The following is a 144179-nucleotide window of genomic DNA, read 5'->3' on the forward strand; positions in this document are numbered from 1 at the left end:
TCTAACCCCTAAAAATGGGGAAGGAACCCCCTATTTATAGAAAAAGAAGTCTTGAGTTTGGAGATATCCTACCATATACGTGTATGAAGATGCAACTCGGTGAGCAACAGCTGACACAGCTGGCAACAAATATCTAGAAAAAGGGACCAATGGTCGTCGGCCACCAGTGGTAGCCAACAGGCACAAGCCATGGCCGACAGTTTTCTGGGCTAGCCAACAGGTCACCCTCTCTTCCAGGCTAGAGGCAACAAGCTCTAGGTTCAAAAACATGCACAAAATAGGTAAGGTTTCAAGGCTCAAAGACAAGGCATTCCGCCGAGGACTTCGAGCGCTCAAAACCAACACAAACAAGCACAATCACCGAGTGCACAAACGATGATGTCCAAATCTTGAGGACGGTAAAAAATGGGGTGTCTACAGTTGCCCCTCTTTGACAAAACTCGAAAGTCATGAAATGACGTAAGTGAATGTCAAAGCTCAGAGATGACCTATTTTTGACAAGGCGGAAGACTTGGACAAACAAACAAACAAAACAAAGAATTGTTGCTCCCGCAGGCTGCCTGTGTATCCCATTGCAAGGAATCAAACCGGCGTAGTTTTGGGGCAAAATGCAAGTGACATGTACAATGCAAGAATGTAACTTACGATCATGCAATGAGGCTATAATGAAACATCTAGATGCAAGTGTTATGCAAAGAAATTCCACATTTAAATAAACCGAAGTAAGGTATAGGAACCTCTAACATGAATGGAAGTAAGAAAACATGAAACAAACCACATTTCATAAAGAAAGAATGTAAGAAAATTATGCAATCTTAACTACGGATCACACAGGAAAGGCAAAGAACAACACAATCACAGACACACCCGAGGCGTCAAACAGGATCCTAATGCGTTGCACGCAGAAGGAGAGAAGGGATGGTGTGAACACCGGGACACACCCAAATGTTTCTAAACTGAAGCGTCCTAACGCGTCGGACGTGAGAGGAGAAAGGGGAACGAGAACACCGGAACGCACCCAAATGTCTCTAAACTAAAAGCGTCCTAACGCGTCGCACGTGAGAGGAGAAAAGGTAATGAGAACACTAGGACTCATCCAAATGTCTCTAACCGAAAGCGTCCTAACGTGTCGCACGCAAGAGGAGAAAAGATAATGAGAACACCGGGATGCACCCAAATGTCTCTAACCGAAAGCGTCCTAACGCGTCGCACGTGAGCGGAGAAAAGGCAACAAAAACACCGGAACGCATCCACATGTCTCTAACCGGAAGCATCCTAACGCATTGCACGCGAGAGAAGAAAAGGCAACGAGAACACTGGGACGCACCCAAATTTCTCTAAACCAAAAGTGTCCTAACGCGTCGCACGCGAGAGGAGAAAAGACAACGAGAACACCGAAACACATCCACGTGTCTCTAATTAAAGGGAGTGGTGTAAACATCGGGGCACACACGAATGCTTTTAACCAAAACAAGGTGTTCGAAGGACAGGAATGATCTCACCTGGAATTCCTCTGAATGAGCCGTATATATAATATCATACCGGCTTAAGAAAGAGACTTAACAGATACAACATACTAAAGGTCAAGACACAATGCTAGAGGCATGTTTTATGCACAACATGCAAGAAACAAAACAAAAGCATATTATATGCAGCGTGAGCCAGAGCATGTTCTATGCCACATTAGGATGCATATTTGATGCAACAGTACATGATGCATGTTCTATGCAGTGATCAACAGTAGAAAATGCATATTCAATGCGAGATTAACAACATGTTTTACGCAACACACCAAATGCATGCTCTATGCGAATGGGAAACAGAAGCATGCTCTATGCAAATGTGAGAAGTGCACTTTCTATGCGGAATCACATGTGAAATGCACATTCCATGCAAGGACAAAGAAATGCACGTTCTATGTGACAATGGATTGAGTGCATATTTTATGCAACAATGGATTGAATGCACATTCTATGCAACAATGAATTGAATAGCAACTTCCGATTTACCTCTTGGAAGAGCTACAACAAGTTAAAGAGGATACACCTCATTCGTGCTGATTAGTGATGAATCATCATGCACCGAAGACACGGTTTAGAACTTCCGCAGAGACAATTTGAGCTTAAAAGTGAACTTTTTTGCACTTTCTTGAGAACTGAGGACACAAAACAGCAAAAAACACAAAGGAGGAGCCTTGGAAGCTTTTTGGACACCAGGGAAGGCTATCGGCCACAACTCAACGTTGTCGGCCACCAGTAGTGGCCGGTTGGCCACCGATGGCAGTTTCGGGCCATTTTGGTCTTTTTGCATCGGGTCTTTACATTTACACCCCCAAACTTCATTTCCTCACTTCTTCTTTTCTAAAATTCCTTCCTTTCTCACCCTAGACACTTTTCCCCTCTAGATCTGAGCTTTATACGTGTTTTCCAATGCCCCACATGAAGTTGATTCACTAAAACCTCTTGATTTCCTTCGTTTTGAACCGATTGAAAGTTGATTTCGGTGCTAATTCTTCATTTCCGCCACTTGAGGCTTGTTTCCCTCGAGTTATTCTTGGGTTCTGTGCCTTTTCCCAAGCTTTGACTTTTTCTTTTCTTTTCCTCTCTCCTAGGGTTGACTTTTGTTGACTTTTGGGATTCTCGACCCATTTTGCTCATTTTCGCCCACTTTCTCACCTCCTCCCAATTGGCAGACGACATTCCCCATGACGGAGCTTCTCTAGGGAGGGAGGCAGATCTCGAGCATGTGCCATTACCACCCAAGGTTCGACCCTTTGACCTGGAGGCATATATCCCTGAGGTACATGTGTACCGTTCGATACTATTCGTCACTTCAGAGGCTTTGTAGGAGGCGTTGCAGAGGATCTCCTGCTATGAGAGCCAGAGTTTCATTTATCATACGGCACCACTAAGGTATACATTGTCTTCTTACATTTTCCGCAATGTACTTTACATTTCTTGCATAGATCACGCTTACGCTATCTTTCATTTGTTTACCTCAAAACACATTCTGGCACTGTCTTTCTTACACTGCCTTCTCAAACACATTCTGGCACTGTCTTTCTTACACTGCCTTCTCAAACACATTCTGATTACAGGGGGACTCTCACTCTATCTGAGGATACGAAGCCACATCTGCGAGGAAGTGGTATATCGACCTCCCTGTCGGCGTCGACCAGATTATCGATGAGGCCGGATTCGGCTTATTCTGTACGGGGCTATCGTGTCTTATAGTGACTAGGCCCTTAGAGAGGTGGTGGGACACCACCAACACTTTCCACTTCTCTACCATGGGGAGCATAACGATGACTTCCTATGACCTTGCTATGCTCACCGGCATCGAGGTAGGGGATCGGCCGATCCCTTATGATACAGACATGGGCGAGTGGAAGGCCGCCTGGACCTACCTGTTGGAGGCACGCCCACCTCTCTTTTGATCAGGGATGGCTCGATATACTTGGTTTGCAGATCATTTCAGAGGGACAGAGCCAGAGTCCCTAGAGGAGATTGAGCAGTACGCCCGAGGCTTCTTGATGCTCCTCTTTGGCACCACTTTGGCGAACGCTGTCGGGCTATATCTCTTGAGTGCCTTAGTGGACTTGTCTCGGGTCCGTCTTTACGACTGGGGTGGCACTGGCCTCGCTACCCTATACGGCTACATGAGCTCGACATCTCGCAAGAGCGGGAATAGAGTTGGCGGCTATTGGAGAGCCTGGGATGTATGCTTACATTTCTGCTTTACATTTTCTGTCGTGCTTTCTGCTTTGCACTTTCTGTACACTGCACACACATAGTCTGATCTCCGCTTTGCACTTGCACGTTTCATACGCTTATACTATACATTCTGCTTTCTACATTCTCCCTATATTCTGCATTCTCTATACATTGCACACATACTCTGCTTCCCGCATTACCTGTGTTTCTCTGTTGTATACTCATTGTCGCCCTTTTTCTTTTTACAGCTATGGGTATACGCATATTTTCCGACCCTCGCCCTAGAGCTGGAGGTGGAGATGCCCCCTGTTGTGCCTTATTCTCATCGGTACGATGGTAGGTGTGTGAGGAGGACCATGGAGACCTTCTCATTTTTTCGCCAGTATTTTGATACTCTGACTGTCGTAGAGGTAACTCAAAACTCACAGTTATTTTCATTCTGCTTCAACTCTGATTCATATTACATATCCAATTGCAACTAACAATCTGTGCATTTGCTGTCTGCAGATTCATGGCAGCCCTGGGCGATGATGCCTGAGGGTATTAGATACAAGTTTGTTGGTGCTTGGGGTGCTTTCTATTACCGGCTGGTACTCAAGGGACCGGTAGGCCGAGCCTGGCTCTTGGGTGAGCGCTTCCTACGCCAGACCATGGGTTTGTCGTTGTAGGCGGTTCCCATGCTACCTTCGCCATCTATGCGAGCTATAGAGAGTCTCTCATCCTAGAAGGTGATCGACTTTACACGAGACGTGGATGCCGGCTACTTTCTTGGAGAGGGGGATTATGCGACATACATCCAGAGTTATCTCATGCCTCTCTTGATGGGTACTCGTGCTCGTACAGGGAGAGCAGCAAACGCTCCTTCGACGAGCAAGGCTCGAGCACCGAGGGACAGGGCTAGAGGGGTGTCCTCTGTTAGACAGGACTTCGGTTGCTTGCGCTTCTGACCGAGTTGACATGTTGGTGACACACTGGAGAGGCCTATCAGATTCCAATTGAGCCTGCACCGGTCGGGCACAGATATGTCAGAGTGTCTGATTCATCTCCGGTATGCACTACAGTTCTCATTTTTTTCCATTCTCGCTTAGATACTCAGAGATTCATTCCTCCCGGATATTGATCATTCCCAATACATTTGCAGGCATCCGCAAGGTACGTCGAGGGACTGCTCGAGATAGTAGCTTCATTTGAGAGCATGATATTGAGGAGAGAGGCACTACTTGGCTTCTACGGCATTCAAGTACTTTCTTCTGTTTTCTTACATTCTAGTCATCAAATTTCTGCTGACATACTAAAACTGACATTTCAACTAAACACTTTCTCACACTGCATCTATAGATCATGTCTGACACACTACATTCACACACTATATCTGACCTCTGCATCACATCTGATATACCTGTTGTTACTAATATGAACTAACCTTTCAGGTTCCACCGGTACTGATGGGACTAGCAGCACCTGCGGCACCAGCACCAGCGGTGCCTCCTCCGGTGGCAGGGAGGAGAGAGGGACGGGTTCCAACACCCGGCCAAGGGAAATGTCGCAGTCAAGATCAAAGGAGCCCTTCAGAGCCTATCATGAGCGATGACGATGATAAGACCAACGAGACTGAGGAGGCTGTGGGTCAGCACGCCAAGTCATCCGAGAACGGAGACGATGATGCTGGCTCGGGTTCTGCTAATAGAGATGATGCTGACCTAGGCTCTGAGGCAGAGAGCGATGATGACTCTGGTTCAGATTCGGGTTCAGAGGGAGGTACAGACAGTGGTGCTGACGCAAATAGCTCTGAGTCCGTGCCCAGGAAGAGGACGAAAAGAGCCTATCGAGACTGAGATAGCTGGCACTGATTCATATGTTTTTGCTTAGTTTCTTTTGTTAGTAGTGTTAGCACAGTGTACATCTTAGACAGTTTTATTTTCTTTAAAAACTTGTACACTTTTGTAAAAAGTAACCATGATCGTAATGAAAACCAGCTTTTGTATGAAAAAGTGTTGTATTTTGCATCTTCAGCACCGCACGAGCACCACATTTCATGAAAACAAGATTCATGGAAACTGAACGACATATTGACACAACCTTCTTAATCAGGTAATGAACCGACCAACACTTAACAAACAGAGTAAAATAACTTGACGAACAACTAATAATAACAACTCAATAATCAAAACAATACAAATACGACTCCATAAGTAAAACATACAACTCAATAAGCAAAACAAGACAAAATCAACTCAACAAAAGAAATTGAAACAAAACAGCTCAACAAAACTAACCAAAACAAGACAACACAACGCACAAAGAGTAGAACAAAACACAAGTTCTTAGTACTCTCGACGTACAGGTTGACCACAAGACAAACTAGGAGACCAACGGCCATGAACAGAGGCTATCGGCCACCAGTGGTGGCCGATCGGCAAGAAAAGGTGGCTGTCGGCCATCAACACTGGACGGTCGACCATTAGTGTGTGGGACCTCCAAATTGTTGCCACTTGTCTTCCACTTAGTGCCTTATCTTCTACAAAAGCTAGGACTTCGTAGTTTCTTCATTCCAACTCTGTTTTTGCCACAAATGGAGCCATTCTTTGCCGAAAAACTTTCAAATTGGATTGCAACTTTGGATAGCTCGGAAAAAGTGAATTTTTGGGGTTTCAAGATAAACGCACTATTCTCGCTAAGTCGTTCTCCATTGTGTTTTACATTCCTTTACGCCGTGGCTAGGTGTCAGAACACGGTTACACATGTTTTTAGGGCAAGAGATATGCCCTACAATTGAAGAATTCCAAGTTCTGATGGAATCCCGGCGTGACAAGGAAATCTTGCCTTAGTCCCGTTTTGGTCACATTCAGGCTTTAGGAAGGATGTGTGGGCTCACTTTACACGATGCCCAATCCTTAGTTCACAATGTATAGCTGGATATCCCCAGTTTGATTCATCGATTTTCTGATGCCGATGACCGCGGTGACCTTCTCTGGTAGAGCTTTCGACAGCATGCCCTTTGTTTGTGTATGTTGACTCATTTCCTTCTTGCCCCATATTTTGAAGGGTCTAACATTTGACATTGGATGTGCAACAGGTCTGCTATTGACATTGCTTGGCGTTGCCCCTGGTTTGATCTACATGAGATAAGCTACAGCATGTCTCGGCAACCCAGCATTCAGCTGATTGGCTTGACACACTGTATGTTCTACTTTCCATTCTGGTTCAGACATCAGTTTGGACATGATCAGACTTGCCCAGAAGAAGGGGTGGAATACCCGATTTCATTTCTAATATGAGGTTCACAATTGGCTCGATACCCCAATGCTTAGAGGACAAGAGAACTTTTGGCTCCTGCTCCCAATTTTAGTTGCGCCATTTCTGGTGAGTGTCTGGCTTGGCTTCAACATGAGGCGCAAACCAGGCCTACTTTAGCATCTGAAGCTTCCATAAGCTCTGGGAGGGGATACAGGAAGACCTGACACATCTATGCCCTAAGTTTATTGCTTTGATCTGTACTTTCAAGTTTTCCTTTTGAATGTAATAAAAAGCAACTTTGATTTGCATCAAGAGCTATAGAACGTTGTATTGAAATCAATGAAATTGAAGTTGTGGGTACTTAATTTTTCCTTTTGGTCCAAAAATGGTCTAAGTTGTAAAAAGATTAATTTGAACAAAATCAACTTTTATTAAAACTTTTCAAAACCATTTTCAACAAGGATCACAACTTGACACATCTGGAATTTGTCCTCGAGATGTACAACCTCGAATCCAGAAATGGAAAATTGTCCCTAGACTGAATAGCACTGCTCAGCATTGTAATCGGCTATTCTCTCAGGGTAATGATCACAACCGATCTTTCTGATAATGAGTGGACAAAGATACCTTGATCAAACACATGGACACAATTGATTTAGAAGTGTTTACGGCCAGACTTCAGAATGAAGTTGCCTACGTATCCCGAAGATAAGAATCAGGCCTTACGTAGTTCGATTTAGGTTCGCTCGTGTATTAATGCTCTCCTTTTGTGCTCTAACTTTTGCCAAGGCCGCCCTTTCTGGGTTTTCAACCTTGCAAGCTCAGTTTTTCTATATTTCTAATTTTTTATGCTATAACTTTTGCCTAGGTCGCCCTTCCAGGTTTTCGGCCTAGCGAGCCTCTCAAGGATAGTATTTATTCAACTTGTCCATATTGATTAGTTGGGAGAATTCTAGGCTATCCAAGTCCATAAGAATGACAGCTCCACCCGACTAGATAGATTTGATAATGTAAGGGCCAGTTCAATTGGGTCTAAACTTGCCCCTAAGGTCATGGATGGGAGCTCGGTTGTCTTTGAGCACCAAATCTCCTTCCATAAGATTTCGAGACTTAACTTTCTTGTTAAAAGCGCTGGCAATCCTGCGTTGATAGCTTTGGACATAGTACAGTGCTTTCAGCCTCCTCTCGTCAAACAACATTAGTTCTTCAAACCTGCTCTGTTGCCAATCCGCTTCAGCTATCTGGCACTCAGCCATAACCGTATTGACGGAACTTCTACTTCAATCGGCAGAACAGCTTCCATCCTATAAACCAGAGAATACGGAGTTGCCCCAGTAGATGTCCGAATTGAAGTCCTATAGCCCTAGAGAGCAAATGGCAATTTGTCTGGCCAATCCTTGTAAGTCTCAACCATTTTCTATAAAATGTGCTTGATGTTCTTGTTGGCAGCCTCAACAGCTCTGTTGGTTTGCAGCCGATATATGGATGACTTATGAAAAGCCACATTGCATTTCTCTAACAAGTCGATCGCTTCCTTCTTGAAATGGGAGCCATTGTCTGAAGATCTCATTTGGAACCCCATAATGACAAATGATAGTATTCCTTATGAACTTTGGCTACAAACGAAGCTTTCAACACTGCATAGGATTAGGCTTCAACCCACTTTGTAAAGTAATCTATTGCCACCAGGATATACTCATGCCCATTCGAGCCTTTCAGCGTAACTTCCCTAACAACATTAATTTCCCAGACTGAAAAAGGCCATGGTGAAGTCATATTGTACAGCTTCGACGGCGGGCTATTCATGCAATTTGCATGAATTTGGCATTTGTGGCATCGCCGAACAAAACCGATACAATCCTCCTCTATGGTTGACCAATAGTAGCCCTGCCTAAGAATCTTCCGGGCTAGCATTACTCCGCTCATGTGCGATCAGCACTCTCCTCCATAGATGGCCTCCATTAGGCGCTTCGACTCTTCTACATTAACACATAGCTTGTGCATTCCTAGATGGCCTCGTTTGTACAACTTACCCCCGCAGATGATAAATTGAGCAGCCATTCGCCGTATTGCCCTTTTATCTTTGGTATTTGTCCCTAGTGGATATGTTTCATTTTCCAAGAAGTTCCAGACATCATAATACAAGGGGTTTTGATCTTGTACTTCATCTATTGTAGCGATCAACTCGTAGGCCGACACATATCTCTGTTCAATGATGATCGGACACATTCGGACCCTAAAAGGGATGTCTATCATAGAAGATAGAGTTGACAAAGCGTCAGCAAACCTGTTGTTTTCTCTTAACAGATGCGTAAAGGTTAGCTTCTCAAACCTAGGAATCAGAACGTCCAAGGTTTGGTGATAGATTTTCATCATTTCTTCTTTAACCTTCTAGTCTCCATTTACTTGAGACGCAACCAGGTTTGAGTCCCCGATGACGCCTAACCTTTTTGCCCCTAGTTCCAGGGCGGCTTCCAAGACAGCGATACACGCCTCATATTCTGCTTCATTGTTGGATACTTTGAACCGAAGTTTGAAAGTTAAGGGTATATGGGAATCGTCAGATGCTATTAGCAACACCGCTATCCCGTAACCGTACTAGTTAGACGCTATGTCAAAGTACATTGTCAAGATTTTTTCCTCAACCTGCAGAATGGCTTCATCTAGGAATAGGTATTCTACTGCTTCATCCCCTTGCACTGGGTGATCGGCTAGGAACTCAGCTACTGCTCTTCCCCTGATAGACTTGCGAGTCACATACTTCAAATCAAATTCGGAAAGAAGAAGTTACCAACGGGCTAGCCAACCTGTAAGCACTGGTTTCTCGAAGAGATATTTAATCGGATCTAATCTCGAAACCAGAATTACAGAGTGAGCTAACAGGTAGTTCCTCAACTTCCTGTTGGCCTGTACTAAAGCTAAGCAAGCCTTTTTCCAGCAACGTGTAGCGGGTCTCATATTCCAGCATCTTCTTGCTCAGGTAATAGATGGCTTTATCCACTCTATCCTTAGATTCCTGCACAAGCATGCATACCATAGTTGTGTCCATTACTGATAGATACAGAATTAACATCTTCCCTGGCTCTGGCGACAACAACATGAGCGGGTTCTGAAGGTACTGCTTGATCTGCTCAAAAGCAAATTGCCATCGGTCATCCCATTGGAATTTATTTCCTTTCTTCAGGGGACCAAATAGTGGTTCACAAGTCAAGGTTAATTTTGTAATAAATCGTCTTATGAATTGCACTTCACGTAGAAAGCCTCACACCTCCTTGTCAGTCCTTGGTGGTGGCATTTCTAGGATGTCCTTGATTTTGGAAGGATCAACCTTGATGCCCCTCTGTTACACCAAAAATGCACTTCTGTGGATTCAGCCTCAACCGATATTCTCAGATCCATTGAAAGAATTTCTTTAAGGTGGTGTAGTGGCCCTCTCATTCCTTGGACTTGACAATCATGTCGTCCACGTACACCTCAACCTCTTTGTAGATCTATAGACACCCCATTTTTGACCATCCTCAAGACTTGGATGTGCTTGCAGGTACATCCAGTTACAAGTTTGATTGCTGGTCGAGTACTCGAATTTCGCGACGGAATGTCACAGGTTTGAGCTTTTTAAACCCTGTATCCTTTCTGCCCCATTTTTGGACCATGCTTTGGTCCCTCCAGCATGCTTCTCTTGGTGCACTGCCAGCCATGAAAAGGCACTGTCGGCCATGGATTTTGGCTTGTCAGCCATTGATGGGCCTTACTGGCCATCTATGTGCTCCTGCCGGCCATCGCCAGCGCATCAATAGATATTTTTTTGATGTTTTTGACAGTTGTTTGCACATATTGGCCTATCTGCTTGCACGTGGAGGGCTGGATTTCTTTGAAGGCTTCTTGTGTCTTCTATATATAGAATCCATCCTCTCACGTGTGGGGGCTTCCAAAATTTTCAAAGCAAAAACTTTGCCTCTCTCTCTCTAGAATCCTCTCTTTCTTCCTATTTTGTGCTTAAAAGTGAGAATTCTCTACACCTTTGCACTAGAATCCTAAGCCAAACACTTTCATATTGGAGATGAGGTTCTTGGAGGTCTTGTTTGAGCTCTCAAAGCTTGAGTAAACTCAGAAAAGTGGCTGTTTGTTGTTGTGGTTCAAAGGTATAAAGCTTACCTTTTTTAATCTTATTTTTGCATACAAATTTGGCCACCTTTGCATGTTGTTTTTGGCTTAGTTTTCAACTACAAAAACCTCTATTTTTAAAGTATAAAAATGGCCGTTTAAGGCTGTTTTGGAGTTAGGGGTGGTCCACCCTCTTTTGTAGCTTGTTTGCTAAGCTTTGTGCCAACTTTTAAAGCTTTTAAAACAGCCTTTTCTTGGCCTTTTGAGCACTGAATTCTAGGGGAATTTCAGTGGCAGAGAGTTGATTTTGAGGTCCAAAATAAGAGGGGGTGGCCTCCCCTCCTTGTCTCTTGTTTGCATGTGTTGGGGGCCTAACATGTGAGCATATATTTCTACCCTTTTGTAGCTTAATTCAAGCATGTTTTAGGCCCTATTTTGACCTGCTTTAACTCTGTTTTTGGCTGGTTGGGTCACTTATTGCTTGCTTTTTACACTTATAGTGTAATCATGCTTACCAGTTTAACATGCCTAATGTGTTAGCCTATCATTCTAGTTTGTGTTAGCTCTATGTAGACACCCCATTTTTGACCGTCCTCAAGACTTGGACGTCACCGTTTGAACACACGGTGATCTTCCATGTTTGTGTTCGTTTGGAGTTCCCGGAGGCCTCGGCTCGCGCACCTTGCCTCAGGATCTCCGAACTTGACCGTTTAGTGTCTGGTTTTGCACCAAACACTTGCATCTTGCCTTTGAGAGGCAGGGTGGGGCTTGTAGACCATCCCCACCCACCACCGGCAGTGGCTAGAGGCCACCGGCTGGTGTTTTGCTGCCACCGGTAATTTTTATTGCCGGCCGGGACTTTTTGTTGCCGGTCAGCACTATTTTGTGCCGGTCGACACTCTTTTTGGCCAAGATGGCATTTTTGGCCGGCCGATTGCTGTTCATCTGCTTTTGCAGATATTTGTAGACAGCTGTCTTGCTTTTGCATCCCTCCATACACGTGTATGGAGGGATCTCCCTCTTGTAAAGCTTGTCTTGTAAGCTTTACAAGACAAAAGAAGGAGAGGACTTAGGTTAGAGAGAGAGAGATATTTTGGGAGCAAAAAAACAGCCATTGTTGAGCTCTTGTTCTAGGGTTTGAGTTAGATACATTTTCTATCTCTCTTTCCCTCTCATTTGTTCACTAGGTGCTTTGTGTCTTACTATTGCACACAAACACCTAGTGTTTCACCTTCCTCTTGGAGCTGAGGTTCTAAAGGGTTTGTTTTGAAATTTTGGTGTTGGATTCAAGCTAAAGGAGGCCTTTGGAACACCATTTGTAAAGGGGTCATCAAGGGTGAGAATCTAGTCCCATTTTCTCCCATTTTTGCATTGATTTTATACCTATCTTAGAGCTGTTTTTGTGCTTATTGTATAACATAAAAAAGTTCTGTTTTTAGACCCTCTTTGTTGTTTATTAAGAGTGTTTTGTTGTTTGAGGGTTGTTGACCACCCTTAGGCCTTGAAAGGCCTCATTTTGGACCATTTTGTGCTAGCTCCGGGATTTTGGTGTTGGGGTCTCTTCACCACTGAAATCTTGAGGGATTTCAGTGGTGAAGATAATGCCTTGAAGTCCCAAGAAGGAGAGGGCCACCCCCTCTCCTTGTTGTCCTTGAAAAGGACATATTTTGGCCTCTTAAGGAAGCCTATGCTTGAGTGTGTGTTGAGCATGTTTAGGATGTTTTTCATGCTTATATATCCATAATATAACATGATTTCAAGTTGGTTTTGGTGCTCCATGCATGCTTAGCATAGTTGCCATGTAATGCCTTGTTTATGCCTTAATGTGCCTTAGGTTGTTAGCCTTTGTGGGAGCATGTTTTAGGCTTAGTCTTGTGAAGATTATGTGCTTATTTTGCCATGTTTTAGGTCTGTCCATAAGTGTTTGGGTTGATTTTGGCATGCTTGATATAGTTCCTTTGTATTTGGGCTTGTTAGCCTTGAGAGTGTGCATGTGTAGCATGCCATCTTTGCATTGTTTTGGTGATTTAGGATCATCCTATATGCCATTTCAGTCCCATTTCCATGTTTGTTTGATTGCCTTGCATGCCTCTTTAATGCTTTGGAAGCTTGTGTAGCAATGCTCCATGTTTTGACCATTATGCATGCCTTTGTTTTCGAGCCATTTAGATGCCATCTAAGTGGTCCTTAGGCTTTGTATTAATGCCATAAAACTCTGTTTTAGGTCAATAAGCTCATGCCATGTTTAGTCTTGTAAGTGTATTTCAATGCTCCTTGGATTTGCTTTGAACACTTAGACTATTTGTTGCATGTTTAGCTTGATTTGTTGCTGGGTTTGGCACCATGTATTAGCATGATTTTCAGAGTTTATGTTGCATGCTTTTAGTCCATGAATGTCTCTTTCAAGTGTGCTTGAATGTTGCTTGCTTTGGGCCTAAGTGTTGGGTCTTAACATGTGTGTGTGCATGTGTGCTTAGCATCCATTTTGGGCATTAATGGCCACTGTTTTAGGCCTTATTAGAGCTGCCTAATTCATGTATAAGACCATCTTAGCATTAGTTTGCATTGTCATACGTATGCTTGCATGCTTGCATAAGTTCATTGCTATGCCATGTCGCATCCTTAGCTTGTATGCCTAGGTTGCATTGCATCTTGCATGCATTCCTTGTCCCTTGACTTAGGTGATAGGGATTGGGAGTTTTGTTTGATTGGTTTGCATACATTTGAAATCAAAGTTGCATACTTGGTTCTTTGGGCCATCATGCATGGAAATGCGTGATTGGTGGTCCGAGAATCGAGGCACATGCCCCCTTTGAGTCATTATCATGATAAGGGACATGATTATTGCATACATGCCTTGAATTGTGCTGCCATGCTTTGCCTTGCCCTCTGTTGCTGTGAGTTGCAGGTTCTGCAGGCCTTCTTTGCCGACCGGCAGTGTGAGGTGCCGGCCGGCAATCTTTTCTCTGCCGACAACTCCATTATGTGCCGATGGCCACACACCAGTGCCGGTGGTAATTCCACTCAGCCGGTGGCACTCCCCAGTGTCCAGGGATGCAGTCCTGAGGTTTTGACAGCCTCCAGAGGAGTGAAGGAAAGAAAACAGAGGCAGCCTATGCATGGCGGCACGTTTCCCGAGACGATTTTCTTGTTTTAATTAATTTATTTAATTTGTTAATTAAATTAATTAATTTGTAATATTAATTAGCTTGCGTAGTTAATTAATTTGTAATATTTATTTGGTCCTTCCGAGTGAGGGCAAATCTGAATAAGTATGCGTGGGTGGTGTGTTTGTCTTCCAATCCCCACTTTTTTCTTCCCTTTTACTTACCTGCTTTGATGGTTAGTATTAGGGCATGTTTAAATTAGCATACCTTATGCTACGCATGCGTGCATTCATGCATTTGTATTACATACATTAGGCTCGGTACATCATGCTAACTGCATTTGTACTTCAAATTCTAAACTGAATATGTGATAGTTGTGCATTTCTCACATGCCATGTTTAGGATAGCCGAGCCTATTCTAGCAACACTTTGTATGCGATGCATTAGGCACTTAACATGGACTTGGATCATGCATGTTTGCTAACGAGTTCTTTGTTTTGACACGGAGTACGATGTAAGTATTTCCGCTTTAGCATATCGCATGAGTGTGAATGTTGCCATGACAGCATGCTTAACATGTGGCTAGATGCTTATGTGTTATAAACTGCTTGGATGCCTGTGGGTGGAGGTTGGATTGTTTGAGTTGGAAAAACTCATTGAAATCCGTGTTTTAGCCTACTTGCGAGTAGCAAATTCCAAAGCATTTTCAAAACAAACGGATATGCAATGTTTCCTTTCCAAATTAGGCAATCTAGTCTATACTTGTTTGCTGTGCGCATAACATAGTAATTCTAGGCTAATAAATGGAATAAGAACACATAAAGTTTTCAAATACGGATATCACGGTTAGTAGAGGCCGGTCTTCGGACCGGGCGAAATGGGGTGCTCATAGCTGACCTTCCCCGATCGTACCCAAGCTCCCGAACCGAGACAACTCCGGTAATGACGAACATGTGGCCTTCGGCACCGAGTCAGGGTTTCCTAAATTCTCCCATAAAAAATATTTAGGTGGCGACTCTGTATCTGGCAAAGCAGTCCATGTTTGGCACTACTTTTTCAAAAATCTGTTTCATAAAACGATTTGCCAGATTTGGACTCTTTGGTTCAGAATAAGAACCGCGACAACAAAAATCGCAAGTCCGAACTGTAGCATAAGGTCCCCCCCCCCCCCCGCAGGCATGTTACAGTTTCTGGCGACTCTGCTGGGGATTTTAGAGAGCTTGACTCGAACTCGTGATATCCTGTTTTGATCTCATTTATGTGTTTCTTTGCATTGCATGTGCATTGGTGCGCCTAGGAACACAGTGTTTGCCATCAGCCATTCCTGAACGGTTTGCCGGAGGCTTGTCTTGTCAAGGCATGTCCATAAGGCAGACCGGCTATGGGCTCTGACAGTATGGGAACACAAACCCCGGTTTACCAGGGCACCCTTTTTGACCATTCGACCTAGTGCATATTCGGAATCCATAGTGACCATTCCCAGCTAGGACAGGTTGCTTACCCGATTATAGGTTGTTTGAAACCGCTGCGTGCGTAGTGAAACCCTAGCTCCTGACAAAATAGGACAGGGAAACCCTACCCCAATATAGGGGTGTTTTGGCTCTCCTTACTTGCTATGTGCTTTTAGAGTGTATCTCTACAGGAACGCATATGTCAGTTTGCAACCTTGAGTATTGGGCCCGAGGGCACCAGAATCAGTATTGTTGAGAATCAGTTATCAGGAATCAGTTATCCGCGGGTATCAGATTCAGTATTTTGGGAACAGAAATCTGGGAACAGTGATCAGCAGTAGGGTACAGTTGTTTGGCTACGCCCGTATCCGATCAGTTTGAGGCTGAAATGCTGTTTATTTCTCATTTCAGTTCAGAAGAGTCGCAGAGTTGATACAGAATAGCCAGTGTCTCTCCCTTGCTGAGGCAGGATTTATGGCGGCACAAAATTCAGAAGAAGTTGTGGTTATGATGGCTGCATTGGAGCAGGGGACCGCTCCGCAGAGTGAGGCCAGCATCAGTATGTCATACCCGCCCAGGTCGCCCGTTGTGCACCCGGTTTGGGCTCCCCAGTTATATCAGGCTCGTGGGCCCACCACCTTCGAATTGATGGGAATGATAGGGGACCTCCAGAGGACCGTGGCCGATCTAGCTTATGGAATGTCGGCTTCACCGCCAGCGGCGCCGTATGCCGGGAATTTCGTACCACAGGAGCCCCCACTACTGGGGCGGATTGTGATAGAGCTCAGCCAGCCAGAGGTGGCTTCCGGCTATAGCCACGACATGCCAGCACCAACCCAGACCCTTGATCAGGCTGAGGCCAGAGGAAAGGATAAGGCAAAGGTAGATGCCGACCCCATTGAGCAACTGCTGTGGGCAGTCGAGGCTTTGAAAGTCAGAGGAATGAACAAGCAACAAACATCTACGATCGTGATCAAAGCTGTGGATGATGCTTTCCCCGCTCCGATCAAAGGCAGTTCAAGCCAGACAGAAAACCGGGATGGGCCCCGTCATGCCCAGACAATTCCTATAGTTCCCAACCCTGCACCGGGAAAGGTTCAAAAAGCCAAGGCAGCGCCAGCCGATCCTTTCGCCAGCGCATCTGACAAGAATCCTCAAACTGCAAAGTACCTGCCCCGAGGGCGCAGGGTCTTTCACGACCTCCACATGCCTTTGTCTAGGGCATTGCTAATACTGGCGAAGAATGGGCGTCTTAAGCCTTTGGAGCCCCGGCCACTCCCGAAGAATCTCCCCGCCACTCATGATGCTACCTTGTACTGCGCGTACCATCAACAGTCCGGTCACAGTACCGATGGATGTTCCCGCCTTCGTCATGAAGTGCAGGATTTGATTGATGACAAGGTTATCCTACCACCCACCTCAGGCAAGCCCGTCACCACTCAGTTGTTGGATTTCGAGGGGTCAGATACTGCGAGTATGTGAAGTGGACCGCCTGCGGGCAACATTTGGTGTATTTTTGAAGCGTCTGGCACGCATTTTTGAGCATTGGTGAAACCGAGTTTTGTAAATCCTGGCTTGGATGTCGAGTCAATCTTTTGTTTTGGGTCTGTCTCTTTGCCTTGAGTCAGTCTTTTTTGCTTAAGGGTCTGTCTGGTTGTATCGAGTCAGTCCCCGTTGTATATAATACTAGGTGATTCTGGGGTTGTTGTCCCGAACGCCATTTTATTATTATCTGTTTTTGTTTTGAGTCTGTTTCTGCCAAGGGGCCAGTTGCACCAATAGAGCCGATTGAAGAAGCTATTGCTATCTCAAACTTCATCCTTGCTTTCAGCATAAGTGCCAGAGAATTTGATTGGGCTGACAGTACATCTCGCCTGCTCTCCTGCGCGCCAAACTCATTGCATTAACCTAAGTTTTCCAAAAACAAACTTTTTGAACACTGCGGTGATGAAAACGAAGAGGAAGGAATTCCTCGGGTTTTGCAAAATTTTGATCATTTTGAGAGAAAGAGAGGCGTGCTAAGCCTTTTAATGAATGAAATCATGCTTGTCGGCGTGAGTACTGAGAAGGATCCTGGTCTGATCCAGATTGGTTCCACACTATCTTCGGCGCGAGCGATTTGTCGCTTTCTTAAAAACTTTCAAAAACAAATGTTTTACGCGGCCCTGTGAAGACTTGTGTGGAATCCCTCTTGAGGTCGCGCAGCCTAGGATCGCTCTCAGCCTCAAGATTCAACCTATTTGTTTTCCGACTTTGAACCCGTTCAGAACGTTCAGAAAGTTCAACGGACAAACGCCGTGAAGGGTCTGTATGGCCAGTTTCGAAGCAGCCCTCGAGTAAGAGGCACCGAGGCCGAATCAGAAGGAGTAGATCTCGCCGGAAGAAGCTCGTGGAGCAGCCATGACGGATTCTCCGCAAATCAGTGCAACAGCCGTTCTCCTAGACACAGAGGGGCTTTCAGTTCAGGAACCATTTGGCATGGACTTGCTACACTTTTACCCTTTGAGAGGCTCGCTGGGCCGAAAACCCGGAAGGGCGACCCAGGCAAAAGTTAGAGCAAGAGAAAAATACAAAAAGAAAGAAGAAAAATGCGAAGAAAAGAACAAAAAAAGGAAAGAAAACAAAATGCAAAAAAAGAAAAAAGAAATGAATAAAAGAAGAAATAGAAAATGGAAAGAAGCTCGCAAGGTCGAAAACCCGCATTGGGCGCCTTGGCAAAAATGAGAGCCAAACAAAGTGAAGGTTAAAATACCCGAGTGTACCTTAGCCGGAACTACGTGAGGCTTGATTCCCGTGTTTGGGATACGTAGGCAACTTCATCATGAAGTCCAGCCCCCAACGCTTTCATAGCGTCTCAGTCCATGCAATGGTTTCAATTTCATCCCCAAAGTCCAGTGGCCAACACCCTTCAAGGTGATTGTGTCCATATATGTGTTGTGACCGTCTTCGTCATCGCTGTGTCCAAGAGCTCGACCACCGCCAATGAAGACTGTCTGCGGATTGCTGCGGCACCATCCCAAACAAGGGGCAACTTTCCGTTGCCACAAGCCGTCGTGAGACGCCATTCAAACTAGGGGCAACTTTCCGTTGCCTCCCACCCCCCTTCAAACCAGGGGCAATTTTCCATTGCCTCCGATCCGAGGTTGCGCGTCTCGAAGAGTAAGTTCCATGCTTGTTGAGCATCAGCTGTTTGAAAAATAGTTTTTGAAAATTTTTACCGAGATTGACTATTTTCTCGAAAACTATTCCATTTTCCAAAACTGGACCGTTGTCTTCGACCCAAAAAAGGAAAACTTTCAGTGATTGCTGCCTGACTTGCATGCTTTTCAAATCAAAAATCGAACAAGTACGTTAATCCGACTCTCATTTTGATCAAAACTGTTTTAGTAGCAAGCAAAAACAAAAAATGGTTAAAATGATGAACTAGGGGCACAGTTGAGTCAGGCATTCTGTCTTTCCCCCGTCATCGACGTACTTGCCAGAAGGTCGCTCTGCCCACCAAAAGAAATAGCTGTGAGCTAACGGCATCGGGCGTGAACCCGCAACTCCATGTTCATTCATCAGTCACCCCGGGGAGGGATGGAAAATGAGAGAATGAAGAATAGAGAGGTGTAAGTTGAGAGAAAAGTAAGGAAAAGGGTTTCGAGAAAAAATCCGAGCTTGAGAGTCGAGTGATGTGAGAATCACAAATCAGGCAGGGTGGGAAACAATACCCAGTTTGAACTGGCTCCTCGTGGTCCGAGGTCCCCCATCTTCGTTTACGCGTCTGTGTGTCGTGTCTCTTTGATTTGACAATCTCGTCTTTTGTTTTTAGTCTTTCCCGAGCGTGTCTTGTTGTGTTTAGGTTGGGTACCTATATTTGAGTCCTCCCCGCTGTGTTCAGTTGTAGGCTCGATACCCCGGTTTGAAAAACCCTCATTCGATTTCAAAAATCACTTATGCTCGGAATGCTGTGCCATTCTCTACATTCGAGCATATTTCAACCTTAGCTGGTTCCATCTTTGAGGTCCATCCTGTTAGATTGGGCCGTTTGTTCAGAATTTGCCGTGTGCAGAATGAACAGAATGCTGTGTTATGGACTGTATGCAGATTAATCCCTAACAGAGTAAGGGCTGTGTGTCTAAGGATCAGGCAGCCGGTTGCTTGGGTTATTTTGGCTGTTGGCTGTTTAAGTTATCTGATTATTACAGTGCAAGTGTTTAATTTTCAGACAACCAATCAGTTCCATTTACATTGAGGTGTAACATGATGAGATGCAATGCAATACATGAGATATGTAAATGTAACACTTTTTAAGCAAAAATCTGTTCATTTCATAATCTTTTTCAAATGTACAAGTTTTGGAAACAAAAATCTGCCTGCGGCAGTACAAGGTAATCTATCTACCAACAAAAAGAAAAGTACAAGAAAGAAGAAGATAGCAAAAATCTGCATCCATGTCGAGCACTCCGGGGGGCCGTCAGTCCGTCCTAGTCCTCTTCCTGGATGAGGGTCCAGGAGCATCATCAGCGTCGTCGTCAGAGCCCGACCTAGAACCGCCTCCGGTCTCCTCCTCTGATGACTCGGACTCCGCCTCTGCCTCCGCCTCTGACTCCTCGTCATCATCATCGTCCGGGACTGGAGCTCGCGAGCTACTCTCGACATGAGTACGCCCTCCCCTGGTACGGGGAAATATCCTCCCCCCCTCATCTCTCCCCCGGGCAGGGACAGAAGGTCCCGCTGGAGCACCTCCTGCCATGGGAATCTGGAAAGGAGGCTGAAAAAGTACATAAAAGGAAAATGCATCAGTATACTGTGAACAGTTTAAAGGTGCAGAATGCAATGCCGAGTATAGTGTATGAATGTCGTGAGCAGTTTAACAGTGCAGAATGCAGTATATGAGTACAGTGTGAATGCCGTGAGTAGTCTATCAGTGCAGAATGCAGCGTGTGAGTACAGTGTATGAATGCCGTGGGCAGTTTAACAGTGCAGAATGCAGTGTATGCAGTGTGTCAGATACTGTGAGATCGGTGTATCAGGTGTTGTGCCACGAATCAGATTATGCAAAGCAGTGTATGAGTGGTTTGAGGCCAATGTCAGAAGGACATACCGGTATGCTGTAGAGGGCTAGGAGATCAAATGTCCGCTGAAGCATCCCCATCATCGAGGCATTCATCGCCAATGACTGATGGGTGTACCCAGGAGAAGCCTGCAAAAGTATCAGATGCATCAATATTCTGTGGAATATCAAGTAAACTGAAATGAATAACTGTACAAAAATGCAGTAGAACATACCGGAGGTAAGTCGGGGACGTCGATGAACTCGTGACCAGCCGGTGGAGGGGCGAAGGGGATCTGATAGGTCGACCCACCCTGCCCCTTGAAAGTCAGTACAGCGGGCAGGGCAGCCCAGCCAGCTCCCCGTCCTCCCTGAGCTCCGCCCCTGCCACGGACTCGGGCCCTCCTCGCAGCCCCTACTCCAACTCCCGCTCCGGCCCCAGCCGCCGATGCCACAGGCCTGGCCCCCTCTGCTCGACAGCCGCTCAAAGGTCGCATCAGGTATGTCCGCACGTACTCCTGATAGTCGCCGGTACCTCTGAAGCCGGCCTCCTCCCAGCCGATGGTGTAGTTGTCCATCTGCTCGCTGGTGAGCCCCTCGGTCTCCCTCATATCTGCGGGGGGTGAACCGGGACTATCTGCTCAGGTAACCCCAGGGTCTGGCGTAAGAAGCGCTCCCCCAGGTACCAAGCCCGACAAACCGGGCCCTCAAGCAAAATCCAAAAACGCGAGGTCTCCTCCGCACCAGGGAACCGACCCCGCATCGCCGCCGGCATAGGAGCCCACGGCCGCCAAGTGATCTGAAAATGGCAGACAGTTTGTTATCTACTGTTATTGAAATATACAGTTGGAAAGCGAAGCTTAAATGAACTGTAAGTAAAACATACCTCGGCAGGGGTAATGGTATCGAAGTATCGGCGGAAGAAGCCGAAAGTCTCTCGTGGTCGCCGGGTGCATCTCCCGTCGAAGCGACTCGAAAAGGGGACGGCCAGGGGAGTCTCCGCAACTGGTACGGGGGCAAGCCTAGGGAAGTAGGCGTAAACCCACAACTGCAAAACAGATGTCAGTATGACCGACAGAATAAAGCAGAAATGGCAGAGCCGTGTGTTGTGCAGTGTATTGTGTGCAGTGTACAGTGTGAGCAGTGTATAGTCAGTGTAAAGCAGAATGTATGTGTGTGCCGTGTGTACAGTATACAGCAAGTGTAAAACAGACTACAGTGTGTGCAGTGTACAGAGTACAGAAAGTACGAGATAGAAATGAAAAAGCGGAGAAGAAGTGTACCTCCCAAGCCCGCCAGTAACCTCCAAGTAGCTGGCCGCTGCCGCGCGAAGCCGAGCTCATGTACCCGTAAAGGGTGGCCAGAGCAGCGCCGCCCCAGTCATAGTGCAGAATGTCCCGGACGTCCACCAGTGCGCTGAGAAGACAGAGAGGCACGGTGTTCGCCCGGTCGGCGAAAATGGTAGTCCCGAACAGGAACATGAGGAAGCCGCGAGCATACCTCTCCTTGTCCTCCGGGGTCATCTGCGCCTCCTCCTCCAACACGGGCTGGACTCGAAACTGGACCTCGAACCAGGAGTATCGGACGAAACCTGGGCGAGCTAGAGGTGGCGCCTCCCCCAGTAGATGGACCTGAGCGGCGGTCCACTCATCCATGTCTGTGTCAAAAGGGATCGGATCCCCCCCTACCCCGATGCCAGTGAGCATCGAGAAATCATGAGGGGTCATCGTCATATCCCCTGCAGCAGAGAAATGAAAAGAATCGGTGGTGTCCCACCACCTCTCCGCCAGAGCGGCGAGGAGAGGTCTGCATGTGGAAAATTTGGAGAGCCCTCGGCAGAAGGTGCCGAAGCCCGCCCGGTCCACGATGCGTCGGACTGCGTCGGGGAGCTCATCATACCACTCCCGTGCACCAGTATTCCCATACCCGCGAATGGCATGGGAACCCTCCTGTAAACAGAAAATAACGGTGGCAAGATGTAGACACCCCATTTTTGACCGACCTTAAGACTCAGACGTCACTGATTGAGCGCTTGGTGATGTTGCATAATGTGCTCGTTCAGAAGTTTCAGAGTTGCGGCCGTGAGCCCTGCCTCCGGACTTCCGAACCCTCTTTTGTGCTTTGCCTCGGTTTGCGAACCAGGCTCGGTTTTCTTTGTTTCTTTTCCTGAGGGGAGGGAGAGGTCCCGTAGACCATCTCTCAATGTCCGTGGGCTACATTTGGTGGCCGTAGGCCATTTTTCCCATTTCGGAGTCCGGTTTCCGGTTTTTCGGGATCGTTGGCCGTGTGCCTCGGTTCGGGACCGCCTAACCATCTCCGTTTGCTCTGATTTTTGGCATACTTCCTATTTTCTCCCTTTTGAGGGACACTGGGGTCTGAGAAACCCACTTCGTGGCCGAATGCCACTTTCGGTGCTTAACAGCCCATTTTCGGGACCCCGAACTGCGTGTTTTGGCCCCCGAACATTTATTTTGCAACGGTTTTCGTTCATTTTTGGCAGGTACCTCTATTTTATCACTAAGAAGGTCACTGAAGGGTGGGAGGCCAGTAATTGTTGCAGCAACCAGTTATACATCCTCCGACGCCCTCCGGCGCCCGTTTTTCGCACTTCCGGGCTAATGTTGAACACCTTGGGGCTATCTTCTTGAACTTTCAACCACATATTTGTGATGTACACACATGGGAGGATCCTAAAAAGTGGTGGCCGACCATTAATTCAATTTGACCCTTTTGAACCCCTCCTTCCGGGCTAATGTTGAACACCTTGGGGCCATTTTCTTCAAACCCAAACCACATATTTGTGATGTACACACATGGGAGGACCCTAAAAAATGGTGGCCGGCCAGTAATTCCATTTGACCCTTTTGAACCCCTCTTTCCGGGCTAATGTTGAACACCTTGGACCCACTTTCTTGAACTTTGAACCACATATTTGTGATGTACACACATGGGAGGACACTATCATGTGGTGGCCGGCCACTAAATCAGCTTGACCCTTTTGACCCCTAGCCGGCTGGCTAGGGGATGTGGCCGGCCGGCCACCTGCAACCAAAGTAACTGGCCGGCCGAGATCCTTGCACTGTTCACTTTACAGCTGTAGAGCTTTATCCCCCAGAAAATATCAATATCCGGGGGATATTTTGTGGGGGAAAGTTGGCCTCCTTTTCCCCCACCTTTACACCCCCTTTTTGGCCCTTATAACCAGCTGGTGGCATCACATATAGGGGTTAGAAAATTTGTTCTTCAAGCCTCAAGATCCATATCTCCCTCCATCCTTCTCATTTTCCTAAAAAACCTTAAGTCCTATACCTTGTGTTCTTCATCACCACCAAGCTCTACCATCACCACTTCATTTCCAGCAACAAGGAGAGCTTCTCAAAGGCTAAAGGAGCTGCAAATTGGTCCAAGAAGCAACAAAAGCTTTAGTCTTCAAGGGTGAGTGACATTTCTCCTCTTTTGACCCTTTTTCTTGATCCATTTGTAAGCCCTATATGCTTTTTGTTTCAAGCTCCGGCCCTAACTGAAAGTGGCCCTCTTTTGAGCTCATTTTCACTTTTCATTAAGGGCTCAACCCTGTTTGAGCCCTCCATGATGCATTTGCTTCATTGATCCTCTTATATGTCATAATCTTGCATGCTATTTTTGGCCCATGAGTAATCTGTTTTTGAGCATGTTGTAAACTGATAATAGGCTTATTTTGAGCCCCTCTCCAACATTGAAGAAGGGCTCAACACCATTTGGGACTTCCATGTTGTACTTACCTTTATACTCCCCTTTTGGTCCCATTTTTGCATGCAATGGCAGCCTACCATGCTTTTGTTTTTGGCCATTTTACAGTTCTGAAAAAGTGCTTATTTTGGTCCATTATTCATGTTTCATTTAGGTCCTTTCATGGTTTGGGACCTCCATATGCCACTTCATGTTATATCTCTCTTTTATTCCCCATTCTTGCATGTTTTGTTAGCCTACCATGCTTTTGTTTTTGGCCATTTTACAGGCCTAGAGATGATATTATTTTGGCCTATACTTCATGTTTCATTAACATTTTTTTTCTGTTTGGTGATTATTTTGTATACTTCATGTTATAGCACCTTTTGAGCCTCAATCTTGTGCCTTTTTTTAGCATGTTTGTATATTGATTTGAGGTTTGCCATATACTGTAAACATTCATATTTTTGGTCCCTCTTCAATGTTGTAGAAGGAAATTTTTCAGTTTGGATTTTGCTTATATCACTTGCTTCATTACCCCTCTCTTGGCCCCTATTCTTGCATGCCATTTTTTCCCTACCTATGCTTGCTGTTTGGCCATGTTTATAACTGTGAAAGTGCCTTTTTTGGGACTGCCTAGCTTCTGTCTTTGCATTACATGTCCATATTGTGCATGTTTGGCATAGCTATAGGCCATTTCGGGTGCCTAAATTCGCATTTCGGGACAATTCCATGCATTTAGTGTCATTTCGCCTCATTTCGGGACTGTTTTCCCCCATATTTTAGTGCTGAAATTCTATTAGAATGATTGCTTTCCATTCTTTATGTCATTGCATCGCATTATATCATCGCCTCGGTTTGCGTGCCCGTTTGCACGCATTTCGAAGCGCCTCATTTTCATCCATCGGCATCCTATGTGAATGTGGCTGAGGCTCACTCATGTTGGTATAAGCCCATATCACATTCTCATGTCATCGCATCGCATCCTATCATCGCCTCGGTTTGCGTGCCCGTGTGCACGCATTTCGAGGCACCTTATTTTCATCCTTCGGCATCCTATATGAGTGTGGCTGAGGCTCATTCATGTTGGTATAAGCCCATATCATGCTTCCATGTCATTGCATCGCATTCTATCATTGCCTCGGCTTGCGTGCCCGTGTGCACGCATTTCGAGGCACCTCATTTTCATCCATCAGTATCCTATGTGAGTGTGGCTGAGGCTCATTCATGTTGGTATAAGCCCATATCATGTTTTCATGCCATTCGCATTGCGTATGCCATTGCCTCGGTTTGCGTGCCTGTGTGCACGTATTTCGAGGCACTTCATTTTTTTACCTACCGGCTTCTCATGTGAGTGTGGCTGAGGCTCTCTCATATTAGTATAAGTCCATGTTACATTCTCCATGCCATTTTAGCCATATTACATTGCATTCTGTCATTTCCTCGGTTTGCGTGCCTGTGTGCACGCATTTCGAGGCACCTCATTTTCACAGCATAGTGCATACTAGGTTGTATCTTACATTGCATTCTGTCATTTTCTCAGTTTGCGTGCCCGTGTGCACGCATTTCGAGGCACCTCATTTTCACAGCATAGTGCATACTAGGTTGTATCTTAGATTGCATTATGTCTTTTTCTCGGTTTGCGTGCCCGTGTGCACGCATTTCAAGGCATCTCACTTTCATAGCATGGTGTATTTTAGGATTGCATCTTAGTTGCATGTCATGCATATTGCATCGTGTTCGGGATAGGAGTTAGCCCGGGCACGGGAAACGGGGTACATTTCGTACTCCGAGTGACGGAATGTGTCTCAATTCCCAGTCACCGACACTCCGGATTATCCATGATGGAGTTAGGTTTTAGCTGTGTTTTCATGTGCATTCATTCTATATTGAGTTGTGCAATTCGACTCCTCGGCCATCATGCCTCGGTATGCGTGATTGGTGGCACGAGGATCGAGGCATGCATATATTTGTGAAAATACATTGCTATGCCGCTTTCCTGCTCTCTGTTGCAGCAAAATGAAGAATCAGCAACTTTTCGGAGTCTGGCACGCTTTCCAAGAACAACTGCTAAACAGAGGCTAATTTGGACATCCCGGTGGATTTCCGCGCAAGACAACCCGGACATGCATCATCCATCAGAAGCAAGGCAGTCCCTGGCTTGCATGCCAGTTTTACCACTTTCTTAGTTAATTTGTTAATTAATTAGAAATTTGTATATTATTTGGACTGTATTATTTGGACTGTAATATTCTTTTATTCGGGACTGTATTATTTGGACCCTCTGCGCGAGGGCCACAACTGTAATAAGTGTGCGTGTGTGTGTTGTATGTCTTCCAACCCCCCGTCTTTCTTCCCTTTTATTTATCTGCTTTTGATGGGTAGATTTGGGCATATTTCAATTAGCATACAGTATGACAGCATGTTTGCATCATTCATTTGTTTTGCATGCACCGGGCTCGGCGCATCATACTAACTGCACTGTACTTTCAATTCCAAATTGAATACATGTTAGCTGTAGCATTCCATATGCCATCTTAGAATAGCCGAGCCTGCTATAGTTGCATTTTGCATGTGTTGCATTAGGCATTTCTGTATACTTAGGGTCATGCATGATTTCTAATACAGTTTTTGTTTTGGCTTGGAGTAGTCGGTGAGTTTTATGCTTTAGCATCCCTACATGCGTGTGAGTGACTGCCATAAATAGCATGCTTACCATGAGGCTAAATGCTTATGTGATATAACTGCCTGAATGCCTATGGGTGAAGGTTGGGTTAGTTGGATTGGAATAAATCATCAAATGTTTCAAGCCTACCTGCGAGTAGCAAACCATTTTCAAAAAACGAACATGAAATGTTTTGTTCCAATTCAAGCGATCCAGTCTATACTTGTATGCTGTGCGCATCACATAGTAACCTAGGCTAATAACCGGAATAAGAACTCACAATGTTTTCAAAAATTGATATCATGGTTAGTAGAGGCCGGTCTATGACCGGGCGAGCGGGGGTGCTCACGAAGTGACCTTCCCCAATCGTACCCAAGTTCCTGAGCCGAGGCAACTTTGGTGATGACGGACACGTGGCCTTTTGGCACCGAGTCAGGGTTTCCTAAATTTCCCAAAATAAAATATTTAGGTGGCGACTCTGTATCTGGCAAAGCAGTCCATGTTTGGCACTTCTTTCAAAAATCTGTTTTCTCAAAACGATTTGCCGGATTTGGACTCTTTGGTTCAGACTTAGAACCGTGACTGACAAAAGTCGAGTCCGAGCTGTAGCGAGGTCCCCCGCGGGCTGGTTACACAAGACAACATTCAAAATGCAGTTTTGAAAGGACAGATATAGCATATATGCAAGTTTGTCGGATTCAGGCAAATACCGGGTGCCAGTGTGCTTACAATGAAATACGTGTGATGTGTCAGCGTGTTTGGGTGTTTCAGAACAGATATAGCATGCATGCAGGTTTGACAGATTCAGACAAATACTGGGTGCCAGTGTGTATGCAGTGAAAAACAGTGAGTGCAGTGTGTTTGAGTGATTCAGGGCTAGTGCAGTGTGTGTGCATGTGTCAGTCTCAAACAGATATCAGTTGTATGTATGTTTACAGTCAACTACGGTCTACGGCATATCAGTTTTCAGCAGTTAAAGAATACAACTAACTATGACAGTTTTTGTATCCTACATTGCGGAAAGTAAAGCAGAAGACAGAGAGTTATCTCGGAAGTGCCGAATGAAAGGTGGGAGATAGGCTCACGCAGTAGTAGCTCAGGCGCCACGTGCCTCTCGAAGCTCCGGAACTGACGCAGGCCGTCGGGGGGCAGAACATGGATCGCCGGCTGGTAGGTCGCCGGGTCGAACGGGCGCTCGCTCAATGGTAAGAGCTCGACCCTGGGATCCATCTCGTGGTCCGGGGGAGTCCCGCCACGTGGAATGTCATCCGCCATGTAGAGAATGATGTGAAAATGGCCCGGAAAAGGAAAACCGGGTTGGAATACGAAGACTCAACCAAAAAGTCAACTCCCGAGAGGGTCGGAAATGGCCAGGAAGGCCGGAATGTGAAAAGGCACGGAAATGAAGAGGAAAGTGAGGGGAACAAACCCCGAAAAGGCGAGAACACCAAACGAGGCACCGAAACGAAAATGTGATCGGTGGAAAATGTCCAAAACGCGAAGAGAATCGCGAATCCGATGACGAAACGAGCGTAGAACGCGAAGAAACGGGCGAAAAACGAGAGAGAAACACTCTAGAGAGAGAGAGCAAGGGATTTCGGCGGTAGGAAAGTGAAGAATAGGGTTTTGAAACCCTATTTTATAACACCCAAGGTGAAAAGTCAAAACTGCCCCGCATCAGCAACTGTTTGCCGGTCGGCAATGTTTTGTGCCGGCCGGCACTTTTTTGTGCCGATAGAATTGTTTTTATGCCGGTGGCTAGCCGGTGGCCTCCCCTTTCGGCCGGTGGGGTTCCCACAGCCTTGTTTAGGCCATTTAAGTTGTTTTTGGTCTTCATAGCTCAAGAAAGTGCAAGAAAGTGCATCTCCGACGCTCAACCGGCCTCCGTTCTGACCGCAGGCCGTCTCTCCAGTGCGTGGCACTCGAATTCGTGCAAGGTGAATCCTTTTTGTATCCTTTTAAATTCAAAAGTTGCCCCATGTGTGTTGCACGAGTTCATCACACTACATCGGTGCATTACATCACGCTGTCATGCGCCACACATTTGCATTGTTATGCACGTGTTACATGCATTGCAACACGCACCCCTTTGCATTGTCGTGCACATTTCTCGTGCATCATCATTGCATTTCCATTCCATGCATTGTCATGCATTCTGGAATACGTGCGTTGTTGCGCATTTAAGCCCATTTACATTCCGTGTGGCATGCGTGTCACACTTATTGCCGCACTGTCTTATGCATTGTATTTCACTCGCGCTGTTCTGCGCATTGCACTGTTTTGTGCATTTCAAATTGTCGCACTGTTTTGTGCATTGTATTTCAATCGCGCTGTTTTGCGCATCGCACTGTTTTGTGCACCACACTTACATTTTGCTCATGGTCTGGCGAGACCTTAAACACGTACGGTCTAGGAGACCTTAAATCCTTGGTAGGTGCGAAACCTCCGGTGCATTGATGTGCACGTTTTTTTATTTATTTGGCATATAAGTCCATTTGCATCAACTTACATTCCATACGGCATGCGTGCCTCATTCTTGCATTGTCATGCATATTGCTAACAATATTGTACCTGTTAAGTTTGTTTTCTTTTCAGGAACAGTATCGTATGTACGGTTCATTTGAGGCTGGAGCGACCAGACGAACCGGACAGGTATTTAGCGGTCTGGCGAGACCTTAAACACGCACGGTCTAGGAGACCTTAAATCCTCTAAAGGTGCAATTCCTTTGGTGTTTGTCGTGCCCAAACGACTTTCGGTGGTCTGGTAAAGCTACCTGTCTGTGTTTGCGATAAGTTCCTAGAAGACCAACTGGGACGGTGGAAACTAGAGTTCGAACGGCTTATGCCAAGAACGCAAAGGTTCGGGAGTTCCGAGACTAAAGTCTGGTTTAAATACCCAGAGGTTTACCCTCGGCTTGAAATCTGTATGGAAGCCCCATAGGTTGAGGCGGCATGTCTACGCCTCAGTTCTGGATACTGAACCAACCTAGTATATCACCCTGTTGGTAAGATAGGGAAAGTTGCAATCATAGTCATTGCATCATAGTGCATTGTCATGCATTTCCATCGTAGCTTGCATGCATCCATTACATTTTCCCCAGTAGGTCGCATTGCACTGCATTGTCATGCATATTTGTAAATATCCACTCCATTGCATATTTGTAGATATTGCATTGTAGATTGCATGCATCCATTGCATCGCCTTCCGCCTATGGCTTGCGCCTTTCCAGGTTGAGCTTGGTTTGGTATGTGTCCTTACTTTTCATGTTAAAACACAGTTCTGCATGTGTATCTCGCCGATTCCACGCTGATATGTTGGTTGAGGGTTGCGGCACCTTTTCTGTGTTACACATGGCTCGTACGTGTACATGCCTTTCCTAGGCAAAATTTGGTTTGGCTTGCGTGCCATATCCATTGTATCCATATCCACTCCATTGCATATTTGTAGATATTGCATTGTAGTTTGCATGCATTCGCTGCATCACCTTCCGCCTATGGCTTGTGCCTTTCTAGGTTGAGCTTGGTCCGGTATGTACCCTTACTGTTCATGTTAAAACACAGTTCTGCATGTGTATCGCGCCGATTCCACGCTGATATGTTGGTTGAGGGTTGCGGCACCTTTTCTGTGTTACACATGGCTTGTATGCGTACATACCTTTCCTAGGCAAGATTTGGTTTGGCCTGCGTGCCATATCCATCGCCATCTTCCTAGCATATCCATACATATTACATTGTAGTGTAATTTTTGCATCCGGCATTAGGATTGTAGTCCTTTCTCCAGCGGGTCGTTTCCCCGCTTATGTCAATTCCACCCAATACTTGTTCTTGCGTCTGTCTACAATGCTCATAGTTCAGTTGACCGTTCTATGGTAGACAGACTTGTTATCTCCATCAATCTATTTGACATAGGTGTGGTTTCGAACCGCTCGTGATTGGATCACGATTCAAATGCTTTGCATGTAGCTTGCATTGTTTCAATTACATTGCATCTTCATTTGCATTGTTTATACATTGTTTTGTATATATTGCATTTCGTTTTGCATCCATCTTGCATTGTCATGCATGTTGCTAACGATATTGTACCTGTTAAGTTTGTTTTCTTTGCAGGCACGATATTGTATGTACGGTTCATTTGAAGCTGGTGTAACCAGACGAGCCGCACAGGTATTGTATCTCCGAGTGAGACGTATTGAGAATTGCATAATTCTCTTACATCCTTTCTGCATTGTAGTGTAGTTCGGTGTATGCTAGCTTAAAACTGTCGCATGTATGCTTCGTTACAGCTTTCTTTGCATGATCATAAGTTATGCTCGGCTTCGTGCATTGTCTTGCATTTTGCCCCTGCCTTCGGGCGCATATCTTGATTGTCTTGCATGTTTGTCTAAGTCTTCGGCCTTGTCAAAAATGGGTCGTCTCTGGGCTTTGACATTCACTCCCGTCATTGTTATGACTTTCGAGTTCTGTCAAAGAGGGGCAACTGTAGACACCCCATTTTTGACCGTCCTCAAGACTTGGACGTCACCGTTTGAACACACGGTGATCTTCCATGTTTGTGTTCGTTTGGAGTTTCCAGAGGCCTCGGCTCGCGCGTCTTGCCTCAGGATCTCCGAACTTGACCGTTTAGTGTCTGGTTTTGCACCAAACACTTGCATCTTGCCTTTGAGAGGCAGGGTGGGGCTTGTAGACCATCCCCACCCACCACCGGCAGTGGCTAGAGGCCACCGGCTGGTGTTTTGCTGCCACCGGCAATTTTTATTGCCGGCCGGCACTTTTTGTTGCCGGTCAGCACTATTTTGTGCCGGTCGGCACTCTTTTTGGCCAAGATGGCATTTTTGGCCGGCCGATTGCTGTTCATCTGCTTTTGCAAATATTTTTAGACAACTGTCTTGCTTTTGCATCCCTCCATACACGTGTATGGAGGGATCTCCCTCTTGTAAAGCTTGTCTTGTAAGCTTTACAAGACAAAAGAAGGAGAGGACTTAGGTTAGAGAGAGAGAGATATTTTGGGAGCAAAAAAACAGCCATTGTTGAGCTCTTGTTCTAGGGTTTGAGTTAGATACATTTTCTATCTCTCTTTCCCTCTCATTTGTTCACTAGGTGCTTTGTGTCTTACTATTGCACACAAACACCTAGTGTTTCACCTTCCTCTTGGAGCTGAGGTTCTAAAGGGTTTGTTTTGAAATTTTGGTGTTGGATTCAAGCTAAAGGAGGCCTTTGGAACACCATTTGTAAAGGGGTCATCAAGGGTGAGAATCTAGTCCCATTTTCCCCCATTTTTGCATTGATTTTATACCTATCTTAGAGCTATTTTTGTGCTTATTGTATAACATAAAAAAGTTTGGTTTTTAGACCCTCTTTGTTGTTTATTAAGAGTGTTTTGTTGTTTGAGGGTTGTTGACCACCCTTAGGCCTTGAAAGGCCTCATTTTGGACCATTTTGTGCTAGCTCCGGGATTTTGGTGTTGGGGTCTCTTCACCACTGAAATCTTGAGGGATTTCAGTGGTGAAGATGATGCCTTGAAGTCCCAAGAAGGAGAGGGCCACCCCCTCTCCTTGTTGTCCTTGAAAAGGACATATTTTGGCCTCTTAAGGAAGCCTATGCTTGAGTGTGTGTTGAGCATGTTTAGGATGTTTTTCATGCTTATATATCCATAATATAACATGATTTCAAGTTGGTTTTGGTGCTCCATGCATGCTTAGCATAGTTGCCATGTAATGCCTTGTTTATGCCTTAATGTGCCTTAGGTTGTTAGCCTTTGTGGGAGCATGTTTTAGGCTTAGTCTTGTGAAGATTATGTGCTTATTTTGCCATGTTTTAGGTCTGTCCATAAGTGTTTGGGTTGATTTTAGCATGCTTGATATAGCTCCTTTGTATTTGGGCTTGTTAGCCTTGAGAGTGTGCATGTGTAGCATGCCATCTTTGCATTGTTTTGGTGATTTGGGATCATCCTATATGCCATTTCAGTCCCATTTCCATGCTTGTTTGATTGCCTTGCATGCCTCTTTAATGCTTTGGAAGCTTGTGTAGCAATGCTCCATGTTTTGACCATTATGTATGCCTTTGTTTTCGAGCCATTTAGATGCCATCTAAGTGGTCCTTAGGCTTTGTATTAATGCCATAAAACTCTGTTTTGGGTCAATAAGCTCATACCATGTTTAGTCTTGTAAGTGTATTTCAATGCTCCTTGGATTTGCTTTGAACACTTAGACTATTTGTTGCATGTTTAGCTTGATTTGTTGCTGGGTTTGGCACCATGTATTAGCATGATTTTCAGAGTTTATGTTGCATGCTTTTAGTCCATGAATGTCTCTTTCAAGTGTGCTTGAATGTTGCTTGCTTTGGGCCTAAGTGTTGGGTCTTAACATGTGTGTGTGCATGTGTGCTTAGCATCCATTTTGGGCATTAATGGCCACTGTTTTAGGCCTTATTAGAGCTTCCTAATTCATGTATAAGACCATCTTAGCATTAGTTTGCATTGTCATACGTATGCTTGCATGCTTGCATAAGTTCATTGCTATGCCATGTCGCATCCTTAGCTTGTATGCCTAGGTTGCATTGCATCTTGCATGCATTCCTTGTCCCTTGACTTAGGTGATAGGGATTGGGAGTTTTGTTTGATTGGTTTGCATATATTTGAAATCAAAGTTGCATACTTGGTTCTTTGGGCCATCATGCATGGAAATGCGTGATTGGTGGTCCGAGAATCGAGGCACATGCCCCCTTTGAGTCATTATCATGATAAGGGACATGATTATTGCATACATGCCTTGAATTGTGCTGCCATGCTTTGCCTTGCCCTCTGTTGCTGTGAGTTGCAGGTTCTGCAGGCCTTCTTTGCCGACCGGCAGTGTAAGGTGCCGGCCGGCAATCTTTTCTCTGCCGACAACTCCACTATGTGCCGATGGCCACACACCAGTGCCGGTGGTAATTCCACTCAGCCGGTGGCACTCCCCAGTGTCCAGGGATGCAGTCCTGAGGTTTTGACAGCCTCCAGAGGAGTGAAGGAAAGAAAACAGAGGTAGCCTATGCATGGCTGCACGTTTCCCGAGATGATTTTCCTGTTTTAATTAATTTATTTAATTTGTTAATTAAATTAATTAATTTGTAATATTAATTAGCTTGCGTAGTTAATTAATTTGTAATATTTATTTGGTCCTTCCGAGCGAGGGCAAATCTGTAATAAGTGTGCGTGGGTGGTGTGTATGTCTTCCAATCCCCACTTCTTTCTTCCCTTTTACTTACCTGCTTTGATGGTTAGTATTAGGGCATGTTTAAATTAGCATACCTTATGCTACGCATGCGTGCATTCATGCATTTGTATTACATACATTAGGCTCGGTACATCATGCTAACTGCATTTGTACTTCAAATTCTAAACTGAATATGTGATAGTTGTGCATTTCTCACATGCCATGTTTAGGATAGCCGAGCCTATTCTAGCAACACTTTGTATGCGATGCATTAGGCACTTAACATAGACTTGGATCATGCATGTTTGCTAACGAGTTCTTTGTTTTGACACGGAATACGATGTAAGTATTTCCGCTTTAGCATATCGCATGAGTGTGAATGTTGCCATGACAGCATGCTTAACATGTGGCTAGATGCTTACGTGTCATAAACTGCTTGGATGCCTGTGGGTGGAGGTTGGATTGTTTGAGTTGGAAAAACTCATTGAAATCCGTGTTTTAGCCTACTTGCGAGTAGCAAATTCCAAAGCATTTTCAAAACAAACGGATATGCAATGTTTCCTTTCCAAATTAGGCAATCTAGTCTATACTTGTTTGCTGTGCGCATAACATAGTAATTCTAGGCTAATAAATGGAATAAAAACACATAAAGTTTTCAAATACGGATATCACGGTTAGTAGAGGCCGGTCTTCGGACCGGGCGAAAGGGGGTGCTCATAGCTGACCTTCCCCGATCGTACCCAAGCTCCCGAGCCGAGACAACTCCGGTAATGACAGACATGTGGCCTTCGGCACCGAGTCAGGGTTTCCTAAATTCTCCCATAAAAAATATTTAGGTGGCGACTCTGTATCTGGAAAAGCAGTCCATGTTTGGCACTACTTTTTCAAAAATCTGTTTCTCAAAACGATTTGCCAGATTTGGACTCTTTGGTTCAGATTAAGAACCGCGACAACAAAAATCGCGAGTCCGAACTGTAGCATAAGGTCCCCCCCCCCGGCGGGCATGTTACACTCTATCTCAGCATGTTTTTGCTAATGTTTTGGCATGCTTTAACTCTATTTTGAGTGGTCTTGGTCATATGGCTCACGTTTTGTATAGTTATAGTGCAAGTGCCTTCACTAATTTTGTGTTTTAAGGATTCTAGCATGCTTTGCTTTTGATGTTTGCATGGTATAGCATCATTTAGAATGTGATTTTAGTGCATATACCTCTGTCACACTCTCACTTATTTCACTCTTTCCTTGATTTTGGGAGTGCCTTATGCCTTGCTGGCAAGCCAACATGTGCGCATGATTTTCTTGTCTTTTGTGCCTAAATTTTAGCATGTTTTGGCTATTAATTTGGCATGTTTAAGCTCTGTCTGGAGTTGGTTTGGTCATTTAAGCTTGATATTGCATGCCTCTAGTGTGGTGCTCTTCACTAGCTTTGGTGTTTTTGGCTCTTAACATGTTCTGCATGTGTTGCTTACATGTTGTAGTATTATTTTTCATGCCATTTCAACACTGAAATTATGCAACCTCTCTCATTTCTTCACATTTGATTTGTTTTGAGGGTTGCTTAACCTTATGATTGTGTTTAAGCTTGAGATAGAGCTTGTGCTCAATGGCTTTAACTCTCTTTTGAGAGTTCCTCCTAGCCAAAGGACGTTCACATGTCTTAGATCATACTTTGGTTGACCCCTCTCTCATTAGAGGACTTTCACATTGGACTTAATCGGTTAAAGGATTAATCGGTAATTTAAAATGTGTAAATAAAATCAATCAAGTAAAATTTGAGCAAGATAAACATATGTGTGTTGCATTGCATGTGTTTGGATCAGACGTTAATCCAAACACAAGAAATGTGAGACGTTTCATACTCATAGTGATGAAACATGTCACGTTTCTTGGTAGTCGACACCCTTGACCATGCATGATTGGGTGCAGGCTCTTCAGCTCTTATTTGTGCATTTATTGAAAGTGTACAACTAGGATCTTTGGCCATCATGCAGGGAAAATGCTTGATTAGTGGTTTTGGATGCAAGAGCCCCCCCTCCTTTGATGTTTTGAGATGATAAGTTGAGGGTGTAGTACAAACATACCCTTGGGAGACCCTCTATTTTCCTCTGTTTGAGCTCTGTTGCAGAATGGTGATTCAGCAAACCAGTGACCGATAGTGCCTCACCAGTGGCCGGCAAGGCTTCATCCTTGGCCGGCAGTGCTTCTCTTTGGCCGGCAGGTGGCCGACAGCAAGCCCCCATGGCCGGCGGGCCACTGGTACACTCCCTAGCAATGATTTGGTAAAATGGTACAGAAAGTCCTTGGAGTAACCTTGCAAACAGAACCTCTCAAGAGCAAACCGGAGAGCTTTTCAGGGTGAAAACCGAATGCATGCATGTTCAACTTCTCAAAGCAGAGCTGAGGCAGTGTAGATAGTGCTTTACATGTTTAGTTAATGTGCATTGATGTTTAATTAATTAGTTTGCTAATTAGTTATGTGCTGTAATAAGTAAATAGCTTAGCTTAGCTATTTCTTTATTTTGTTGTGTAATAATTAGTTTAATTAGATTAGTTAGCTTAGCTTAGCGTAGCTTAGCTTATTCATTCGGACCCTCCTTCGCGAGGGCACAATGTTGTAATAAGTGTGCGTGTGTGTGCCCATGTCTTCCAACCCCGCGTATTTCTCCCTTTATTTATCCACTTCGATGGTAAGATTAGGGACATGTTTTGATTAGCATACCTTATGGTCGCATGTGTGCATCATTCATTTGTCTTGCATGCATCGAGGCTCGGCGCATCATTCAAACTGCATTGTATTTCAATACACTTCTTTGAATACATGTTTCAAAGCATGTTATCAAATTGAATCAAATGCCATATTAGTAGTAGAGCCTATTAATCGCATTATTGCATGTGTTGCATTAGGCATATTAACATAGTTAGGATCATGCATTATTTCTAACTAGCTTTTGTTTTGGCTCGGAGTACTCTGTAAGTTTTACGCTTTAGCATACTTGCATGAGTGTGAGTGTTGCCATGTTTAGCATGCTTGCCATGAGGCTATTTGCTAAAGTGATTAACTGCATGAATACATATGGATGAAGGCTTGATTACTTGAATTTGAACAATTCATCAAATGTGAGTTTTAAGCCCACTTTGCGAAGTGACAAATCATCATGTTTTAAGCCCACTTGAGGGTGCCAAATCCGCGCTTTAGCCCACTCGAGGGTGGCACTTTAAAACCATTTTCAAAAATGAACATGAGTTGTTTTGTTCCAATTCTTGCGATGTAGTCTATACTTGTATGCTGTGCGCATCACGTAGTAAAGTTAGCTCATAAACGGAATAAGAACACATGTTTTTATAAAACAATATATCATGTTTAGTAGAGGTCGATCTTTGATCAGGCGAGCGGGGGTGCTCATTTCAGGACCTTCCCCTCTGGTACCCAAGTTCTCGAGCTGAGGCAACTTTGGTGACGACGGACACGTAGCCTTTGACATGAGTCAGGGTTTTCTAAATTTTCCAAAAATAAAATATTTAGGTGGCGACTCTGCAATCTGGCAAAGCAGTCCAGTTTTGGCATTATTTGATCTAAAATCAATTTTCCAAAATGGTTTGCCAGATTGGACTCTTTGGTGGTTATCAGTTTCACATTGCACTTGTGTGACTAGATTCAGAATTGTGGCAAGAGTCCGAACTGTAGAACCTATTCGCACCTCTTCGAAGAGGGGGCGCGCGAAGAAGGTCGAGTTCACGGTTTCTGGCGACTCCGCTGGGGAATTAGAGAACTTGACTTGAACTAATGATATGTTCTTTTATCTACATTTATTTTTCTTTGCATTGCATTTGCATTGGTGCACCTAAGTCACAGTGTTTGTTGTCTGCTATTCCTAAACGGTTTCCCGAAGGCTTGCTTGGAAAAGCATGCCATAAGGCTGACCGGTTGCGGGCTCTTCCATGATGGGAACACAAACCTTGGATCTGGATCACCACTGTACTGTTTGATCTACTTTCACCCTTTGTGACCAATTGACCTAGTTGCATATCAAGACCCATAAAGATTGTTCCAAACTAGGACTGGTTGCTCACCCGAATGTAGGATTGTTTGAAACTGCATGCGTGCGTAGTGAACCTCAAGCTCCTGACAAAAATAGGACTGGGAAACCCTACCCCACTAGAGGGGTGTTTTGGCTCTTACTTGCTTGATACATGCTGTTAGGATACTTGCTTGATACATGCTGTTAGGAGTGTGTCTCTGCAGGAAATGTATGCATCAGTTGCAAGTCTGGGTATTAGTTTGAGGGTATCAGATTTGAGGCAAAATTTGGGGGCAAAAATCAGTGTTTAAGTACAGATTGTCCAGCTTATGATTTCAACTATGTGTTCTCTCTATCTGAGCCGAGGTTCTGTATGTTTGCTGATTGATGTTTCTTTCCTTTTTGCTTTATTTTCTTTTTACAAGATAGTATTTCATCATTGCTTCTGACGAGGCAGATACCCCCGAGCACTCTGGACCCGAGTCAGAAGAATTTATCGATCTGAGGATCTTGTAGGAGGACAACCTGTGTTTGCTTCACTACCCCCGGTTACAAGATAGAGGACAGTTAGGCATAGATCACCGGTACAGCAGTCCCCAGTTCAGCGATCATTATCTACGTCACCTGTGCGCAGTTGGACCCAGATTTCCATTTCTACCTCAGAGGGAGAGTATATACCTGTTCAGACAGATCAACACCCCACAGGCAGTATGGAGGAAATGATGCGTCAACTCCAAGAGACTATAGAGGCCATGCAGTGGGATGTTGCTCACCAAGCAGAAGTTACCGCTCACCAAACAGAAGTTGTAGCCCAACAGGCCGAACTAATTTCTAGGCTTCAACAGCAGCAACAACCATAACAAGTAGCAGCCTCTGCTTTGCAGCCACCCCCACCTAGGGTTCCAATACCGGAGGGTACAACAAATTTCTAGGAAAATGCGGACATCCCGGCAGAGGCAGTCCCGCCTCAGGCTTCCAAAGCGCCGGCTTACCCAACAGAGCCGCCGTTCGAAATTGAGGTTGATCCCACTACTTTGAAAGTCAGTAAGCTTGAGAAGTTATTCAAGTGAGCTCAAGGAGTTAACTCCATCCCAAACATAGAGGATGGCTACACCGATTCGGTGGTGACATAGCCGAACAAATTTAAAATGCCTCACATAGACCGCTTTGACGGTTCTGGCGATCCCATGGTCCACTTGAGGTTGTTTTCAGATATTCTGCAGCCAATGGGCCTGACTAGATTGCAAAAGCTATCCCTTTTTGACTGAACCCTGTCAGGTATTGCGGCTATCTAGTATCCTAAACTAGAGGATTCAGCGAAAAGGAGCTGGAAGGAGATGGCCGAGGCCTTTGTCGCCCAATATTCTTACAATACCCAAATCGAGGTCACGACTCGTGATCTCGAGGCAACCCGGCAAGAGCCAAAGGAGGGCTTCTCCAACTTCGTCACCCGATAGAGGGCCAAGGCCTCCATGATGACAACGAGGCCAGCTGAGAAAGACCAGATAAGAATGGTCATGCGAAATCTACAATCGAAGCTGCTATAGAAAATGATTGTCTTACCCCTTCCCACATTTGCTGATCTTCATGAGATCGGGGTACAAATAGAAGATGCTATGAAGCAAGGTCTGATTGACCAGGAAAAGGAGCAGCCCAAGCGGGCGTTTACACGCAGTTCAAATACGGCTACAAGTAGCAATGCAGTTGCGAGGACTTCTGATGTGGGAATGGTCACCACTACCACACCAAAAATAGCTACCCCATTTACCGGTGCATCCGGAACCACCTCACAAACCGCAAAATATCCATCCCGAGGCCAGAGGACTTTCAATCCACTGTACATGCCTCTGTCTGCGGCCTTGAGGGTCTTAATCAGAAAGGGGCATCTAAAGTCCCTGGAGCCGCGGCCATTACCTAATACCCTTCCTCCTGCACATAACCCGACCAAGTATTGTGCTTTCCATCAGCAGCAAGGTCATGACACCGACCTCTGCTTTAGACTCCGTCATGAGATTCAAGATCTCATCGACAATAAAGTAATAGCACCCTCGGAGAAACCGAATGTGTGACACCCCTGTTCTGTATTATGCTAAATCGGTCCTTAATTTGTTTATGGTTGTGTGTTTAGCATGACTTTGTGCGCCATTGTGTGATGATATGTGATTTTGAATTCGTATCTGTTTACCGTAAGAATATCTATTTGAATAATCCGCTTCGGGAATTAAATTGAAGGCCTTATCGGCCACAGAACCCGAAATCGATTACGCCATTGTGGTTGGCATAATTTTTAGAGCCTACGGTGAAATTTAATTGAAAATTGATTCTGGTCAATTTAAACTGATTGAAATGATAAATTAAGTACCCCATTATTTTATATTATTATATTGACTTAGTGGGACTTAATATATTTGAGCACTACACCTTATTTCTCTCCCTTAGCTTATTTTGGCTGATTCTTGAACTCAATTTGAGAGGGAGAGCCGACTATAGGGAGGGAGAAAGAGGGATTGTGCAACTTTGGTCTTGAAACTTGGAGATTGGAAGTCTAATTCAAGATTTGATCATAGATTGTGAGGATCAAGCTCCTAGGTGAGTGATTCTTGGATTATAATTGTAATTTTGTGCATGTCCAAGCTATCTTGGTGATCAAGAACAAGATTGTAATGAAGTTGAGTTGTGTTTTTTGAATTGAAGCTTAATATGTGCATGCATGTAAGAAATACTTTGAAATTTGCATGTTTGAGCACAAATGTGTATAACCCATGTGAAATATTAAAGGAAACTCATGTCTTGATCACCATTGGTGTTATCTAAGTTGAGAATGTGGCTAATCCATCACATGCATGTACAAATTGAGAAGATATGAGCTTGAGTGCATGAATCTGTTATGTTGATGATTGAGTTTGACATATTTTGAGCCATGCATGTAAATAAATTATGAAATTGAGCTTCAATATGTTGTAATTCTATGTTTGCACCATGTTAATACATGATTATGTGAAGTTGGACCTAAATCATGCATTTAGAGCCTTTGAATGTCGAGATGAAGCTCAAGAACTCAATCTGGAAAACCCAGATTTTCGATGTCCGCTCGAGCGGGTGAAGTGCCGCTCGAGCGAAGAAATCGAGCTCCCAGCATTTTTTGCAGACATGGTTCCCGCTCGAGCGGGGAAGTTGACGCTCGAGCGTGGGAGCTATTTTGACAGGCCTTCCGCTCGAGCGCCCTATTTAACGCTCGAGCGTATTTTTCATGCAACCAGTACTTTTGCAGGCCTTGAGGGTCCGCTCGAGCGGGTAAATTGACGCTCGAGCGGGGACCCTAATTTCTGGAATTTTGTTCATACGTTCTGTGTTTCGTTTTCCGTTCTCTTTCACTTGTAATCACTCTTAGGCGTGTGTTAAACATTATAAATGAGTTAATGAGATAAGAATAAAGCCTAAAGAGGAATATGTGAATTAAGGGACAAATTGAATTGTTAATGACCCTTTTATGTGCATGGAATGTGTAGGGTCAAGCTCCAGGGCGAATCCACAAGCCGATCACTGTGAGTAATATCAATACTTGAAAGCTTGTCAATGTCCAATTGTTATTCCCTTATAAACTTTATGAGTTGTTAATTGGGATTGTGGACCAAAGTCTGACAGGAATCAATGAATGGACCAAAGGTCGTTTTGATAAGGATGAATGGACCGAAGGTCGTTTTGATGTATATGAACGGACCGAAGGTCGTTTTGATGTATACAAACGGACCGAAGGTCGTTTTGATGAATATGAATGGACCAAAGGTCGTTTTGATGTATATGAATGGACCAAAGGTCGTCTTGATATAAATGAGCGGACCGAAGGTCGTTTTGATGAATATGAATGGACCGAAGGTCGTTCTGTCATGAATGAGTGGGCCGAAGGCTGTTTTGACGTAAATGAATGGGCTAAAGGCCATTTTGACATAAATGGATGGGCCGAAGGCCGTTTTGACATAAATGAATGGGCTGAAGGCCGTTTTGACAAGAATGGAAACCTGAATGGGCCAAAGGCCAGTATGTTGGAACTACAGTCAGTTGATCTAAATTTTGTATAATATATATGTATATTATGTTAAGTAGAAATGTGAATTGGGCCAAAGGCCGTTTGGAACATGTTGTCCCACATTGTTATGTAATTTCTGCATTTGATATTATTCACTGGGCTATCGCTCACGCTCATTCATGTGTTTGTAGGTGAGCCAAGGGAAGTCCAAACCCAGCCCCAGTGAAGTCTGCTAGGAAAAATCCGAGTTTGAGGAAGTCAGCCTTGCGTCTCACTCTTGAGACCTACCCTTGCCTTTTTGCTATGTAATAATATTTTGTCTTGCCGGCAAGGACTTTATGTATATCTGTAAATAGTCTGTCATAGGTTGACTCGTTTTTGGATGATCCTGTCTGTAATGAATTTTGTGAAACTGTACTTTTGATGTGAGTTATTAACGTAACTGAATATGGTCTGTTGATGTGCATATAAGCACAGCTCTATGGACAAAGTTTTTATTTATTGCTTCCGTTTGGCCCATTTACTCTGACAAGTTATGTCTGTTTTGGTCTGAGGCCGTAGGTAATCTCAAGATTACTGGCCGGTTATGTCCTTAACCCATAGGGACGGGTTCGGGTCGTGACAGAATGTCACTACCAACCCTCTCCTACCACATAACCAAGCCCCACCACCCAAGCAAGTTAACCTCATCCAAACAATGGTTGTCCCATTTGACCCCAGCATATACATTACTTCCTCCCGCCTACCACCTCATCCAAAAAAGCCGACGTTGCTCATTCTAGAAAGCACAGACTTGTGCATGAAGAGCACGTCATTAACCCAACCCAAGCAAGTGGTGGTGACTGTCGAAGACAGAGTTGGGGTGACGTTGGAGGAGAATGGGAACGTTGGTTCAGAACCTGAGGGATCTAAGGACTTAGCAGAGGAAGAATACAACCCTAGCCACTACATTATACCAACAAGTCAGGCTAGACCAGAGTTAGAACTGCCGATAGGGTTAGAGGTAAATGTAGTTCAGGAAGATGGACTAAGCCAGGGGTTGGCTGATTTAGCTGATCTGGAAGAGGACATTTCTAATCTGCAGTTCTTTGACGAGCAGGACCCAGAGGATGTGAGCATCAATTAGTTTGACCTGAATGGATTAATGGACGATACTGGGTGGCTTAGTGACGAGCCGGATGTTGATAATAAGGGGGCTCAACCGAAGTAGGAGCATTTAGAAACAGGAACGTCTGCAATGGCCAGAATGGTCGATGATAAGAGGGAATTGCCGGAGAGCACTGGCACGGAGAATTTTGCTCAGGAATTGAGTAGTGTGTGTACAGCTGACACAGAGCAGGAGGTCGTGTTGAAATGGTTCGAACAGGAAAGAACTGAGGCTGATCTGAAGGCAAGAAAAGCCAAGGGCCCTGCGGGGACAGAATGTGTTATGAACACAGGAACAATTACAATGGAATCAAACAGTTGTTTGTCGATTGCCAATGGAATGTGGTAGAAAGACGATGATTTGTGTCTTGTCCACACTGATGAAGATTGGGGACTGAATCAACCAGATAATACATGGTATGCCAAAGAGGTGGACCACATGACTCGGAGTGGGCAGTACTTTAAGCATCCACACCTGGACCAACCGGAAGCATTTTGGAAAGACAAGGAGGCAGAGAAACAGAAAGACAAACTGTTAGAGGAGGAAGCTATAATGAAGCAACTGAAGAAAATTCAAGCAGATATCTCCATTTGAGGATTGCTCATGGCCTCACGGGTACATAGACAAGCCATCCTATCAGCAATGGATAAGGCTAAGCTCTCTATTGACACAGCCCCGAGCAGTCAGTGGGATTGGTGTTCCCAGGTGGCGCTTCACCGACTCTAACTTTTACAGACAAAGAATTGCCGCTTGAGGGCTCTGATCATAACAAACCACTCTACATCTCCATGGAGTGTAAAGAGAAGTGGATACTAGTTGTCTTGGTTAATATGGGATCTGTAATCAATGTGTGTCCGTCACGCACGGCCTACGCCATCGGTTTGAAGCCGGCAGATTTTGCACCGACAGCCCAGGTGATTTGAGCTTATGATAATACTAGTTGGGAAGTGATGGGGACAATTCAGATCAAAACGCAAGTAGGCCCGGTGCAGCAGGATATCGAGTTCCATGTCCTAGATGTGCTAGCAACTTTTGACCTACTCCTTGGACGGTCGTGGCTGCACCAAGTTAGGGTTGTCTCTTCCACTTTATATCAGATGCTGAAGTACCCCCATGGGAAGGGGGTAGCTATTATTTTTGGAAACTCTTCTATATATCCACTGCCAGAGGTTACTACACCAGTCTTGGAGATTGTGCACGGCGAAGAGGATGTTTTTTTGTCCGAGTTCACCTTGGCCGAGGCCCAGGTAGTGCAGAATATTCTGGCTATTGATGAGGGGCTCTATGTCAGTGCACAATCCGTCTACCTCATGAATAGGCTTTAACATGTACCCGGAATGGGATTGGGAAGAAGCGGCCGGAAGGGTGTCGCTACGTTGGCCGAAGTGCCGTACAACCCTTATACCTTTGGTTTAGGTTACACGCCTACCTAAGAGGATTGGGTGAGAAAGGGAAAAGAGATGGCCAGAAGAGCCAAGGCTAAGCAAGTCGGGAAGCACTACGAGCTAGTGCATAGACCTCTTCAAGGTACCCTGAACGAACACTTTGTCCGGGAGGGGGAGGATTTCCCGTTTTGCGGCTTTCCAGAGCCATGGTTGAATTTTGAGAAGCAGCGTTTGCCCGGCTTCGAGATCTTTTTCGACCTTCAGTTGCAAGGGGATCAAGTTGTAGAAAAATAGACTGACCTACCAGCTAAGGCTGAACAGTACAAAGAGGATGAGTTTGATGGCACAGAGCTCGAGATAGGAGCAGCGCTGGCTTGTCTCCTCCCGAATCCTCAAATCACACCCGAGAGCTTAAGGGGTGACTTCTTTGTTTCCATGATTGGAGATCAACTGACTGTGGGCCTTTCTTCCAGCATTTTGGACGGATCTATCTCACCTTCCCTCGTTTGGCAATACAAGGAGGGCTTTTCGTCCAGCAGTTCTAAGTCGGGTGGTAAACCAGAGTTTGATTCCACAGAGTCAGTGGAGTTGGAATCAGACTCTAGTTCTTCTGAGTCAGAGTCCAGTATTCCTAGGGTTGATAACCCGGATGCCGTTGTTTTGTCTAGGTCATTTTTTCTTTCTCTTTTGAGTCTATTGTAACTAAAGAATCAGACAAGCTAGAAGTTGTTAATGAGAATAGTACCACTACTACTTTTGAGTACTTTTCTGTGCCTTTAGTTTATTGCATTAATCAGGGCTTTCAAAACTTTAATAAAAACGACGAGGAAGAAATTCCTCCGATTTTGAAACATTTGATTGATCAAGAAGAGGAGAGGTTTGTAAAACCTTTGGTTGATGAAATCACATCAATTAATGTTGGTACTGAGAAGGCTTCGCATCTGGTCCAGATCGGGTCCACGTTGTCTTCTGAGGAACGTGAGCGCTTAGTCGCTTCATTTAAAGATTCCAAAGATGTTTTCACATGGTCCTACGAAGACATGCCTAGAATTGATCTTGAGATTGTACAGCACCGGATCCCTCTTGACCCTGAGCCCCGACCCGTTAAGTAGAAGCTTCGGAGAATATAACAGAATTGGGCTCTAAAAATCGAGGAAGAGGTCACCAAGCAGATTGATGCAGGGTTTCTGTTAGTATCTGAGTATCCTACTTGGTTGGCCAACATAGTTCCGGTGCTAAAGAAAGATGGCAGAATTCGTGTGTGTGTAGATTTCAGAGATCTGAACAAAGCCAGTCCGAAAAACGACTTTCCTTTACCACATATGGACGAATTGGTGGATTTCACCGCGGGCATACGCTGCTTTCCTTCATGGATGGGTTTTCTAGCACCCGAGGATAGAGAGAAGACTGCCTTCACAACCCTGTGGAGAACCTACTGTTATAGGGCGATACCGTTCAGTTTGAAGAATGCTAGGGTTACTTATCAACGGGCTGCAACTACAGTCTTGCACGATATGATCCATAAAGAGGTCGAGGTGTATGTGGACGACATGATTGTCAAGTTCAAGGAAAGAGAGGGCCACTACCCCGCCTAGAAGAAATTTTTCCAACGAATCAGAGAATATTAGTTGCGACTGAATCCTCTGAAATGTACATTTGGTGTCACAGCAGGGAAAATACTGGGGTTCTTGATTACACAAAGGGGCATCGAGGTCGATCCTTCCAAAATCAAGGCCATACTAGAAATACCACCACCAAGGACTGAAAAGGAGATGCGTGGCTTTCTGGGTAAAGTGCAATTCATAAGACAATTTATTGCAAAATTCACCTTGACTTGTGAACCACTATTTGGTCTCCTGAATAAAGGAAAGAAATTCCAATGGGATGACCGATCCCAAGTTGCTTTTGAGCAGATCAAGCAGTATCTACAGAACCCACCCGTGTTGTCGCCGCCAGAGCTGGGGAAGCCGTTGATTTTGTATCTATCAGTAACCAACGCGACAATGGGCTGCATGCTTGCGCAAGAATCTGAGGATAAGGTGGAGAAGTCTATCTATTACCTGTGCAAGAAGATACTGGAATATGAGACCCGTTACACTCCACTTGAGCACGCTTGTTTGGCCTTGGTATGGGCTACCAAGAAGTTGATGCACTACCTGTTAGCTCACTCTGTAATTCTGGTTTCGAGATTAGATCCCATCAAATATCTCTTTGAGAAACCAGCACTTACAAGTAGGCTAGCCCGTTGGTTGCTTCTTCTTTCTGAATTCGATTTGAAGTATGTGACTCGCAAGTCTGTGAAAGGGAGAGTGGTAACGGAGTTCCTAGCTGATCAACCAGCGGAGGTAGATCAAGCAGTAGAGTATTTGTTCCCAGATGAGGCCATTCTGCAGGTTGAAGAAGAGATTTGGACTATGTACTTTGACGGAACGTCTAATCAGTACGGTTATGGGATAGGGGTGTTGTTGATAGCGCCCGACAATTCCCACATACCTTTAGCCTTCAAACTCCGGTTCAAGGTATCAAGCAACGAAGCTGAATATGAGGCATGTATCACTGGCTTGGAAGCTACCCTGGAACTAGGGGCAAAACAGTTGGACGTCATTGGGGACTCAAACCTAGTTGTGTCTCAAGCAAAAGGAGACTGGAAGGTTAAGGAAGAAAGGATAAAAATCTATCACCAAACCCTAGATGTTCTGATTCCAAGGTTTGAGAAGTTAACCTTTACGCATCTCTTAAGAGAGAACAACAGGCTTGTTGACGCTTTATCAACTCTATCTTCCATGATAGACATCCCTTTGGGAGTCCGGATACGTCCGATCATTATTGAATAGAGGTATGTGCCGGCCTACGAGTTGATTGCCACAATAGATGAAGTACAAGATCACAACCCTTGATACCATGACATTTGGAACTTCTTAGAAAAAGAAGCTTATCTACCAAGGGCAAATGCCAAAGATAAGGGTGGAATTCAGTGAATGGCTACTCAATTCATCATCTGCGGAGGTAAATTATATAAGCGGGACTATCTGAGAATGCATAAACTGTGTGTCGATGCAAAAGAATCAAAGTGCCTTATGGAGGCCATCCATGGAGGAGAGTGCAGATTGCTCATGAGCGGAGTGATGCTAGCTTGGAAAATTATCAGACAGGGTCACTACTGGTCAACCATGGAGGAGGATTGTATTGGTTTTGTTTGGCGATGCCACAAATGCTAGATTCATGCAAATCGCATGAACATCCCGCCGTCAATGTTGTACAACATGACTTCGCCATGGCCATTTTCAATCCAGGAAATTGATGTTATTGGGGCAGTTACTCCAAAGGGGTCAAACGGGCATGATTACATCCTGGTGGCGATAGACTACTTTACAAAATGGGTCGAGGCCCAATCCTATGTAGTGCTGAAAGCGTCGTACGTAGCCAAGTTCATCAGGAATAATATCATATGCCGCTACGGGGTTCCGAATGAGATTATCTCAAACAACGGTTCCCACTTCAAGAAGGTAGTGATCAACTTGTTGGAAAAGTAAAATGTCGCTTTTCATAAGTCATCCACATATCGGCCGCAAACCAATGGAGCTGTTGAGGCTGCCAACAAGAACATCAAGCATATTTTGCAGAAGATGGTGGAAACCTACAGGGACTGGCCAGATAAGCTGCCATTTGCTATTTGGGGTTACAGAACATCAATTCGAACATCTACTGGGGCAACTCCGTATTCCTTAGTCTATGGGATGGAGGTTGTTCATTCGATTGAAGTTGAGGTTCCGTCACTGCGGGTTATAGCTGAGTGCCAGATAACAGAAGCAGATTGGCAGCAGAGCAGGTTCAAGGAACTGATGTTGTTCAACAAGAGAAAGCTGAAAGCACTGTACCATGTCCAAGGTTATCAACGTAGAATTCTCAGGGCTTTCAACAAGAAGGTTAAGTCCAGGGATTTAAAAGAAGGCGATTTGGTGCTCAAAGATAACCGAGCTCCCATCCACGACCCTAGTGGCAAGCTCAGACCCAATTGGGCTAGTCCTTATATCATCAAGTCTATTTGGACGGGTGAAGCTATCATTCTTATGGACCTAGATGGCCTCGAGTTCTCCCAACCAATCAACATGGACAAGTTAAAGAAATACTACCCCTGAGAGGCTCGCTAGGCCGAAAACCCGAAAGGGCGACCTAGGCAAAAGTTAGAGCACAAAAAATTAGAAAATAAAAAAAACTAAGCTCGCAAGGTTGAAATCCTAGAAAGGGCGGCCTTGGCAAAAGTTAGAGCACAAAAGGAGAGTGTTGAAACACGAGTGAACCCGAACTGAACTACGTAAGGCTTGATTCCTATCTTTGGGATACGTAGGCAACTTCATTCTGAATTCCAGCCATAAACACTTCCAAATCAACTGTGCCCATGAGATTATTCTGGTCATCTTTGTCTTTTCTGCATCCAAGAGTTCGGTTGTGATCTCCAGTGCAGCGTTATTCAGACAAGGGGTAACTTTCCAGTTATTGAGATTTGGGGTTGTACATCTCAAGGATAGATTCCGGGTGTGTCCAATTGTGATCCTTATCGAAAATGGTTTTGAAAAGTTTTAATAAAAGTTGATTTTGTTCAAATTAATCTTTTTACAACCTAGACCATTTTTAGACCAAACGGAAAATTTTCAGTACCCATAACCTCCAATTTCATTGATTTCAATACAGAGTTCTCCGACTATTGATACAAATTGAAGTTGCTTTTTTTTATTACATTAAAAAAAAACTTGAAAGTACAGATTAAAGCAATAAACTTGGGGCATAATTAAGTCAGGTGTTCCTACATCCCCTTCCAGAGCTTGTGGAAGCTTCGGTCGCCAAAGTAGGCCAAATTTGTGCTTTATCTTCAAGCCAAGCTATGTATTTGCCAGAAACGACATAACTTAAATTGGGAGCAGGAGTCAGAAGTTCTCTTGTCCTTCATGCAGCGGAATAGCAAGCTAGCTGCAAGCCTCGGACTGGAAATGCAGCTGGATACTCTATTGCCTCTTCCGGGGAAGTCTGATCATGTCCGAACTGACGCCCGAATCAGAATGAAAAATAGAAGACACAGTGTGTCAAGTCGATCAACTAAATGCCAGGCTACCGGGACATGTTGTAGCTCGTCTCGGGCAGAGTAAACCAAGGGCAACACTAAGCAATGTCGACAGCAGACCTGTTGCACATCCATTGGCACCACCATTCCTCGTTCGGGAAATCCACTAGCCGAGGGCAAAAGAAATAGCTGTATGCTGAATACGCAGGACAAGCGTCCACTACTTTTAACCTATCCATCAGTCATACCTGGGGAGGGATGAAAAATAAAAGAGATTAAAGAATAGAGAGGTTTATGTGGAGAGAAAAGTGATAAAGGGTTTTGAGAGAAAAACAGAGCCTGAGGGCTGAGTGATGTGAGAAATATATGTGAGAAGGGTGGGGAACATTACCTGCAGCAGTAGTGGACTCCCTGCGAACCTGGTTGTCTCCCAGCGATGGAAAGCATCTAAACCCATCAAAGTCTCGGCCAATGTCAAGCCAATACATCTCTTACGCTCTTTCAAGCCCTGGGCAACTTCAATCAAGCGAATGGTAGACCCTCCGAAGCCAGGGGCAAGTAGAAAATGGGCCAACATACACAAGCAAAGCGCATGTTACCGAAAGCTTTGCCAAAGACGGTCGCCGCGGTCGCCGACATCAGAAAGTTGGCAAATCAAACTGGGAATGTCCAACTCCCCGTTGTGCACCAAAGATCAGGCATCATGCAAAGTGAGACCACACATCCTTCCTAAAGTCTGGATGTGGCCAAAACGAGACTGGGGCAAGATCTCCGCATCACGTCAGGATTCCATCAGAGCTTGGAATTCTTCAATTGTCGGGCACATCACTTGCCCTCCGAAGCCGAATACATGTGTAACTGGATTCCAACATCTAGCCGCACCATGGAGGAATGGAAAACAAAGTGAGGTATGACTTAACGTGAATAGTGCATTTAGCCTGAAACCCTGGAAATTTAACTTTTTTGAGCCATCTAAAGTGCAATCCAATTGGAGAGTTTTTCGGCGAAGAATGGCTCCATTTGGGAAAAAAATAGAGCTGGAACGAAGAAACCACGAAGCTGGAGCTTTAGTAGAAGATAAGGCAGTGAGTGGGGGTCAGGTGTCAACATTTCGAAGGTTCTGCTCATCGATGGCCGGCAGGGCTCATTGATGGCCGGCAGAGGCCCATCAATGGCCGGTATGGGTACATTGATGGTCGGCAGGCCATCCTCCATGATCGGCAGCCTTCTTTTCATGCTGACTGACCTCCTGTGTGAAGATTCAGTTGATTGCTGTAGTGAAATTCTGTTTTATGTACCTTTTGAGGTCTTGTTTTGGTCCTTTTCTGTTTAAGCATGTTTGTTGAAGTTGTAATTGTCTGGTTTTGTTTATTGAGTTGCACTTACGTTGGTTATTAGGTTCTTGTCTTGCTTATTGAGTTGTATTTATATTTGATTAGCCTGTCAAGTCCTTGTACTGTTTATCGAGTTGTTTTGTCCTTTCAGTTTGTTGGTCATTTCACTACCTGACAAAGACAATGCAATTTGAATGTGCAATTTTCAAACAAAGATCAAATTTCACTTTCATGCTATGCGATGTCATGCGATGTGAAGAATGCAAAATGCAACACTTTTTAATCAAAAACTGGGTTTTCATTCGAATCATGGTTTCCTTTTTGCAAAAGAGTACAAGTTTTTTAGAAAATAAAACTGTCCAAGGCTGTACAATGTGGTAACACTACTAGCAAAAAGAAAACAAAGCAAAAGCATCTAATCGGCACCGGCTATCTCAAGCTCGACAGGCCCTCTTCGTCCTCTTCCTCGGTGGAGCGGACTTTAGGGCGCTATCTCCATCAGCACCGTTGTCTAAATTTGAATGAGAGCCTAAACCAGAGCCCTCCTCAGTCTCTCCAACCTCGCCACTAGTAGAATTTGAGCCGGCGTCATCATCTCCATCCTCAGAGGACTCTGACTATGGACTCACTGCCTCACCCTCCTCCTCACTCGTCTGGTCGTCATCATCACCCAGAATGGGCTCTGAAGGGCTACTCCTGCCTCGGGTACCCCCAACTCCGCCTCAGCTGTGTGTCGAAGCCTGTCTCCCTCTCCTCTCCATTGACAGAGGAGGCATTGAAGGTCCTGCCGTTGCTCCTACTGGGGCATCCGATGGGGCTGGTATCTCGAAAGGAATATGAAAAGGGCAATTTGTTAGAATGCAGCAGTTGTGGAGTATATTAGATGCAAAAGATGATGTGCCGTGAGCAGTGTATGGGAACAGTGTATCGATGCAGTGTTTTAGTGTGATGTATCAGATAAGTGTATTGTGGAATGGTTGAAGTGCTAATGTGTTGGCAGAAAACTTTATGACGTGAAGTGTAAATTGAAAGAAATTACCGGAATCCTGTAGAAGCTGAGGAGATCCAGGCTCGTCTGTACCATCTCTGTCAAGAAAGCCACTAGCTCAAGGGCCTGCTCTATGTACTCTATGGGTGTCTGCAAGTGCATTGAAGGGATCCGTATTTTGCAAAGCGTAATTGAAATGAAGTAACATGCAGAATGAAAAAGTTTAGTACATATTGGAGTCGGGCCTCGAACCCCGACAAGCGCACGCCCGGCTGGTGTAGGCTCAATGGGGATCTGGCAAGTCTCCCTAGAGCGTCTCCGGTAAGTCAGTGAGGTAGGTAGCTCTGGCCATCCCGTCCTCTGTCTCGCCTCAGGATCTCTCATGTCATGGGCTCTGGTCACTCTGGTCCCTCTGTCCCTCCCTCTCGCAGCTGGGGCTCTCGCTTCCTCACCTCCATGAATGCCGGTCAGAGGTGGCATCAGATGCATCTGAATGAAGGTCGCGTAGTCGCGCTCCACATTGAAGTAGTCCGCCTCTAGCCCTACCATAAATTAGATCACCTCCTCAGCAGAAAGTCTGTGTATGTCTCTTATAGATACTAGAGACGCCATCGAAATGAATGGAACAGGTAGTCCTAAAGTCTAGCGTGCAATGCGCTCACCCAAGAACCAAGCACGGCAAATCGAGCCCTCGAGAAAGATACGATAGGGAGCGATAACCCTGGCTGCGTCATACCAGAATTTGTGCCCGATGGTATCACATCCTATAGCTGCCATATGATCTGAAAATAAAAAATTAACAGATGATTAGTCGTTATCAATTGACCAATATGTGTATCAAATTGTTTGAAAAGCAGAATGTCTTTGTTTTAGATTACCTCGTGCGTCGTGACCGTGTCGAAGTACTGACGGAAAAACATGAAGTTCTTCTGAGTCCTACGACAGAGCTGGCCGTCGTATACCTGAGAAAATGGGACTGTCGCTCGGGTCTCCTCTATGGGCTCTGGAGCAAGAGCTGGGAAGTATGCGCACACCCACAGCTGCAGGGAAAATGTGAATGATACAGTGTATGAGCAAATACAGAAAATGCGAAGCAGTGAGCATACAGTGTATAAGCAAATGCAGAAAATACAAAGCAGAAAGCATGCAGTGCATAAGCAGATACAGAAAGTGCAGAGCAGCAAAGTACGTGTTAAACAAATGTAAAGCCAGAAATGCTAAATAGAAAATGTAAAGCAAAAAGGGAGAACTAAGCTGTATACCTCCCAAGCCCGCCAGCAGCCGCCGATCAAGGTCCCGCTCATGCGAGAGGTCGACCTCATATATCCATACAGAGTGGTAAGGCCAGCTCCACCCTAGTCGTAGAACTAAACTCGCTTAAGAACTACCAATGCGCTCAGCAGATACAAACCTACGGTGTTCCACCTGTTCGAAAACAAGGTGGTACCAAAAAGGAACATGAGGAAGCACCTGTCATACTGCTCTGTCTCCTCAACTGTCTCGGGCTCAACTCCTCTAAACTACTCCTCAAACCAACTATATTAGACCATGCCTACCCGAAGTGTCGGTGGATGTGCCCCAAGCAGTACGGCCCATGCAGCCTCCCACTCTCCCATTTCAGGGTCGAGAGGGATCGGATCACCCCCTACGCCTAAGCCAATGATCATGGCGAAGTCATAGGGAGTCATCGTCATCTCCCCCGTGGTGGAGAAATGGAAAGAGTTGGTGGTATCCCACCACCTCTCCATGAGAGCCCCTAAGAGAGGGCAGCTCGCCACGACCCCTATCAAGCTAGAGCCGAACAAACTGAAGCTTGTCTCATCGATAATGTCGCAGACCCTGGCTGGGAGCTCATCGTACCAATCTTGAGCTGTCGTCATGCCATAGCCTCTGAAGGAGCGAGATCCGTCCTGTGGTAATGCATGTGATGCAATCGGATCAAAAGAATGAAAGTAAAGGATGAAAGTACAGTTGAAAGTACATTTGCATATGAAGCAATAATGTATCAAATACAGTCAGATCAGCGCAGATATGCAGTCAAATTAAAACAGTGCAAGAAATACAAACAGTTAAAGGTAGTACTGTAGAAAGACAAAGTTCGTACCTCTACGGCTATAGCTGACAAGTGAGACGCAGGCTCTCTCAGTTAAAGATCGTCTGGCACATCTGTGATGAAGTCAGTGAAGGCTTTGATGCCTCCTGCGGTAGGTACTACGTGAGTCTCAAGATGATACCTCGCCGGATCAAAGGGGCGAATGCTCGATGGTAATGGCTCTGGCTCGGCCTCCAGCCCAGCCTCAACGTCTGCTACAAACTCTACCAGAGGAAGCGCGGGGAAGGCCCCATCATGAGGGACATTGTCTACCATCTGAAATAGATGCAAGAGAAGCAAAAATGAGGAAAATGAGGGAAAAGGGGTAAAACTTTGAAAAAGTCAACCCTAGGAGAGAGGAAAAGTCAAAGAAAGTCAAAGCTGGGAAACATATACTAACCTTGGCAGAAACTCGAGGGGAATGAACCTAGGACGGTGGAAATGACGAAAGAAGCGTCGAAATCAAATTCTGATCGGTTCAAAGTGAAGAGAACAAGAGGGTTTTAGTGATGTTTTTAGGGTGCTGGAAAACACGTAGAACGCGCGAATCTAGAGAGAAGTAGCACCTAGAGAGCAAGGGAAGGGAATTTCGTGCAAGGGGTTGTGAGGAAATGAAGTGGCATTGCTTATACTCAGAGGCCCGTGGGTGAAAAGACCAATTTGCCCAACTCTGCCATCGATGGCCGGCACTACTTCATTGGTGGCCGGCAGTGCTCACTGATGGCCGACGAGTGGCCGGTGGCCTCCCCTGATGGCCGGCAAGGTCCCACAAGCTTCCTATGTCTCTTTGGCCTTGATCTGTGTCCTTGGATTCCAAAAAATGCAAGAGGTGTGCAAAATTTGATTCAGAATGCCTCTGCAGAAGCTCAGAATTGCGTTCACAGTACGCGATGGTCATCGCTCATCAACAGTAGCGAGGTGTATCCTTTTTAAACATATTGTAACTCTCCGAGAGGTAAATCAGAAGTTGCCTTTGAGTTGTCTCTATCATACGCGCTTTTGTCGTTACATAGAATGTACATTTCTTTGTTGTCGCATTGAATGTGCATTTCGAATTGTCGCATAGAAACATGCATCACCATCATTACATAGAATATGCGTGCTACATTGAATAATGCACTATTATCATTCTGCATGGAATGTGTATACTATGTTACATTGTACTACACTTGTTCTTATTGTTGCATAGAATTTGCACGTTGCATTGAACATGCATTTTGAGTTGTTGCATAGAACATGCATTATCATGTTATGCATGTTGCATTGTGTATGCATCGTTGATTATCTTGCGTAGGGCATGCTTTTATTTTGTTTCTCACATGTTGTGCATGGAGCATGCCTTTAACATCGTGTTACAGTCGTTCGTCTCGCATGAGACATGCATTGTATTGCATTGTACCTATCGAGTTTCTTTCTTTTGCATGCACGATGTTGCATGTACGGTTCATTCGGAGGAATCCTGGGTAAAACCATTCCTCTCCCTTGCATCCTATTGGTTAGAAACACTCGGGTACGCCCGATGTTTACACTGACATCTCGTTGGTTAGAAACACTCGGGTACGCCCGGTGTTTACACTGACATCCCGTTGATTAGAAGCACTTGGGTACGCCCGATGTTTACACTGACATCCCGTTAGTTAGAAACATTCAGGTACACCTGGTGTTTACACTGACACCCTTCTTCGGTTAGAAACGTTTCGGGTCGTGTGCCCGACGTTTACGCTGTGTCTTTGGTTAGAAACGTTTAGGATGTATGTCCGATGCTTATACCACTTTGTTTTGGTTAGAAGCATTGGAACATGCTCCGATGTTTATACCACCCTTGGTCTTCCTTTTCTCCTCTCGCGTGTGACGTACTAGGATGTGTTTCGTTTAAGACTTCGGGTATTCCCGATAGTCACTTTTAGCCTTTCTTGCGTGAGGCGCAGTGAAGATTGCATAATTTTCTTACATCCTTTTTGTGTGAAATGTGGTTTGACTTGTGATTCTCACGCATGGTGTGTTTATTTGTTTACCTCTTCTCATGAGTGAGACTGTTGTACTTGTTGGTTTGCTTAAAATGTTATATTTACTTTGCATAACATTTGCATTTAAATGCTTCATTGCATCCCTCTTTGCATAATCATAAGTTATGCTCTTGCATCGTGCATATCATTTGCATTTTGCCCCAGCCTGCGGGTACATCTTTGTATTGTCATCTTGAATGTTTGTCCAAGTCTTCGGCCTTGTCAAAAATGGGTCGTCTCTGGGATTTGACATTCACTCACGTCATCTTTGTGACTTTGAGTTCTATCAAAAGGGGCAACCATAGACACCCCATTTTTGACCATCCTCAAGACTTGGATGTGCTTGCAGGTACATCCAGTTAAAAGTTTTATTGCTCGTCGAGTACTCGAATTTCGCGACGGAACGTCACAGGTTTGAGCTTTCCAAACCCTGTATCCTTTCTATCCCATTTTTGGACCATGCTTTGGTCCCTCCAGCATGCTTCTCTTGGTGCACTGCTGGCCATGAAAAGGCATTGTCGACCATGGATTTTGGCTTGCCGGCCATCATTAATGGCCGGCTGGCCACCAGTGCATAGTAGATATTTTTCTGATATTTTTGACAGCTATTTGCACAGATTGGCCCATCTTCTTGCACGTGGAGGGCTGGATTTCTTTGAAGGCTTCTTGTATCTTCTATATATAGAAGCCATCCTCTTGCATGTGGGGGGTTCCAAAATTTTCAGAGCAAAATCTTTGCCTCTCTCTCTCTAGAATCCTCTCTCTCTCTCTCTCTTCCTATTTTGTGCTTAAAAGTGAGAATTCTCTACACCTTTGCACTAGGATCCTTAGCCAAACACTTTCATCTTGAAGCTGAGGTTCTTGGAGGCCTTGTTTGAGCTCTCAAAGCTTGTTTTAACTCATAAAAGTGGTTGTTTGTTGTTGTGCTTCAAAGGTATAAAGCTTACCTCTTTTAAGCTTATTTTTGCACACAAGTTTGGCCACCTTTGCATGTTGTTTTTGGCCTAGTTTTCAACTACAAAACCCTCTATTTTTAAGGTATAAAAATGGTGGTTTAAGGCCCTTTTGGAGTTAGGGGTGGTCCACCCTCTTTTGTAGCTTGATTGCTAAGCTTTATGCCATCTTTTAAAGCTTTTAAAACAGCATTTTCTTGGCCTTTTGACCACTGAATTCTAGGGGAATTTCAATGGTAGAGAGATGGTTTTGAGGTCCAAAATAAGAGGGGGTGGCCTCCCCTCCTTGTCTCTTGTTTGCATATGTTGTTGGCCTAACCTGTGAGCATATATTTCTACCCTTTTGTACCTTAACTCAAGCATGTTTTAGGCCCTATTTTGACCTGCTTTAACTCTGTTTTTGGCTGGTTGGGTCACTTATTGCTTGCTTTTTACACTTGTAGTGTAATCATGCTTACTAGTTTAACATGCCTAATGTGTTAGCCAATCATTCTAGCTTGTGTTAGCTCTATCTCAGCATGTTTTTGCTAATGTTTTGACATGCTTTAACTCTGTTTTGAGTGGTCTTGGTCATATGGCTCATGTTTTGTATAGCTATAGTGCAAGTGCCTTCACTAGTTTTGTCTTTTAAGGCTTCTAGCATGCTTTGCTTGTGATGTTTGCATGGTATAGCATCATTAAGCATGTGATTTCAATTCATATACCTCTGTCACACTCTCACTTATTTCACTCTTTCGTTGATTTTGAGAGTTGTGCTTTATGCATTGCTGGCGAGCCAACATGTGCGCATGATTTTCTTGTCTTTTGTGCCTAAATTTCAACATGTTTTGGCTGTTAATTTGGCATGTTTAAGCTCTGTATGGAGTTGGATTGGTCATTTAAGCTTGATATTGCATGCCCCTAGTGTGGTGCTCTGCACTAGCTTTGGTGTTTTTGGCTCTTAACATGTTCTGCGTGTATTGCTTGCATGTTGTAGTATTATTTTTCATGCCATTTCAACACTGAAATTCTACAACATCCCTCATTTCTTCACTTTTGATTTGTTTTAAGGGTTGGTTAACCTTATGATTGTGTTTAAGCTTGAGATAAAGCTTGTGCTCAATGGCTTTAACTCTATTTTGAGGGTTCCTCCTAGACAAAGGCATGATCTCTCTCATGTCTTAGATCATCCTTTGGTTGACCCCTCTCTCATTAAAGGACTTTCACATTGGACTTAATCCGTTAAAGGATTAATCGGTAATTTAAAATGTGTAAATAAAATCAATCAAGTAAAATTTGAGCAAGATAAGCATGTGTGTTGCATTACATGTGTTTGGATCGGACATTAATCCAAACACAAGAAATGTGAGACGTTTCATACTCATAGTGATGAAACGTGTCATGCTTCTTGGTCGTCGACACCCTTGATCATGCATGATACGGTGAAGGCTCTTCGAGTATTATTTGTTCATTTATTGAAAGTGTACAACTTGGATCTTTGGCCATCATGCAGGGAAAATGCTTGATTGGTGGTTTTGGATCCAAGAGCCCCCCCTCCTTTGATGTTTTGAGATGATAAGGAGAGGGTGTAGTACAAGCATACCGTTGGAAGACCTTCCATTTTCCTTTGTTTGAGCTCTGTTGCAGAATGGTGATTTAGCACACCAGTGGCTGGCAGTGCCTCATCAGTGGCCGGCAAGGCTTCATCCTTGGCCTGTAGGTGGCCAGCAGCAAGCCCCCATGGCCGGCGGGCCACTGGTGCACTCCCCAGTAGTGATTTGGTAAAATGATGCAGAAAGTCCTTGGAGTAACCTTGCAAACAGAGCCTCTCAAGAGCAAACCGAAGAGCTTTTCATGGCGAAAACCTAATGCATGCATGTTCAACTTCTCAAAGCAGAGCTGAGGCAGTGTAGATAGTGCTTTACATGTTTCGTTAATGTCCATTGATGTTTAATTAATTAGTTTGCTAATTAGTTAAGTGTTGCAATAAGTAAATAGCTTAGGTTAGCTAATTCTTTATTTTGTTGTGTAATAATTAGTTTAATTAGATTAGTTAGCTTAGCTTAGCATAGCTTAGCTTATTCATTCGGACCCTCCTTCACGAGGGCACAATGTTGTAATAAGTGTGCGTGTGTTTGTGCATGTCTTCCAACCCCACGTCTTTCTCCCTTTTATTTATTCGCTTCGATAGTTAGATTAGGGACATGTTTCGATTAGCATACTTATGCTCGCATGTTTGCATCATTCATTTGTCTTACATGCACCGAGGCTCGGCGCATCATTCAAACTGCATTGTATTTCAATACACTTCTTTGAATACATGTTTCAAAGAATGTTATCAAATTGAATCAAATGTCATATTAGTAGCCGAGCCTATTAATCGCATTATTGCATGTGTTACATTAGGCATATTAACATAGTTAGGATCATGCGTTGTTTCTAACTAGCTTTTGTTTTGGCTCGGAGTACTCTATGAGTTTTATGCTTTAGCACACTTGCATGAGTGTGAGTGTTGCCATGTTTAGCATGCTTGCCATGAGGCTATTTGCTTAAGCGATTAACAGCATGAATGCCTGTGGATGAAGGCTTGATTACTTAACTTGGAACAATTCATCAAATGTGAGTTTTAAGCCCACTTTGTATAGTGGCAAATCATCATGTTTTAAGCCCACTTGAGGGTGGCAAATCCACGCTTTAGCCCACTTGAGGGTGGCACTTTCAAATCATTTTCAAAAACAAACATGAGTTGTTTTGTTCCAATTCTTGCGATGTAGTCTATACTTGTATGCTGTGCGCATCACGGAATAAAACAATATATCATGTTTAGTAGAGGCCGATCTTTAATCAGGTGAGCAGGGGTGCTCATTTTAGGACCTTCCCTCTCGTACCTAAGTTCCTGAACCGAGACAACTTTGGTGATGATGGACACGTGGCCTTTGGCGTGAGTCAGGGTTTCCTAAATTTTCCAAAAATAAAATATTTAGGTGGCGACTCTGTAATCTAGCAAAGCAGTCCAGTTTTTGCATTATTTGATCTAAAATCAATTTTCCAAAATGATTTACCAGATTGGACTCTTTGGTGATTATCAGTTTCACATTGTACTTGTGAGACTAGATTCAGAACCGTGACAGGAGTTCGAACTGTAGGACTTATTTGTGCCTCTCTGAAAGGGGGGCGCATGAAGAAAGTCGAGTCCAGAGGATCACATCATGCAAAATTGTGGTTGCAGCCCCTTGGTAAGTAGCCCCAACAATCTTTAACCCAAACGGCATCACCCTGTAGCAGTAGGTTCCCCACGGCATGGTGAAAGCAGTCTTCTCTCTATCCTCGGGCGCCAGCAAGATCTTGTTATACCTGAAAAATCCATCTATAAAGAAGAGCAACGCATGGCCTGTGGTGAAGTCTACTAATTCATCGATGTGCGGTAGGGAAAAGTCGTCCTTCAGACTTGCTTTGTTCAGATCTCTGAGGGAAAAGTCGTCCTTCAGACTTGCTTTGTTCAGATCTCTGAAATGTACACACACACGAATTCTTCCGTTTTTCTTTGGCACCAGAACGATGTTGGGCAGCCAAGTCAGATATTCAGATACTAGCAAGAACCCGCATCTATCTGCTTGGTGACCTCTTTCTTAATTTTCAAAGCCCAATGCGGGCGTATTCGCCACAACTTCTGCTTAACGGGTCGGGCCTCGAGGTCAAGAGGAATCTGGTGTTGTACAATCTCAGAATCGATTCCAAGCATGTCTTCGTAGGACCACGCGAAAACATCTTTGAAATCTTTTAATAAAGCGACTAAGCACTCGTGTGCCTTCGAAGACAACGTCGACCCAATCTTGACCAGATGTGGATCCTTCTCAGTACCCACATTAATTGAAATGATTTCATCAACAAGGGGTTTTACAAACCTCTCCTCCTTTCGATCAATCAAATGTTTCAAAACCAAAGGAATTCCTTCCTTATCATTTTTATCAAAATTTTGAAAGTCATGATCAATGCAATACACAAGTGGCATAGAGAAGTACTCGAAAACTGCAGTGGTATTCACATTCAAAAGATCAAGCTCATCCAATTCCTCGGTTACAACCAACTCAAAAGAAAAGGGAAAAGACGACCTGGACAAAACTACGACATCCGGGTTATCAACCCCAAGAATACCGGACTCTAACTCAGAGGAATTGGAATCTGATTCTAACTCCACAAACTCTGTAGAATTAGATTTTGACTCACTACTGGATTCAGAACTGCCAGACAAAAAGCCCTCCTCTAGTTGCCAAGTGAGAGAGGGTGCATTAGTTGCATCCAGAATACCACTGAAAGGGTCCACACTAGATTGGTCTCCGATCACAAAAACGGTGAAGTCATCCCCCAAGCTCTCCAGTTTGATTTGAGGATCCAAAAGGAGACACATCAGTGCTGCTCCTATCTCAAGTTCATTGCTGTTGGACTCACCCTCTGTACTCTATTCAGCCTCAGGAGTTAATTTAGCCTGTTCCTCTATGGCTTCATCCTCTTGCAGCTCTAGGTCGAAGAAAATCTCAAAGCTGGGCAGATGCCGCTTCTCAAAGTTCAACCATGGCTCAAGAAAGCTGCAAAAATGGGAAGTCTTCCCCTTCCCGAACAAAGCGGTTGTTCAGAGTTCCCTGAATTGGCCTATGCATAAGATCATAGTGCTTCCCACTTTGTTTTGCCTTGGCTCTTCCCGCAATTTTTTTCCCTTTTCTTACCCAGTCCTCTTTGGTAGGCATGTAACCGAGACCAAAGGTATGTGGGTTATGTGGCACTTCGGCCAATGCAGTAACGCCCTTCCGGCGGCTCCTTCCTAATCCCATCCTGGGTATATGTTGTAGCTTGTTCATGAGGTAGACTGATTGAGCACTGACGTACAACCCCTCATCAATAGCCTAGATATCTTGCACCACCCCGGGCCTCAGCCAAGGTAAATCCAAACAGGAAAACATCCTCATCGCCTTGTACAATCTCTAGTTCTGGTGTAGTAACCTCAGGCGGAGGATGTATGGATGAATTTCCAAACACAATGGCCACCCCCTTTCCAAAAGGGTACTTCAGCATTTGATGAAGAGTGGAAGAGACAGTTTTCACTTGGTGCAGCCACGGCCGTCCAAGGAGTAAGTTAAAAGTGGTCGGAATATCCAGGACGTGAAACCTAATATCCTGTTGTGCCGGGCCAACCTATGTTCTGATCTGAACTATCCCCATCACCTCTCTGCTTGTGTTATCGTAGGCCCAGATCACCTGGGCCATAGCTCCAAAATCCGCTGGCTTCAAGTCAATAGCGTAGGTTGTGCGAGACGGACACACATTAATTGCAGACCCAGTATCAACCAATACAACCGGCACCCACTTCTCTCTACACGCAATTGAGATGTACAATGGTTTGTTTTGTGCAGAGCCCTCGAGCGGTAATTCCTTATCCGAGAAGGTCAAAGTAGGTGAAGCACCTCTTGGGAAAAAAAGTCCCACTAATTGTTTGAGAGTTGTGTCGATAGACAGCTTAGCCTTATCCATTGTCGTCAACACTGCTTGCCTGTGTATGCGCGAAGCCATGAGCAACCCCCAGATGGATATGTCTGCTTGGATTTTCTTTAACTACTTCAGTACAGCTTCTTCTTCTAATTGCTTGTCCTTCTGCTTTTTAGCCTCTTTATCCTTTCCGGATGCTTCTGGTTGGTCTGAGTGTGGGGTCTTGAAGTACCGTCCACTTCTAGTCATATGATCCACTTCCTCAAAGTACCAAGTCTTGTCTGGTAGGTCTTGACCCTAATCCTCGTCTGTGTGGGCAAGATGCAGATCATCATCTTCCCACCATAATCCTCCGACAATCGACAGGCAATTGTCCGGTTCCATCATGATTCCTCTTACATCACAGTCATCCCCGCAGGGTATTTGGCTTTTCTAGCTTTCTGACTATTCTCATCCCTTTTCTGTTCAAACCACATTGGTGCGGCTTCTTGTTCAGTGTCCATAATACTTATGACACCCATTTCTTGAGCGGAATTCTTAATACCGGCACTCTCCAACAACTTCCCCTTGTCCACGACCATTCCAGTCCTTGTAGCAATTCCTGCTTCCAGCTGTTCCAGATTTTGTTGAAATCCCTCATCCACATCGGGTTCATCACTTAGCCACCCCGAATTATCTGTTGACTCGTTCAGATCAAACCAGTTAATATGCACATCTACCGAATCTTGTTCATTAAAGAACTGCAGATTGTTGATGTCCTCCTCGAGATTGGCTAAGTCATCCAATCCCTGGCTTGGTCCATCCTCCCAGGCAACATTGACCCCAATCCCTATTGGCAACTCCACCTCTGGCTTGGCTTGATTTTTTGGCACAATATAATGGCATGGGTTGTATTCCTCCTCAAATAAATCCATGGAGCCCTCAGGCATTGAATTGACATCCCCATTCTCCACCAAGGCTATCCTATCTTCTTCTATCACAGTCACCACCACAGGTTTGGGTTGGGATGTGGCCGCATTCATCATGCACAAATCCATGCTTTCCGGGATGAACAGCGCCGGCTTCGGTAGGTGGGAGGGGGTGATGTATAAACTGGGGTCGTAAGGGACGGCCAGTGTTTGTATGTGGTTTATTTGCCAGGGTGGAGGGGCTTGGTTATGTGTTGGGAGAGGATTTGTAGTGACATTGGGTTTTTCATGAAGCACTATCACTTTGTTGTCAATAAGATCCTGAATCTCATGACGAAGTCTAAAGCATTGGTCAATATCGTGACCATGCTGTTAGTGGAAAGCACAATACTTGGTCGAGTTGTGTTTAAAAGGGAGAGGACCGGGCAATGGGCGTTGTTCTAACGGTTTCAAATGCCCTTTTCTGATTAGGACCCTCAAGGCCGCAGATAGAGACATGTAGAGTGAGGTGAAAACCCTTTGGCCTTGGGCCTGATGGCTTGAAGTTTGGGAGGTTGTGTTAGCTGTGCCGGCAAAGGGTTGGCAATTTTAGGTGTGGTGGTGACCATGCCCACATCTGAAGGCCTTATGGCTTGAAGTTTGGGAGGTTGTATTGGCTGTGCCGGCAAAGAGGTTAGTAGTTTTGGGTGTGGTGGTGACTATGCCCACACCTGAAGGCCTCACAAATGCACTACTGCCAGTAGTAACATTAGAACTGTGTGTAAAAGCCCTCTTGGGCTGCTCGTTCTCGTGGTCTATCATACCCTACTTCATTGCATCCTCTATTTGCACCCCTATTTCATGAAGGTCACCAAATGTAGGCAGAGGTAAGACTATCATCTTCTGTAACAGTCTTGGTTGCAAATTATGGACCACCATTCTGATCTGGTCCTTTTCAGCCGGTCGAATGGTCATCATGGAGGCCTTGGCCCTCCATCGGGTTACAAAATCCGAGAAGCCCTCCTTCGGCTCCTAGCGAGTTGCTTCGAGATCACGAGTTGTGACCTCGATCTAAGTGTTGTAAGAGTACTGTGCTATGAAGGCCTCATCCATTTCCTCTCAATTCCTCTTTAAAAAGTCTTCAAGTTTGGCATACCAAATAACCAGGATGCCCGACAAAGTCTGGACGAAGAGGGATAATTTTTCTAGTCTAGATAGGCCCATCAGCCGTAGAATGTCTAAGAATAGCCATAAGTGGACCATGGGATCACCCGAGCCATCAAAGTAGTCTATGTGCGGCATTTTAAACCTATCTGGCAACGTCACTGCCGAATCAGTATAGCCAATATCTGGGATCGAATTCACGCCCTGAGCTCGTTTAAAGAGCGTTTCCAGCTTGCTCACTTTCAGTGCAGTAGGGTCGACCTCAAACTCAAACGGCGCCTCTGTCGAATAAATCGGTGCCTTAGAGGTCTGAGGTAAGATGAGGTCCGTCTGAATGCCCGCATTCTCCTGGGCATTGATTGTAACCCCGAGTGCCAGGATTCCTGCTGGGGTTACTTGTGATGCTGAGGCCATTACAGGTTGTGGCTGTTGTTGTTGAAGCCTTTCTATTACCTTGGCTTGGCGGGCTACAACCTCGGATTGGCAAGCTGTGGTCTCGGCTTGTCAGGCAGCATCCAGCTGCACGTTCACAATAGTCTATTGGAGTTGGTAGAGCATTTCTTCTATGTTGACTAAAGGATGTTGAGCTATCGAAACTTGTGTGTTCTCTCTTTCCGATGTAGAAGCAAATGACTAGGCCTGACTGAGCACAAGCGAAGTAGACAGTGACTACTGATTTGGTGACCGCTGAACCAATGAGTTATGCCTGACTCTCCTCCATCCTGTAACCGGAGGTAGTGAAGCAAACACTGCCTGTCCTCTTACAAGATCCCCAGTTCGGTAAAGTCGCCGTACTCGGGTCTAGAGCGCTTGGGGGGTAACAGCCTCGTCTGAAGCAATCGTGAAAGACTACCTTGCAAAAAGAAAATAAAGCAAAAGAAACAAAAATCAGAAACCGCACAGCACCTCGGCTCAGACAAAAACAACACGCAGTTGCAATCATAAGTTGGATAACTGTACTCAAACACTAATTTCTGCCACAAAACTGATACCCTGTAACTGATACCCAGACTTGCAACTGATGCATACATTCCAGCAGAGTTTCACTCTAAAAGCACGTATCAAACAAGCGAGAGCCACAACACCCCTATAATGGGGTAGGGTTATCCTGTCCTAATTTTATCAGGAACTAGGGATTCACTATGCAAACAAGCGGTTTCAAACAATTCATGCATTCGGGCAAGCAACCTGTCTGTAACGACCCCGACCCATAATTAACGTTAATTCATGCTTAAGTGTGACTAACAAGTAATTAAAAATAAATCCTGAGTTAATTACATGTGCACTGCATTATTTTGTGTTTATATCTGTTCAACGTAGAAAGATCTATTCTTGTTTCGTTTCGGTTTGCGAATTGATGGCCTTATCGGCATCCGATTCAGAAATTGACTTGATTTATGTGTTACTTAGTATTTTTAGAATTTTATGGTAGGTTTAATTGAAATTCAATTCAGAACGATTAAATTAGAATAATTAATGTCAATTAATTAACCAACTCTTAATTAAGCCTATATAAGGCTAATTTGACCCCATTAGTCATGTTTTTGCACCCTCATTTCCTCATCACCAAGCTCCAAAACGTGAGAGAGAGAGAGATGAGGAGAGAAATTGGGATCAAAAGCTAGAGAAAAAGGGGATTACTAGGATTTGTTGGTGAATTAAAGAGAATTTGAGAGCTACAACTTCAACACTTGTGAACTCAAGCCTCTGGGTAAGAATTTTATCCTTAAGCCTTGAAATCTAGACTCTAATGCATGAACGCAAGAGAATTATGTTGAATAATGCAAGAATTGAGTTAGAAATGTAGAGTGTGGAGCCATACTATGCATGCATGTCCATTCCTTTACAAATTGAGTATGATTTTCAAGAATCCCCCCATGCATGTCTTGAATTCACTTTAATTTTGGGGAGTCATCAAGTTTCAAGTTGTTTTGTAGCATTTGATCATGTTTTGAGAAGCTTAAGGCCAAAGAAATTCATGCATGTCATGTTCTTGGATCATTCATAAACGTTTAGTTGAATTTTGCGTAATTGGCAAGCCATTGGACCATGATTTCTTGAAATGATCTTTAATTCATGTTGTTTTAAGGGTTTTCATGTATTTTCTCAAGTTTTGACCTAGAAAAATCGAGTTTGATGCTTTAAAGGTTGAGTTTGAGCTTGAAGATCAAATCTGAAAATTCTAGAATTTGCATCCACGCTCGAGCGTGGGATTTCACGCTCGAGCGAGCACTCTGAGTGCGTGCACTTCCACTCGAGCGACCTGATTCCCGCTCAAGCGTGAAATGCATGTACCCAAAAGTTCGTATGTTTTGCAGCACGCTTGAGCAACAGAAGTCACGCTCGAGCAAATGTCTGAGTCTCACACTCGAGCGAAGATCGAGCGTCTGTCAAGCATGAAATACAAGCAACCAGTACTTTTTCAAAGTTTACAGTCTGCTCAAGCAAGGGAAGTCACACTGGAGCGAAGCCTCACTTTTTGCATGTCCGCTTGAGCGAGGAAAGCCACGCTCGAGCATGGACCCTATTTTCAGCAAGTTTTGAAAAATATTTTCAAGTGCATTTTGCAACCTCATTCCATCCTAGGCATTCCTTGGCCATGATTAAGACTCTATAATGAGGATAATGAGGTAGAAACACACCAAAACAATAAAGGGCTAAGTCATTATTTAAGGGTGTGTAATTCGGAATACGTTCGTTCTGTAACTGTGTAGGTTAAGCGCCACAAGGAAGTTGAATTGTCTACTTACAACACCTATTATCTGTGACTAATAACTTAGTAAAGCTATGTTCAACTTTATATATTTTTCTGTATACGAAATAAGATCTGTTGAAAGAAATGCCATGTTTTATACTATGAATGATTGTCCAACAATAATAAGCAATTATGATATTATGCCATGACTCACGAATGTTACAAGTGACATGATGCAATGATTCAAGTATGTTACAAGTGACATTATGCTATGATTCAAGTATGATACAAGTGGCATCATGTTATGATTCAAGTATGCTACAAGTTCCCGGTACCGGAGGTTCCTTATGGAACTGACAAGCTATATGTACTCGGTTGGAGGTTTCGAAGTGGAACTAACAAGTTTACAAGTTCCTAGTCTGGAAGTTCCTTTATGGAACTGACAAGTCATCCTTACCCAGCCGAAGGTTCTTCTATAGAACTGACAAGTATGATTTAAACAACTCTGTATGTGCTCTATCAGCGTTAACGGATGTAATATGTAAGATTAAGCATGGACTCTGATATTTGTATGCATGCTCAGAATGAGAATATGAATGTGAATTTCAGTTTCAGCCACAGTTATGGGACAACATTGATTTACCCCTTTACTTTGTTATTATTCACTGGGCATCGGCTCACTAGTTATTCATTATGTATGTAGGTGAGTAGGTTCATGATCAGGCTTAAGATGATGCATGGGTGTAGACACCTCATTTTTGACCAACCTTAAGACTCAGACGTCATCTATTGAGCGCTCGGTGATTGTGCATGTTGTGCTCGTTCTAAGGTTTCGAAGTTTTTTTAGCTGAGAGCCTTGCCTCTAGGCCTCTGAACTCTTTGTGCTTTGGCTCGGTTTGTGGACTGAACTTTGTTTCTCTTCCCAGAGGGAGGGAGAGGTCTTGTTGACCATCTCTTTGTGGTCGTAGACCACTTTTTTTGGTCATAGGCCACTTTTCCCATTTGGAGACTAGTTTCTAGTTTTTGGAGCCTTCGGCCGCGCGACTTGTCTCAGGACCGCTTAACGTTCTCTGTTTGGCATGATTTTTAAACCACACCTTGTTGCCTCTACCTAGAGGAACACTGTGGTCGGGGAGACCACTTTTGTGGTCATATACCACTTTTGATGCCCGTATACTAGCTTTTGAGGCTTTCGACCGCGTGCCTTGCCTCCCGATCTCTCGTCTTGCATCTGTTTTGGTTTGTTTTTGGTACAAACCTTGTTTTCCTTGTTTAGAAGGTGGTACAAGGGTGGGAGACCACTTTTTCTCCTTGGAGATCACTTTTCCTCCTGCCAGCCAATTTTCTGGTCGGATAACTGGCTTTCTTGGTCTTTGGACCATCTTTTCTGGTCGGCCACCATACCACCACCTTGCATTCAGTGTGTAGACCACTCCCACCTATGGCTGACCAGTTGTCTCCTTGGGAGACCACTTAAAGTGGTTGGCCAACCACTTTAAGTGGTCGGCTGCTTTTTGGCACCTTTTTGGAGATATTTTGGGCCAGCTGGCACAGCTGGAGAGCATTAGAGCCATCCTCCATACACGTGTATGAAGGGATGGCCTTCAAGCTTAGATTCTCCAAGAAGCTTTAGCTTTTGTTTTCTATAAGAGGGAGGCTCCCCATCCCTCCTCTAGGTTCAGAAATTGGAGGTTTGAGAGATAGATAGAGCTTTGTATCTATATCTCCTTGTTTGTTCTTGTTTTGTGCCCTAAAGTGTAGTTTTGTCTCACTTTTGTACACAAACACACACTCAAACACCTTGCTTGTGTTGCTGAGGCTTCTTGAAGTTGTTTTGGGTGTTCTTGGGCTGGTTTGAGCTCAAGGAGGTTGCTGGAGTTACAGTAGTAAAGAAGGTCTTCAAGGGTGAATCTTTAACCATTAAATCCCCCATTTTTGCTTAAGCTTTTAGCCCTTCTTGCATATGTTTTTAAGCTTAACTCTTAACTGGAAAAAGTTATGTTTTTGCATGCTTAAGAAGTTTGTTTAAGGTCACTTTTTTGTTAGGGGTGATCTCCCCCCTCTTAGGCCTTGTTAGGCCTTGTTTTGAGCCATCCCTTTAGGCTCTTGTTGTAGCCTTTACATGAAATTTCTACCACTGAAATCCAAAGTATTTTCAGTGGTGGAAAGGTGGTTTTGGTGTCTTAAATAGGAGAGGGTCATCGCTTCTCCTTGTGTCATGTTTACTTACTTCATATGCCTCATGTTTGAGCATCTTTGTTAAGCTTATGTTGGCCATATCTTAGCTTATATTCGGGGTTATTTTGCTGTGTCATGTCACTGTTTTTACTTGGTTTAGTCACTCCATGCATGCCTAATACACTTGTAGTGTAAATCGCACAAACTAGTCTTGTATGCTTCATGAAGTAGCATGTCATTCTAGCTTGTTTTGTCTCCATTTCAGTAGGTTTTTGGTGTTGTTTTAGCATGCCATGACTCTGTTTTGGGTGGGTTTCATGGCCCCTTGCATGCTCCATGCACCTGTAGTGCATTTCCATGAACTAGTCTTGTATGCTTCATGCTTTGACATGTCTTTTTAGCCTACTTTTGGCTTAACTTAAAGAAAATTGTGTTCATATTCTACCATGCTTTAGCTCTGATTCATGTTGTTTTGGTCATGCATGCCTTGCTTTGTATAGCTATAGTGCATTCTAGCTTGTTAGCTTTGTGTGTCAAGTCCACTAGCATGCTTTACTTGGCCTATTTGAATGATTTGGCATCATTTCATATGTGATTTCAGTCCATGTTTCATGCTCATGCACTTGCATTTATCATTCATTCAATGCATTGGAGGGTTTGCACCTTTATGCCTTAACATGGGTCATTGCATATGCCTTCATGCCTTAGCTTGCAAGCCATCATTTGAATGTGTTTTGGGGGTTATTATGCCATGATATAACTCTGATTTTTGTTGCTTAAGTCATTCCATGCTTGGTCTTCATAGGTGTAGTGTAATCCACCTTATTTGCCTTGTATGCATCATGCCTTATGCCCTTCATGATAGCTTGTTTTGGCTTTCTTCCATGCATGTTTTAGTATCATTTTGACATGTTCTAGGACTGTTTTGGGTTGCCTTTGCCATATCCTTCATGCTTTGTATAGCTGTAGTGCAATTGGCCTTGCTAGCTTTGTGTTTTGTTGACTCATGCATGCTATCTTTGAGCTATTTAGATGATTTGGCATCGTTTAATACTTCATTTCAGAGAATATAGGACTGCCATGTTCCCACTTCTTTCATGCTTTGAACGACTTTAAGTGTTGTGGATTGTTGCCTTACTTATGGCCTAGTGTGTATGCTTGCATGCCTAGGTCTTTGAGCCTCCATCTTAGCATGTTTTGGTCCATGTTTTGACCTACTTGAGCTCTGTCCATGGTTGGTTCATGCATATTTGCCATGTATTGCATGCTTCCTTTGTAGTCCTCTTTATTAGCTTTCATGCTTTAGGACCTTTGCATGCTATACTTGTGTTTTTGATTGAATGATTTGGCATCATTTCTTACTTAAGTTCAGTGCATTTAGTGTTGTTACACTTTCGCATTTGTCACTCCTTGAGCCTTCTTGAGGGTTGTGCTCTTAGGCCTACTTGGTTGGCTAATGCACTGTGCATGCATGCTTTGTATTTTGTGCCTTTGTTTTGGTGTTATGGCCACTAATTTGGTCATGGCTAAGGTCTATCCATTTTGGTTTAAGTCCATTGAGCATTGTGTATGTCATGTAGTTAATCACATTCAGTATGCCATGTTGTTTGCATGCTTAGGTTACATCGTATTGTGTATGCCATGTTCATCGCATTGTGTATGCCTTATACTTTGCATTGTGTATGCTTAGGTTACATCATTGCATTGTGCATGCTAATTGATATTTGCATTGTGTATGCTAGTTGTTGCATGCATTAGCATTGAGCATGCCATTAGCCTTGTTAGGTTGTTCATATTGCATTGCATGTTTGCATGCTTAAGTCATTTTGCATATTTGCATGCTTGTGTTGCATTGCATTTTTGCGTACTCCATGTTACATAGCATTGTGCATGCCATGCTTGTGTTGCATCGTGTTTGGAATAGGTGTTAGTCCAAACACGGGAAAAGAGGGACGTTTCATACTTGAAGTGATGAAACGTGCCTTAATTCCCGGTTGCCGACGCTCTTGATCATACATGATAGAGTTTTAGGCTTTATGTTTTTACTTATGCATTCATTTTATATTGAATTGTGCAACTTCGCCTCTCGGCCATCATGCATTGAAATGCGCGATTGGTGGCCCGAGGGTCGAGAACTACACTCCCTTGAGCTCTTGACATGATAGGGAGGGTGGCTGTGCACACATATCTTGCAAATACATTGCCATGCCCTTTCTTGCTCTCTGTTGCAGCAAATTACAGTTCAGCACAACAACTGGTCAGCCAGCCAGAAAAACTAGCTGGCCGACCACTTTTTCTGTCCTGCAATAACAAAAGTGGTCGGCAAGTGGTCGGAGAGATCAAAAGTGGTCGCCCACCCTCCCACAGGTCTCCCAAGGTGGAGTTTCATCTTTCTGGAGCTTGGTGCAGTGTTCTGAGAACAAATGAAAACAGAGGCAAATCGGGGCATCACATTGGATTTCCGAACGAGGCGACCGGGCTAGCATGCATCCTCCTCCCTCTGAGGCTCCTATTCTTTATTGCTTTCCTTAGCAGCCATGCTTAGATAGCTTGCTTACGCTTTGGTTTGTACCTTTAATAGTTAATGCGTTTAGCTATTTAAATTTGTTTTGTAATGATTAGTTAACTAGGATTAGTTAATTAGTTGTGTTGTGTAATAATTAGTTTAATTAGCTTAGATTAGCAAGTTAGCTTCTTATTCCGTCTGTAGACACCCCATTTTTGACCGTCCTCAAGACTTGGATGTCACCGTTTGAACACTCGGTGATCATCCACGTTTGTGTTCGTCTTGAGTTCCCGGAGGTCTCAGCTTGCGCGCCTTACCTCAGGATCTCTCGACTCGACTGTTTAGTGTCTGGTTTTGCACCAAACACTTGTGTTTTGCCTTGGAGGGGCAGGGAATGCCTTGTGAGGCATCCCCACACATCACCGGCCATGGCCAGAGGCCACCGGCTGGTGTTTTGTTGCCATCGGCAATATATATTGCCGGTCGGCATTCTTTGTTGCTGGTCGGCAGTCCATTTTGTCAAAATGGAATTTTTGAGCAGCCGACTACTGTTCATCTGCTTTTGCAGATATTTTAATACAGCTGGATTGCATTTTGTTCCCCTCCATACACGTGTATGGAGGGATGGCTTCCTTGTAAGCTTCTTGAGTAAGCTTTACAAGATTGGCTTCTCTATAAGAGGAGCCCTCCCCTCTTGGCTTGAGGGTTAGAAAAAAAAGGGTTAGACATTTTAGACAGCCATTTTAGGGTTTGAGTTCTAGGGTTAGGGTTTCATACATATCCTATCTCTATACCTCTCTTGTGTGTGTATAAGTGTGTTTGTGTCTTACTATTGCACACAAACACATAGTGTTACACCTTTGCTTGATTCTTGAAGGGCCAGAGGTTTGTTCTTGAAGCTTGGGAGCTGTTTTGGGCTCAAAGAAGCTGCTGGAGCTTCATTTGTGAAGAGGGTCTTCAAGGGTAACAATCTTACTCCTTTATTCCCCATTTTTGCATACTATTTTTACCTATCTTAGAACTATTTTTGAGCTTAGTGTATAATATAAAAAAGTTCTGTTTTTGGGCCCTCTAAATAGTTTGTTTAGAGTGTTTTGTGGTTTGGAGGTGTTTGATCTCTCTTAGGCCTTGGGAGGCCCCATTTTGTGCTATTTTGAGTGAGCTCCGGGACCTTGGTGTTTGGGCCTCCTCACCACTGAAATCTTGAGGGATTTCAGAGGTGAGGATGGTGCCTTGAGGTCCTAGAGAGGAGAGGGCCACCCCCTCTCCTTGTTGTCCTTGAAAAGGACCATTTTTGGCCTCTTGAGGGAGCACCTAGCTAAGCTTCATGTTGACCATGCCTTAGCTGATTTTTGTGCTTATTATGTCATAATATGCCTCTGTTTTTAGTTGGTTTTGGTACACAGTGCATGCTTAGCATACCTACCTTATAATGCCATGATTTGCCTCAATACATGCATAGCATTTAGACTATCATGCTTTTGTGTTTTGGCCAAGCTTTGCGAAGCTTACTTGCATGATTTGGTGTGCTAAGGGACTGTTTTAAGTCTTTTGAGTCATTCATGCCTTGCTTTGTATAGCTATCATGTAATTCCTCTCGTATGCCTTAAGCTTTGGCCCTTCTAGCATGCCATTCTTGCATTGATTTAGTGGTTTGGAACTATCCACCATGTCATTTCAGTCCACTTAGCATGCTCATATGCTTGCATTTCATGGCCCTTTCGATGCTTCAAGATTTGATGCTCCATGCTTTATGTTTATGCCATTGTGTATGCCTCTAGGATTAGGTCATTTAGATGCCATCTAGGTGATTCATGAGGCTTACTTTTGCATGATTTGGGACTGTTTTGATTCAATTTGGTCATTTGCTTCATGAGTCATATGATCATGTTTTAGGTCCTTGGGCTTGGTTGCATGCATAGCTTGCATTGGTAGGTTGATTCGGCATCATTTCCTACATATTTTCAAGGCTTATAATGCATGCCATATGTCCATGATTATTCCCTTTTAAGTGTGCTTAAAAGTAGTCCTTTGATGCTTAAGCGTTTAGGCCTTAACATGTGCATGTGTGTATGCGTGTTTAGTCCCCATTTCATAGCGCTTATGGCCACTATTTGGGCCTAATTAGAGCTGCCTAAATCATGCTTAAGTCCATCCTTTGCTTGCTTGTATGCTTATCTTGCATGTTTGTTTGCATGCTCGTATGTACATCTTGCATTCCCATGTTGCATCCTTAGCTCGCATGCCTAGGTTGCCTTGCATCTAGTATGCATGTCTTGTTCCTTGATCTAGTGATAGGAATTGGGCTTTGGTTTGTTGGTTCGCATTGCATTTGACATCAAAATGTGCACACTTGGTCCCTTGGGCCATCACACATGGAAATGCACGATTGATGGTCCGAGAACCAAGGAGCATGTCCCTTTGACTCACTCACATGATAAGGGACATGATTGGTGCATATATGGCTTGAATTGCATTGCCATGCAAAGTTCTGTCCTCTGCTGCTGTCAAACAGGTTCTGCAGGAACTTCTTGCCGATCGGCAATAAACTAGTGGCCGATGGATTCATTGTGTGCCGATGGACACCAAATCACAGCCGGTGATGATTCCCTCCAGCCGGTGGTACTCCTCAACATCCAGTAAGCACATCCAGAGACTTTGGCAGTCTTCAGAGGAGTATAGCAGGGAAAACAGAGGCAGCTTGCGTATGGCAGTGTACTTCCGAGCAGGACCGAGCATGCATTGCATTGAGCTCCCTTCCCGAGGCGGTTTACTATTTTTCCTAGCTTAGTTAGTTTGTTAACTAATTATGTAATTTTTAATAATTAATTAGCTAGGATAGTTAATTCATTTTTCGAATTGTATTATTCTTTTAGTCCCTCCGAGCGAGGGCGAATTTGTAATAAGTGTGGGTGAGTGTGTGCATGTCTTCCAACCCCCACTTCTTTCTCCGTTTTACTTACCTGCTTTGATGGTTAGTAATAGGTCATGTTTAAATCAGCATACCTTATGCTATGCATGCGAGCATCCATGCATTTGTCTCGCACGCACCGGGCTCGGTACATCATGCTAACTGCATTTGTACTTCAATTCCAAATTGAATACGTGCATCAATTGACTGCATTTCACATGCCATGCTTAGGTTAGCCGAGCCTACTCTAATTGCATCCTGTATGTGTTGCATTAGTCAATTTGACATGAACTAGGACCATGCATGTTGGCTAACTAGTTTATTGTTTTGGCACGGAGTACGATGTAAGTATTTATGCTTTAGCATCCTCGCATGTGTGTGAATGCTATCATGACAGCATGTTTACCATGTGGCTAGATGCTTATGTGATAAACTGTTTGGATGCCTGTGGGTGAAGGTTGGATTGTTTGAGTTGGAAAAACTCGTTGAAATCCGTATTTTAGCCTACTTGCGAGTAGCAAATTCCAAAGTGTTTTTCAAGACAAACGGATATGCAATGCTTATTTCCAAATTAGGCAATCTAGTCTATACTTGTGTGCTGTGCGCATAACATAGTAATTCCAGGATAATAAACGGAATAAGAACACGTAACGTTTTCAAAAGCGGATATCACAGTTAGTAGAGGCCGGTCTTCGGATCGGGCGAGAGGGGGTGCTCATAGCTGACCTTCCCCGATCGTACCCAAGTTCCCGAGCCGAGGCAACTTTGGTGATGACGGACACGTGGCCTTTGGCATCGAGTCAGGGTTTCCTAAATTCCCCCATTAAAATATTTAGGTGGCGACTCTGTATCTGGCAAAGCAGTCCATGTTCGGTACTTCTTTTCAAAAATCTGTTTCTCAAAACGATTTGCCGGATTTGGACTCTTTGGTTCAGATTAAGAACCGTGACAAATCGAGTCCGAACTGTAGCGAGGGCCCTCCACGTGGGCGCGTCTATAGGTTCTGGCGACTCTGCTGGGGATTTTAGAGAGCTTAACTCGAACTCGTGATATCCTGTTTTGATTTCATTTATGTGTCTCTTTGCATTGAATGTGCATTGGTGCGCCTAGGACACCGTGTTTGCCATCTGCCATTCCTGAACGGTTTGCCGGAGGCTTGTCTTGTCAAGGCATGACCATAAAGTTGACCGGTTATGGGCTCTGACAGCATGAGAACACAAACCCCAGTTTTACCGGGGCACCCTTTTCGACCATTCGACCTAGTGCACATTCGGATCCATAGTGACCATTCCAAGATTAGGACAGGCTGCTTACCCGATTATAGGTTGTTTGAAACTGCTGCGTGCATAGTGGAACCCTAGCTCCTGACGAAATAGGACCAGGAAACCCTACCCCAACATAGGGGTGTTTTGGCTCTCTTTACTTGCTATGTGCTTTTAGAGTGTATCTCTACAGGAACGTACATATCAGTTTGCAAGATTGAGTATTAGGCCCGAGGGCACCAGTATCAGTGTTGCCGAGAAATCAGTTATCTGCGGGTATCAAGCTCAGTTTTGGGGACAGTGATTCTGGGGAACAGTGATCGGCAATAGAGTGCAATTGTTCGGCTACACCTGTGGTTGATCTGTTTGGGCTGAAATACTGTTTGTTTTTCCTTTCAGTTCAGAGTATCCAGAGAATTGGTACAGAATAGCTAGTGTTCCCCTTTGATTAAGGCAGGACTTATGACGACGCAGAATTCAAAAGAGATTGTGGTTATGACAGCTACGCTAGACCAAGGGATCACCCCGCGGGATGAAACCAATGTTGATGTATCGCATCCGCCTAGGTCGCCTGTCGCACACCCAGTCTGGGCCCCCCAGTTGTATCAGGCTCGTGAGCCCACCACATTTGAATTGATGGGGATGATAGGTGATCTCCAGAGATCCGTGGCCGATCTGGCCTATGGAATGTCGACTTCGCCACCAGCGGCACCGTATGCCGGGAATTTCATGCCACAAGAGCCCCCGCTACTGGGGCGGATTGTGATAGAGCTCAGCCAGCCAGAGGTGGCTTCCAGCTACAGCCACGACATGTCAGCAACAACCGGGCTTCACTCAGAAGTAGTAACCCAAACCCTTGACCAGGCTGAGGCCAGAGATAAGAACAAAATGAAGGCAGATGTCGATCCCATTGAACAACTGCTGCGGGCAGTCGAGGCTTTGAAAGTCGGGGGGATGAACAAGCAACAAATATCCGCAGTTGTGGCAAAAACTGTGGAGAATGCTTTCCCCACTCCACCTAAGGGTAGTTCAAGTCAGTCAGAAAATCGGGATAGGCCCCGTCATGCCAAAACAGTTCCTCCTATTCCCAGCTCTGCACCTGGGAAAAATCAAAAAGCCAAGGCAGTGCCCGCCGACCCTTTTGCTAGTGCGTCTAGTAAGAATGCTCAGACTTCAAAGTACCTGCCCCGAGGGCGCAGGATCTTTCATGCTCTCTACATGCCTCTGTCTAAGGCACTTCAGATCCTTACCGAGAGGGGACACCTTAAACCCTTGGAGCCTCGGCCTCTCCCGAAGAATCTCCCTACCACGCATGATGCTGCCCAGTACTGCGTGTACCACCAACAGACAGGCCATGCTACCGACAATTGTTTTCGCCTCCGTTATGAGGTGCAAGATTTGATTGACAACGAGGTTATCCTCCCGCCCACCTCAGCCAAGTCTGTTACCGCCCAGTTATTGGATTTTGAGGACACAGATACTGCAAGTATGTAATCAGAAAGTGAACCACCTGCGGGCGGCATTCGGTATATTTTGGATGTGGCGCCTGGCGCGCATTTTTGAGCATCTGCGAACGCTAGTTTTGTAAATTCTGGCTTGGGTATCGAGTCAGTCTTTTGTTTTGAGTCTGTCTCTTTGTCTTGAGTCAGTCTTTTTGCTTAAAGGTCTGTCTTGTTGTAGCGAGTCAATCTCCTTTGTATAGAATACCAGGTGATTTCGGGGTTGTTGCCTCGAACACCGTTTTGTCTTGTAATTACCCGTTTTTGTTTTTGAGTCTGTTTTTGCCGAGGGGCCAGTTATACCAACAAATCTGAATGAAATAGCTGTGGCCATCTCATTTTCATGCTTGCTTTCAGTGTAAGCTAGTTGTGCCAGAGGATTTGAATGGACTGACAGTACATCTCGCCTGCTCTCCTGCACGCCGAACTCATTGCATTAACCTAAGTTTTTCAAAAAAAAAAACTCTTGAACACTGCGGTGATAAAAACAAAGAGGAAGGAATTCCTCGGGTTTTGTAAAATTTTGATCATTTTTAGAGGAAGAGAAGCATGCTAAGCCCTTAATGAATGAAATCATCCTTGTCAGCTCGAGTACTGGGAAGGACCCTGGCTTGATCCAGATTGGCTCCACACTATCTTCGGCGCGAGCGATTTGTCGCTTTCTTAAAAACTTTCAAAAACAAATGTTTTGCGCGGCCTTGTGAGGACCTGCGTGGAACCGCTCTTGAGATTGTGCAGCCTAAGATCACTCTCAGCCTCAAGATTCAACCCGTCCGTTTCGAACCTTGAACCCATTCAGAAAGTTCAACGGTCAAACGCCATGAAAGGTCTGTATGGCTAGATCAGAAGCAGCCTTCGAACAAGAGGCACCAAGGTCGAATCAAAAAGAGTAGATCTCACCAGAAGAAGCTCGTGGAGCAGCCATGATGGATTCTCCTACAAATCACTGCAATAGCCGTTCTCCTAGATACAGAGAGGCTTCAACTCCAAAAACCATTTGGCACGGACTTATTACACTTTTACCCTTTGAGAGGCTCGCTAGGCCGAAAACCCAGAAGGGCGATCCAGGCAAAAGTTAGAGCAAGAGAAAAATGCAAAAAAGCAAAAAATACAAAAAAAGAAAAGAAAAGAAAAGAAAAAAATGTGAAAAAGAAAAGAAAAAGAAATGAACAAAAGAAAATGAAAAGAAGCTCGCAAGGTCGAAAACCCGTATCGGGCACCTTGGCAAAAGTTAGAGCCTGAAAAGTGAAGGTTAAAATACCCGAGTGTACCTTAACCGGAACTACGTAAGGCTTGATTCCCATGTTTGGGATACATAGGCAACTTCATTCTGAAGTCCAGCCCCCAACGCTTTCATAGCGTCTCAGTCCATACAATGGTTTTGACTTCATCCCAAAGTCTAGTCGCCAACACTTTCCAAGGTGATTGTGTCCATATATTTGTTATAACCGTCTTCATCATCTCTGTGTCCAAGAGTTCAACCATCACCAATGAAGACTGTTTGCGGACTGCTGCGGCACCATCCAAACAGGGGGCAACTTTTCGTTGCCGTGAGCCGCCGTTCAAACCAGGGGCAACTTTCCGTTGCCGTGCAGCGTTCTTCAAGCCAGGGGCAATTTTCCATTGCCTCCGATCCGAGGTTACGCATCTCAAAGAGTAAGTTCCATGCTCGGTGAGCATTGACTGTTTGCAAAATAGTTTTTGAAAATTTTTACTGAGGTTGACTATTTTCTCGAAAACTATTCCATTTTCCAAAACTGGACCATTTTCTTGGACCCAAAAAGGAAAATTTTCAGTGCTTACAGCCTGACTTACATGGCTTTCAAATCAAAAATCGAACAAGTACGTTAATCCGACTCTCATCTTGATCAAAACTGTTTTAGTAGAACCAAAACGAAAAATGGTCAAAGTAATGAACTAGGGGCACAGTTGAGTCAGGTGTTCTGTCTTTCCCCCGTCGTCAACATACTTGCCAGGAGGGCACTCTACCCACCAGAAGAAATAGCTGTGAGCTAATGGCATCGGGCGTGAACCCGCAACTTCCTATTCATTCATTAATCACCATGGGGAGGGACGAAAAATGAGAGAATAAAGAATAGAGAGGTGTAAGTTGAGAGAAAAAGCGAGCCAAAGGGTTTTCAGAGAAAAACCGAGCTTGAGTGCCAGAGTGACGTGAGAATCACAAATGAGAAAAGGGTGGGAAACAATACCCAGAGAAATCGGCTCCTCGTGATCCGAGGTCCCCCGTCTTCGTTAACGCGTCTGTACGTCGTGTCTTTTGTTTTGTTTACCTCAACCTTTGTTTTAGGTTTCTTCCGAGCGTGTCTCGTTGTGTTTAGGTCATGTACCCTTTTGTTTGAGTCCTCCCCGCTGTGTTCAGTTGTAGGCTCGATACCCCGGTTGAAAACCCTTATTTAATTTCAAAAATCGTTTATGCTCAGAGTGCTGTGCCATTCTCTACATCTGTGCGAAGCAAAAGAACAAAAAATTGGGGCATCTGAGCGTGTTTCAACTCCAGCTGGTTTCACCTCCGTAGTCCATCTTGTCAGATTGGGCTGTTTGCTCAGGATTTGCTGTGTGCAGAATGAACCGAGTGTGGCGTTAGGGGCTGTATGCAGACTAATCCCCAACAGAGTATGGGCTATGCGTTCAGTTTGAGCAGTGTGTTGCCTGGGCTGTTTTGCTATGAGGCCGTTTGGTTATCTGATTATTACAATGGAAGTGTTCAATTTTTCAGACAACAGGTCAATTTCATTTACATTGAGGTGTAACATGATGCAATGCAGTGGAATATAAAAAAAAATGTAATGCTTCTTCAGATAAAAAGTTTGTTCATTTCATTATCTTTTTCAAGTACATAGCTTTGAAAATAAAAATCTGCCTGCGGCAGTACAAGGTAATCTAACTACCAGCAAAGAGAAAAAAAAAAGAAGAAAGAGGAAAAAAGAAAAAAGTACAAAAAGAAGAAAAGCAGCAATCTGGGTCATCATCAGTAGTCTCGGGCCTGAGGATCTGCCCTTGCCCTCTTCCTGGACGAAGGTCCAGGGGCATCGTCATCAGCATCGCCGTCTGAGCCTGAGTCTGAGTCATCTCCAGCCTCCTCAGATGACTCAGCCTCTGCCTCTGCCTCGGACTCATCATCGTCATCATCATCATCATCATCATCATCAGGGGTCGGCGCCCGAGAGCTACTCCCGACATGAGTACGCCCTCTCCTGGTACGGGGACGTGCAGTGTCTCCACGCCCTCCTCGAGCAGGAATAGAGGGCCCAGCCGGAGCACCACCCACCGGAGGAATCTGGAAGGGAGGCTGAAAAGCACAAAAGGCAAATACATCAGAATACTGAATGCAGTGTACAGTGTGAGAATGCCGAGAGCAGTGTATCAGTGCATAATGCAGTGTACAGTGTGAGAATGCCGAGAGCAGTGTGTCAGTGCAGAATGCTGTGTATAGTGTGAGAATGCCGTGAGCAGTTTATTAGTGCAGAATGCAGTATACGGTGTGTGAATACCGTGGGCAGTTTATCATTGCAGAGTACAGTGTATAAATGCAGTGTATACAGTGTATCAGATGCTGTGAGATTAGTGTGTCAGGTGTTGTGTCGTGCATCAGATTACGTGAATCAGCTCGTGAGTGATTTGAGGCCATGATCAGAAGAACATACCGGAATGCTGTAGAGGGCCAGGAGGTCAAAGGTCCGCTGTAGCATCCCCATCATGGAGGCATTCAACTCCACGGACTGCCGGGTGTACTCGGAGGACGCCTGCAAGAGTACAAGATATATCAGTATTCTGCGGAATATCAAATAAACTGAAATGAAATGCCAATGCAAGATGCAAAATGAAGTGATACATACCGGATGCAAGTCGGGGATGCCGGCTAACTCATGACCAGCCGAGGGAGGAGCAAAAGGGATCTGGTAGGTCGCCTCATCCTGCCCTCTGTATGTCAGTAAAGTGGGCAGACCAGGCCAACCGGTCCCCCGTCCTTCCTGAACTCCGCCCCTGCCACGGACTCGAGCCCTCCTCGATGCTCCTGCTCCAGCTCCCGCTCCTGCCCTAGCTGCTGGCACCACGGGCCTGTCCCCCTCAGCTCGGCGACCACCGCTCAAGGGTCGCATAATGTAGGTCCGGACGTACTCTGCGTAGTCGCCCTCGCCTCTGTGATGCTCTGCTCCCCAGCCGACGGTGTAGTCCCTCATCTCCTGGGCGGCGAACCTCTCTGTATCTCCCATGTGGGCAAGAGGCGGACTCGGCACTATCTGCTCCGGTAAACCTAGTGTCTGACGCAAGAAACGCTCGCCCAGGTACCAAGCCCGACAGACCGGGCCCTCCAATAGGATCCGACAACGGGCAGTCTCCCCTACGCCCTCATAGTGATCCCTCACCACGGCCGGCAACGGAGCCCAGGGCTGCCAGGTGATCTGAAAATGAAATGCAGTTTATTATCTAGCGTTATTGAAAACATACAGTGCTAAGCAAAGCAAAAAAAAATGAACTCTAAGGTTGAACATACCTCCTCGGCGGTGATGGTGTCGAAGTATCGGTGGAAGAAAATAGGAGACTCCCGTGGTCTCCGCACGCATCGCACATCAAAGTGATGAGAGAAGGGGACGCCGAGTGGGATCTCCTCATCGGGTACTAGGGAAAGCCTAGAAAAGTAGGCATACACCTACAATTGCAGAACAGATATCAGTATGACTATCAGATAAGGCAGAATACAGAATAAAGCAGAAATAGCAGAACCGTGTGTTGTGCAGTGTATTGTGTAGAGTGTACAGTGTGTGCAGTGTGCAGTGTGCAGTCAGTGTAAAGTAGAGTATATGTGTGCCGGGTGTGCAGTGTACAGTCAGTGTGGGGCAGTGTACAGTATATGTGCAGTGTGCAGAATACAGAAAGCAGGAAGCAAAAATGTAAAAAGGGAAGAAGACGTACCTCCCAAGCTCGCCAGTAGCCACCGAGAAGCTGTCCGCTGAGGCGGGAAGAAGAGCTCATATAACCATACAATGTGGCCAGGCCTGCGCCACCCCAGTCATAATGGCGGATCTGCCTGACGTCCACCAGCGCGCTCAACAGGCATAAGGGCACGGTGCTCGCCCGATCGGTGAAGAGAGTCGTCCCGAAGAGGAACATGATGAAGCCCCGCGCATACTGGTCCACCTCCTCCAGGGACATCTGCGCCTCCTCTGCCAAGGCCGGTTGGACCCGAAAGTGGCTCTCAAACCAGGAATACCTGACGAACCCCGCTCAAGCGAGGGGAGGCTGAGTGCCAAGCAGGTACAGCTGGGCAGCGTCCCACTCATCCATATCCGTGTCAAAGGGGATCGGATCACCCCTACCTCAATGCCAGTAAGCATCGAGAAGTCGTAAGGGGTCATCGTCATGTCCCCTGCGACGGAGAAGTGAAAGGAGTTGGTGGTATCCCACCACCTCTCCGCTAGAGCAGCAAGCAAGGGCCTGCAGGTAGTCAGTCGAGAGAGCCCCCTGCAGAAGATGCCAAAGCCAGCCTCGTCGACAATGTCACAAACCGCATCTAGCAGCTCGAGGTACCAGTCTCGAGCAACGGTGTTCCCATACCCGCGGATGGTATGGGAATCCCCCTGTAATCAAAAACAACAATTGCAAGGCAATATTCAAAATGCAGTTCTAAGAAGCATATAGGTATACAGCATGTGTGCATGTTTTCGGATTCAAACAGATACCGGGTGCCGGTGTGCTCGCCAGTGAACTACAGCGTGTGATGTGTCAGCGTGTTTGGGTGGTTCAGGGCAGATGTAGCATGCGTGCAAGTTTTAATAGATTCAAACAAATACCGGGTGCCGGTGCACTTAGAGTGAACTACAACGTGTGATGTGTCAGCCTGTTTGAGTGGTCCAGGACAAATACGGCATGCGTGCATGTTTTCAGACTCAAGCCAATAACGGGTACCAGTGTGTATGCAGTGAAATACAGTGTGCACCGTGTGTTTGGGTGATTCAAAGCCAGTGCAGTGTGTGTGCATGTGTCAGTCTCAAACAGATATCAGTTGCACGTATGTTTACAATCAACTATAGTATACAGTATATCAGAGTTAAGCAGTTAAAGAGCATAACCAGCTACAGCAGTTTTGCATCCTACATTGCAGAAAGTAAAGCAGAGAAAGAAAGTTACCTCGGAAGCGCCGAAGGACAGGTGGGAGGTAGGCTCACGCAGTAGTAGCTCGGGTGGCACGTGCCTCTCGAAGCTCCTAAACTGGCGTAGTCCGTCGGGGAGCATCACATGAACTGCAGGCCTGTAGGTCTCCGGATCGAACGGCCGGATATGAAGTGGCAAGGGCTCGGCCTCGGGATCCATCTCAAGCTCTGGAGGAGCCCCGCCCTGTGGAAGATCGTCTGCCGTCTCGAAGAGAATGTGAAAATGGCCAGAAGACGAAAAATCGGGCAAGAATGCGAAAAGTCAACAAAAAGTCAAACCCCGAGAGGGTCGGAAAAGGCCGGAAAAGCCGGAGTACGGAAAAGGTACGGGTATCGAGAAAAACTCGAGGGAAATAAGCCCCGAGTGGCGAAAATCAAAAAACAAACACCGCAACGAAGTTTCGTTCGATTGAAAATATCCGAAACGCGAAGGAGATCGCGAATCGAACAACGAAATGGGAGCTAGAACGCAAGAAAACGAGGAGATCGAAGGATGAAAACACTCTAGAGAGAGAGAGAGGCAATTTTCGAGCAAGAGGACGTGAGAAATATAGGGCTAGAGGCCCTATATTTAAAGACCCGCGGCCGAAATGTCAAAACTACCCCGAACGGGGATTTTTTGCCGGTCGGCCACACTCTTTGCCGGTCGACAATATATTGTGCCGATGGAATTTTATGAAGGCCGATGGACGGCCGGTGATGCATTCTGATGGGCGGTGGGCATCTGGTGGCCTCCTACAATGGTTTTTGATCCTCCTACATCCTTGTTTGGGTTATATCCGTGGTTCAGGGCCTTCATTGCTCAAAACAGTGCAGAACAATGCATCTCCGACACTCAATCGGCCTCCGTTTTGACCTCGGGTCGTGTCTTCTGTGCGTGGCACTCGAATTCGTGCGAGGTGTATCCTTTTCGTTTCCTTTTGGCTTTTACAAAACTCAAAAGTTGCCCCATGCGTATCGCATATCAATCGCACTGTCTTGTGCGCTCGCGTTGTCTAAGACGCATCGCGCGGTTTTGCACATCTCACTGCATTTTGTTTGCATTCAATTCCATTACTTGCGTAGACCGCATGTTTGTTCAAATTTCATCACCTACGTAGACCGCATGTTTTGCTTGCGTAGACCGCAGGTTTGTTCAAAATTTCATCACCTGCGTAGACCGCATGTTTTGTTTGCGTAGAGCGCATGTTTTGCTTGCGTAGACCGCATGTTTGTTCAAATTCATTACTTGCGTAGACCGCATGGTTTGCTTGCGTAGACCGCATGTTTGTTCAATTCATTACTTGCGTAGACCGCATGTTTCGCTTGCGTAGACCGCATGTTTGTTCAAATTCATTACTTGCCTAGACCGCATGTTTTGCTTGCGTAGACCGCATATTTGTTCAATTCATTACTTGCGTAGACCGCATGTTTTGCTTGCATAGACCGCATGTTTGTTCAATTCATTACTTGCGTAGACAGCATGTTTTGCTTGCGTAGACCGCATGTTTGTTCAAATTCATTACTTGCGTAGACCGCATGTTTTGCTTGCGTAGACCGCATGATTGTTCAATTCATTACTTGCGTAGACCGCATGTTTTGCTTGCGTAGACCGCATGATTGTTCAATTTATTACTTGCGTAGACCGCATGTTTTGCTTACGTAGACCGCATGTTTGTTCAATTCATTACTTGCGTAGACCGCATGTTTGTTCAATTCATTACTTGCGTAGACCACATGTTTTGCTTGCGTAGACCACATGTTTGTTCAATTCATTACTTGCGTAGACCGCATGTTTTGCTTGCGTAGACCGCATGATTGTTCAATTCATTACTTGCGTAGACTGCATATTTTGCTTGCGTAGACCGCATGTTTGTTCAAATTCATTACTTGCGTAGACCGCATGTTTTGCTTGCGTAGACCGCATGATTGTTCAATTCATTACTTGCGTAGACCACATATTTTGCTTGCGTAGACCGCATGTTTGTTCAAATTCATTACTTGCATAGATCGCATGTTTTGCTTGCGTAGACCGCATGTTTATTCAAATTCATTACTTGTGTGGACCGCATGTTTTGCTTGCGTAGACCGCATGTTTTACTTGCGTAGACCGCATGTTTTGCTTGCGTAGACTGCATGTTTGTTCAATTCATTACTTGCGTAGACCGCATGTTTTCCTTGCGTAGACCGCATGATTGTTCAATTCATTACTTGCGTAGACCGCATGTCTTGCTTGCGTAGACCGCATGTCTTGCTTGCGTAGACCGCATGTTTGTTCAAATTCATTACTTGCGTAGACCGCATGTTTTGCTTGCGTAGACCGCATGATTGTTCAATTCATTACTTGCGTAGACCGCATGTTTTGCTTGCGTAGACCGCATGTTTGTTCAAATTCATTACTTGCGTAGACCGCATGTTTGTTCAATTCATTACTTGCGTAGACCGCATGTTTTGCTTGCGTAAACCGCATGTTTTGCTTGCGTAGACCACATGTTTGATCAAATTCATTACTTACGTAGACCGCATGTTTTGCTTGCGTAGACCGCATGTTTGTTCAATTCATTACTTGCGTAGACCGCATGTTTTGCTTTTCTAAACCGCATGTTTGTTCAAATTCATTACTTGCGTAGACCGCACGTTTATGATTAATTACGTTACTTGCATAGACCGCATGTTTGCAATCAACTTCATTACTTGCGTAGACCGCATGTTTTGCTTGCGTGGACCACATGTTCGTAATCAACTTCATTACTTGCGTAGACCGCATGTTTTGCTTGCGTAGACCGCATATTTGTAATCAATTCCATGACTTGCGTAGACTGCATGTTCTGCTTACGTAGACCGCATGCTTATGTTTGATCTCATTGCTTACGTAGACCGCATATTTATGATCAATTTCGTTGCCTGCATAGACCGCGCGCTCCACCTACATGTCTGTACCTTCACAGCATTGTTATGCTTCCCACTCGCTTTGCGTTGTCGTGCGTTTTCAAATACATTAATATGCATATTGGTAATCACATTGTACCTGTTAAGTTTGTTTTCTTTGCAGGCACGATATTGTATGTACGGTTCATTTAATGCTGGTGCAACCAGACGAGCCGCACAGGTATATATACGGTCTAGGAGACCTTAAATTCTTGGAAGGTGCAAGACCTTTGGTGCATTGATGTGCACACCTCGTTCGCATTGTCGTGCATCTCAAAAGCCGCGTGTTGTCGCGCATTCCATGCAACATGCATTTCATACATCATTTGCATTTCAACAAAAAACAAACAAAAAATATATATATAATTGCATTGTCATGCATCATCATAAGTAGTTGCATTGTTATGCGTCATTGCATATAGTGCACATTGCATTGTAGCTTGCATGCATTCGTTACATCACCTTCCATCTATGGCTCGCGCCTTTCCATGATTGAGCTTGGTCTGGTATGTGCCCATACTTTTCATGTCGAAACATAGTTCAGTGGACCGTTCTATGTTAGCCGCGGCTTGTTTGTGTACATGCCTTTCCTAGGCAAGATTTTGTTTGGCCCGCAGGCCATATCCATCATATCCATTGCATTTTAGATTGCATGCATTCATTGCATCACCTTCCACCTATGGCTTGCGCCTTTCCATGTTGAGCTTGGTCTGGTATGCGCCCATACTTCTCGTGTCGAAGCATAGTTCAGTAGACCGTTCTATGTTAAACATGGCTTGTATGCGTACATGCCTTGCCTAGGCAAGATTTGGTTCGGCCCGCGTGCCATATCTATTGCCATCTCCCCAGCATTTCCATATATATATTACATTGTAGTGTAATTGTCGCATCCAGCATTAGGATCGTAGTCCTTTCTCCAGCGGGTCGTTTCCCCATTTGTGTCAATCCCCCCAATACTTATTCTTGTGTCACTCTACATTACTCATAGTTCAGTGGACCGTTCTATGGTAGACGGACTTGTTACCTCCATCAATCTATTTGACATTTGTGTGGTTTTTGAACCGCTCATGATTGGATCATGATTCAATTGCTTTGCATATAGTTTGTATTGTTTCAATTACATTGCATCTTTATTTGCATTGTTTATACATTATTTTGTATATATTGTATATCATTTTGCATGCATTTTTTGCATTGTCATGCATGTTGCTAATAATATTGTACCTGTTAAGTTTGCTTTCTTTTCAGGCACGATATTGTATGTACGGTTCATTTGAGGCTGGTGCAACCAGACGAGCCGCACAGGTATTGTATCCTCCGAGTGAGACGTATCGAGAATTACATAATTCTCTTACATCCTTTCTGCATTATAGTGTAGTTTGGTGTATGCTAGCTTAAAACTGTCACATGTTATGCTTCGTTACAGCTTTCTTTGCATGATCATAAGTTATGTCTGGCTCTGTGCATTGTCTTGCATTTTGCCCCTGCCTTCGGGCGCATACCTTGTTTGTCTTGCATGTCTGTCTAAGTCTTCGGCCTTGTCAAAAATGGGTCGTCTCTGGGCTTTGACATTCACTCCCGTCATTGTTATGACTTTCGAGTTCTGTCAAAGAGGGGCAACTGTAGACACCCCATTTTTGACCGTCCTCAAGACTTGGACGTCACCGTTTGAACACTCGGTGATCATCCACGTTTGTGTTCGTCTTGAGTTTCCGGAGGTCTCGGCTTGCGCGCCTTACCTCAAGATCTCTCAACTCGACTGTTTAGTGTCTGGTTTTGCACCAAACACTTGTGTTTTGCCTTGGAGGGGCAGGGAATGCCTTGTGAGGCATACCCACACATCACAGGCCATGGCCAGAGGCCACCGGCTGGTGTTTTGTTGCCATCGGCATTATATATTGCCGGTCGGCATTCTTTGTTCCCGGTCAGCAGTCCATTTTGTCAAAATGGCATTTTTTAGCAGCCGACTACTGTTCATCTGCTTTTGCAGATATTTTAATACAGCTGGATTGCATTTTGTTCCCCTCCATACATGTGTATGGAGGGATGGCTTCCTTGTTAGCTTCTTGAGTAAGCTTTACAAGATTGGCTTCTCTATAAGAGGAGCCCTCCCCTCTTGGCTTGAGGGTTAGAAAAAAAAGGGTTAGACATTTTAGACAGCCATTTTAGGGTTTGAGTTCTAGGGTTAGGGTTTCATACATATCTTATCTCTATATCTCTCTCTTGTGGGTGTATAAGTGTGTTTGTGTCTTACTATTGCACACAAACACATAGTGTTACACCTTTGCTTGATTCTTGAAGGGCCAAAGGTTTGTTCTTGAAGCTTGGGAGCTATTTTGGGCTCAAAGAAGCTGTTGGAGCTTCATTTGTGAAGAGGGTCTTCAAGGGTAACAATCTTACTCTTTTATTTCCCATTTTTGCATACTATTTTTGCCTATCTTAGAACTATTTTTGAGCTTAGTGTATAATATAAAAAAGTTCTGTTTTTGGGCCCTCTAAATAGTTTGTTTAGAGTGTTTTGTGGTTTGGAGGTGTTTGACCCCTCTTAGGCCTTCAGAGGCCCCATTTTGTGCTATTTTGAGTGAGCTCCGGGACCTTGGTGTTTGGGCCTCCTCACCACTGAAATCTTGAGGGATTTCAGAGGTGAGGATGGTGCCTTGAGGTCCTAGGGAGGAGAGGGCCACCCCCTCTCCTTGTTGTCCTTGAAAAGGACCATTTTTGGCCTCTTGAGGGAGCACCTAGCTAAGCTTCATGTTGACTATGCCTTTGCTGATTTTTGTGCTTATTATGTCACAATATTCCTCTGTTTTTAGTTGGTTTTGGTACACCATGCATGCTTAGCATACCTACCTTATAATGCCATGATTTGCCTCAATACATGCATAGCATTTAGACTATCATGCTTTTGTGTTTTGGCCAAGCTTTGTGAAGCTTACTTGCATGATTTGGTGTGCTAAGGGACTGTTTTAAGTCTTTTGAGTCATTCATGCCTTGCTTTGTATAGCTATCATGTAATTCCTCTCGTATGCCTTAAGCTTTGGCCCTTCTAGCATGCCATTCTTGCATTGATTTAGTGGTTTGGAACTATCCACCATGTCATTTCAGCCCACTTAGCATGCTCATATGCTTGCATTTCATGGCCCTTTCGATGCTTCAAGATTTGATGTTCCATGATTCATGTTTGTGCCATTGTGAATGCCTCTAGGATTAGGTCATTTAGATGTCATCTAGGTGATTCTTGAGGCTTACTTTTGCATGATTTGGGACTATTTTGATTCAATTTGGTCATTTGCTTCATGAGTCATATGATCATGTTTTAGGTCCTTGGGCTTGGTTGCATGCATAGCTTGCATTGGTAGGTTGTTCGGCATCATTTCCAACATATTTTCAAGGCTTATAATGCATGCCATATGTCCATGATTATTCCCCTTTAAATGGGCTTAAAAGTAGTCCTTTGATGCTTAAGCGTTTAGGCCTTAACATGTGCATGTGTGTATGTGTGTTTAGTCCCCATTTCATAGCGCTTATGGCCACTATTTGGGCCTAATTAGAGCTGCCTAAATCATGCTTAAGTCCATCCTTTGCTTGCTTGTATGCTTATCTTGCATGTTTGTTTGCATGCTCGTATGTACATCTTGCATTCCCATGTTGTATCCTTAGCTCGCATGCCTAGGTTGCATTGCATCTAGTATGCATGTCTTGTTCCTTGATCTAGTGATAGGAATTGGGCTTTGGTTTGCTGGTTCGCATTGCATTTGACATCAAAATGTGCACACATGGTCCCTTGGGCCATCACACATGGAAATGCGCGATTGATGGTCCGAGAACGAAGGAGCATGTCCCTTTGACTCACTCACATGATAAGGGACATGATTGGTGCATATATGGCTTGAATTGCATTGCCATGCAAAGTTCTGTCCTCTGCTACTGTCAAACAGGTTCTGCAGGAACTTCTTGCCGATCGACTGCATAGAGTGCCGACCGGCAATAAACTGGTGGCCGATGGATTCATTGTGTGCCGATGGACACCAAATCACAGCCGGTGATGATTCCCTCCAGCCGGTGGTACTCCTCAACATCCAGTAAGCACATCTAGAGACTTTGGCAGTCTTCAGAGGAGTATAACAGGGAAAACAGAGGCAGCTTGCGTATGGCAGTGTACTTCCGAGCAGGACCGAGCATGCATTGCATTGAGCTCCCTTCCCAAGGCGGTTTACTATTTTTCCTAGCTTAGTTAGTTTGTTAACTAATTAGGTAATTTTTAATAATTAATTAGCTAGGATAGTTAATTCATTTTTCGAATTGTATTATTCTTTTGGTCCCTCCGAGCGAGGGCGAATTTGTAATAAGTGTGGGTGAGTGTGTGCATGTCTTCCAACCCCCACTTCTTTCTCCGTTTTACTTACCTGCTTTGATGGTTAGTAATAGGTCATGTTTAAATTAGCATACCTTATGCTATGCATGCAAGCATCCATGCATTTGTCTCGCACGCACCGGGCTCGGTACATCATGCTAACTGCATTTGTACTTCAATTCCAAATTGAATACGTGCATCAATTGACTGCATTTCACATGCCATGCTTAGGTTAGCCGAGCCTACTCTAATTGCATCCTGTATGTGTTGCATTAGTCAATTTGACATGAACTAGGACCATGCATGTTGGCTAACTAGTTTATTGTTTTGGCACGGAGTACGATGTAAGTATTTATGCTTTAGCATCCTCGCATGTGTGTGAATGCTATCATGACAGCATGTTTACCATGTGGCTAGATGCTTATGTGATAAACTGTTTGGATGCCTGTGGGTGAAGGTTGGATTGTTTGAGTTGGAAAAACTCGTTGAAATCCGTATTTTAGCCTACTTGCGAGTAGCAAATTCCAAAGTATTTTTCAAGACAAACGGATATGCAATGCTTATTTCCAAATTAGGCAATTTAGTCTATACTTGTGTGCTGTGCGCATAACATAGTAATTCTACGATAATAAACGGAATAAGAACACATAACGTTTTCAAAAGCGGATATCACGGTTAGTAGAGGCCGGTCTTCAGATCGGGCGAGAGGGGGTGCTCATAGTTGACCTTCCCCGATCGTACCCAAGTTCCCGAGCCGAGGCAACTTTGGTGATGACGGACACGTGGCCTTTGGCACCGAGTCAGGGTTTCCTAAATTCCCCGATTAAAATATTTAGGTGGCGACTCTGTATCTGGCAAAACAGTCCATGTTCGGTACTTCTTTTCAAAAATCTGTTTCTCAAAACGATTTGCCAGATTTGGACTCTTTGGTTCAGATTAAGAACCATGACAAATCGAGTCCGAACTGTAGCGAGGGCCCCCCACGCGGGCGCATCTACACCGTCCCTCCGTCGAGAGGGCGTATTGTTGTAATAAGCGTGCGTATGTGTGATGCATGTCTTCCAACCCCCATTTCCTTCTCCTTTTTACTTAACCGCTTATGATGGTTAGTTTTAGGGCATATTTTGTGTAGCATACCTCATGCTCGCATGCGTGCATCCATTCGTCTGTATTGCATGCACCGAGCTCGGCGCATCATATTAATTGCATTGTGTTTCCAATACATTTACTTGAATACGTGTTCAACAGCATGTTATCAAGTTGCATTTCGCATGACATCTTAGAATAGCCGAGCCTATCTAAGTTGTATTTTCGCATATGTTGCATTAGCCATCTTGACATGAACTAGGATCATGCATGATTTCTAATTGGCTCTTTGTTTTGGCTCAGAGTACACTGTGAGTGTTTATGCTTTAGCATACTACATGTGTGTTATTGATTGCCATGAAAGCATGCTTGCCATGAGGCTAATTGCTTATGTGATATAACTGCCTGAATGTCTGTGGGTGGAGGTTGTATTGCTTGAATTGAAACAATTCATGAAGTCCCTGTTTTAGCCTACTTGCGAGTAGCAAACTTCAAACTGTTTTCAAACGAACATGCAATGGTTTGTTCCAACTTAGGCGATCTAGTCTATACTTGTATGCTATACGCATCACATAGTAATTCTAGGTTAATAACCGGAATAAGAGCACATGTGTTTTCAAAAACAAGATATCATGCTTAGTAAAGGCCGATCTTTTGATCAGGCAAGTGGGGGTGCTCATTGCATGACCTTCCCCTCTCATACCCAAGTTCCCGAGCCGAGGCAACTTTGGTGATGACGGACACGTGGCCTTCAACGCGAGTTAGGGTTTCCTAAATTTCCCCCAAAATAAAATATTTAGGTGGCGACTCTGTATCTGGCAAAGCAGTCCATGTTTGGCACTTCTTTATAAAAAGCAGTTTTCCAAAACGATTTGCTGGATTTCGACTCATTGGTGATTTATCAATCTTGCATTGCACTTTGTGAGATCAGATTAAGAACCGTGACATTGAGTTTAAACTGTAGTAGCTCAGAGAACAAAACGAGAATCCGCGCCCTCGCAAAGCACAGGTATCAAGGAGTTCCTGGGAGCGCGTCTACACTGGGGTATTTTGTGTTAGTCAGCCACCTTTTGTGCCTCACGAGGAGATTCCAGATCAAGTCATGTTTTGTGGCTACGTTAACATATATGTACAAGACTGATCCTTTTGTTTCATGAACAAGTTCTCCTTTTGTTTGTACTTGATAGTGACGTGTAAATACTGTACCTATCACATCACTCGTATGTTTATAAAGTTTAAGATTTTCAGTTCCATGTCTGTTTGCACAACTCGATGGACCATGTATGTTTCTTTATGTGATTACATCCGTAGCCCCTAATCTCAACTCAAGTCTTAAGAGGCCTTTGGTAATCCAAGGATTACTGGCCAGTTACGACGCTAAACCTATAGGGACGGGTTTGGGTCGTTACACTGTCCTAGTGTGGAATGGACTCTATGGTTTCCGATATGCAACTAGGTTGATTGGTCAAAAAAGGGTTCCTCAGCAAGACTACCTAATATACCTCTTACACCTATCACCGAAAAGTGAAATGAGGATCCAACGGTACAGCGGTAGTCCAAATCCAAGGGTTGTGTTCCCATCGTGGCAGAGCCCGCAACTGATCAGCCTTTTGGCAAGCTTTTCCAAGCAAGGCTCTGGGAAACTGCTTAGGAATAGCAGATGGCAAACGCTGTGACTTAGGCGCACCAATGCAAATGCAATGCAACGAAACACACTAGTGTAGATAAAATAACATATCATAAGTTCGAGTCAAGTTCTCTAATTCCCCAGCAGAGTCGCCAGAAACTGTGGACTCGCCTTTTTCCGTGCCCTTGCCTTTCGGAAAGGGTTTGAAAAAAAAGGCCTCAAAGTTGGGACTCCCGTGGTTCTAAATCTAGTCTCACAAGTGCAATGTTAAATTGATAAACACCAAAGAGTCCAAATCCAGAAAATCTTTTTGAAAAATCGATTTTAAATCAAATAATGCCGAAGTTGGACTGCTTTTCCAGTTACAGAGTCGCCACCTAAATATTTTATTTTGAAAAAATTTCGAAAACCCTGACTCGTGCCAAAGGCCACGTGTTCTTCATCACCAAAGTTGCCTCGGCTCGGAAACTTAGGTACGAAAGGGGAAGGTCGTGAATTGAGCACCCCCGCTCGCCCGATCAAAGAACGGCCTCTACTAATCATGGTATGTTTTTTTATAAACATTACGTGTTCTTATTCCAGTTATTAAACTAGTTTTACTATGTGATGCACACAAACAAGTATGGACTAGTTGCAAGACTTGGAACAATTAAACTCGTGTCCGTTTTCAAAAATGGTTTGAATTTGCCACCCTCAAGTGGGCTTAAAAAAGGTTTTGCCACAACAAAGTGAGCTTAAGACTCATATTCATTGAATCATTCTAATTCAATCAACAAAGCCTTCATCCACAGGCATTCATATAATTTAGAATTTAAGCACATAGCCTCATGGCAATCATGCGAGCATGCTAAAGCGTAAAAGCTTACCTAGTACTCCAAGCCAAAACAAAAACTAGTTAGAAAAATGCATGATCCTAACTATGTTAAGTGTCTAATGCAATACATGCAATATGCAATTAATAGGCTCGACTACTAAGCATGGCATATGATTGGTTTAAATAACATGCGGTTAAACACGCATTCAAATAAGTATATTGAAATGGTAATGCAGTTTGTATAATACGCCAAGCCTCGGTGCATGCAAGACAAATGAATGGATGCAATCATGCAAGCATAAGGCATGCTAATTGAAAATGTCCCTAATCTAACTATCAAAAGCGATTAAATAAAATGGAGAAAGACGTGGGGTTGGAAGACATACACACACGCACGCACACTTATTACAAATATTACGCCCTCGCGAAGAAGGGTCCGAATGAATAAAGAGCTAAGCTAATCTAAGCTAAGCTAAATTATTACAACACAAAATGAATTAACTAACTATTCTAAGCTAATTAAATATTACAAAACGAATTAAGTAGCTAAATACTAAGCTAATTAAATACAAAGCAATTATACTACTTAATTAGCTACCACTAATTAATTAAACAAAGCAATTAAATGGCCTCCGGAAGTGAGGATGCATGCTCGGTTTCTCCACCTGAAAAGCCACCGCCTTGCCATTGAACGCCTTTGTTTGCACATATTTGAACACCAACAATGCTGCCAACTTCCAAAATGCCTCTGCTCCCCTTTTCCATCACGCTGAGCAAAATTTAATTGATGACCGGTCGGCTACCAATGGTGGCCGTCGGCTACCATTGGTGGCCGGTCAGCTACTACTGGTGGCTGTCGGCCACTGCTGGTGGCATATCGGCTACCCCTGCCTTGAACTTCCTTTTTGCTACAACAGAGGCAAAGTAGTGTATTTTCAAGGGTTATCTGTACTGTTATCCTCCTTATCATCAAACATGCTCCAAGGAGTGTAACTCTTGGCTCTCAAACCACCAATTAAGCAATTTCCATGCATGATGGCCAAAGAACCAAGTTTGTACAAGTTTGATGATTGCAAAACAAGACTCAAAAGACCACCACCCATCATGCATGATCAAGGGGGATGTTGACCAAGGAAAGTGGCACATTTCATCACTTTTGAGTATGAAATGTCCATTTCCCTTGTGTTCGAATTAACGTCCGATTCGAACACATACAATGCAACATGAAAGAATGCTTATCTTCCACACTTTTACTTTGCCAAATTTTAGTTACTCATTTTAGTTACCAAACCATTTTTTAGTTAATTAGTCCATTGGTGAGTGTCTTCTAAAGCGAAAAAGTGTGAACCAAGGGGTAGTTCAAGGCATGAGGGAAGCTTCATGCCGTTGGTAATGAACCCTCAAAGGAGGATTAAACCATTAAGCATGAGCCTTAACCTCAAGCTTAAACAACCCTAAGGTTGAAGCAACTCTCAAAAGTAAATAAAAGAGTGAAGCAAAGTGGGGGGTTTCAGAGATTTTAAGTGCTGGAATTTGGCATGAAAAAGCATTTAAAACATGCAATCAAGACACACACATGATGCTCAAAGCCTAGAAACACTAAGCTAGTGGAGGAAATTACACCACAACTATGCAATACAAAGCTCAAATGACCCAAACAGCCAAAAATAAAGCTAAAGAATGCCAAAATAGAGGCAAAAACATGCTAGAAAAAAGCTAAGTTAGACTAGAAAAACATGCTAACACCTGAAACTAACTAGGCATGCAAACAAAACACAAGGAGGGGAGGCTATCCCCTCCAATTTTGGACTTCAAAAGAAGGGTTTTATCACTGAAAAACCTCTGAATTTCAGTGGTTAAAAGGCCCAAAAATTTTGATTTGAAGGTGATGAAAAATGGTGCAAAAGCTTAACAAGTTAAGGAGCCAAAGGGTGGACAACCCCCTAACTCAAAAGGCTTAAACCACCATTTTTAGGTCACAAAAATAGAGTTTTCTACACTTCAAAAATAGCCTTAAAACAGTTGAAAAAGATAGGAAAATAAGCATGCACAATAAGCTTAAAGAAGGTAAGTGCTCTACCTTTGAAGCAAAGCACAATTTAGGCACAAATCCAAGCTTAAACCTTCTTCCAAAGCCCAAACAAGACCCCAAGTGACCTCAGCTCCAAGGTGGTCAAGTTTGATTAAGGGTTGGTGTGCGAAAGTGTAGAGAAACTAGACTTTAAGGCACAAAATAACAAGAGAGAGAGAGAGAGAGAGAGAGAGAGAGAGATTTTTGGTCTAAAAGGTCTAACCCCTAAAAATGGGGGAAGGAAACCCCCTATTTATAAAGAAACAAGTCTTGAGCTTGGATACATCCTACCATACACGTGTATAAAGATGCAGCCCAGTGAGCAACAACTCGCACAGCTGGCAACAAATATCTTGTAAAAGAGACCAATGGCCGTCGGCCACCACTGGTAGCCGACAAGCACAAGCCATGGCTGATAGATTCTAGGGCTGACCGACAAGTCACTCTCTCTTCCAAGCTAGAGGCAACAAGCTCTAGGTCCAAAAACATGCACAAAATAGATAAGGTTTCAAGGCTCAAAGACAAGGCGTTCCACCGAGGACTTCGGACACTCAAAACAAACACAAACAAGAACAATCACCGAGTGCACAAACGATAACGTCCAAGTCTTGAGGAAGGTCAAAAATGGGGTGCCTACAGTTGCCTACTTTTGTGGCCTGGCAGTTCAGCATTTTGGCTTTGTCTTGGTTTTTGTATTTTAAGGTTTTGTTTTGAGTCTTTTTAGTAATTGTGAATAGCTGTGTTTAGGTGGTTTTTACTTTGTTTTCAATATATCGAGTTGTATTTTGTATTTAGGTTATTGGTCGGTCATTATCTGATTAAGAACATTGTTCCAATACAATCATTCTTGGTTTCAAAAATCAGCTCCATTTACATTCTATGCAAATATCGTACTCACAATGCACAAAGTAACTCTTTTCATAAACATTGCAGGGTTATACCCCGATCATGGTTTTTACAAAAGAGAGTATAGGTTTTCAAAAGCAAAAGTAAAAACCAATCTGAAGCTATACATGTGCTAAACTACAAAATAAAAGAAACTAAACAAAATAGTACATAAATCAGCGTCAGTCATCTCAAGCTCGAGAGGCCCTCTTCGTCCACTTTCTTAGAGAGGACTCAGGGGCACTGTCTTCATCAGCACCACTGCCATCAGAATCAGACTCTGAGCCTGAGCGAGTATTATCCTCTCCGCTTTCTGCCTCAGAGCCAGCCTTAGTGTCATTCTCACCCTCTGATCTAAAACCAGCCTCATCGTCCCCGCTCTCAGACTCAGAGCATTGGCTTACTGCCTCCTCGGAGTCACTGGTCTCAATATCGGCCTCACTCAAAGCTGGCTCCGCGGAGCCACTCCGACCTCGAGCACCCTTATCTCTGCCTCGACCTCGGCGCTTGACTTGGCCACGTACTAAGGCTTGTCTACCTCTTCTCCTTGCCATTGGAGGAGATGCTGACAGTACTGTCACCGCCGCTGCTAGTAGTGCCTCGGTACGAATGGGACTCGAGAAAAACAAGTGTCCGCATATCAGATACAGTGTGTATTGTTGCAGAATGTAATATCCAGATTAGGTATCGTATGCAAAATGAGTGTCATGCAAAGGCAACATTCGACCTAGGTACAGTGTGTCAATGTGTGTCAGTGTAGTTTGAGGTAATGTCAGAAGGCACATCAGTGTATCAGTGGAAATATAATAGTGTGTGCACAACAGTGTGAGTTAGCAGTGAAAATGCAAAAAATATGGGAAAATATTTGAATACCGCGGAGACCAAGCAGTGTCTCTCTCCTCTGTAGCATGCCAACCAGAGAAGCAACCAGCTGTAGGATGCCCTCTGTGTACTCTGTGGGTGCATGTAAGTGCATTTGAATAATCAATGTCTGGGGAAGGAAAATGCAAAATGTAAATTGTTAAGTATGGTCTATACTTGAGGTGGGCCCGAGCCTCTGACATATCCATGCCCTGCCTCTGGTGGCTCTATCAGAATCTAATAGGCCATCCCGATAGGCCGCCAATACGTAAGCATAGTAGAAATCGCCGACCATTCAATAACCTGTCTAACAGGAAAGGCCCCTCCAATACTGACCTTCGCCTCCTGAGCAGCCTCATCAGCAAAAGGAGCATTGCTATGTCGCCCGCACAAACTCCAGTCAGGGACGGCATAAGATGAGTCTGGATAAAGGTCCTCTAATCACCGTCTTCTCGGAAGTAGTCAGCGTCCAATCCCACCATGAACTGAAAAATGACCTTAGCTGGAAGCCTATTAGCTATCCTTATGGATGCTGGGGGAGGCATAAAAACAACTAGTGCAGGCAAGCCCACAGTCTGGCATACGAACCATTCACTAAAGAACCAGGCCCGACAAAATGGGCCCTCTAGTAAAATTTGGAACCGGGAGGTGCCCCGAGCCCCAGCATACTGGTCTCTAACTCTGGCTGGCATCATCGCCCAGGGCTGCTAGGTGATCTACAGATAAAAGGATGTACGAGTTGTTAGCTGCTGTCAGTTGTGCGGAGGAATTAGAACAGTAGCAATGAAAATAAAAGTAGAAATGACTGTGAGTTTTGGGTTACCTTGCGAGCAACCACCGTATCAAAGTGTCAGTGGTAGAAGGCGAATGTCATATCATCGTGACTCCGGCGGCGGCAACTACCACCGTATCGCCACGAGTAGGGAATAGTCAAAGCAATCTCCTCTACTGACTCCGGAGTAAGGGCCGGGAAGTAGTCATAAACCCACAGCTGCAAGCAGAAAGCACAGTGTGTGAACAAATATTAAACAGAAAGTGCAAAGCAGAAAGCATAGTGTGTGTGAATAGATAGCGAATGGAAAGTGCAAAGCAGAAAGCATAATGTATACACGGATATTGAACAAAAAATGCAAAGTAGAAAGCATAAGTAACAAAATTGTAGGTGCAGGCTCTTCAGTAGCCTCCAACCCGCTCTCCCCTCATACGGGAAGTGGAACTCATATAACCGTAGAGTGCAACAAGGCCAGCTCCACCCCAGTCGTAGAACCAGACCCTGGGCAAGGTCACAAGGGCACTCAGCAAGTACAAACCCATGGTGTTCCACCGGTTCACGAACAAGGTGGTACCGAGAAGGAACATCAAGAAGCCCCGGGCGTTTTGCTCTATCTCCTCCTCCGTCTCAGGTTGACTCCCGCAAAAATGCTCGGAGAACCAACTGTATATGACCATGGCTAGCCTGTACAGAGGTGGGCTCGCTCCAAGCAGGTAGGTCCAAGCCGCCTCTTACTCACTCATATCCATGTCAAAGGGGATCAGATCACCTCCTACTCCTAAGCCTGTGATCATCAATATGTCGTAAAGGGTTATCATATGTGTGCGGGGTGGTAAGTGGCTGGATCAAAGGGCGTCACCCGCAATGGTAGTAGCTCAAGCTCAAGTCCTAGAGCGAACTCTGCCTCGAAATCGGCAACAATGTCCTCTACTGCCCCGCCGACCTCAGCAACCTCCGGCTCCTCGATCTCGGCAGGGAAGGAAAGTGCAGATGGAACCTCAGGAGGAGCATCATCATGAGGAATGCTGTCTGCCATCTGAAAAGTGGGTGAAAACTGGTAAAAATGGAGAAAGTACGGAGAAAAATGAAAAACTTAGAAAAAGTAAACCCTAGGGGAGAGAAAGTGGAAGAAAAAGTCAAAACCCGAGAAAGTTCATGAAATCCAAGAGAAACCCAGCGAAACAAGCCCAAAGTGATGAAAACTCAAGAAAAGCAATGAAAACAAAATCTGATCGGTCCAAAGTGAAGAGGGCCAAAAAGGGTTTACGAATAAAGGGGCGTTGGAAAATGTATACAAAGCACGAATCTAAAGAGAGGAAGCACCTAGAGAGGTAGAGGGAGTGATTTTGGCCTTGTGTGTGTAAGGAAATGAAGTGTGGTGGTGTATTTAAAGAGACCCATGCCAAAATCCCCATTTTGCCCCTATTTTTGCATTAGTGGCCTACCACCCAGTGGTCGGCAAGTCCATTTGTGGCCAGCAGTGTTCCATTTGTGGCCCAGCGCTGGTTTTGTTCCCTTTTTTCCCTACAGTGTGTGGGAGGTTCCTTTTTGGGTCCGAATTGATTTCTGTGGAGCTCGTAGCTATGTTCCGATTGCGCTGTTCCAAAACTCGCTATACTCCGATGCGCAAACGTGCCCTAATTTCAAAGAGGAGCGAGTTGTATCCTTTTGATTATTTTGTAAAGCCTCCGAGGGGGTAAGTTGGAGGTAGTTGTCAAATGTCACTTTTTTCATTTCATCGATTTACGTCTCTGTTATCTTCCTTTGCATAGAACATGCTTTCAATTATCATGCATGGAATATGCCTTCAATTAACATCGTATGTCGATTGTTTGTTATCTTGCATGGGATTGGCATGCTTATTATTTTGCATAGAATATGCTTTCAATTAACTTGCATAGAATATGCTTTCAATTAACTTGCGTAGAATGTGTATGGCACCTCATTAGTGTTATCTTGTGTCGCATTGAACATGCACTATCTATCCCGTGTCACATGGAACGTGCACTATTTTTTACTTGCATTCATTTACCTTCACTTACATCGCACAGTCTTGTGCATCCTCAGTCGCACTAACTTGTGCACTTGCATATCACTGTTTTGTGCATTCACTTACATTCACTCATTGTCCACTTTGTGCATCATCGCACCTATTCACTTTATGCATCTATCGCATAGTTTTATACTTTTTGCCTCTTTTGCACTATCTCAAGACGCATGAAACACGACCCTGAGCAGTTTTTCTCTTATCTCAGGAGGCATGAAACGCGACCCTGATCTATTTTTCTCTTAACTCGGGATGCGTGAAACACGACCTTGAGCAATTTTTCTCTTATCTCGGGAAGCGTGAAACGCGACCCTGAGAGGTTTTTCTCTTATCTCGGGATGCATGAAATGCGACCCTGAGCAATTTTTCTCTTATCTTGGGACGCGTGAAACGTGACCCTAAGTAGTTTTTCTCCTCTTCCCACGATTTCAATGTGGTTATAGTATCTTGTGGTTGTTATGAGCTTGTTGTTGCTTATTGCATTGTTTTTCATTTTCATGGGTTTTTAGAATAATTGGCCTTGCGAAGCGTATGAGACCAGCTTTCAAAGTATTTTCTTTGTGCATAGCATTTGCATCTTGCCCCTGAACTACGTTGGTATGATTCCTTGCAAAGGGATACGTAAGCAGCTTTCAAGCTCAACCAATTTAGTTTATGTCTTGATTGCTTGCCCCAAGTCTTACGGCCTTGTCAAAATGGGTCGTCTTTGGGCATTGACATTCACTCGCGTCATTTTTATGACTTCGAGTTCTGTCAAAGAGGGAGAACTATAGACACCCCATTTTTGATAGCCCTCAATACTTGCGTGCCACTGATTAGTCACTCAATGATGAACGCATATGCTGGTCGAATGCTCGAATTCCTCAAAGGGAAACCTCAGCTTTAAGCCTCAAAAACATACGAACCTTGTGCCTTGTTTTTGGACCAAAACAACAGCTTTTCAAGCCGAATCATCCGGGGACTTTCTGCCCACTATTAGTGGCCGCAAAAGCTAAATATTTTTTGGCCAGTTGTCTCCACAAGTGCATGCACCATTCCAGCTGTGTTTGTATGGATATTTTCGGGGGTCTCTCATATATTTCTATATATAGATGGCCCTCTCTTATCTTTTAGAGTCTAGAAAAAATTTGGAGAGCAAAAGTTTTTAAAAAATATTTCTCTCTCTACATTTCTCTCTCTTGCAACTTCTATACCCTTTGCCTAGACACTCTAAACCAAACCTTGAGGGTTCTTTGCTGAGGTGCTTAAGCTTGCATTTTAGCACTTGAGAGTGTGAAATTGGTGGTTTGTAATTCAAAGGGTCATTCCTCTGCAAGAGGTATACATCCTAACTCTTTTATATCATCTCTTTCCTATCTTTTACTGCTGTTTTTGCACTGTTTTTCACCTTTTTTGAAGGGCTGAAACTTGTGGTTTAAAGCCATTAAAGGTAAAGAGATGGACCACCCTTCTTTGTACCTTGCTTTCTAGGCTTTTACCCTTGTGTTTCCCATATTTTCATCAACTTATTTTGAACTTTTTACCATTGAATTTCAAAAATTTTCAGAGGCTAAAATCATGTTTGGAAGTCCCAAAAATGGAAGGGTTAGCCTTCCCTCCTTATGCTTGTGTGCTAGTTTTAATCCCTCAATATTGCTTGTTGTTTTAGCTTTTTTTGGTCTTAATTTCAGTACTGTTTTGGCATTGTTTAGGACTGTTTCAGAACTATTTTGGGTTGATCCTTGCATTTGAGCTTTGTTTAGCATGCTTGTAGTGTAATAGTCCTCATAGGTTTGGTGTTTTGGGCCTTAGACACCAACCTATTTGAGTTGATAGCATTTATTTTGTGCTTTCCATACCTGTGATCATCTTTAATCACCTTTGCACCCTCCCTCCTTTCTTGGCTTTTTATTGTTTTGAGAGTCATTTCAAACTAATTGTTTGTTTAAGCTTGAAGATAGAGATAATTGTGCTTAATGGTTCAATCTCTTTAGAGGTTCATTACCAACGACATGACATCTCTCTCATGCCCAAAACAACCATTTGTTTGATGCTTCTCTCCATTGGTGGATTTGAATCTCATTATTGGATTCAATTAACTAATGAATGGAAGGTAATCTAAAAGGGATAATCAATGGTTTAAAATGAAGCAAGATAACCAAATGGTTTGGGTTCAATCAGACATTAATTGAACCCATCGAGTCTTGAGTCATTTCATTCTTGTTAGTGATGAAAATGGTTCAAGAGTCGATGTCAACCGCTTCCCTTGATTAGTATCATGATAGGGAGGGGGTTCTTAAGTCTTCAATCATTCATTTATTGAAATTGTATAACTTAGTTCATAGGCCATCATGCAATGAATTTGCATCGATTGATGGCTTACGAATCAAGCCTACCTCTCCTTTGAGCTAATTGACAATAAAGAGAGGTAGGATGGACAAACATCCCTTGAGAGTGATCTGTTTGTTCAACATTAGTGGCCGCAGGCCACCTTTTCTACATGGCAGGCCACTATTAGTGGGCGGGCCGGCCACCATTTCTGGCCTGCCGGTCACTACTTCTAGCCTGTCGGTCACTTCTTTCTGCGAGGCAGTACCACTTTTTTCACAAAGTAAAGCAGAGACTAAGGTACAAAAATAGTGCAAAGGCATTCTCAGGGGGAGGGGAGGGGAGAAATTCATGTGCATGCATAAGCCATTTCTTTGTTCATCGGGACCCGTTAAATTTGTTTTCTTTTCTAATAGTAATGTTGTACAATTTGTAATTAATTACTTAGTTAAGTAATTCCTTAATGTAGTTAGCTAAACTAGTTAATTTGTATTAAGTTAGTTTAAATAGTCAATTTGTATAATTAGTTAAAGTAATTAATTTTGTGTTATAGTTATGTAATTAGCTAGAATAGTTAATTAAATTCGATGTTGTAATAATTAGTTAAGTAGCTTAGCTAATTCATTCATTCGAACCCTCTTGTGCTAGGGCAAACTTGTAATAATGTGTATATCTTCCAACACCACGTCTTTCTCCCTTTTATTTACCCACTTATGATGGATAGTGTAGAACATCATCATGTCTCTTTTAGTATTTCCCATATTTCCATATCCATATGTCTTGCATGAATTGATGCTCAGTTCATCATTCCAAACAAGCATTGTTGTTTATTACTTCGTTGAATACGTGTTTAAACCACATGCTATCAAATTGGTTCACATGTCATAATTAGCGGCCAAGCCTATTAATTGCATCATTGCATGTGTTGCATTAGACATCTTTCATTAGTTAGGATCATGCATTTTTCTAACTAGTTTCTATTTTGGCTCGCCTCAGAAATTGGGGTAAGTTTTTACTGCTTTAGCATATCACATGCGTGTGATTGTTGCCATGTCAAGCGTGATTACCATGAGACTAATTACTTAAATGATAAACTGTTTGAATGCCTGTAGATGGAGGCTAATTGCTTAAACTGGAATAGTTTGATCAAAGTACATATGAGTTCACTTTTTCGAAGTAACACATATTCAAAACATTTTCAAAACAAACATAAAATCAAAGTGTTCCATTTTTTGCAAATTGGTCTCTACTTGTGTGCAACACATAGTAAAGTGGCCTAATAATCGGAACAAGAGCATATAAGGTAAATAAGAGTCATATCATGATTAGTAGAGGCCAATCTTTGATCCGGCAAGTGGAGTGCTCAATTCATGACCTTTCCCCCTTGTACCTAAGTTCCCGTGCCGAGACACTCTTGGTGATGACGGATAAGTGGCCTTTGGCACAAGTCTCAAGTTCCCTAAGTTTTCTAAAAAAAATATTTAGGTGGTGACTCTGTATCCGGTAATGTGGTCCATTTTTGGCATTTGCCAGATTTGGACTCATTAGTGTTTATCTATTTCTCTTTGCACTTTGTGAAATCAGATTCAGAACCACGAGAGTCCGAACTGTGGAGCTAGTTGTATCCGAAAGGAGCAGGAAAAGCAAGCCACACACTGCTTTGTGCATTCTACTTGCATTGCACTATTTTGTGCATTCATCCTATATTGCACTGTTTTGTGCACCCTCATCGCACTGTCTTGTGCAGCCAAATCGCACTGTTTTGTGCATTCACCTCACTCACACTATTTTGTGCACCTTGTATCACACTGTTTTGTGCATCTTGCATCGCACTATTTTATACATTCACTTTGTATCTCACTGCTTTGTGCACCTTGCATCGCACTATTTTGTGCACTTTGTATCGCATTATTTTGTGCACCTTTAGTTCGCACTGTTTTGTGCACTTGAGTTCTCACTATTTTGTGCTCCTTGCATCCCACTGTTTTGTGCATTCATACATCTGTACTTCACCTTGCACTATTTTGTATACCTTGCATTGCACTGTTTTGTGCACTTCACCTTGTACTATTTTGCGAACCTTGCATCACACTGTTTTGTGCATTCACTTTGTATCGCACTGTTTTGTGCACCTTGAGTTCACAATATTTTGTGCACCTTGTATTGCACTGTTTTGTGCTCTTGGCATCACACTGATTTGTGCACCTTGCATCGCACTATTTTGTGCACCTTGCATCGCACTATTTTGTGCACCTCACACGCACTATTTTGTGCACCTCACCCGCACTGTCTTGTGCGCGCACAGGGTCTCGAAGACCATAAATCCTCTAAATGTGCAATTCCTTTGGTGTTTTTCATGCCCGAACGACTTTAGGCAGTTTGGTATAGCCATCTGACTATGTTTGTACTAAGTTCCTAGGAGGTCAACTGAGATGGTGAAAACTAGAATTCGAATGGCGATACCTAGAATGCAAAGATTTTAAAGTCTTTTTTAAATACCCAGGGGTGTATCTTCAACTTGAAATCTGTATGGAAGTCCCATAGGTTGAGGTAGCTTATATGTACCTCAATTTTGGATACTGAACCAACCTAGTCTGTCAACCTGTTAAAGAATAGGGAAAGTTGCAAACATGGCCAGGGAGAAGAGTAGTACCCATGGTTTGGAAGCGTAAGATGAAGAAGAAAGTCTTAAAGCCAAGAGGAAGAGAAAGATCCCCAGCAACATAAGGTGAGATCTCGCCGATTTCCCCTGTAAAATACTTTCTAAAGGCACCACTTCTTAGCTGCTACATCATATATATCATCATCTAGTATCATATCACATACATCTACCCCATTGTCCATTACATCCATTACATCATACTATTTTATCGCCTGCATCCTTCCCATGTTAAGCTTAGTTTGACGTGTGCTCATATCTTTCCCTCGTTGAAACATGGTTCTATCATATGTAAGTACCCATGCAGCGTTGAGGCCAGTATTGAGGGTGTCAACACCTTTTCTGTGCTAGATGTGGTTTGTTTTGTGTCCATGCCCTTTCTAAGTAAGACATAGTTCGACCTACTCCCCTTATTCACTTCATCCATTGCATTCATTGCATCGTACTTTGTCTTGTTACATTCAGCATTTAGGATCATTATCTTTCCCTAGCAGATCATTCCTCACTTATATCATACTACCCAATTACTTGTACTCTTTCTCTTACTATGAAAAATATAGTTTTGCATGTGCTCGCACCCGTTTCATGTTAAAACATGGTTCTGTTATGTGTAAGCATCCATGATGCGCTAAGGCCAGTATTGAGGATGTAGGCACTTAGCTTGTGTTAGGCGTCATTTGGCTCGTGCCCACTTCTTTTCTATATAAAACTTAGTTTGATTTTCATCCCCATTCCTTTATGATATTTGTGTGGTAAGGACTACTCATGGTTTGACGATTTCATTATATATATTGTATATCATTTGCATTGTTTCATTGCATTGTGTATCATTTGTATCTTGTCCCTAAACTACACTAGTTTGATTCTTTGCAAATGGATACGTAGGCAACTTTCGAGTTTAACCAACTGTATCTACATTTTGTTTGTTTTCCCAAGTCTTATGGCCTCGTCAAAATGGGTCGTCTTCAGGCTTTGACATTCGCTCACGTCATTTCATGACTTCGAGTTCTATCAAAAAGGGGCAACTATAGACACCCCATTTTTTACCGCCCGCAAGACTTGGACGCTTTGTCCTGCACACTCGATGATAAAAGTTGCGTTGTGTGTGGTTCAAATTCTGAATGAAGGATCTAAGTTCAAGCTTTGAAATAATCCTAAACCTATCATATTTGTACTGTTCTTACCCCCAGAAGTCCATTGCTGACCATTTCTGAGCACTGTGCCAACTTACACTGAGCCTAAAATAGAAGAACAGGAGAACACATTGGCGCTCGACCATGCCTCTTTGGCAACAAAAATTGTTCTGGGCGAGAATTAGCCAGTTGTTGTTTTTTGAAGACATTTTTTACCTATTTTGCTCAAATTCTATAAATACGAGCCTAAGCCACTGTGTTGAGGGTTAGAAAAATTTCAAAAAAGCTAAAGCACCTTGTGAGCTCCTTCTTCTTGTGCAAGCTAGCTTTGAGATATTTTGTCATCCTTACACCATAGTTATACACCATATACAACCTTAGAGCTAAGCCTTAGAGCCATAGTTGAGACTTGTGAATCACAATTCAAACTTGACAAGGCCTTTGGATTGAGTTTGTTTTACAACAAGAGCTTATTCTCTTCAAGAGGTAGAAGCTTTCCATCTTTCTCCTTGCTTTCATTTCTGTCTCTTTCTATCTATTTCTTGTGTTTTTGTATTGTTTTGAATCTATTTCAAGTGTTGGAACTTGGGGTTGAATAGCTACCAAAGGTAGAGAGGGTTAACACCCTTCCTTGCACCTTACTTCATAGCTCATCTCCTTAGTTTTACCACCATTTTTCTTGGCTTTCAAACTAATTTTCAGAGTTTAAAAAGACTAAAAAACATGGTTTAGAAGTCTCAAAAAGTGGAGAGGTTAGCCACATCTCCTTGCTTTTGTTTACTAGCTTTGTGTCTCTTTATTATCCCTCTCTTTTTGTGCACTTTTAGCCACTGTTTTTCACATATTAGGGGCTGTTTAGGGTTGTCTTAATTCATTTAATTGGTTTATTCTTTGAATGCTTTGCTTGTTGTATTGTACATCCTCATGGCTTCGGTTGTTTAGGCCCTAGACACCGAGTTGTTTGAGTTGATAGTTTCTTTCTTACTTTTTTTTCATGCCAAGAGTCTCATTTTAATAATCAATCTCGCACAATCATTTTTGTGCTCTCCCTTCTTTCTTCTTTTCTTTTGTTTGGAAGCTATTTCACACTAATTGATTGTTATTCAAGGCATGGGAACACGTCATATGCTCAATGGCTTAATCTCTACGGAGATTCATCACCAAGGCATAGTTTCCCTTTCATGGTATGAATTACTTCTCGTTTAAAATTTGTTAGTGAACTTGAACATCATTTTGGGCAAATTGATTAAAGAATTGAAAGGACTAATAAAATTGGCTTAAATCAATGAAATCGACATAAAAAAAATAAAACAAAATAAAAAAAAAAATGAATTAGTTTGGTTGGATTCGGCCAAACGTTATGTTGAGTCCATCGCTTCAAGACTTGTCACTTATCGACCCATGATATTTTGATGAGACTTGAGGCATGTCTACCTCCCTTTTTTAGCTAAGATTCATGATAGGAGGGAGGGGTGGTCTTTGTTCATTGCATTTATCAATTTCTTGTTCAATCGTGTTTGAAATCATCAAGCCATCAACTTATGCCTATTGATGGTTTTAGACTCGGATTTGTTCTTCTCTTGAGTTTCCCATGGCAGAGAGGAGTAGAAGGGACAAACAGGGCCTAGAAAGGCTCTGCCTACACTGTTCTTACCTCAGAGCACAAAAACATTTTTTACATGGAATTAGGGCACGGCCGGCTGTTTTTGGACCCGGCTGAGTCTCGTTTGGGGCCGGCCGGCCACCAATGTTTGGTAAATAGTGACCTTTTGCAGAAACAGAAGGCAGTGGCTAAAGGTGAGGCAGAGCAGTCTAGGCAGACAAAGTAGTTCCTAGACACTGTGCATGCGATCGTTTTGTCTCATTGTTTCTTATACTAATATTATTATTGGAATTATTATTGTTGTAACTATTATGGTTGCAATTTCATTTGTATATTATTGTTGTATTTAGTATTGTGACAATACCCTTGTTGTAGTAAAATTAGATAGCTAATTAAATTAGAATTCATTCAAATAGGTAATAAGCAGCTAGTTTAGCTCAATTCATTCGTTTGATGTTGTAATAGTTAGCTATTAATCTGGACACTTGGACGTTCATTAGGACCCTCTTGAATGAGGGAAAAAATATGTAATAGTGGTGTACGTCTTCCAACCCCATCTCTTTCTCCCTTTTATTTATCCACTTATAAGGTAGCATAGAGCATCATGTTTACTTAGTATTCCCATGTTTGCATACACTCGTCTCACATGCATTAGGGTTTGGCTCATCATACTAACCAATGTCAATTTCAAATTCATTACTTGAATATGTGATTTATCGCATGCCTTGAATTGATTCATATCCCATGCAAGTAGCTGACCCTATTTAATTGCATGATTGTATTGCGTCACATTAGTCATATCGCATTAGTTAGGATCATGCATTTGTCTAATTGTTCTATTTCATTTGGCTTGCCTCGGAGTACTAGGTGAGCATTTTGTGCTTTAGCATATCGCCTACGTGTGATAGTTGTCATATCAAGCATATTTTCATGAGGCTAAGTGCTTAAGTGATACTTGTTTGAACACCTGTGGATGAAGGCTAATTGCTTAAATTGGGATGGTTTGATTAATGTACATATGAGATCACTTTTTCAAGTAGTACATATTCAAAAAAAAAATCAAAAACAAACATGGAATCGAAGTGTTCCAACTTGTGCAAATTAGTCTATACTTAAGTACAACACATAGTAAAGTTATCCTAATAATCGGAACAAGAGCATATAAAGAAAATAAGAATCACACCATGATTAGTAGAGGCCAATCTTTGATCGGGTGAGTGGGGTACTCAATTCATGACCTTGCCCTCTCATATCCAAGTTTTCGAGCCGAGACACTCTTGGTGATGACGGATAAGTGGCCTTTGGCACGAGTCCCGGGTTTCCTAAACTTTTCAAAAATATTTAGGTGGCACTCTGTATCTGGTAGTGCAGGCCATTTTTGGCATCTTGATTCAAAATTGATTTTCCAAAGGATTTGTCAGATTTGGACTCATTAGTATTTATCTATTTCACATTGCACTTGTGAAATCAGATTCAGAACCATGGGAGTCCAAACTATAGGGCTAATCGTATTTGAAAGGAGCACGAAAAACAAGCCACACAAGCAAGGCAACATAACACTAGTACTACCTCTACTCAGGCTGAACAGACTAACGACTGAAATGCAGTTCCACCTCCACCTCCACCTCTTGCAATACCACAAGTGCCTTCAAAGCCAGCTTTATATGGGGACTGCACATTAACTTTGATCAGAGAATTTAAGAAATTGAATCTGCCAAGATTCCATGGGGGCATAGCCATTGAAGGCAGAAGCATGGGTTCTTGAAATGGAGAAGTTATTTGAAATCTTTCCTAGTACCAACACCCAGAAGGTGTCATTGGAAGCATTCACAATGGACGATGAGGCTCATAGGTGGTAGATGATGATCCGAGAAGGTGATCTGAGTTTGACTTGGGCTAGATTTTTGGAGTTATTTTATGACAAGCATTTTTCCCTTAGTGTCTGAGATCGCAAGACCACAAAATTCCAGACTTGAACATAGGGTAACAGAACTGTAGTTGAATATCACTGTATTTTCACTGAGTTGGCTAAGTATGCACCTCACTCTGTCAATACTGAGTATAGAAAAGCTAGAAAGTTTAAGAGTGGACTTTGTGGAATGATACAGGAACGGGTTAATATGCTTAACATGTCGACTTATGTCACAGTATTGTACAAAGCCATCCTGGTAGAAGCTAACTTGAACAGATATCAGAGTTCAGGAGAGAGCCAGAGGAAGAGGCAAAATTATGACAACTATCGAGCACCGTTTGATGCCAAGTAGAAGGCAAATGAAGGTAGTTCAAGCAACTCAAATCAAAAAAGTGACACTAGGCCGACATGTACAAGTTGTGGAAAATAACATTTTGGAGTTTGTCGTCAGGCATCTGGATCATGTTTTGAATGCGGTGAGATTGGTCATCATGTTAAAGACCATCCCATGACAAAGACTAATGGTAGTAAGAAAAATGAGATCACCTCGGGTTCTGCACAAAAAGGCAATGTTGGGAAAGGACAGATGAGGAAGGGTAGAGACAGATGAGGAAGGGTAGAGACTTTGCCTTAGTGCCAGGAGACACTCAAAATGCTGCGACCGTAGCGTCAGGTATACTTCCTGGTTGAGCTCAAGATGCATATATATTGATTGATTCAGGTTCTACACATTCATTTGTATCTGCTAAGTTTGCCGAGAAGTTAAATAGAGAACTGGAACCCCTTAGCTATTTATTATATGTGTCTACTCCATCTAGAAGAACTATGACTGTTGCATCCATTTATAGAGCATGTGTTGTTATGATTGAGAATGTTGAATTATTAGTTGATTTGATGCCGTTGAACATAACTTATTTCAATGTTATATTGGGAATGGATTGGTTAGTAGTAAATCATGCATCCATTATTGTGTTTCTAGAAGTGTCACTTTTAAATCAGGTTCTACACATTCATTTGTATCTGCTAAGTTTGCCGAGAAGTTAAATAGAGAACTAGAACCCCTTAGCTATTTATTATATGTGTCTACTCCATCTAGAAGAACTATGACTGTTGCATCCATTTATAGAGCATGTGTTGTTATGATTGAGAATTTTGAATTATTAGTTGATTTGATGCCGTTGAACATAACTTATTTCAATGTTATATTGGGAATGGATTGGTTAGTAGTAAATCATGCATCCATTATTGTGTTTCTAGAAGTGTCACTTTTAAACTCTCGCACCAAGTCGAGGTTACATTTCTGGGTAAAGGAGTAGTATCCCCACCTTACTTGATTTCATCCATGAAAGCTTATAAGTCCAAAAAGGATGTCAAGGTTATTTGTGTAGTGTACTAAGTAATCTGAATGGAAATGTCGAACCGCATGATATTCCAGTTGTTAATGAATTCCCCAAAAGTCTTTCAGAATGATTTGCTTGGTCATTTGGTTGATAGGGAGATAGAATTTACTGTTGATGTTATACCGGGAACACAGCCTATTTCCAAAACACCCTATAGGATAGCCCCAGCCAAGCTTAAGGAGTTAAAAGTTCAGTTACAAGAGTTGTTGGATAAGGGTTTCATTAGGCTGAACACTTCACCTTCGGGTGCGCCAGTTTTATTTGTTAAGAAAAAGGATGGCACACTTCACCTTTGTATTGATTACCGAGAACTGAATAAGGTAACCATTAAGAATAAATACCCATTGCCAAGGATTGATGATTTGTTTGATCAGTTACAAGGAGCACGAATCTTTTCTAAAATTGATATCAAGTCGGGCTACCATCAGCTCAAGGTTACAGCCAAGGATGTTGAGAAGACTGCTTTTCAGACAAGGTATGGTGTAGACACCCATTTTTGACCATCCTTAAGACTCAGACATCATCGATTGAGCACTCAGTGATAGTGCATGTTGTTCTCGTTTCGAGTTTTCGGAGCCTTGGCTGAGAGCCTTGCCTCCAAGTCTCGGAACTTTTTGTGCTTTGACTCAGTTTGCGGACCAGGTCTTGTTTTCTCTTCCCGAAGGGAGGGAGTGGTCTTGTAAACCATCTCTTTGTGGTCGTAGGCCACTATTCCTGTTTAGAGACTAGTTTTCAGTTTTCAGAGCCGTCGGTCGTGCACCTCGGTTCGGGACTGTTTAACATTCTCCATTTGGCACGATCTTTGGGGCATACCTTGTTTCCTCTGTCTAGAGGGACACTGTGGTCTGGGAGACCACTTTTGTGGTCGTGTGCCACTTTCGGCGCTCAACAACTAGTTTTTGAGGCTCCCGGCTGCGCGTTTTGCCTCCCGAACTCTCGTTTTGCATCCGTGTTGGTTTGTTTTTGGCACAAACCTTGTTTTCCTTGTTTGGGAGGTGGTACAAGGTTGGAAGACCACATTTTCACTTTGGAGACCACTTTTCTCACGCCAGCCGATTTCCTTGTCGGGAAACTGGTTTTCTTGGTCTTTGGGCCACATTTACTGGTCTCCCACCCCACCACTGGCTTTATTTCAAGGTGGAGACCACCAAATGGCCCTGCCGACCACTTTTTTGTTTGGGAGACCACTTGCCCTGGTCGGCCGACCACCTTTCTTGGTTGGCAGGTTTCCCCATGTTTTGGCAGATTGTGTGGATGCCAGCTGTGCCAGCTAGAAGGCATAGACTGTATCCTCCATACACGTGTATGGAGGATTTGCATCCAAGCTCTTGACTTCTTACGGAAGCTTTAGCTTCAAACCTCTATAAGAGAGGCCCTCCCTCTCCTTTAGAGAGGTTCAGATTTTTGCTAAGGCAAAACATATACATGTCTCCCTATATCTCTACATTTTGAGCCAAAAGTGTGTATTGCTCTTAACCTATTGCACCACACCTCATAGCCATACACCTCCACCATTGATCTAAGGTTCTTGTAGGGAATGTTCAGAGGTTGAAGAGTTGGTTTTTGGTCCCAAAACTTGCTGGTTTTGCTGAGCTTCAAGGGTAACTCATTTTCCCTCTTTTTAAGCTCTCTCTTGATCATTTTCTTAACCATACTTGCATGCATATTTAGGATTTGTTGTCAACTGAAAAAAGCTTCATATTTAAGTGTTTTTCATGCTTGTTTAAGGCACTTTTGGTGTCAAGGGTCATCTACCCTCTTGCATGCTCTATTTGTGCCATGCCATGAGACCTTTGTGTTGATCTTTGCTTGCCCTTTTAGCCACTGAAATCCTGCTGATTTTCAGTGGTTGGCATGTGGTTTTGAGGGCCTAAATCAAAGAGTGGAGACCTTCTCTCTTTTGGCCTTGTTTGTTTGAATTTTTTGCCTTTCAAAGGAGCACATACTTTCATACTTCCAAGGCTTGGTTCAGGCCCTTTTTTGTGACTTTTGGGATCTTCCTAGACTCTGTCTATGGCTGGTTTGGTCACCTTGTGTTTACCTCTTGCATGTGTAGAATAATCCCTTTCATGGCTTATCAAAGTAGCACCTCATTATTGCATGTATTGGTCATGTATCAGTGGGTTTTTGGCCATCATTTGGCATGCCATGATTCTATTTTTTCCTGGTTTGGTAGCCTCTCATATGCTTCATATGCTTGTAGTGTGAATCATGTTTACTAGCTTGAAATGCATGATGTTTTGGCCCCCCTATTCTAGCATATTTTGGCCTTGATCCAAACTGATTTTGTTCATATTTTGGGCTGCCTTAGCTCTGTTTTGAGGCCTCTTGGTCGAATGATGCTTGCCATGCGTGGTTGTAGTGTAATAGCCTTGCCTAGCTTTGAGTTTTTGAGGTCCCTTGCATGCTTAACTTGAGGTATTTGCATGTTTTGGCATTATGAGGAATGTTATTTCAGAGCTTATTTCTTGGCCATATTCTCATGTTTGTCACTCTTTCAATGTGCTTGAGAGTTGCATCATTATACCCCATTTGTGAGCCATTGCATGAGCTTCGTTTTTGTGCCTTTCAAGCCATCATCTTAGTTTACCTTTGCCCCCTATTCTGGCTTGGATAGGGTCTATTTGGAGTTGGTTTGGCCATTTGAGCATTGCCTTGCATGCCTATAGTGTAATACACTTCACTAGTTTTGGTGCTTGAGCCATTCAACGTGCATTGTGTGAGTTGTTTACATCATTTGGAGTCATTTTGTATGCCATTTCAAAGTTGGAACATGTGTCCTTGCACTCCATATTTCATCCTTTTCAATGCGTTTGGAAAGTTGTGTTTTATGCCTTAGGCTTGGGGCCATTGCATTGGGCATGTTTGCATGTCTTTTGAGGCCTTATTTTCATCATCTTTGGCCACTGATTTGGGTGTGGCTGAGGCCCATCCATTTTGGTTTAAGTCCATTTTGCATTGAGTATGCCATTATAGTTCATAGCATTGAGTATGCCATGTTGTCTCATGATTGATCATCGCATTGTGCATGCCTTGTTCATCTCATTGTGTATGTTAGTTTCTACGAGCATTGTGTATGCTAAGTATCATGTGCATTGAGTATGTCATTTTTAGTTCATAGCATCACGTGTGTTAGTTGCATGTTTGCATGTTCATCCTTTGCATGCCGGCATGTTTAAGTTGCATTGCATTAGGTTGCATACTTGAAGTCGCATTGTGCATGCCATGTGTGTTGCATTGTGTTTGGAATAGGAGTTAGTCCAAACAAGTGAAACGAGGGACGTTTCATATGCGAAGTGATGAAACGTGCCTCAGTTCTCGGTCGCCAACACTTTTGACTACCCATGACGAAGTTGTTGGCTTTAGGTGCTTGTATGTGCATTCATTTCACATTGAGTCGTGCAATTCGACTCCTCGGCCATCATGCGTCGAGATGCGTGATTAATGGCCCGAGGATCGCAAACTATACTCCCTTGAGCTCTTGTAATGATAGGGAGGATGGTTGCGCGCACATGTGTTGAAAATACTTTGCCATATCTCTCTCTTGCCTTCTGTTGCAGAAAACCAGAAACCAGGGGTAGAAACTGGTCGGCCGACCAGATTTACTGGCTAGCCAACCACTTTTTCTGGTCTTCAGCACCCAAAGTGGTCGGCAGGTGGTCTCCCAGGCCAATAGCTGGTCGGCAGCCTTTCCATAGTTCCCTAGAGTGGAGTTTCAGCTTTCTGGAGCTTTGTGCAAGTTTCTGAGGTCAATTGCAAACAGAGGCAAGTCGGGGCATCGTGATGGATTTCTGCGCAAGGCGATTCGAGCATGCATGCATCCTTCGTCATCCAAGGCAGACCTGAGGCAACCCATTTCATTTAATTTACATGCTTATTTAGACTCCTTACTTAGTTAATTTGTTGATTAATTAATGTTGTGTAGTAATTAGTTGTAGCTCGTTAATCATTCCGTTGTGTAATAACTAGCTTAATTAGATTAGCTTAGATTAGCTAGCTGGTTCTGTACTACTTATTCGGACCTCCGTCGAGAGGGCCAACTGTTGTAATAAGTGTGCTTGTGTGTGATGCATGTCTTCCAACCCCACGTCTTTCTCCCTTTCATTTACCAGCTTATGATGGTTAGTTTAGGGCATGTTTAAATTAGCATACTTATGCTCGCATGTTTGCATTCATTCATCTGTATCATACTAACTGCATTGTATTTCAATTCCAAGCTGTATACATGTTATCTGTAGCATCTCATATGCCATCTTAGAATAGCCGAGCCTATCTTAGTAGCATTTTGTATGTGTTGCATTAGGCATTTCAGCATAGTTAGGATTCATGCATGATTTCTAATTAGCTTCTTTCTTTGGGTTGAAGTACACTGTAAGTGTTTATGCTTTAGCATCCTTGCATGCGTGTGAGTGCTGCCATTATAGCATGGTTGCCATGAGGCTAACTGCTTATGTGATATAACTGCCTAAATGCCTGTGGGTGAAGGTTGGATTACTTGAATTGGGACAATTCATTGATTGCCAGTTTTAAGCCCACTTGAGAGTGGCAAATCACCATGTTTTCTAAGCCCACTTGAGGGTGGCAAAATCTGCATTTTAGCCTACTTGCGAGTAGCAAACCGCTTTCAATAACAAACATGAGATGATTTGTTCCAACTTAGGCGATCCAGTCTATACTTGTATGCTGTACGCATCACAGAGTGATTTTAGGTTAATACACTGGAATAAGAGCGCATGTGTTTTCAAAAACAAGATATCATGTTAGTAAAGGCTGATCTTTGATCGGGCGAGTGGGGGTGCTCATGAAATGACCTTCCCCAATCGTACCCAAGTTCCCGAGCCGAGGCAACTTTGGTGATGACGGACACTCTAAATTCTCCCAAAACAAAATATTTAGGTGGCGACTCTGTATTTGGCAAAGCAGTCCATGTTTGGCACTTCTTTCTAAAAAATCAGTTTTTCAAAACGATTTGCCGGATTCGGACTCTTTGGTAATTTATCAGTCTTGCATTACACTTTGCGAGACTAGATTCAGAACCGTGACATTTGAGTCCGCACTGTAGCAAGCCCAACGAACAAAACGGGACTTTTCTCGGGACGTTCGGGAGCATCTACAATTTCTAGTGACTCTGCTAGGGATTTAGAGAACTTGACTTGAACTCATGATATCTTGTTTTGATTACACTTATGTGTTTCTTTGCATTGCATTTGCATTGGTGCGCCTAGGACACCGTGTTTGCCATCTGCTATTCTTGAACGGTTTTGCCGGAGGCTGCATGCCAAAAGGCTGATCGATTACAAGCTCTGCCACGATGGGAACACAAACCCTGATTTTTACCGGGGCACCCTTTTTTGACCATTCGACCTAGTGCATATCGAAATCCGTAGTGACCATTCCAAGTTAGGACAGGTTGCTTATCCGATTTTGGGTTGTTTGAAACCACTGTGTGCGTAGCGAAACCCTAGCTCCTGACGAAACTAGGACAAGGAAACCCTACCCCTCTATAGGGGTGTTTTGACTCTCATTTGCGTGCTATGTGCTTTTAGAGTGTGCCTCTACAGGGAATGCATACATCAGTTTGCAAGTATGGGTATCAGGCCTGCGGGCATTAGTATCGGTATTTGAGAATCAGTTATATCTGCGGGTATCAGATTCAGTTTTGGGGCAGTAATTTGGGGAACAGTGATCAACAGTCAAATACAGTTATTTAGCTATGCTAATATCTGTTATGGTAAAATTGGGCTGAGATGTTGCCTGTTTTCTCTTTCAGTTCAGGGATTCAGTTCAGAGCAACCAGTGTTCCCTTTGCTGAGGCAAGGCAAAGAAAGGCCAGTCGAGGCTCGCTGGTCCATTAGATCCGTCAGTCACCAGTCGCATCACCTCTGTTCAGTTCAGCAGACCCGTTATGACACAAAATTCAAAAGAAATTGTGGTCATGGCAACAGCACTAAACCAGGGAATCACCATACAGGGTGAGACCGATGTTGACATGCCACACCCACCCAGGTCACCTACTGCACATCCAATCTGGGAACCTCAATTATTTCAAACCCATGAGCCCACCACTTTTGAGCTGATCGGAATGATCGGCGATCTTCAGAGATCTGTGGCTGACCTAGCCTATGAAATGTTGATCCCGCTGCCGAACACATCGTATGTCGAAAACTTCATGCCAGAAGAGCCCCCGCTATTGGGGCGAATTGTAACTGAACTCAGCCAACCTGAAGCCATCCCAAGTTCCGGCACTGACAGGTCGATAACAACTGGGCTCCACTCCGATGTAGCAACCCAAACCTTCGACCAAGCTGAGGCTAGTGGAAAGAACAAGGTGGAGGCAGACATCGATCCCTATGAACAACTTCTGCAGGCTGTTGAGGCTTTGAAAGCCGGGGGACTGAACAAACAACAAGTACTTGCAGTTGCCGCAAAAACTGTGGATGACATTTTCCTCACTCAGACCGAGGGTAGTTCAAGCCAAGGGGAAAATCGAGAGAAGGGCCATCATACCAGAAACGATCCTGTTAGATATAATCCTGCACCCGGAAAAGATCAGAGAACCGAGCCAGTACCTGTGACCCCTTTTCTAGTGCACCCAGCAAAAATCCACAATCCTCAAAGTATCTACCCCGAGGTCGCAGGGTCTTCCATGCCCTCTACATGCCTTTGTCTGAGGCTCTTCAAATCCTTGCTGAAAAGGGGCATCTCAAACCCCTCGAGCCTCGGCCTCTCCCGAATCCTCTTCCAGCTACGCATGATACTGCCCAATACTGTATCTTCCATCAACAAACCGGTCATGGCACTGACAATTGCTTTCGTCTTTGCCATGAACTGCAAGATTTGATTGACAACGAGGTCATCATCGCACCATGCTCAGCAAAGTCTATCATCACTGGATCAGTGAACTTGGGGGATAATGTGATGTGATCAGGGAATGAACCACCTGCAGGCGGCACTCAATTTACTCCAGATGTGGCGTTTGGCACGCACTGTTTTGAGCATTTGTGAATGCCATTTGTTTTACCTTTTGACTTGGGTATTGAGTCAGTCTCGCTGTTCTGTATTGAGTCAGTCAGGTCTGTCTTGTTGTATCGAGTCTGTCTTGTTTTGTTGAAGTTACGTGATTTTCAGGGTGTTACCTCGGATATCACTATCTTGTTTTGTATTTGTTTTTTTGCTTTCTTTTGAGTCTGTTTCTGCCATGGAGCCAGTTGCACCAGAAGATCTGAATGAAGCAACAGTGATTTTCACTCTTTTGCGTCTATCTTTGCCTTTGCGCCAGTTGTGCCAGAAGTTCTGAATGAGATGGCAGTATTTGACTAAAAAAAAAAAAAACTGTGTCTTTTCTGTGCCTTGAAGTCATTGCATTGACCTAAGTTTTTCAAAACTTTTCAAACACTATGATGAAAACGAAAAGGAAGGAATTCCTCGGGATTTACAAAAATTTGATCAAATTGAGAGAAAGAGAGGCGTGCTAAGCCTTTAATGAATGAGATCATGCTTGTTAAATGTGAGTATTGAGAACGATCCTGGCTTGATCCAGATTGGTTCTACAGTGTCTTCAGTGCAAGCGACTAGTCATTTTCTTAAAAGATTTCAAAAAATGTTTTGCGCGGTCCTACGAAGACCTGTGTGGAATCGCTCTTGAGATTGTGCATCCTAGGATCGCTCTTAGCCTCGAGACTCGACCCCTTTGCTTTCACACCTTGAACCTGGATTCAGAATGTTCAACGGTCAACGACAATGTGAGGCCTGTGTGGCCAGATTTGAAGCGGCCCTCGAGCTAGGGGCAAGAAAGTCAGATCAAAAAGGTCGGATGTCATCAAAAGAAGCTTGCGAAGCTAAATCAGGAGCGCCCCTCGAACTAAGGGCACAAAAATGTCAGATGCGCTCGAAGAGTCAAAAATTTGGACATTTCTCAACCTAACAAGATCGGCAAGAATGCCAAATCCCTGAAGGGAGGAAAGAAGAAAGTATTGTTGAAAGACGATTAAGTTCCTATCCATAACACTAGGGGCAAATTTAGCCCCCCACTGGATGGACTTCTACATCATCAGCAAGCAACAGCCACTCTCTTAGATTCAGATGGCTTCAAGATCTCAAACCATTTGACATAGACAAAGCTACACTTTTGCCCTTGAGAGGCTCGCTGGGCCGAAAACCCGGAAGGGCGACCCAGGCAAAAATTAGAGCAAGAAAAAGAACAAAAAAAAGAAAAATGCAAAGATAAAAAAAGAAAAGAAGAAAAATGAATAAAATGAAAAGAAAAGATGAAAAAGAAAAAGAAGAAAAAAAAATGAAAAGATTTGAAAAAAAAAAAGAAGAATAAAGCTCGCAAGGTTGAAAACCCAGAAGGGTGGCCTTGGCAAAAGTTAGAGCGCAAAAGGAGAGGTTAATACCCGAGTGTACCTTAACCCTGAACTACGTAAGGCTTGATTCCCATGTTTGGGATACGTAGGCAACTTCATTCTGAAGTCCAGCCATAAACAATTCCAAATTGACTGTGTCCATGTAATGGTTTTGATCACCTTTGTCATTTCTGTATCCAAAAGTTCAGTTGTGACCTTCATCATGAGAACTGGTTACAGTGCGTTGCGGTACTATTCAAACAAGGGACAATTTTTCGTTGCCATTCAGTGCGCTGCAGTGTTATTCAAACAAGGGGCAACTTTTCGTTGCCGTGCAGTGCCGTTCAGACAAGGGGCAATTTTCCATTGTTATGGATCTGAGGTTGTGCATCTCAAGAATAAGTTCCGTGTTGGTCGAGTAGTGGCCATTTGCAAAAACAGTTTTTGAGAATTTTTACTGAGGTTGACTAATTTTCTCTAGAAAATTATTCAATTTTTCCAAAACTAGACCATTTCTCGGACTCAAAAAAGGAAAATTTTCAGTACTCATAACCTAACTTGCATGATTTTAAATCAGAAAATCGAACAAACATGTTAATCTAAACTCTCATGTTAGTCAAAATTGTTTTAGTAGAAAACCAAAACAAAAAATGGTCAAAATGATAAACTAGGGGCACAGTTGAGTCAGGTTTTCTGTCTTTTCCCCCTTGTCAACATACTTGCCAGAAAGGGCACTCTACTTTCCAAAAACGACACTCTACCTGCTAGAAAAGGGGACAACTGAAGTTAACAGCAAAGGGCAAGAAGCTCTCACGTCCTCCGAACAGCGAGGTATCAAGCCGAGTATAAAGCACGAACTGGAAGGGGGCAAGATATTCCACTCCCTCATCTGGACAGATCTAATCATGCCCAAACTCCCCAGCAAAGCATCGTCAACCGATGTCAGCTGCAGATTTGCTATACACCCAGTTGTAGCACAACCCCTCTGTGGGAGAGACTCACTGTTGTGAACAAGAATGAGAATCGGGTAGAATACCAGGGGCAAGAGCCCACAACTTCCTACTTATCCATCAACCACCCAGGGGAGGGATAAAAAAAATGAGAGATTGAAGAATAGAGAGATGTGCGCTGAGAGAAAAAGTGAGGAAAGGGCTTTTTTAGAAAAACAGAGCCTGAGGGCTAAGTGATGTGAGAATCACAAATGAGAAAGGGTGGGAAACAGTACTCGGAGAAACAGGCTCCCTGTCCATGTTTGAGTGTCGTGTGTGTTGTTTTGATCGTCTCGATTCTTGTCTTGAGTCATTTTGAGTATCAATAGATGTGTTTAGGTTGTTTACCTTTGTTTTCCGTTGTTGAGTCGTGGTGCGTTGTGTTCAGTCGTAGGCTTAATACCCGGTCGAGAACTCCTCTCATTTTCAAAAAAATCATTTTTTGCTCAGAGTGCCGTGCCATTCTCCACATTTGTGCAAAACAGAATTTGTTCTTTCATAAAACCGTAGGGTTCAACCTAGGTCATATGAGAACAGTAAAAACAAGGACCTATTTGAAGCTATATGGGTTCTGGATTGCGAAGCAAAAGAAAAGAGTGAAAATTTGGAGCATCTGAGTGTGTTTCAACTTCTACAAGTTCCATCTTTATAAGCCGTGTGTTCAAATTAAAAGAACACTGTGTTATGAGCCGTGTGCCCCAAATGACCTGTGTGTCCCCAAAAAATGAGCTGTGAGCCCGAAATGACCTATGTGCCCGAAATAAGCAGTGTGCCCAAAAAATGAGCTGTGTGCCCAAAAAATGAGCTGTGTGCCCCCAAGATGAGCTATGTGCCCGAGGTCTGCTGTGTGCCCGAAATGAGTTGTGTGCCCGAAATGTGCTGTGTGCCCTGAAATGAGCCGTGTGCCCGAAATGAGCTGTGTGCTCGAAAGATAAGCTGCGTGCCTGAAGTGAGCTGTGTGCCCAAGATGAGCCGTGTGCCCGAAATAAACTGTGTGTTCAGAAATGAGTTGTGTGCCCAAATGAGCTGTATGCCCGAAATGAGCTGTGTGCCAAAAATGAGCTGTGTGCCCAAAATGAGTCGTGTGCCCCAAAATATGCTGTGTGCCCAAATGAGCTGCGTGCCCGAAATCTACTGTGTGCCCCCAAATGAGCTGTGTGCCCAAATGAGTTGTGTGCTCCGGAAATGCCCAAATGAGCTGCGTGCCCGAAATCTGTTGTGTGTCCCCAAATGAGGTGTGTGCCCAAATGAGCTATGTGCTCCGAAAATGCCCATATGAGCTGTGTGCCCGGAAATGAGCTGTGTGCCCGAAAATGAGTTGTGTGCCTGAGATCTACTGTGTGCCCGAAATGAGCTGTGTGCCCGAAATGAGCTGTGTGCCCTGAAATGAGTTGTGTGCCCGAAATGAGCTGTGTGCTCGAAAAATGAGCTGTGTGCCCAAAATGTGCCATGTGCCCTAAAATGTGCTGTGTGCCCAAATGAGCTGTGTGCCCCCAAATGTGCTGCGTGCCCAAATGTCCTGTGTGCCCAAATGAGCTACGTGCCCGAAATCTACTGTGTGCCCCCAAATGAGCTGTATGCTCCGGAAATGCCCAAATGAGCTGCGTGCCCGAAATCTGCTGTGTGCCCCCAAATGAGCGGTGTGCCCAAATGAACTGTGTGTTCAAAAATTGAGCCATGTGCCTGAAAAATGTGCTGTGTGCCCCCAAGATGAGCTGCATGCCCAAGATGAGCCGTGTGCTTGAAATGAACTGTGTGTTCAGAAATTGAGCCGTGTGCCCGAAAAATGTGTTGTGTACCCCCAAGATGAGTCGTGTGCCCAAAATGAATTGTGTGTTCAGAAATGAGCTGAGTGCCCAAATGAGCTGTATGCCCGGAAATGAGCTGTGTGCCCCAAAAATGAGCTGTGTACTCCGAAAATGCCCAAATGAGCTGCGTGCCCGAAATGAGTTCTGTGCCCCCAAATGAGCTGTGTGCTCCGAAAATGCCCAAATGAGCTGCACGCCCGAAATCTACTGTGTGCCCCCAAATGAACTGTGTGCCCAAATGAGCTGTGTGCCCGAAATGAACTGTGTGTTCAGAAATAAGCCTTGTGCCCCAAACGAGCCGTGTGCCCGAAATGAGCTGTGTGTTCAGAAATAAGCCTTGTGCCCCAAACGAGCCGTGTGCCCGAAATGAGCTGTGTGCTCGAAAAATGAGCTGTATGCGTGGAAATGAGCTGCGTGCCTAAAAATGTGTTGTGTGCCCCAAGATGAGCTATGTGCCTAAGATGAGCCGTGTGCCCGAAATGAACTGTGTGTTCAGAAATGAGCTGTGTGCCCAAAATGTGCTGTGTGCCCAAATGAGCTGTGCGCCAAATGAACAGTGTTATGTGCTGTGTGCCCAAATGTGCTATGTGCGCCCCAAAATGAGCTATGTGCCCAAAATGTGTTGTGTGCCCAAATGAGTTGTATACCAAATTAACAGTGTTATGTGCTGTGTGCCCAAATGTGCTGTGTGCCCAAGATGTGTTGTGTGTCCAAAATGAGTCGTGTGCCAAGTCAGTAGAATGCTATGTATGAACTGTGTGTTCAAAGTGAATCGAAAACTAAGCCTACGCCAAAATGGCAATCAGAAGAACTCTCCCTAAGTACCATTTCCCGTCAGAATAGAGCAGTTCGCTGCCACTCGCGCCGTGAGGTGCTTTCTAAAGTGCCGCTTTGTTTGTTTATTGCATTCCCTATACATCATTGCTTGTAACATGTTGTAACATGTGTCGTATCATCGCACTTATTGCATTTATTTGCATCTTGTGTTATCTCGAATCATTTATCCTTTTATGCTGAGCAACGTTTAGGATCGTTGTCCCCCGGGGCTTTCTCAAGTTGCGTGGAACACGCTTTTGATTGTTTGGTTTGAGTGTCCTTTTCCTCACACGATTTCAGCGTGTTTGGAAATTATCTCAGGTTGCGTCGTGTGTGCACCTGGGCGGTTTGCTTTCGGACCTCTTCTCACGATTTCAGCGTGGTTAGAGTTTTCCTTTCCTTACACGATTTCAGCGTGTTTGGAATTTATCTCATGTTGCATCGTGTGCGCACCTGGGCGGAATAAGAACACTTGTGTTTTCAAAAATAACATATCATGTTTAGTAGAGGCCTATCCTTTGATCGGGCGAGCGGGGGTGCTCATGTTATGACCTTTCCCTCTCGTACCCAAGTTCCCGAGCCAAGACAACTTTGGTGATGATGGACACGTGGCCTTAGGCACGAGTCAGGGTTTCCTAAATTTCCCAAAAACAAAATATTTTGGTGGCGACTCTGAAATCTGGCAAAGTAGTCCATGTTTGGCGCTTTTTTTATTAAAATCGATTTTCCAAAACGATTTGTTGGATTTGGATTCTTTGGTGATTTATCAGTCTTACATTGCACTTTGTGAGACTAGATTCAGAGCCGTGACAGGAGTCCGAACTGTAGTAGCTAGAACTACAATTCGCGCCCTCGCTCGCAGAGTGGAGTTTCGGTCGGTCTACAGTTTCTGGCGACTCCGTTGGGGATTTAGAGAACTTGACTCGAACTCATGATATGTTGTTTTGTTTACACTTATGTGTTTCTTTGCATTGCATTTGCATATGTGCGCCTAAGTCACAGTGTTTGCCATCTGCTATTCCTGAACGGTTTGCCAGAGGCTTGCTTGGAAAAACGTGCCATAAGGCTGACCAGTTAGGAGCTCTGCCACGATGGGAGCACAAACCTCGGTTGTTATCGGGGCACCCTTTTCGACCATTCGACCTAGTTGCATATTGAAAACCATAGTGACCATTCCAAACTGGGACAGGTTGCTTACCTGATTGTAGGTTGTTTGAAATCGCCACGTGCGTAGTGAAACCCTAGTTCCTAACAAAATAGGACAAGGAAACCCTACCCCACCACAAGGGTGTTTTGGCTCTTACTTGCTTGGTATGTGCTATTAGGGTGTGTCTCTACAGGATGGTATGTATCAGTTGCAAGTCTGAGTATCGGCCTGAGGGTATCAGTTTACAGGCAGAATTTTGGGCAGATTTCTATAAGGGGCACAGTCATTCAGCTTTGCTCGTATTGGTTCTGGTGAAATCAGGCTAAGGTGCTGTCTATTTTCTCTTTTGCTAGGTAGTCCTGGAACCATAGCTTCAGAAGGCTTTGATATCCCCCAGGTTCATTGGACTTGTGTTGATAGACTTTGTTAGGTTAGAGATTCAGTTCAAGGGCAATCAGTGTTCCTTTGCCAGAGGCAGGGTAAAAAGGCCAGTCAAGCAAATATCGGAAATGCTAAAAGAGACATGATGATGTTCTACACTATCCATTAAAAGTGGGTAAATAAAATAGAGAAAGACGTGCGGTTGGAAGACATACACATTATTACAAGTTTGCCCTCGACCAGGATGGTCCAAATGAATGCATTAGCTAAGCTACTTAACTAATTATCACAACGCCAAATTTAATTAACTATTCTAGTTAATTGAATAACTATAACACAAAATTAATTACTCTAACTAAATAATACAAATTGACTATTTAAACTAACTTAATACAAATTAACTAATTAAGCTAACTACATTAAGGAATTACTTAACTAAGTAATTAATTACTAATTGTACAACACTACTATTAGAAAAGAAAACAAATTTAATGGCTACTGAAGAACATGGAAATGGCTTATTCATGCACATGAATTTCTCCCCCTCCCTTCCCCCCCCCCCCCCCGAGACTGCCTATGTACTGTTTTGCACCTTAATCTCTACTTTGCTCTGTGAAGAAAGTGGTACTGCCTGGCAGAAAGAAGTGGCCGACAGGCTAGAAATGGTGGCCAACTGCTGTAGACACTCCATTTTTTACCGCTCTTAAGACCTGGGGACCACTAATTGATCACTCAGTGATGAAGGCTACGTTGTGCAAGTGTTCAATTTCTTCAGCAGGAAGAGCTCCATACACCCCATTTTGGACCAACACTATTTTGACCAAAATTATTTTAGACCTCAAAACCCTCTCTTTCAAAATATTTTTCTCAAAAGTTTCTACGATGTTCTGCGGCTCGCATTTCGTTGAAAATTGCACTTTTTAGTAAACCGAGCAACGACAAAGTGGAAATAAATGAAAGAGAGGTGAACTCTTTGAAAAAAATCTTTAAAAAAATCTTTTTTAGAGGTTTGGAGTTGAGGAAAAATAGAGGGGATGAAAGAAACCTAGTTGGGGACTAGGTAGGCATCAATTCGTTAGGATCAAAACTGAGCAGTCTTCACTAAAATAGGCATATCTCTTTCCACACTTATAATTTAGATGTACGGTTACCTCCATTGGAAAGTAGACTTCCGGGGCTTCAATTTAGACTCAAGAATGACCTACAAAGGAGTCTGGATGAAGGAGATATGCCCATTTGAAATCCGGCCTGAAAATAGAATTTTCTGGCCAGCCCCTAGATGTGGTTTTCCTGCCATGTGCCAGCCATGGATGAGGTTTTCCGGGCATGTGCTGGCCATGGATGAAGTTTCCAGCCACTGGTGTCAAAAATCAGATTTTTTTTTGCAGATATTTTGCCTCCAGCTGTTCCACACTGCTGCAGTTGTTTCTGAATTGATATTTTCAACTTGAGGCTCTTGTTTTCTATATATACATGATCTTCTCTATTGTTTTCAAGATTAGAAAAATTTTGGGAGTCTCTCTCTCTACATTTCTCTCTCCCTCTTATAAGTTTGTGCATAGTAGCTTAGATACACCACACTTTTGCCTACCGTTCCTAAACCAAAGTGGTTCATCTTTGAGCTGAGATTCCTTGAGGCCTTCTTGGAGCTCTAGAGAGTGGTTTTGGCTTGAATTGTTGCCTAAATTTGATCTTTACTTCAAGAGGTATAACATTTGCCTTTTTAGCTTGCTTTGATTACCTGTTTTCCTATCTTTCTTCCATTGTTTTGGGCTGTTTTTGAGCTTTAGAAAACTCTGTTTTCATGGGCTAAAATTGGTGTTTTTGGCCATTTGAGATTAGGGGGTGGCTTATCCCTCTTTATTCCTTGTTGTTAAGGCCTTTGCACCTTTGTTTCCCATTTTAAAACCATATTTTTTGGGGCTTTTTACCACTGAATATCAGATTATGTTCAATGAGAAAAATAATGTTTTGAAGTCCAAATTTGGAGGGGTTTGCCTTCTCTTCTTATATCTTGTTTGCTAGTCTGGTTGGTGCCATGTGTTAGCTTATTTTTCTAGCATGTTGTAGCTTAAATCCAGCATGTTTTAGGCTCTATTTAGGACTGCTTTAACTCTACTTTTGGCTAGTCAAGTCATTTGAGTCTTGTAAACAATAACTCGATAAGCAAAAACAACAACTCAATAAACAAAAACAACAACTTGATAAACAAACCGACAACTCGATAAACAAATCGACAAAATTCTCAACGATAGACAAAAGAAAGACTCCAAAAGTGGAGCCAAACACAGGTTCTTGGCATTTTCAACACATAGAAGGGCCATATGGCAAAATAGAAGGCCATCGGCCACCAACAAATGCTACCGGCCATCAGAAATGGCTATCGGCCATTAGCACTAGCCGGTTGGCTATAAAATTGGCCGGTCGGCCATTAGTGTAGAAAACCTCCAGGTTGTTTCCACCTATCTTCCACTCAACACCTTATCTTCTACAAAAACTCCAACTCCGTAGCTTGTTCAATTTAGCCTTGTTTTTGCTCCAAATAGAACCGTTCTTCACCGAAAAACTGTCTCATTGGATTACGGCTTTAGATGGCTCGAAAAAGTTGAATTTCTGGGGTTTCGGGCTAAACGCACTATTCCCGCTGAGCTGCACTCCGCTGTGTTTTCCATTCCTCCATGTCGTGGCTAGATGTTGGAATCCGTTTACACACGTTTTTAGCTTCGGGGGGCAGGAGGTATGTCCCACAATCGAAGAATTCCAGGCATTGATGGAGTCCTGGCACAACGAGGAGATCTTTCCCCAGTCTCGTTTTGGCCATATCCAAGCTTTAGGAAGGATGTGCGGGCTTACTTTACACGATGCTCGGTCTTTGGTTCGCAATGTGGAGTTGGACATCCCTAGCTTGATTCACCAATTTTATGATGCCGGTGACCACAGCGACCGTCTTTGGCAAAGTTTTCGGTAGCATGCCCTCTGCTTATGTATGTTGGCCCATTTTCTGCTTGCCCCTAGCTTCGAAGGGTCTAGCGTTCGCCTGATTGAAGTTGCCCAGGGCTTGAAAGAAGGCAAGAGTTGTATTGGCTTCACACTAGCCGAGACTTTGATGGGTTTGGATTCTTTCCATCATCGGGAAATAACTAGGTTCGTAGGGAGTCCACTACTACTGCAGGTAATGTTTCCTATCCTTCTCACATGTGTGTCTCACATCACTCGGCCCTCAGGCTCTATTTTTCTCAAAACCCTTTTCTCACTTTTCTCTCTACATACACCTCTCTATTCTTTGGTCTCTCTTATTTTTCATCCCTCCCCAGGTGTGGGTCATGGATAGGTTGAAAGTGGTGGACACTTGACTTGCATATTCGGCACGCGGCTATTTCTTCCGCCCACGGCTAGTTGACTTCCCCAACGAGGGATGGAGGTGTCAATGGATGTACACCAGGTCCGCTGTTGACATCACTTGGCGTTGCCCCTGGTTCGATTTGCCCGAGATGAGCTATAGCATGTCCAGACAACCTGGCATTCAATTAATCAGCTTGACATACTGTGTCTTCTATTTTTCCTTCTGATTCAGGCACCAGTTTGGGCATGATCAGACTTGCTCGGAAAAGGGGGTTGAGTACCCCGCTGCATTTTAGATCCGAGGCTCATAGCTATCTCGTTATCCAACTGCATGGAGAACAAGAGAACTTCTGGCTCACGCTACCAACTTTAGTTGCGCCCTTTCTGGCAAGTGCATTGCTTGGCTTGAAGATGAGGCACAAAGCTGGCCTACCTTAGCATCTGAAGCTTCCATAAGCTCTGGGAGGGGACGCAGGAACACTGACTATGCCCAAAATTTATTGCTTTAATCTGTACTTTCAAGTTTTTTTCTTTTTGAATGTAATGAAAAGCAACTTCAATTTGTATCAAGAGTGGGAGAACTCTGTATTGAAATCAATGAAATTAAAGAGTGTGGGTACTGAAAATTTTCCGTTTTGTCCAAGATGGTCTAAGTTGTAAAAAGATTAATTTGAATAAAATCAACTTTTATTAAAACTTTTCAAAACCATTTTTGATATGGATCACAACTGGACGCACCTAAAATCTATTCTCGAGGTGCACAACCCCGAATCCAAAAATTAGAAATTAACCCCTCGTCTGAATAGCACTGCACTGCACTGCACTGCACTGGAGATCACAACCGAACTCTTGGATCCAGAAAAGACAAAGATGGCCAAGACAATCACATGGACATTTGGAAGTGTTTCTGGCTAGACATCAGAATGAAGTTGCCTACGTATACCGAAGATAGGAATCAAGCCTTACGTAGTTTGGTATGGGTTCACTCGTGTATGAACACTCTCCTTTTGAGCCCTAACTTTTGCCAAGGCCGCCATTTTTGGGTTTTCAACCTTGCGAGCTCAGTTTTTCTTATTTCAAATTTTCTATGCTCTAATTTTTGCCTAGGTCACCCTTTCAGGTTTTCGGCCTACCGAGCCACTCAAGGATAGTATTTCTTCAACTTGTCCATGTTGATTGGTTGGGAGAACTCAAGGCCATCTAAATCCATAAGAATCATAGCTCCACCCGACCAAATTGACTTGATGATGTAAGGACCAGTCCAATTGGGTCTGAACTTGCCCTAAGGGTCATGGATGGGAGCTCGGTTGTCTTTGAGCACCAAATCTCCTTTTTTCAGATTCCTGGACTTAACTTTCTTGTTGAAAGCTCTGGCAATCCGGCATTGATAACCTTAAACGTGATACAGTGCTTTCAGCCTCCTCTCATCGACTAGCATAAGTTCTTCGAACCTACTCTGCTGCCAATTAGCTTCCGCTATCTGGCACTCGGCCATCACTCGCAGCGACGGTACTTCAACCTCGATCGGAAGAACAACCTCTATCCCATAAACCAAGGAATACGGAGTTGCTCCAGTAGAAGTGTGAATTGATGCTTTGTAGCCCCAAAGAGCAAATGACAGCTTATCTGGCCAATTCCTGTAGGTTTTCACCATATTCTATAGGATATGCTTAATGTTCTTGTTGGCGAGCTCAACAACTCCGTTGGTTTACGGCCGATATGTGGATGACTTATGAAAAGCCACATTGTATTTTTCCAACAAATTGATCACCTCTTTCTTAAAGTGGGAACCATTGTCCGAAATGATTTCGTTTAGGACCCCATAGCGGCAGATAATGTTGTTCCTGATGAACTTAGCTACGTGCGATGCTTTTAGCACTGCGTAGGATTGGACTTCGACCCACTTTGTAAAGTAGTCTATCACCACCAGGATGTACTCATGCCCGTTTGAACCCTTCGGAGTAACTACCACAATGACGTCGTTTTCCCGGACTAAAAATGGCCATATCGAAGTCATGTTGTACAACATTGACGGTGGGATGTTCATGCGATTTGCATGGATCTAGCATTTGTGGTATCGTCGAACAAAGCCAATGCAATCCTCCTCCATGGTTGACCAGTAGTAACCCTATCTGAGAATTTTCCGAGCTAGCATCACTCCGCTCATGTGCTATCCGCACTCCCACCATGGATAGCCTCCATCAAGCGCTTTGACTCTTCAGCATCGACACACAGTTAATGCATTCCCAGATGGCACCATTTATATAATTTACCTCTGCTGACGATGAACTGAGCAGCCATTCGTCGAATTGCCTTCTTGTCTTTGGCATTTGCCCCTGGTGGATAAGCCTCCTTTTCCAAGAAGTTCCAGATATCATGATTCCAAGGGTTCTGATCTTGTACTTCATCTATGGCGGCAATCAGCTCGTAGGCCGGCACATACATCTGTTCGATGATGATCGGACACATTCAGACTCCCAAAGGGATGTCTATCATGGAAGATAGAGTTGATAAAGTGTCAGCGAACCTGTTGTTCTCTCTTAACAGATGCGTGAAGGTTAACTTCTCAAACTTGGGAAACAGAACATCTAGGGTTTGGTGATAGATTTTCATCCTTTCTTTCTTAACCTTCCAATCTCCTTTAGCTTGAGACACAGCCAGGTTCGAGTCCCCAATGATGTCCAATAGCTTTGCCCGTAGTTCAAGGGCGGCTTCCAAGCCAGCGATACATGCCTCATACTTTGCTTCATTGTTCGATACATTGAATCGGAGTTTGAAAGCTAAAGGTATGTGGGAATTGTCGGGTGCTATCAGTAACACCCCTATCCCATACCCGTACCGATTAGACGCTCCATCAAAGTACATAGTCCAATTCTCTTCTTTGACATGCAGAATGGCCTCATCTGGGAACAAATACTCTATTGTTTCATCCTCCATTCATTGGGTGATCGGCTGAGAACTCCACTGCCGCTTTTCCTTTCACAGACTTGCGCTTCACATACTTCCAATCAAATTCAGAGAGAAGAAGCAACCAACAGGCTAGCCTACGCGTAAGTGCTGGTTTCTCGAAGAGATATTTGATGGGATCATCTAATCTTAAAACCAGAATTACGGAGTGAGCTAACAGGTGGTGCCTCAACTTCCTGGTAGCCTATACCAAGGCCAAACAAGCCTTCTCAAGCGGAGTGTAACGGGTCTCATATTCCAACATCTTCTTGCTCAGGTAATAGATAGCCTTCTCTACTTTATCCACAGATTCCTGTGCAAGCATGCAGCCCATTGTCATGTCAGTCACTGACAGATACAAAATTAACAGCTTTCTCGGTTATGGCGGTGAGAACACGGGTGGGTTCTGTAGATACTGCTTGATTTGCTCAAAAGCAACTTGGCATCGGTCATCCCATTGGAACTTCTTTCCTTTCTTCAGGAGACCAAATAGTGGTTCACAAGTCAAGGTTAATTTTGCAATAAACCGTCTTATGAATTGCACTTTACCCAGAAAGCCTCGCACCTCATTTTCAGTCCTTGGTGGTGGCATTTCTAAGATGGCCTTGATTTTAGAAGGATCGACCTCGATGCCCCTTTGTGTAATCAAGAACCCCAGCATTTTCCCTGCTGTGACACCAAAAGTAAATTTATGAGGATTCAGTTGCAACCCAAATTCTCTGATCCATTGGAAAAATTTCTTTAAGGCGGTGTAGTGGCCCTCTCTTTCCTTGGACTTGACAATCATGTTGTCCACATACACCTCGACCTCTTTGTGGACCATATCGTGCAAGATTGTAGTTGCAGCCCATTGATAAGTAGCCCCGGCATTCTTCAAACCTAACGGCATCACCCTATAATAGTAAGTTCCCCACAGGGTGGTAAAGCAGTCTTCTCCCTATCCTCAAGTGCCATCAAAATCTGATTGTAGCCAGAAAACCCATCCATAAATGAGAGCAACGCATGCCCTGTAGTGAAGTCCACCAACTCGTCGATGCGCAACAGAGGAAAGTCGTCCTTCGAGCTGGCTTTGTTCAGATCTCTGAAGTCCACACACACACAAATTCTGCAGTCTTTCTTTGGCACCGGAACTATGTTGGCTAACCAAGTAGGATACTCAGATACTAACAGGAACCCTGCATCAATCTGCTTGGTGACCACTTCCTTGATTTTCAGAGTCCAGTCCAGGCATATTCTCTAAAGCTTCTGCTTGACTGGTCAGGCCTCAGGGTCGAGAGGGATCCGGTGCTGTACAATCTCAAGATCGATTCCAGGCATGTCTTCGTAGGACCACGCGAAAACATCTTTGAAATCTTTTAATAAAGTGACTAAGCGCTCGTGCTCCTCCGAAGACAACGTGGACCCAATTTGGACCAAACGTTGATCCTTCTCAATACCAACATTAATAGAAGTGATTTCATCAACCAAAGGTTTTACAAACCTCTCCTCCTCTTGATCAATCAAATGTTTCAAAATCGGAGGAATTTCTTCCTCGTCGTTTTCATCAAAGTTTTGAAAGTCCTGATTAATGCAATAAACTAAAGGCACATAAAAGTACTCAAAAGCCGTAGCGGTACCCTTCTCATTAACAACTTCCAGTTCGTCTGATTTTTACAACCGACTCAAAGGAAAAAGAAAAAGACGACCTACAAAAAACAACGGCATCCGGGTTATCAACCCCAGGAATACCGAACTTAGACTCAGAGGAACTAGAGTCTGATTCTGACTCTACAGACTCTGTGGAATCAGACTCTGGTTCACCACCCGACTCAGAACTGTTAGACAAAAAGCTCTCCTCCAACTGCCAAATAAGGGAGGGTGCAATAGATGCGTCTAGAATGCCAGAAGAAGGGCCTACAGCCGATTGATCTCCAATCATGGAAGCAGAGAAGTCACCCCCTGAGCTCCCTGGTGTGATCTGAGGATATGAGAGGAGACAAGCCAGTGCTGCTCTTACCTCAATTCTGTGCCATCGGACTCATCCTCCTTGCACTGTTCAGCCTCAGCTAGTGGGTCAGTCTGCTCTTCTACAACTTCATCACCTTGAAATTGAAGGTCAAAAAAGATCTCGAAGCAAGGCAAGCATCGCTTTTTTGTGTTTAACCATGGCTCTGGAAAGCCGCAAAATGGGAAATCTTCCCCCTCACGAACAAAGCGTCCGTTCAAGGTCCCCTGAATAGGTCTATGCACTAACTTATAGTGCTTTCTAGCTTTCTTAGCCTTGGCTCTTCCAGCCATTTCCTTTCTCTTCCTTACCCAATCCTCCTTGGTAGGTGTGTAACCTAAGCCAAAGGCATAAGGGTTGTGCGGCACTTCAGCCAACTCAGCGACACCCTTCTGGCCACTCCTTCCTAATCCTATTCTGGACATATGCTGAAGCTTATTCATGAGGTAAACAAATTGAGCACTGACATACAGTCCCTCATCAACAGTCAAAATATCTTGCACCACCCGGGCCTTAGCGAAGGTGAACCCGAATAAAAAGACATCCTCCTCGCCATGTGCAATTTCCAGCAACGGTGTAGTAACCTCCGGCGGCAGACGTATGGAAGAGTTCCCAAAAACAATTGCTACCCCCTTCCCATGGGGGTATTTCAGCATTTGGTGCAAAGTGGAAGAGACAGCTCTAACTTGGTGTAGCCACGGCCATCCAAGGAGTAGGTTAAAAGTTGATGGGACATCTAGGACATGGAACTCAATATCCTGCTGAGCTGGGGCAACTTTCGTTCTGATCTGAACTGTCCCCATCACCTCCTGACTCGTATTGTCATAAGCCCGAATCACCTGGGTTGTTGGTGCGAAATCTGCGGGCTTCAACCTGGTAGCATAGGTTGTTCGCGACGGGCACACATTAATTACAGATCCCGTATCAACCAGGACAATTGGTATCCACTTCTCTTTACACTCCACAGAGATGTAGAGTGGGTTGTTATGCTTTGAGCCCTTAGGCGGCAATTCTTTGTCTATGAATGTCAGAGTCGGTGAAGCTCCACCCGAGAAAACCAATCCCGGTAGCTGCTCATGTGTTGTGTCAATAGAAAGCTTAGCCTTGTCCATTGCAGATAGGACAGCCTGTCATGCACCCGTGAGGCCATAAGCAGTCCCCAGATAGAGATGTCTGCTTGAATTTTCTTCAGCTGCTTCAGTACAGCTACCTCCTCTAACAATTTATCTTTGTATTTCCCTAATGCCTCTGGTTGATCCAAGTGTGGGGGCTTGAAGTATCGCCCACTCCGGGTCATGTGATCCACCTCCTCGGTGTACCAAGTATTATCCGGTTGATTCTGCCCCCAGTCTTCATCAGTATGGGCAAGACGCAAATCATCGTCTTCCCACCACACTCCCTCAGCAACCGACGAACAACAGTCCGGTTCCATAATAACTGCTCCTGTGTTCAGAACACATTCTATCCCCATAGGACACTTGGCCTTTCTAGTCCTCTAGTCAAACTCTGTCCTCTCCTGTTCGAACCGCTTCGGCGCGGCTTCCTGCTCCATGTCAGCTGTGCACACACTGCTCAATTCCCAAGCACAATTCTCAGTACTGGTGCTGTCCGGGCCATTGTAGATGTTCCTATTTTTGACTGCTCCTGCTTCGTTTGAGCTCCCCAATCATCGACATCCAGCTCATCACTAAGCCACATAGCATTGTCCGTTGATCCATTCAAGTTGAACCAATTGATGCTCATATCCCCTGGGTCATGTTCATCAAAGAACTGCAGGTTGGCAATGTCCTCCTCCAGATCGGCTAAATCATCCAACCCCTGGCTTGGCCCGTCTTCCTGGACCACACTAACCTTAGTTCCCGTTGGCAACTCTACCTCTGACCTGGCCTAATCAATTGGCACAATGTAACCGCACAGGTTGTATGCTTCCTCAGCTAAACTTGCAGAGCCCTCAGGCATGCCCTCACAGGTTTAGGCTGGGGTAAGGACGCGCTCACCATGCATAAGTCTGTGCTTTTTGGGATGAACATCGCCGGCTTGGGTAGGTGGGAGGAGGTTATGTATATGCTGGGGTTGTATGGGACGACCGTTATTTGGATGAGGTTTATTTGTCTTGGTAGAGGAGGGTTTTGGTTATGTGGTGGGAGAGGGTTAGTAGTGACATTTGGCTTCTCAGGAGGTGCTATCACCTTATTGTCGCTGAGATCTTGAATCTCACGATGCAGTCTAAAGCAGAGGTCGATGTCATAACCGCGCTGCTGGTGAAAGGCGCATGTAGACACCTCATTTTTGACAGTCCTCAAGACTTCGGCGTCATCGTTTGAACACTCGATGATCATCCATGCTCGTGTTCGTTTTAAGCGCTTGGAGTTCTTGGCGGAGTGCCTTGCCTTCGGACCTCTGAACTTGTCTGTTTTGTGCTTGGTTGTGTACCAAGAGCTTGTCACTTTGCTTCTGGGGAAGAGGGTGGCCTGCCGACCAGCCATATAACCCATCGGCCAGGGTTTGTTCCCATCAGCCATTAGTGGTGGCCGATCGGCTACACTGATGGCCGGTCAGCCTCATTAATGGCCGATCAGCCACCAATAATTGCTGACAGCTTTTTTTCTGCTTTTTCAGATATTTTTTGTGCCAACTGTGCCAGCTGTTGGTCACTAAGTGCATCCTCCATACACGTGTATGGATAGATTCAAACAAGCTTTTGGCTTGTTTTTCTATATAAGGGGAGTCCTCTCCTCCATTTTTTCGGGGGTTACAAAATTTCAGAGCTGAAATTTTTTCCTCTCTCTAGAATTATCTGTCTCTCTCTCTATATATATATTGTGCTTGAAAGTGATTTTTCTTCACATTCTTGGAGTTGAGGTTTCTTAAGGCATGTTTGGAGCTCCTAAAGCTGGTTTTGGCTCAGAAGAAGACTTGTTTTCCTGCTGTGTTTCAAGGGTAAGGATTTATCCCTTTTAAGTCTGGTTTCAATAAAGTGCTTAGCCATCTGTAGACGTGGCCGAACGTTCCAGCTCCACGCGCAAAGGCGCGAAATCCGTTTGTTCTAGCTACTACAGTTCGGACTTAATGTCGCGGTTATGAATCTAATCTCGCAAAGTACAATGCAAGATCGATAAATCACCAAAGAGTCCAAATATGACAAATCGTTTTGGAAAACTGATTTTAGTAAAGAGGTGCCAAACATGGATTGCTTTTCCAGATACAGAGTCGCCACCTAAATGTTTTATTTTGGGAAATTTAAGAAACCCTGACTCGTGCCTAAGGCCACGTGTCCGTCATCACCAAAGTTGCCTCGGCACGGGAACTTGGGTACAAGAGGAGAAGGTCATGCAATGAGCACCCCTGCTCGCCCGATCAAAAAGATCGGCCTTTACTAAGCATGATATTTTGTTTTTGAAAACACATGTGTTCTTATTTCGATTTATTAGCTAGCTTACTACGTGATGCGCACAGCATACAAGTATAGACTAGATCGCCTAATTTGGAACAAAACATCTCATTTTTGTTTGAAAATGGTTCGAGGGTGCTACTCGCAAGTAGGCTAAGACGTGGATTTGCCGCCCTCGAGTAGGCTTAGAAAACATGATTTTGCCACCTCAAGTGGGCTTAAAACTCGCATTTCAATGAATTGTTCCAATTCAAGCAATCCAACCTTCACCCACAGGCATTCAGGCAGTTATATCACATAAGCAAATAGCCTCATGGAAAGAATGCTATCATGGCAGTCACTCACACACATGCAAGGATGCTAAAGCATAAACACTCACCGAATGCTCCGAGCCAAAACAGAAGCTAGTTAGTAATCAATGCATGATCCTAGTTCATGTTAAGATGGCTAATGCAGCACATGCAAAAACGCTACTAAAATAGGCTCGGCTATTCTAAGATGGCATATGAAATGCAACTTGATAACATGCTATCGAACACGTATTCAAGTAAATGTATTGAAATACAATGCAGTTGGTATGATGCGCCGAGCTCGGTGCGTGCAAGACAAAGGAATGAATGCAAACATGCAAGCATAAAGATGCTAATCAAAACATGACCTAGAACTAACCATCGTAAGCGGTTAAGTAAAAGTGAGAAAGACGTGGGGTTGGAAGACATTCACACACTCATGCACACTTATTACAAAATTCGCCCTCTCGATGGAGGGTCTGAATAAATAATACAAACCAACTAATTAACTAACTATCCTAGCTAATTAATTATTATACAACCGAATTGAAACAAATAGCTATACTAAGCTAAATGAATATTACAAAACCAATCAAATGATTAAATTACGCAAACTAATCATGAACACTGAAATGGCCTCGTGGGCGATGAAGAGATGCATGCTCGATCGGCTTCACTCGGAAATCCGTTGCTATGCCTCATGTTGCCTTTGTTTGCACTGTTCTGCACCTCTGAAAATTATTCCAACTTCTGTGATGCTTCTGACCTACCTCATGGACATTTTGAGAGGTCATTGGCCAAGAGGGGTGGCCATCGGCCAGTGGATAATGGTCATCGCCCAATTTTGAGGCTATCGGCCAATAATTGATAGCCGATTGACAGACAAAGTAGTCGGTCAGCCACTGCCTCCTGCAAACTCTTCCTTTTGCTGTAGCAAAGTACAAATAGAGGCATGGCAATGTATTTGCAAGAAAATGTGTATGCCACCACACTCCTTATCATGTCTAAGGCTCAAAGGAGTGTAATGCTCGGTCCTCGAGCCATCAATCACGAATTCCAATGCATGATGGCCAAAGATGCCGAGTTGCACAAATCAATGTGGATGAAATGCACAAAAACACATAAATGCCTTAAACTCTATCATGTTTGATCAAGAGTGTTGGTGACCGAGAATTGAGACACGTTTCATCACTTCAAATATGAAACGTCCCTCGTTCCTCGTGTTTGGCTTGACGTCCAAACCAAACACAATGCAATGCATGCACAACTTAACAAAGCTAATGGCATGCAAACAATACAATGGAACCTAAACATGTAAACAACATGGCATGCAACAAGTATGCAACAATGTTATGTAATGCAACTAGCCTGCAACAACATGCAATGTTATGTAATGCAACTAGCATGCAGCAACATGCAATGCACCAAGCATGCAACAACATGCAATGTACCAAGCGATGCAACAACATGCAAAATGGACTTAAACTAAAATGGACAGATCTCAATCATGCCCAAATCAGTGGCCAAAACACCAAAATTAAGGCACCAAAAAGGAAAACATGCATGCATACATATTAGTCCACAAGCTAGGCAACAAGAACACGACCCTTAGAGGCACTCAAAGGGTGACAAAAGTGGAGATGTAACAACACTATAAGCTCTAAAATTAAGTATGGGATGATGTCAAATCAACCAAGCAAGACAAGTATGGCGTGCAAGAAATCTCAAAGCTTGAAACTAGCATAGGAACTTGTACCAAAGCCACATGAATCAAACCCCAAAGGGCCAAGGACAACCAAAACAGTCCTAAATCATGCCAAAATGAGTCTAAAACATGCATGGGCCAAAGATAAAACAAGCCAACATGAAGGGCATAAAGCATGATGCATGCAAGGCCAATAAAGAGGGTTACGCTACACCTACCAAGACCAAGCATAGCATAACTTAACCAACAAAAATTAGAGTTATGGCATGTCAAAATAAGCCCAAAAACCCACTGAGATGGCATCCCAAAAGCTTAAGCAATAAGACATGCATAATGGCTCATGTTCAAGGCTTAAAACACAAACCTCCCAAGGCATGGAAAAGGTGACAAATGTGAGTACATGACCACACTATATGGACTGAAATCACATATGAAATGATGCCAAATCATGAAAATGGTCTAAGCAATGCATGCTAGTGACTTGGACACTCAAAGCTAACAAGCTAGAATGCACTATGGCTATACAAAGCAATGCATGCATGAGTAAAACAACATCAAATAGAGCTCAAGCATGGTAAAACATGAGAGAAAGATTCTTTGAATTGAGCCAAAACATGCAAGAATGATGATCCAAACACAAGATGCATGTTAAGGCAATACAGAGGATTGCAGTACAAGTGCATGGTGCATGCAAGAGGCTATCAAACCAACCTTAGACAGAGGTATACATGCTGAAATAAGGTCTAATACATGCTAAGATTGAGCCAAAATGAGCTTAACAAACATGTTACTTTTATGAGCCATCAATACAAGCATATGAGACATAAGGAGAGGGGATGACCCTCTCCTATTTGGTACCTTAAAACACCATTTCCGCCACTGAAAATCCTCTAGATTTCAGTGGTGAGAAGGCCAAAACAAGGTGGTCCAAATAGCTTAAAGGGAAGGCACAAGAGCAAGACCAAACAAGGCCTAAGAGGGGGTAGACAACCCCCAACACAAAAGTGACCTTAAACAAACATTCAAGCATGAAAAATCAAAACTTTTTACAATAGAAAGTTAAGCTTAAATCAGCATGCAAATAGGTCCAAAAGCTTAAACCAAAACAAGGGTTTAAAGGCTAGTTGACTCACCCTTGAAGAAAACCTTCAAGAACACAACTCCAGCACTCTTTTCTGACCAAAACCAGTCCAAAAACACTAATACCATCTCCTAAGTACCTCAGGAACAAAAGGATGGTGTTCTAGCAGGTGCTTTAGTGCAAAAGTATGAAGAAAATACACTTTGGAGCACAAATTAGGGTAAATATGGAGAGAGAGGTAAAATATAGAGAGAGTGTGATATATGTTTTGTATATCAACTTTTCAGGCCCTCTGGAAAGGGAGACGGGTCTCCCTTCTTATAGAAATTCAATTCTCAAGCTTGTTGAACAAGCTTGAGTCTTGATTCAATCCCTCCATACACGTGTATGGAGGATGAGATCTGTGCTTACCAGCTGGCACAAAAATACCTGCAAAAGCAGGTGGAAAGGTCTCAGCCAAGAAATATGGCCGATCGACCAAAAAGAGTGTCGATCGGCCACCACTTATGGCTGATGGCAAGAAAACAAGGCCGATGGCACAATGCCTTAGTCGATGGGTTGTGGGGATGGCCAACAAGCCACCCTCTTCCCTCAGAAGCAAAACCACAAGTCCTTGGTCCATAACCAAGCACAAAATAGTCAAGTTGAGAGATCCTAAGGTAAGGCACGCAGCCGAGACCTTCGAGAACTAAAAACGAACACGAGCATGGATAATCATCAAGTGTTCAAATGATGACATCCAAGTCTTGAGGATGGTCAAAAATGGGGTGTCTACACCATCTTTTTACACTACTTTGAGGCTGGTTTTAACTTCAAAAAAACTCTATTTTTAAGGTTCTAAAATGTTGGTTTGAGCATTGTTTGGTTGGGGGGTAGTTCCCTTCATTTGCTCTTTGGCTTGTAAAGCCTTTTGAGCCTTCTTTTAAGAGCTTTTGAGTCCATCTCTTTTGGCCTTAAAACCATTGAATTCCAGAGGAATTTCAGTGGTAGAAAGTTCCTTTTGAGGTCCAAGATAGGAGGGGGTGGCCTCCCCTCCTTGTCTCTCTATGCCATGCCTTGTTGGCATTACAAAGTAGCATCTTTTTGTGGCTTGTGTTAGCTTATTTCAAGTATGTTTTTGTGAGCTTTTGGACCTTCTCTAACTCTGTTTTTGGCTGGTTTGGTCATTTGTTGCTTGCATCTCGCACTTGTGGTGTAATTTTGCTTACTAGCCTAACATGTTTGATGATTTAGCCTATCGTTGTAGCATGTGTTTGCTTAACTCCAGAACATTTTTGCTACCGATTTAGCATTATTAAGCTCTGTTTTGAGTGGCCTTGGACATATGTGCTTTGCTTTGTATAGCTATAGTGTAGTTGGCCTTCACTAGCTTTGCGATTCAAGACCTCTAGCATGCTTTACTTGGATTGTTTGCATGCTATAGCATCATTTAGCATGTAATTTCAGAGCATATATCATTGTTGCACTCTCACATATTCCACTCTTTCATTGCTTTTGAGAGTTGTGCTTTGTGCCTTGTTGGTGAGCCAATACATGGACATGTTTTTCTTGTTTTTTATGCTACCAACTCAGCATATTTTGGCCACTATTTTGGCATGTCGTAGCTCTGTTTTGGGCTGGTTTGGTCACTTGAGAATTGTATAGCATACCTCTAGTGTTGTATCCTTCGCTAGTTTCAATGTTTTTGACTCTTAACATGTTGTTCATGAGTTGTTTGCATGTTATAGTCTTATTTGTCATGCCATATCAGCACTAAAGCATCTGCAACCTCCCTCATTTCTTCATTTTTCAATTTGCTTTGAGGGTTGTGTGGCCTTAAGGTTTTGTTGAAGCATGAGGTAGGGTTTATGCTCAAATGGCTTTAACCCTTTTTTGAGGGTTCCTCTTAGTCAAAGGCATAATCCCTCTCATGCCTTAAATCACCCTTTTGGTTAACCCCTCTCATTAGAGGACACTCACATTGGACTTAACCGATTAAAGAATGAATCGGTAATGTGAAAATGTGTAAGCAAAATCAATCGAGTAAAATGTGAGGAAGATAAGTATATGTGTGTTGCATTGCATGTGTTTGGATCTGACGTTAATCCAAACACAAGAAATGTGAGACGTTTTGTACTCATAGTGATGAAACGTGTCACGTTTCGTGGTCTCCATTGCCTTTGATCTCTCCTGATAAGGTAATGGGCTTGTGTCTTTGTTTTGTGCATTCATTAACCTTGTACGAGCTTGGTTCTTTGGCCATCATGCATTGAAAATGCTTGGTTGGTGGCTTGAGAGCCAAGTGCCATACTCCTTTGAGCTTGAGACATGATAAGGAGGGTGGCAGTACATACATTTCCTTGCAAATACACTATCATGCCTCTTTTTGCTCTCTGTTGCAGCAAAAGGAGGAATTTCAGGGAAGCAGTGGCCGACCGGCCACATGAACCAGTCGACCGGCCAACCAAGCCAGCCGACCGACCATCAGTAGTTGCCAATGGCCATCATTTCTAGCCGATCATCCCTCAGCATGTTCCTGATATCAAACAAAAGTGGGCTGGAAATTGGCATAATTTTTAGAGGTCAAGAGATATGCAAACAGAGGCATCTAAAGACAAGGTGGTGGATTTTCAGGAGGATGCAACCGAGCATGCATGTCTCCCTCACCCGTGGGGCCATTTCATCGCTTTAAATAGTTTGAATAGCTAATCATTCAATTTATTTTGTAATATTTTAATTGGCTTGTGTAGCTAGTTATTCAATTCGTGTTGTAATAATTAATTAGCTAGAATAGTTAATTAGTTGTTGTTTGTGATAATTAGCTTAGCTTAGTGTAGCTTAGCCTATTTATTCGGGCCATCCTTCGAGAGGGCATAATGTTGTAATAAGTGTGCGTGTGTGTGTGCATGTCTTCCAGTCCCACGTCTTTCTCCTTTTTATTTAACTGCTTTCGATGGTTAGATTAGGGCATGTTTTGATTAGCATACCTTATGTTTGCATGTTTGCATCATTCATTTGTCTTGCATGCACCGGGCTCGGCGCATCATCTAAACTGCATCGTATTTCAATACTTCTTTAAATACATGTATCAAATTGTTGCATTCATATGCCATCTTAGATAGCGGAGCCTATTTAGTTGCATGCGTTGCATTAGGCATCTTGTATAGTTAGGATCATGCATTGATTTCTAACTAGCTTCTATTTTGGCTCGGAGTACACTGTAAGTGTTTACGCTTTAGCATACTTGCATGAGTGTGAGTGTTGCCATGATCGCATGCTTGCCATGAGGCTATTTTCTTAAGTGATTAAACTGCATGAATGCCTGTGGATGAAGGCATTATTACTTGAATTGGGACAATTCATTGAACGTGAGTTTTAAGTCCACTTTGCGAAGTGGCAAATCATCATGTTTTAAGCCCACTTGATGGTGGCAAATCTGCGTTTTAGCCCACTTGAGGGTGGCACTTTCAAACTATTTTCAAAAACAAACATGAGTTGTTTTGTTCCAATTCTTGCGATTTAGTCTATACTTGTATGTTGTGCGCATCACGTAGTAAAGTTAGCTAATAACCGGACAAG

Source organism: Camellia sinensis, chromosome 2 (genome assembly GCF_055761805.1).
Source record: "Camellia sinensis isolate YWXY chromosome 2, ASM5576180v1, whole genome shotgun sequence".
In the NCBI taxonomy this organism is placed as follows: domain Eukaryota; kingdom Viridiplantae; phylum Streptophyta; class Magnoliopsida; order Ericales; family Theaceae; genus Camellia; species Camellia sinensis.